This window comes from Notolepis coatsorum, assembly GCF_963971535.1.
Source record: "Notolepis coatsorum genome assembly, chromosome: 14".
NCBI classification, from domain to species: Eukaryota; Metazoa; Chordata; class Actinopteri; order Aulopiformes; family Paralepididae; genus Notolepis; species Notolepis coatsorum.
In genome coordinates this window covers 54,726,470-54,870,648 of record NC_140178.1, presented here as the reverse complement: position 1 = coordinate 54,870,648, position 144,179 = coordinate 54,726,470, and the positions used below count along the sequence as shown (strand labels likewise).

The 144,179-nt window shown below is 44.1% G+C and overlaps 2 protein-coding genes across 7 annotated transcripts; both read left to right on the top strand.

Moving 5' to 3' along the window:
- The first annotated feature begins 45,281 nt into the window (after positions 1-45,281).
- Positions 45,282-133,068, top strand: LOC311241088 (uncharacterized protein). Of its 6 annotated transcripts, none has more exons than XM_084329778.1 (8): positions 45,282-45,683; positions 54,635-54,697; positions 79,772-79,882; positions 121,975-122,013; positions 122,102-122,144; positions 123,765-123,822; positions 124,945-125,155; positions 130,006-133,068. In XM_084329778.1, the coding sequence occupies exons 1-8, from the start codon at positions 45,375-45,377 to the stop codon at positions 131,164-131,166; spliced, it is 1,995 nt and encodes a 664-aa protein (XP_084185904.1). In that variant the 5' UTR covers positions 45,282-45,374; the 3' UTR covers positions 131,167-133,068. The 6 variants fall into 6 exon arrangements, with proteins under 6 accessions (XP_084185904.1, XP_084185903.1, XP_084185906.1 ...); XM_084329777.1 differs by having other exon boundaries at positions 45,282-46,322; XM_084329782.1 differs by lacking the exon at positions 45,282-45,683 and adding an exon at positions 52,364-52,456.
- LOC311239841 (E3 SUMO-protein ligase ZBED1-like) lies at positions 83,891-89,441 on the top strand (the record flags this gene model as incomplete). The annotated part of the gene is made up of 4 exons (XM_084328289.1): positions 83,891-83,990; positions 84,478-85,519; positions 86,890-86,901; positions 89,436-89,441. Exons 1-4 carry the CDS (start codon positions 83,932-83,934, stop codon positions 89,439-89,441), a joined length of 1,119 nt encoding a protein of 372 aa, XP_084184415.1. The 5' UTR covers positions 83,891-83,931.
- Positions 133,069-144,179: the final 11,111 nt, after the last annotated feature.

The following is a 144,179-nucleotide window of genomic DNA, read 5'->3' as shown; positions in this document are numbered from 1 at the left end:
TTGGTCAGTTACATTAGAACCCACTAGGGCCTCTGTGGTCGGGGTAACCTGGTCGTTAAGGTCAGACATAATTTTACTTTCTACTTTTACCGCGTTTACCGTTTGTCGAAGGCTAGGTAGTTGACTGACAGCGTAATCCTCTAAGTACTGAGGTGTCTGTCGTCTGCGCCGCGGGCGTTCTACGTTAGGAGGACCGTTTCGTGGAGTGTTCATCATAGGCCATTTCAATATTAATAACACTATATTAATATTACACTAGTTACCCTCCGGCTCGAAGGACCAATTGTAACTGAGGGGTACAATTCCCTGACTGTATTGATAAGTATGGTATCATTAAACCACTACCGCTTTATGTACTTTAACTACTGGCCACACAGTACATGATATAGATATGATGAACACTTTCCCACCATGAAACCAAGTCCACACAAATGTATAAATCGAATATTTAATATATAGCAAAGGGTATATACAACGTTCACTTAATGACATTTATGATTTGAATGCACTTGTAAGGCAAATGAGTATTCGTAGGCAAATCAACATTGAATGTCCAATCTCTGGTTACGCAGGAAGCAAGTATACAACCTGGTTCTTTAGGGAACTATAGCGATGGTACTTAAATGATTATAGCTGGATACACTAAAGGGGGTCCCGCTGGTTGTAAGTCAGTAGGGGGGGGGGTTAGGAGAGCCGCTGGCGATATCCCATCTGGCCAACGATTTCTTGGGAGAATTCAGAGTGCTGAACACGGTGCCCACAGAACCTTGGTCCACAGATGAATACAGCTGGGCCCTCTTGTAGACGGTAGCTGCCGGTCCACAACGAAGAGACGTGAGGCGACCTCACTCGGGTTAGAGCGCCGTCTCACCTGGACTCCTCTCGGGGGTAGTTCCAACACTTACCAGTGTTGGCTGTTATCCATGGCATAATCAAAGCACCCAAAGCAAGTAGATAATCCAAGCCGTGTAGGGCTCGCCGTCGCCCGGGTAAGGTAATCCAATGTGCAGGTCCACTCGTCCTGGCCCAGAACTCCTCGGATGAAAGCACCACACGTGGTCTGCCCAGCCTGGTTAAGACTCTAGATAACGTGAGGAAACGATGGGGGTACTGCTCACTTTATAACTCTAACCGAACGATGCACCATACATAATAGACTATTATTAACTTAATAGAAATACGTCCCACTCGACGGTATAGTGCCAAACTATGACAATTCAACTATTAATCCACACGATGTCTCAATGCCATTCTGAGGCCAAGTTGACCATACTGCACCACACGTGTATCGTGGGTGAGGCTTAACGTCTTGCCACTAGGTTGGAGGGTAAAGAACTAAGGGCTAAGGGACTAAAAGAAAGTTCTACTTTACTTGCGCCATATATATATGCGCTGTGAACAAATAGTACCATTCGTATTTCGCCAGACGTATTCCTACGCGGAACCGGGGCTAGTAACGACATGTTCGTCGGTACGATTGAACTTGAACCAAGGGGCTTGGCTGCTGGCGCCAAGTTCTTGTCCAATGAGAGAATGAAACTATTATGGGCTGTTAGTAGACTAAAGGGATATTCAGTGTATATGTACAAGGAATATACAAGGGATATCAAACGATATACAAATACTATTAAATATATATTCATAAATAAATATATATATTCGGTTTAATCTGATCCTTCACAACACTAGTTGTACAGTAAATGACCAAGTAAGGCTTTGTCAGTATTCCAATGTACAGTGTAAAATGTGTGTGTGTCCCCTACCCAACCCCCCCCCCCCACCTCCAATGTACAGCCCTCACCCAACCCACCCAACCCCACCCCACCCATCCAACCTCCTCCAATGTCGAATTAGTCGAATAGTCGACTAATCGATCGAAAGGAGCCATAGTCGACTGCCAACCTCTTAGTCGAATGCAAAAAAATATATATATTATAATTATTATTTTTTTAATCATTCTTTCCAAAAGCAAAGATGCCTAGAAGCGTGTGTAGCACTTGTGTCACTAACAGTAACAGCTGTTCGCCACGGACCAGTTCTAAGTTCGAATGAGGAGAGGAGTAATATACACAGTTAAAGGAATAGTAGACCAGAGACAACAAGCGCGCTAGCTAGATACAGTGACAGTGAGGTAAAGTGAAGTATCCCTTTTAGGTTCTTTCATTAACCACTCCTTCTTTCAGGAGGGTTAGTTCGATATCAGGTTCTAGGTTGATTGGATCAACACATTTGGTTCAGTTCAGACGTCTCTGAGGTTATCACTAGCTAAAAGCTAGGTTTAAAGTTGGACATTAGATGTATCCCTTTTTCGTGAGTAACTAATTATTTTTCTTCTGCAATTGCAGATCAGTAAACTCTATAATAGTTTATCATTCAGTAAACTCTATATCAGTTTATCATTTCAATAGGTAAGTGTTTAAACATATCAATTTAAACCTTTAAGTGTGCAGGGAATGCAAGTACCTTATTAGGTGAAATGACCCTTTAAACTCTTCCTTTGCAGGTGTAATACGAACAAAGTACCAATAGAAATATTAAAGGTTATAGGAATGCAAATACCTTATCAGGTGAAATTACCCTTTAAACCATCTTTCTTTACAGGAGAACCATCAGTGATTCAACTATAATCAATATGTTTTCAAGATTCAAGTATCTTACTGGGTGCATTGACCCTTTAACTCGTCCTCTTTACAAGAGCAAAGCCCAACCCCGTGGCAAGGCCGTAGCAGCGGAGTGCGAAGGAGGACCCAGACCCAGAAGGGACTGGACCCCCCCCCGGAAAAAGGGGGCCTGGAGAGGCCAATGACGCCACAGCATCGAGACCTCACCAGGCGGTCACTAGTGACACCGCCCCCCACATCGCCAGCGTATTCGGACAGAACCCATCCAAGAGCAGGCCCTTCCCCCCTATAGCATGCCGCCTAGCTCACTGAACCTGGTATACTCAGGCAGTCACCCATCCAAGTACAACCCAGGCCTGAACCTATACAGCTTCTGAAATCGAACGAGATCGGGCGTGTTCAGGTTGGCATGGCTGTAAGCTCGAAGCACTCAAGAGGCTACACCCACAGCGGAAGCAGGCATTGTCGTGCACCATGTCACATCCTCCACAAAACCCCCCGACTCTCTAGAGGGGTCGAGGCAGAGAAGGCTGACACGATTGGCAGACGTCATGAAACGTGCGGGGGCACACTCAACCGGCCTACCCCGAGAGTTGACTCCGCTACCAACACACCAGGGAACCAACCACCCCCTTGGTTCAAACATGAGGTGGTTGTTCCTATAACCCCTCAAGAAAAAACTCCAAAACACAACTGCGGGTATAAACTGGCTATACCGCAGTACAAGTGTTTCAGTTTTTAAAAAGGGGTTATCCCAGGCCTACGGGTCGACGAAACAATTTCGGACCGGGCCCGGCGGACCGGGACGTACACAGGGATGCCAGAGGAGTTCCATAAGAATCACCTCAACAGCCCCCTCCCAGCCATGCTTAAGCAGGAGAAGAGAGGGGTGAAAAGAATGGAGAAGGACCAGGCCCCCTTAGCGCAGCGCAAGGTACAACACAACATGGACCAAGCAACAGTGAGGGGTAATACGTAGTAACACAACCACGAACATCTCCATAACGTCAAACCCTGCAACACCCGGGCCGACCCGGCATTTCCCCCCCCGAAAAACAGCAGATCTGCGTCCCCGGCGGACAACGGGTTAACTGACCTGGACCGGCGCAACCAGAATCAGTCCCGTGCCCTAATCACGCCGCCATCCCCAACCGTAGGAGGGGGGTAGGTACGCGTGTCGATCCAAAACATTATAGAGGGCGCCACCCAGACGGTCCCTTTTGTACCGCGCTCGGTGGCCCACCCCAAGGGCGTGAGACCCCTACCTATGCTTTGATCTATTCCGTTAACATCCCCCAGATATGAACGAGAATTCGTCGATACAACACTGGTGCTCGAAAGAGACAAACTCCATCCCAGTTGCCCCATAAAAACGCTGTTTCAATGATAAGCAACCAAGGCGCGCAAGCCCATGCGTGATTCCTATCAGAAGCACCCAGGGCCAGCACTATGTACACGTCGAGACCCAAAACACATCAATGGATAGTCTAACAAGACACCAGATACCGTTCCTCCAAGCCGCCTGGGAGAACGACAAGAAGCCGTTTTTTTCACAGAAAAAAATACGGACATGGGTCCCATACGACACGGCTGAGGGAAAACAACACCCCGTCAACCATGCTCCATAAAAGAGGGTACGGGGAGCGACGTACCCTATGACGGGAGGAAACCCATGACTCAACAGACCATTACCGGCGAGGAGTCAGGGAACTCCCTAAACAATACCCTGTCAACCTGCTCCATAAAGGAGGGGACGGGGAACCCCCAGAGAGACTTCCCACGTGAGCAATAGATTGAAAAGACATATTGCAACATTGAGCTATGTAACAATTGGACTAGGACTCTCCGAGGAGGAGGCTCTGAAACTCTGAGGAGGCTCCCTCACTGAGAGGGAGGCTCTGAACTCACCGAGGAGGCTCTGAACTCCCTGAGGAGAAGACTCTGAAACACCCTGAGGAGGAGGCTCTGACCCAATACACACACTACCAGTAGGGAGCAGAGCAGAAGAACAAAACGTCTCTACTGCATTGCATCACCCACCAAGCTCAATACACATACAACAGAGCAGAACTTCTTTTTAAGTTCTACTCACCTTGACAATCTGAGGAGGAGGTTCTGAAACTCTGAGGAGGCTCCCTCACTGGGAGGGAGGGTCTGAACTCACAGGAGGCTCTGAAACTCCCTGAGGAGGAGGCTCTAAAACTCCCTGTAACAGAGGTCCACAACATGGAGCCTGAATAACCCACGGAAGTCTTACCAATAGAAACGCGGCCATTGACGTACTCTATGGCGGGGGAATTTCCGTAGTCCACTGCCCAATATGGCGTGGGACCAGGAAACTCCCTTTTTTCAAGAGAAGACACAAGTCCTCGATTAAGTACTGGCCACAGGCCTTGCTAAGTCCACATGATAGCGACCAAAACAATATTTTCCCTAGGAAAGAATCGTTTCCCCAAGCAGGAGCACAACCCCAGCCGAAGCTGAGGGATTACACTGTATCCCCACAAACATAGTGAAACAATATATTGTAAACAAAAACATGTTTAAGAGGAGGGGGGGAAGCCCCAGGGAAACCAGGGGGATCACCCCTCACCAACTTACCCCTAATACGACTAGGTTGAACAGGTACCGCCCTGTTAATATGTGAACACGCTACCTGTTTATTGTCATCACAGGCTGAGAGAAGGACTCACCCCTCGATTATATGTCACTAAGCACTAAGCAGTAAGCATAGCTTTGCAGGGTTATTAACCCAGCTAGTTATGAGCTCAACCACGTTATCTAACGTTACATCAGTGGAGGCTCGTGACCAAATTTTTAGGTGAAGCACAAATTATTATATTATATATTAAATTATATTTTTAAAACATCCCCCACTGTGTGTCAGTGGTCAGTGGACACAGATGAAAACATAATATTAATATACACTATATATTAATATTAATACCAACACCAATCAATCAATTAATTAATATTAATATCAATATCCATATACATATTAATATACTATCAATACTACTATTGAATATACATACACTATTCATTTCATTTACACTATACATTTCATCAAACCAGCATGTCATGTCTCCTTTAACTGTGGGTGAAAAGAGGGAGAACTACAATGACTACATTAACCAGAATGCCTGGCAATGTTTACTTCCTCCTCCGAGACTGAGCCACTAAGCTCCTCGTCTCAGACAGCGCAAACCCACACACAACGGACAAGATAGCAGTTCTCATTCATAAGAGCACACACACACACCAAAGTTCCACCACATTAATATCACCGTGACAGATCAGCAGAGCCACAGAGGCACTAGATCAGCCGTGCACCATCGGCAAAGTATGCTAGCCTAGCCACAAGCTAGCGGCAAACATTCATTAATTTAGCCAGCACCACTAACACAGTGCACATGCAAATATTATCTACAGGCTGCATTAGCAGCCAGCAGCCAACGTGATACATTACATTGTGTTTATATGTGACATAGCCAAGTTAACAACGTTTCAATCCCTTAATCAAGTCTACTACCAGTATTGTTCTCTAAACAATTCGGCTGGCTAACGTTAGCTAACGTTAGCGTCCAGGCTAAGCAGGCTTTCGTTTTACAAACATTACAACTTACTTTTTTCTGATCCAGATGCATAAGTCCACTTCTTCATGTTGCTCAGTTGCTGGTTTATACTTCGGTCCTAATGTTGGCGCAAAGTTTAATTTAGCCTACTGTGTTGTTACAGCTGTACTGTAAACTACTAGCTTCTTTTCATAGGCTATGTTTTTTTTTATCCACTTGTTCTCCTATTTTTTTTCAATTTTTCTCCCATCCCAATTCCATTGTGCCAATTCTTCCCTCCCCTGTCTTGAATGTTGCTCGCATATGCCCCCCACTGGCCAGTTGTAGGGAGGATAGAAGCCTTGCATCACGTGTCCCCTCCGGTACACGAGGAGGCAGCCTGTCATATCTTTTCACCTGCAAGCGCGGACTCTCATTGGCGAGGTGTAACGTGTGGGAGGCTCACACTACCCCCGCCATTTCCTGTCTCTGCTGTGCAGGCGCCGACCTGTAGGAGTCGCTGTCCACAACGTCCAGATTACCACCCATCGACTTACACCCCCTAACTCTGCCAATTGAGTTAGTATGACGGCTGGCCCAAGCCGGAGGCAACGCTGACAGCCGGAGTCGAACCCGGTGTCTCTTGCGTTGGTGATGAGCGCAATGTCCGCTGCACCACACAGCCGCCTTTTCATAGTCTATGTTGACACTACGACAATAATAAAATGCCACCGGCCTCATAATTTAAAGGTCAGTACTTAGTATCAGTCCATAGCAGTGGTTTTCAACATGAGGTCCGGGGACTCCCAGGGGTACTTGAGAGAATTCCAGGGGGTCCCCAATAAAATGACGAATAGTTTAATTTCACACAAAAAATCTTCACTATAAGTTTACAGTGAGAGAATGTAATGAGAGACTATTCTAATCATAGGTCTCTCCACCTACATTATAGACAGATATGAAATTCTGGAATAATAAATCATATCCAACAACAAATCTTATCAAATGAGGTTCCATGACTATTATATAGATATGTATGTGGGGGTCCTTGATATGAAAAGGTCTGTGAACCACTGGTCATAAGGCTTGGGAAGCTGATGTCACATTTCTGGGTGTGTAATGCCCTTGCATGGTCAGACAACTATTGCACTCCACTGTCTCCACTGTCACTGGGGTGAATTTATATCATTAGATCAGTTTGAGCAGGTAAGTAAAATTCAGAAAGGTGGCCATGAAATGTAGAACTCTGCTGCACCCTAGTGTCCACAAGTGCAGTTACAACCAGGGGAAATCTTAAATAAATCAAATAAATAAATACACTTTATTTGTATAGCACCTTTCATACAATCATTGCAATCCAACGTGCTTTACAGCAGTAAAATTAGACATAAATAGACAGAGTAAAAGCAATGCAGAATAATCACCAACAGAAGTAGCATAAAAATAGCAGCTTAAACTACAATAAAATAGCTCACGATATCATGATATCGGACCACAAAAGCTAGGGAGGGTGATTCTGTCAAATTTTATCTCTGATTTTATTTATTTATTTGTTTGTTTATTCGTATTTATTAATATGAGGGGAAAAATAAGAAAAGCATTTGGAAGCATCGTCAGTACCCTCACCTCCAGGACATCTACACCAGGCTTCAAAGACGGCAGGACAAAGAGAATCATCAAGGACCCCAACCACCCGGATAACAGCCTCTTCTCTCTGCTGCGGTCAGAGAGACGGTACCGCATCCATAAGGCCATGAGGAGAGACTCAGGAGGAGCTTCTGGGAGCTTCTACCCCCAGGCCATCCAGGATCCTGAGTGAGAACATCACCAAGGACTGCTTGTTGTTCCCAACAGGACCACCCCCCCCCCCCCCCCCACACACACACACACACAACAATAACACTGAACGCATTATTTGCTCATATTGATAGCATTATATACACATCCATATTCTTATGTCCTATATTCTCGTATGTGTTTGGTGCTCGCTATCAAGGATGACACTGATTGTATTCAGGTGTGTACTTTATTGAGCACTCGCATCAAGTCCAGCTCCGAGCATACAATGCATATACCTCAGTCCACTTCTACAGTCTTATCCTATGCCTAGCCTCTCTCAGGTGGAGAGCGCCCTCTCCTGACCTGGTGGAGGTATCGTAACATCTCTCTTTACATAACAAACTGAAAGCAGCCATAAATGTGTCTTATTTAGACTACCCACAACTGTGTCACTTAGATTAACTCAACAAGTGTACTACTGGGTTATGATAACTTCCCATACCCTTAACCTCAACCTTATACATCAATAACATTTTGATGAAAACTCTTAACATTGTAATAACATTGTTCAACGCTCTCGCCCCTTGTCTTTGTTCTCTCTTTATGTTACATAGTCTTTCGAGTATCTCACAGGTCTCTGAATGTTGGATCTGGTTCTAGTGTGTTTTGGGGTTTGGGTGTCTTGGTGATATTCTGACTCCCCCCTTGCGACCTGTGGTTCCCTATTCTCTGGTGTGTCTGTATCAGTCTCTGTATCCCCATCGATTAGTTCTTCCACAGGGGATATAGGGATCTTTTCTGTCACTGGACGGATGTCCTTTCGGTTCCGGCGGTATTTCCTTCCCTTTACCAGAACGATGTAAGAGCGGTCACTGTGTTGATCGATGCATGTTCCGAGTGACCATCTACTGTCTGGGTCTTTGGGGTGAAGCAGGACTCTCACCGTTTGTCCTTGGATGATCACAGGCATGTCCCGTGCTTGTGTGTCATATTAGCGTTTCATTGTCACTGTTTTGGCTTGCTTCCGTTCCATGACATTCCTCACCACGGTGGGCTTCATCTGCGTGTCACTGGTGGGCAGGAGTGTCCGTGTCCTCCTGGACATGAGTCTCTGCACTGGAGAGCTCCCTAGACCCTCTATTGGAGTGTTCCTCCATGCCAGGATGGCTTTCCATGGGTCTTCTCCATCCAGGATGGTCTTCTTCAGCAGAGTCTTTGCTATTTTCACTGCCGCCTCTGCTTTGCCGTTGCTCTGACTGTGGTAGGGTGATGATGTCTTGTGGCTGAAATCCCATTCCTGCGCAAAACACTGAAAGTCTATTCCTGAAAACGGAGGTCCATTGTCCGTGAACACAATGTGAGGGATTCCATGTCTGCTGAAGTGCTTTTTGCAGCATTCCATAACGGTAGATGATGTGTAGTCTGCCAGCTCGTCTAGTTCCCAGTAATCTGAATAGTAATCCACCATGATGAGGTATGTGGACTTGTTGACTGTGAGCAAATCCATTCCCACCTTTGACCATGGGATGTGAGGGATTGGTTGGGGAATCAGTGTTTCCCTTTGTTGTCTTCGTTGGACTGCGTTGCATGTGGAACAGTCATTGACAAAGTTCTTTACGTCGTTCGTTATGCCTGGCCAGAAGACGGTCTCTCTGGCTTTCCTGAGGCTGGCTTCTACGCCTGAGTGGCCTGTGTGAATCTTTGATAAGAACATGGGGTGTAACACCGTAGGAATGAGTACTCTGTCCCCTTTAAAAATAAGTCCATTTTCGACTGTGAGTTCCTCTTTGTAGGTCCAGAATGGATGTAGTAAGTGGCCTACGTCCTGTTTGTACTCTGGCCATCCCTTGATGACTCTCGCGTGTAGTGTTTGAAACACTGGGTCTTGTGCTGACTGAGTTCTGATGGTTTTCAGCATCTGTGTGGAGATGTTGATGTTACTTGCGTGCTCTACGTGTTCTATTTCCTTCGTAGTGAGGCCCATGGCGTAGATTGTGGTTGGTGTCTGCATCTCTGTGTGCATCGTGTTGGGTAGTGGCGTCCTGGATAGGAAGTCGGCCACATGTAGGTCTTTGCCTTGTTTGTATATCACCTGTAGTTGGTATCTCTGTAGTCTGAGCAGCATCCTCTGTAGCCTCTTGGGTGCTGAAAGTAAAGCCTTTTTAAAGATAATTTCCAGTGGTTTGTGATCAGTGTGTATTGTGATACAGTCTCTGCCATGTATATGTACTGGTCGAACTTGTCGCATGCAAACACAATGGCTAGGCATTCCTTCTCTATCTGTGCATACCTTTGTTCTGTGGGCGTCAGCGTCCTGGAGGTGAATGCTACATGTTGTCCATGTTGTAGGAGGACTGCCCCTAGGCCTGTCTCGCTGGCGTCACACTGGAGGGTGACCTCTTCCTTGAGATCGTAGTATTTGAGTACTGGGTGGCATGTCCATTCTATGTCTTTATCGGTCAGTCGTCGCAGTGGTTCGCATACATCTGATAGGCTAGGTAGGAACCTTGACAGATAGTTAACAAACCCCAACAGCCGTTGGAGTGACTTGACGTCTGTCGGCATCTGCATGTTCTGGATGGCAGTGATTTTCTCCGGATCTGGACACAAGCCTTCTGCCGTGAGACGATGACCCATGTATGTCACGCTGGGAAGCTTCAGCCTGAGTTTCTTCTTGTTGAGTTTTAAGTTGGACTCTCTGGCTCTCTGCAGCAGGGCTCTGAGATTTCCGTCGTGGTCAGCCATCGCTTCTTCATTGGTGTTTCCACATCCGTACACCAAAATGTCATCTGCTATCACACTCACCCCCTTTAGGCCCACCAATATTTCATGCTGCCTCTGATATTCTTCTGCTGCTGGTTTTATACCAAAAGGCATCCTCAGCCATCTGTATCGTCCTTCGGGAGTCCAGAATATGGTTAGATGACTGCTCGTTTCATCTAACTTCACCTGCCAGTATCCATCTTTGGCGTCTAGCACTGAACATATTTTTGCATTTGCTATGTCTGGTAACACTTCTTCTACCGTGGGCATCTGGTAATGTGACCTCAACAAAGCCTTGTTTAGTGCACCTGGGTCAAGGCATATGCACAGTTTGTCCTTCTTCTCTGTGACCACCATGTTGCTGATCCATGGCGTCGGCTCTGTGACCTTGGTTATGATGGCTCCCTGTTCCATTGCTCTTATGGCTTTGATTACCCTCTCTCTTATTGGAATAGGCATCCGTCGTGGCAGTTGTTGTACTGGCTGCACCTTGGGGTCTATTTCCAGGTGTAACTCTCCTGGTAGACAGCCAAGCCCCTCGTGGAGTCCGCTTTGGGCGCCGCACTGAGTGGCAGCAAGTCTAGTGAGCTCCTGCAGTATACTGTGTTTTTCTGTGTTTCGTCAGTGTTCTCGTTATGTCAATTCAATCGATCATGGCCACAACTTCAAGTAGAGTTGTATACACGAAGCAAGCTCTCCTTGCACTGCGAGCGGCTGCTAAGGATGGAATTAAACACACTATACCGGCGATGCTAAGGGTAATGTACTGTGGATGTAGAGCTGGGGCTAAGCTAAAAGCTAAGCTATCAGCTAAGAAGATGCAATATAAGCCGTCTATACCGTCAATCGTGATGGGCAACGTCAACTCCCTATCTAATAAGTGTGACGAGCTGGAGGCATTGGTGAAACACCAAAGAACTTACCGGGAATGTAGTTTGATGTGTTTCTCTGAGAGCTGGCTGAATGATAACATCGCGGACTCCTGTGTTGACATACCAGGCTTCACTGCAGTCCGTGCAGACAGAGATGCCAGAACGAGTGGTAAAAGCAAAGGAGGGGGTCTAATCCTCTATGTGAATAATCGATGGTGCAACCCGGGTCACATAACAGTTAAGGAAAAGATGTGCTGCCAGGATGTCGAACTTCTAGCAGTTAGTATCAGGCCCTACTATGTTCCCCGGGAGTACTCTCACATAGTCGCCATTGTTGTTTACATCCCCCCTCGCGCTGTCCCGGCAGTGGCGTGTGACGTCATCCACGACACTGTCGCGAGATTTCAGACTCAGCATCCTGATGCATTCATCCTGATCTCAGGTGACTTTAACCATGTCAGCCTTGCCTCCCATCTAACTGGCTTTGTACAATATGTTAACTGCCCCACAAGAGAGAACAACACACTAGATCTACTGTATGCAAATGCCAGGGAAGCATATACTGCCACAGCACTCCCACCAATTGGCAGATCAGATCACAATTTGGTTCACCTTCAGCCCTGCTACAAACCCTGTGTGCAGAGGCAACCTGTAACCACTCGGACATTTAGAAAATGGACACCAGAGGCCAGTGAGTCCCTGAGAGCCTGCTATGAGTGTACAGACTGGGATGTATTGCAGGACACAGACGGGAATATGGGGACCTTGGACACTGACAGGAAGGCTGACTGTATCACCAGTTACCTGACCTTCTGCAGGGACATGATTGTACCAGCAAGGACTGTGCGCTGTTTTTCAAACAACAAGCCCTGGATCACCGCTGACCTTAAGAGGCTTGTTAATGAGAAAAAGGCGGCATTCAGGAAGGATGACATAGAGAGGCGCAAGCAGGTGCAACGGGAATTAAAGAGGAGTCTGAAGCAGGCCAAGGAGGACTATAAGAGGAAGGTGGAGAGGAAGCTGCAGCACAACAACACCAGAGAGGTGTGGAGGGGAATGAAAACCATCACCGGCTATAAGCAGGTAAACTGCCAGGCAGAGGGTGATGTGGACAAGGCCAACAAGTTTAACCAATTCTACAACCGGTTTGACACGGCAGCCAGGGCTCGCTCTGCCCCTGCTGACCAGGCCACACCAACACCCCCCCCCCCCACCTCTCCAGCTGCAGCTCCTCCCCCTGCACCATCTCCTCCTCACTGCTGCAACCACAACTCTGCAGTTCCGATCCCTGGCCCCACCCCCTGTCACCTAGTGACCTAGTCCCCCCCCCCTGTCACCTGCCCCCCCCCCCCTGTGTCACCCAGCCCCCCCCCCTTGTCCCTCACAGTAGATGAGGTGAGGGCGGAACTTAGGAAACTGCGTCCAGGAAAGGCGGCTGGCCCGGATGGCGTGTGTTCGAGGCTGCTGAAGCTCTGTGCAGACCAACTGGCTGAGCCGCTCCAGAAGCTCTTCAATATGAGCCTGCGGGACATGAGGGTGCCGGTCCTGTGGAAAACATCATGTCTTGTGCCGGTACCCAAAGCTGGGCGCCCGGCCGAGCTCAACGACTACAGACCGGTGGCCCTCACGTCACACATCATGAAGACACTGGAGAGGCTGCTTCTACACCATCTGAGGCCACAGACTGAACACGCCCTTGACCCCCTGCAGTTTGGGTATCGGGAGAGCATCGGGGTGGACGACGCGGTCCTCTACATGCTCCATCGGGCCTACTCCTACCTGGATGAGCCGGGGAGTTATGTGAGGATTATGTTTTTTGATTTTTTGAGCGTTTTTAATATTATTCAACCTCCCATACTTAAAGACAAGCTCAAGAAGATGGGGGTGGATCCCTCCTTCACTTCCTGGATCACAGATTACCTGACAGACCGACCACAGTTTGTCGGAATGGGCAACTGTGTCTCGGAGACAGTGGTCAGCAGCACTGGGGCTCCACAGGGGACTGTTCTCGCTCCGTTCCTGTTCACCCTCTACACGGCAGACTTCAACTACAACTCTGAGTCTTGCCACGTCCAAAAATACTCTGACGACACAGCGATTGTGGCGTGTGTGAGGAAGGGACAGGAGGGAGAGTACAGGGACCAAGTGGGAGCCTTCAGCGACTGGAGCGAACGGAACGGCCTTCTCCGGAACGCAAAAAAGACCAAGGAGATGGTACTGGATTTCCGCAGGTCGAAACCACCTCTGCAACCAGTCAGCATACGAGGAAACAACATTGCGACGGTGCAGACATACAAATATTTAGGCGTGCACCTGGACGATAAGCTGGCCTGGGCTGCTAACGCGGAAGCGCTTTACAAGAAAGGACAGAGCAGGCTGTTCTTCCTTAGGAGGCTCAGGTCTTTTAATGTGTGTGGGGAAATGTTGTTTATGTTTTATCAGGCAGTGGTGTCAAGTGTGCTCCTCTACGCCGCTGTCTGTTGGGGTGGTAATACCACGGCCAGGGATACCAGACGGCTGGATAAGCTGGTCAAGAAGGCTGGCTCAGTGGTAGGGAGGAGACTGGACCCACTGGGGACCGTGGTGGAGAGCCGCACTCAGAGCAAGCTGCTGGCCATCATGGGCAATACCAACCACCCTCTCCACCACACCCTGGTGGGGCAGAGCAGCAGTCGCAGCGGACGGCTCATCTCCCTGCACTCACGGACTGAGCGGCACAGGAGGTCCTTTGTCCCCACAGCCATCAGACTGTACAACAGCGTATTATAGTGCGGGGGACCTGACCTCTGACCCACACACACCTGTTTTTACCTGTTTTTACACCTGTCTTTACACCTGTTTTTACACCTGTTTTTTATACACCTGCTTTTATCTAATCACGCTCATATTTAATATTGATGGGTATGATTTAATTGAATTTTATCATGTACTTATTTTTAATTCATGATGCAGACATAACGTGCAATAACTGTATGGGAACGGTCAATGTCTGTATACTATGTGAGCTGCGAGATACCCTGAATTTCCCCAAGGGGATTAATAAAGTATCTATCTATCTATCTATCTAAAGACATCTTCATATTTAGAAATAATCTCTTCTGCGGTTAGGTGGCCGAGCGGAGATTGCGTTCGTCACCAACCCGGGAGCTGTGAGCTGGATTCGCCTGTTCGAATCCAGCTCACAGCTCTGGGGTTGTCACCAGCTTGGCTGGCCGCTCACACTAATACAATTGGCTGTATTAGAGGGTGGGAGAAGCTGGCGGGGTGGGTCCGGGTCGTTGTAAACAGCGACTCCTACAGTTCGGTCGGGGCGCCTGCTAAGCGCGGATAGGACCTGATGGGGATAGTGTGATCCTCCCACACGCTACGCCCTCTCAATGAGAATCCGCGCTGCCAGGTGAAAAGAAGCGGTGATTGGCTGGACGTGTGTCGGAGGAAGCACGTGGTAGCCTCCACTCTCCCAGATGATCTGACTGTGGGGGGTAAGTGCGCAGCGACCAGGAAGGGACTGGGAATTGGCATACGACTAACATTGGGATGGGAGAAAATCGGAGGAAAATGGAGGGGGAAAAAGATATAAAAAAAAAAAAAAAAAATCTCTTCTGCTGTCTGGGGATTATCTGTGTTCGGCTGGTTCTGGATGTCAAACTGTGAATTACATGTTTATGATTCACATTGATCAGGTTCAGTCTCATGCAGGTTTCCGCTGAGAGCAGTGGGGTCTGCTCTGTATCCATTATCTGAAATCTGAGGTTGTATATCGACCCTTCATGATCCGCTTTGAGTTCATATTCTCCTCTGGGCTTTATCAGTGTGCCATCATATAGCTTCAGTGTGGCTTCGCTGTGTAGTAGGTTTGGGTTCCCGTCCTGTAGGATGCGTTGTAGGTCAGTGAAGCCCATTACATTGACTGTATCCTGTGTCAAGCTGACATTTCAGAGTCTCGCTGGGATCATAACTCAATGGTTTATCAGTCTGTGCCGTTAGTTTGAGATTAATGAACCATTTGTTTGTAGCGTTTTCAAGTGAGTTCACTTGAGAGATATACCATATTTCCTCTGATTGTTCATCCGAGTCTCCCTCTTTGTCCATCATGTGTAGTTGAGGTTTGTGTTGGTCCTTCTTACACACTCGGGCAAAGTGATTCCGTTTGCCACATGCTTTACAGGTGACCCCATATGCTGGGCATTTGGCCTTCTCATGCATTGATCCACAGTAGTGACAGAGAGAGTCTTTTTGTGGTCTGTGTTTGGTGTCACTGTAAGTATTGGGTTGCCTATACGTCTTCTGGGTACGTGGTTCTGACTGACGTCCTCGTGAGGTATAGCTTGATTCAAAGCTGCGTCCCCGGGAAGCGTAATGTACAGCCTCCTGTTCTCCTCCTATTTTCTTAATTTGGATTTGTGTCTGTTCACTGGATCGACACGTGTCTATTGCTTTCATTAGTGTGAGTTTTGGTTCTCTCAGCATTCGTGCTTGTGCACTGGAGTCTTTGATGCCCATGACTATCCTGTCTCGAATGAGCTCTTCTTTTAGTGCATTAAATTCACATGTGTCTGCTAGCTTCCTCAATTTGGCTACATATTGGTCTGACGTTTCACATTGGCTTTGTTTACAGTCATTAAACAGAAATCGTTCATATATTACATTCCTGTTTGGTTCAAAATGTGCCTGTAGTGCCTGTAGTATTTTCACTACATCATCCCTGTCTCCATCTTGCATGTGTAGGTGTCGTTGTAGCTGATGGCATTCTTTACCCATAATAGTTAGTAGAGTAGCCACTCGTATCTTCATTTCCTTTTTATCTCGTCCTGTGGTTCTTTCATAGTTTTCCCATTGTGCACGAAAAAACGTCCAGTTGTTGTAGACGTCTCCTTTCATGTCCATTGGTTCTGGAACTGGGATGTTGTAAGTCGCCATGTTAGCCACTTAGCTGTCCGTGTCGTTACCTTAGCGAGTTAGCTGTTCGTGCGGCTACTGGCTAAGTTATCGTTCGACGTTTTTTTTTTTTTTCTTTTTTTATCTTTATCTTTGTCTTACTTGTCCTCTTGGCATGGTTCTGGCTTCGGACACCATGTTTGGTGCTCGCTATCAAGGATGACACTGATTGTATTCAGGTGTGTACTTTATTGAGCACTCGTATCAAATCCAGCTCCGAGCATACAATGCATATACCTCAGTCCACTTCTACAGTCTTATCCTATGCCTAGCCTCTCTCAGGTGGAGAGCGCCCTCTCCTGACCTGGTGGAGGTATCGTAACAGTATGATTGTTTATTACTCTCGTAAAATATTCTATATTTTGAATACTATGATTATACAGTGAATACTCTGTGTTCTGAAGGATCAGATTAAACCGAATATATATATTTATTTATATATATATATTTAATTGTATTTGTATATCCCCTGATATCCCTTGTATATTCCTTGTACAATATGCATTGAATATCCCTTCTAGTCTACTGAACATCCCATAATAGTCTCCATTCTACCATTGGACAAGACCTTGGTGCCAGGTCGCCATACCCCTCAGACCAGGTTCAATCGTACCGCTCAACATGTATGGACAAGTCCTAGTTCCGCGTAGGAATATGTCTACCGCACCACTAATGGTACTATTTGTTCATAGTGCGTATATATATACTGCGCTATTAAAGTAGAGCTTTCTTTTAGTCCAGTTCATTACCCTCCAACAGAGTGACAGACGCAAAAGCCTCCCCGCGAACCACGTGTGGGCAGTAAGGCCAATTCGGCCCAGTATCGGCATTGAGACATCGTGTATATTAATATTTGAATAGTCATATTTGGCACTATATCGTCGAGTTGGACGTATTCTATTAAGCTAATAATAGTCTATTCATATATAGTGCCTCGTGCGGTAAGAGTTCTATAGTAATCAGCACCCCCATCGTTTCGGGCATCAGCTGGACGCTTATCCAGGGTGGTTGACCCCACGTGAAGCTGCACCCGAGGAGCTCCAGGCCAAAGAGCGAGTGGACCTGTATATTGGATTATTCTACCGACGACGGCTAGCCTTCCCCGGCTTGGATTATGCTTTGAGTACTTTGATTATTCTATGGATAAAGGCCAACACTGCGGTGTGTTGGAAATACCCCCCCCCGGAGAGGACGACAGGTGAGACGGCGCTCTGCACAGTGAGGTCGCCTCACGTCTCTCCGTCGTGGACCGGAGGACGCCGGCCACAGAGGGTCCAACTGCATTCATCTGTGGATCGAGGATCGTTGGGCACCGTGTCGCACATCTGTGGACTCTCCCAAGATACCCTCGGCCAGACGGGATCCAGCCAGTGACTCTCTAACCCCCCCCCCCCTCCAGCTGTCCTACAAGCAGTCGGAACCTTCCCCTAGTGTATCCAGCTATATAATCATTCAAGTATCATCGCTATTGTTCCCTAAATATTCCAGGTTGTATATTTGCTTCCTGCGCAATCAGAGATTGGACATTCGATATTGATCTACCTACGAATACTCATTTGCCATAAAAGTGCATACTATTTCAAATCATAAATGTAATTAAGTGATCGTTGTACATACCTTTTGCTATGTATTAAAACTCAAACTTTCGATTTGGTACATTTGTGTTGGATCCGTTTATCAGGTGGGAGTGTTCAACATATTCATACCTAGTACTGGGTGGCCAGAGTCTAAAGTACAAGAGGTAGTGGTAGTAAGTATCATATCTAACCATACAGTCAGGGAATTGTACCCCTCAGTTACAATTGGTCCTTCGAGCCGGATGGTAATCAGTGTAATATTAATATAGTGTTATTAATATTAAAATGGCCTATGATGAACACTCCACGAAACGATCCTCCTAACCAACAACGCCCGCGGCGCAAACGACAGCTCCCTCAGTACCTAGAGGCTTACGCTGTCAGTCAACAACCTAGTCTTCTACCAACAGTAAACGCGGTAAAACTAGAAAGTAAAATTATGTCTAACCCTAACGACCAGGCTACCCCGACCATAGAGGCCCCTATGGGTTCTAACGTAACTGACCCAGCTCACGGTGGGGACCAGGGGGAACCAGACATGACTTTACACCCCGCCAATACCGAAGAAGTAGTCCCCGACGAGTCCCGGGAGGAAGACAACACTACCGAGAGAGAACTCGGCACGGAAGAAGATGAGGAGAGCACCGTGGAGATAGAGCTCCAAGACTCCGCACGGAGTACCCCAAGGGACGGCTCCCCTATACAACCGTCTTCTCCCAGCGAGGCAGAGAGGACACTACAGCAGGCATTCCTCGTCAGCCTGAAAGCCTCTACTGAACGCGATAGACTCCAGGGTGAACGCGATCGATTGCAGATACAGCAACGGAGCGAAGAAGAGCACATACGCCTGGAAATAAGACGCATTCAGATGGAAGAGAATATGGCAAGAGACCGGGCCGACGCCCAGCGCGCCGCCACCGGTGCCCAGAGAGAATCGGATCTCACCAAGCGTGAAGCCGAGCGCGACAGAGCACAAGCGCAACTAATAGAACAGCTGATCAGAAGGACAACACCCCCTCCCTCCACCAGAGGCTCCAGGAACTCGTCTAGACATCACTCCAGGGCGGCATCCCCTAGCCGAGTAAGCGACCCTGAACTTGACCAACAGACGAGGTTTATACCCCCCGCAGACCCCCTTCCCCAACCGGTCCAAGCGAGACCCAGCCACCGGGAAGGAGCAGCATACACTGCGGAGAGGCTAAATCAGAGACTACAAGCCCTGGATGACCTAACTGAAGACGAAGAGGAAGAGGAGGAGAACCACGCCCGACGACAGCACAGTACTCTACCGGACCAGGAGGTCCAGTACAGCCCAGGCTATACCCCCGCGGAGCTGCGCTACAGACCCCCGACGCTATTCACGGGTGAGCACGACGCACGACCCGCACCGAGGAACAGCACCTGGACCAGCGGGCCATGGTACACAGCCGGTACCAGCCCACGCCAAGGAGCAGGAGGAGACTCGCCTAGGAGGCCTCTCCCCCAACGCTCGCCGATGTATCAACAATCCGCGTCATACATTGGCACACCTATGGTACCAGACTTCACCCAGGAGAACCGGGCCCAGTATACGGAGCTCCGCATGTGTCTGGAGACAATGTTGGTGGATGTCATTGATGAACGCCATAAATACGCGATACTACTGAAGCATTTAAAGGTACCCCGCGCGCACAACATAGCGCTCGCCTACGCCACTTCCACGACCCCATACACCGCAGCGCTGGTAGCGTTGGACCAGAGATATGGACGTATATGGGATTACGTGATCCAGGAGATCAGGCACATCGACCGCCTACCCCCAGCAACAGACAATCGAGCACTGGACGACCTGTCCATCAGAGTGCAGTCCCTGGTAGGGATGCTGGGAGCGCAGAGGGAAAAGGGTAGGCATGAACTATACGCCAACTCAAATGTAGAGAGGATCTTGGAGAAGCTACCGCCCGCCCGACAGGAGCGCTTTAGGCGGCAGAGAGACCACCGAGACCCTAATGGCCCCGAACCGAACCTCCTCGATCTAGCCGACTTCCTGGCGAGAGAAGTCAGCAGCTTACGGCTAGATACATTCGGACGGAGCACCCCTGGCTCCAGAGAAGGAACCAGGAGACTAAATGATGGAAGAAGATCGGTGACTGTCATGCACCAATCGGAGTCAGTGCCAAGCAGTAGGAGCCACAGTACCCCCTCAAGAAAGGAGAAGTGGAAGATAGTGTGCCCCTACTGTGAGAAAGAACACTGGCTGTCACAATGTGACTCATTCCCCAAGATGAATGCGGAGGAAGCGAGTCAATGGATAAAGTCCAACAGACGCTGTTTTCGCTGTGCGCGATCACACATGGCAGCCGAATGCCGCTTAAAGAAAAAGTGCAGTCGGTGCGATGGAGCCCATCTGGACATACTCCACGACAGTAACAGACGGCGGCCTCCACCCGCACCATCAAGCAGCAAAGCAAGCATCATGTACATCGACCCCGCCAGCAGCAGCGGAGCCAGAGTGCTCTTAAAGGTAGTCCGTGTGACATTGAGCTACCAGAATAAAGTCATGGACACTTACGCCGTCCTTGATGACGGGTCAGAGAAGACCCTTCTGCTCGCGTCCGCTGCGGCCCAGCTAGGGCTGCGGGGGAGCGAAAACCAAATGACAATTCGGACAATAAGAAGAGATTTGAAAACGATAAAGGGCGAGAATGTCTCATTCTCTATCGCAGCAAGCGGCCAGCCCGAGCGACGGTACAGGATTACAGACGCTTTCACCAGCCAAGAAATAGGACTGTCGCGGTACACATACCCCGTAGCCAAGCTGATGGAGAAATATGTACATCTACGCAAGCTACCGATCCCACTCATAGACGGTGCTACCCCGACACTGTTGATAGGCTCCGACCATGCAGACCTCATCGTCCCGATAGACCGGGTTCATACCGGACCCAGAGGCTGTCCTGCAGCAGTCGAGACCCGCCTAGGATGGACTCTCCAAGGCCCACTCGCCAAATCTCTCAACCGAACCACAGCCACTAGCTGTCTCCACTCCCGAGTCACAGAGGGAGACACCGCACTCCTGCAGCATGTAGAGAGGCTATGGACCTTAGAACAAATGCCCTTTAAGAACGAAAAGAAAGACATTCGCTCTAAAGACGACATCTACGCCATTAACCTCCTCGAGACGGGAACAAAGAGAGTCCCAGTCAGCGGCGTGTTGAGATACGCCACGCCACTCCTGCGGCGGGAAGGGATGCCTACCTTTCACGCAAAGAAAGACGCCACAGAGCGGTACCTACTAAACACAGAGCGGCGCTTAGCCAAGGACGCCGCCCAAGAAAGTGTATACCGCGCTGAGATTGAGAAGCTCATCACAGCGGGACACGTCACAAAGATTGACATTAAAGAGGCCGACCAGACGACTGAATCGTGGTACGTGCCCCACCACAAGGTTCATCACAACGGCAAAGACCACATCGTGTTTAACTGCAGCTACCAGATCGGATCCCAAAATCTGAATAAAGAGCTATTGCCCGGTCCTACACTCGGCCCCTCCCTACTAGGCGTACTACTCCGCTTCCGCCAGGACAAGGTGGCTATCAGCGGGGATATCAAAGGGATGTTCCTGCAGGTGAGATTAGTAGAGGAGGACAAGCCCCTGTTGCGGTTCCTATGGAGAGAGAGGCCAGGAGATGAGCACCCAGCCATCTACCAATGGGAAGTCCTCCCTTTCGGAACTACATGCAGCCCATGCTGTGCTACATTTGCACTACAGAGACATGTCGCAGAGGACCCAGCAGCGGACGAAGAGGTCCGACACAGTGTGAAGAACAGCTTCTACGTAGATAACTGTCTACAAAGCGTTTCGACCCAGGAAGAAGCCGAGGCTCTCCTACTTAAACTCCGCGCCTCTCTGATCAAAGGCGGCTTTGATCTCAGGCAGTGGGCCAGCAGCGATCCGCACGTACTGCGCAGCCTCTCCTCCGCGGACAAGGCAGCAAGCAGCGAGACCTGGATGGCCACAATCCCAGGAGAAGCCCAAGAGATGACACTAGGACTAGTGTGGCGCTTCAAAACAGATTCGCTCCACTATAGACACAAACCCCTGACCACGGAGCAGGGAAGGTCGACGGCAATACCGACCACCAGACGGAGTGTGTACAGAACACTCGCCCGACAATATGACCCGTTAGGATGTATACTACCGTACACCACCAGGGCAAAGATGATTGTACGAGCATTGTGGGACAAGGACCAGGGCTGGGACGACCCCATTTCCGCACACCTTGCATCCACCTGGAGAGAGTGGGAGATGGAACTCCACTCACTCCCAGGCGTTAATATACGCCGAAGCTACTTCCCACCCACGGTGAGGCCAGAGACATGTAAAATGGATTTACACGTCTTCAGTGACGCCTCCGAGGTCGCCTACGGATCAGTAGCCTACTTGCGGGCCCAAGAAGAGGGGGGAGAGATCTACACAGCATTCATCCTCGCCCGCTCGAGAATAGCCCCACGCAAGCAACAGTCTATCCCACGTCTAGAGCTCTGCGCAGCCCTCGCAGGAGCGCATCTAGCCACGCTCATCCAACGTGAGCTCACCATTCCGGTGCATAGAACAATCCTGTGGTCAGATTCCACGACAGTACTCGCCTGGATCAAATCGGATTCATGCAAATACAAAGTCTTCGTGGGAGTCAGAGTCACTGAGATTCAAGAGTTAACCGGAGAGTTAACCGGAGAAGCAAACTGGCGCTATGTTGATACAAAACACAACCCAGCTGACGTCATCACCCGGGGAATGTCCCTAGATGACTTAACCCGTCATAACATCTACAGTGACGGACCAGCATTCCTCAAGCTCCCGGAAGGAGATTGGCCCACGCCCACCCCGAGGGAAGCAAGTGACGAGGAGGCTGAGAATAAGAAACCTATGTTCTGTGGATTGAGCACTGTTGTCTCCGCAGACCCCAACATAGACGATTGCATTACCATAGAGAGTGCGCAGCAACGGACATTCCTGCGGCACCACCCAGAGATTCAGTCCCCCGCTGATATGTCAGCAGCTGACTACGAGGAAGCAGAACTGCTTCTACTGCAACGAGCCCAGAGAGACTCGTTCCCCGATGAACTAGACTGTCTACAGGGAGGAAAGCCCGTCCCATCAGACAGCAGATTGATTCATCTGGCCCCCGAGAGTGACACACATACCCTCATCAGAGTGGGTGGTCGCCTGCGGAGAGCCCCCAATTTACCGGATGACATTTAAGTACCCGATCGTATTGAACAGCCGACACAAGGTCACAGAGCTGATTATAAAGAAATACGACGAGGATGTACACCACGCAGGAGCAGAGAGAGTCTTCGCGGAGATCAGACGTCGTTACTGGATACTTCAAGGAAGAGAGGCGGTGCGACGCTTCCAGCGAACCTGTCTAGACTGCCGAAAGTGGCGCGCGCAGCCCAGCATACCACGGATGGCTGACCTACCTCCATGTCGCCTCCGACTCGGCGACAAGCCATTCCACTCAACAGGCATGGACTGTTTTGGCCCGCTGCACATAAAGAAAGGAAGAGGCACCGAGAAGCGGTGGGGTATTGTATTCAAATGCATGACCACCAGAGCGATACATATCGAGCTCCTTCCGACCATGAGCACAGACTCATTTCTTATGGCCTTCCGAAGATTCACATCACGGAAAGGAAAACCGTCTACATTATTGTCCGATCACGGGACAAACTTCAAAGGCGGAGAAAGAGAGCTGAGGGAGAGCTTCCAAGCTATGGGCCCAGAACTTAAGACCCACCTCGCTCCAGCCCAGATTGACTTCCAATTCAACCCCCCAAACGCACCCCACTTCGGTGGAACTTGGGAACGAGAAGTACGTTCTATAAAGACAGCCCTGTACGCAGTACTTGGGGCCCAGACTGTGGCGGAAGAAGTCCTAATGACAGTCCTCACGGAGATTGAGGGAGTATTGAACTCAAAGCCCCTCGGTTACGTCTCCAGTGATGTAGCAGATGTCGACCCAGTCACCCCCAACACCCTCCTGATGGGGCGGCTAGATCCCGCGTTACCCCAGACAATGTACCGGCCTGAAGAAGCGAACGGCCGACGAATGTGGAGGTACAGCCAAGTATTAGCCGACAAGTTTTGGAGCAGTTTCCTACTGCACTACCTACCGTCTCTACAGACCCGCCAGAAGTGGGTAAAAGAGAGAGACAATTTGACGGAAGGAACAGTCGTCATGATTATTGACCAGTCACTACCCAGAGCTATGTGGCCGGCTGGCCGCGTAAGCAAAGTGATCACCGGTGCCGATGGCAAGGTCCGAGCAGCTGAAGTACTCGTCCAAGGGCGCATTTACACCCGTCCTGTGGCGAGGCTCATAGAACTGCCCCGACTCCCAGACACAATCGATGATGACCATGACCCTATGACTTTGTGAGTTGACTGACCCTTACAGCGAACCCTTGAGTGGTAGACAGTGCGGTTAATCTGTCTCTGCTTAACTAATTAGGTTGGGACCAATTAGGGGGCGGCTGTTCTGAAGGATCAGATTAAACCGAATATATATATTTATTTATATATATATATTTAATTGTATTTGTATATCCCCTGATATCCCTTGTATATTCCTTGTACAATATGCATTGAATATCCCTTCTAGTCTACTGAACATCCCATAATAGTCTCCATTCTACCATTGGACGAGACCTTGGTGCCAGGTCGCCATACCCCTCAGACCAGGTTCAATCGTACCGCTCAACATGTATGGACAAGTCCTAGTTCCGCGTAGGAATATGTCTACCGCACCACTAATGGTACTATTTGTTCATAGTGCGTATATATACTGCGCTATTAAAGTAGAGCTTTCTTTTAGTCCAGTTCATTACCCTCCAACAGAGTGACAGACGCAAAAGCCTCCCCGCGAACCACGTGTGGGCAGTAAGGCCAATTCGGCCCAGTATCGGCATTGAGACATCGTGTATATTAATATTTGAATAGTCATATTTGGCACTATATCGTCGAGTTGGACGTATTCTATTAAGCTAATAATAGTCTATTCATATATAGTGCCTCGTGCGGTAAGAGTTCTATAGTAATCAGCACCCCCATCGTTTCGGGCATCAGCTGGACGCTTATCCAGGGTGGTTGACCCCACGTGAAGCTGCACCCGAGGAGCTCCAGGCCAAAGAGCGAGTGGACCTGTATATTGGATTATTCTACCGACGACGGCTAGCCTTCCCCGGCTTGGATTATGCTTTGAGTACTTTGATTATTCTATGGATAAAGGCCAACACTGCGGTGTGTTGGAAATACCCCCCCCGGAGAGGACGACAGGTGAGACGGCGCTCTGCACAGTGAGGTCGCCTCACGTCTCTCCGTCGTGGACCGGAGGACGCCGGCCACAGAGGGTCCAACTGCATTCATCTGTGGATCGAGGATCGTTGGGCACCGTGTCGCACATCTGTGGACTCTCCCAAGATACCCTCGGCCAGACGGGATCCAGCCAGTGACTCTCTAACCCCCCCCCCCTCCAGCTGTCCTACAAGCAGTCGGAACCTTCCCCTAGTGTATCCAGCTATATAATCATTCAAGTATCATCGCTATTGTTCCCTAAATATTCCAGGTTGTATATTTGCTTCCTGCGCAATCAGAGATTGGACATTCGATATTGATCTACCTACGAATACTCATTTGCCATAAAAGTGCATACTATTTCAAATCATAAATGTAATTAAGTGATCGTTGTACATACCTTTTGCTATGTATTAAAACTCAAACTTTCGATTTGGTACATTTGTGTTGGATCCGTTTATCAGGTGGGAGTGTTCAACATATTCATACCTAGTACTGGGTGGCCAGAGTCTAAAGTACAAGAGGTAGTGGTAGTAAGTATCATATCTAACCATACAGTCAGGGAATTGTACCCCTCAGTTACACTCTGAATATTGTAAGATCCTGTTCAAACTGGCCAGTATCACGTCTTCATCTGTTTTGGCTCTCCATCCCATTCCTCTGCGTTGTGTCATTTTAATGGTCCTGACGTCTACGACACTGGCTGATAAGATCCTATCTCCCCCGTTAGTGCAATCCATAAACCATAATAATTCTCCACCTCCGTAAGAATCCGACACTTCGACAACGTGAAATACCTTACAAGGAAAAGCGTGGTTTTATTTGATAAACAGAAACCTCAGCTCAGATGTTAACAGATTGTATTGTCCTTGAAGAGTCTATTCTAATGATCTTTCGTGTGTTCGTCTATCGTCCTTTTGTTATTCAGTCCAATAGCGGTCAGGCCTGTTCGTTAGCCGAGACCATCCTCGTGGTAGCCGAAGCTAATGCTGATGTGGCATTCTTCCTCCCCCCCTCTGTGTGATCTCAGTCCTACTCGCTCTTGGTCAGATTCTAGTCTGCCTTACACCCGGAAACACCGTTCGACTTATAGATGTTCGTCGTCGCAACGACGGCCCCGCCTTCTGGTTGTCATGCGACGTGTTGTCATGACAACTGCGTTAATAACCTTTACACACATTAAACGTTTCATTCACTGTTGCATTAAGATGAACCTCTCTCCCTCCTGCTCTGGGAGACACTCGCTCTTATCTCAGATGTTCTTACAAGGAATGTAAACAAACATTCTCTCGCTGGCAGTGTGCCTCACAACAATCACCCTGCTCTACTGAACCACCGTCTCCTGCTTCCACCGTCCGCATGCACTTCGACCTCTCTGACCCGGCACCGTTTTAGCTGTGGTCACTCCCCCCAATCTATACATCACATACATTGAAAAAGCACCCCAAATCCTTCAATATGAATACACATATCCAATCCTTGGCACATACTGTCTGGTTCCATCCAACTGCACAGTAAAACACATCTATGATTATATTTGACAGCACATATATTTTGCCTGAATATATTTTGCCTGGTTTATACTAGCTTAGTTTTTGTTTGTTTACTTTTACTCTATTTATTGTATAAGTAGCACACTTATGGAGTCTGCAACAAGCATTTCACTTGTACAACTGAGTATGTGACAAATAATCTTTGATTTGATTTGGAAATGTCTCTCCTGCTGTAGAGGCCCTGTGATCAGAAGAAGCTCTGTCTCCTTTTCATCTTCATCAACATCAGTCAGTATCGATTGTGAGAGAGGCATTGGCCACTGCTACAGATGACTGCTTTGGGTGAAATTCGACACATGTTCTGACGGAAGGCAGCGGCAGGGCTGATCAAACCAGAAACTCTACCTCCAACAGAGGGTGCAGCTGCACAGCATTCTCTCCATGCCTACCTACAAACCCAGGACTGGATCCTTCTGCAGAGTATGTCTCTGAACCCCAGTGACTATGGATGGACATTAGGTGTACATGGCTATGAGCCAGTCCCAACACTAGACCCCATGGCTCCTGAGGAGCTACTGCAGTTCACAAGCTGCAACTGTAACATAGATTGCAGCAACCGGTGGTGCAGCTGCAAGAGGAATGGCGTTAAGTGCATCTCAGCATGGGGAGTCTGTAAAGGAATTTCATGCAAGAATTGTGGTCATGATGGTGGTGAGTCTGGAGAAGACTCAGAGATCGACTCCTGAAGTGATCAGCACTTGTAACAACTTGTAACTACAAATAAAGCTACTTTCGAATTTAAATATAAGAGTGGGCTAGGGATGATTTTAGTGAAAGATACATGATTGCAATCAACTCAGAATCATGAAAACCCCTAGTTTGACCCCTCACAAGTTACCCAAGGCCAGACTGAACATTTTAGATTTTTCAAAAATCTGTATTCGGTACCTCAACTTTGAGCAGTTGTTACGAAAAAACATACAGGATTTGAACTTCAACTTTTTAATACATCTTACTACACACCTTTACAAACACATTAGTGAAGAAATTGATTGGTAAGGATTTAGTTTGCAGATCGATCAAATATCTGATAAAATGCCCTTACTATTACTCTATTACTATTACTATTTGGGTCCTTCAACACCACTTTCAACCTCACTCCCATTCCCCTCATTGACCAGATGCACTGTGGTGATATATTTGTATTTATTTATTCTTCAAAGGTGTGTAGCCTATACTTCAATTAACACTTTTTATTGCATGCACTGTCTTGTGATTTTCAAATGGGTGGCCCCTGCACCAAAATATACCTATATCCTGCTTTGTGATAGGTTACCATTCCAAAAGGCGTCCTTTCCATCTACAGAGGACCCAGGACAGGACAAAGAATCACCCCCACCCCTCCTCCCCACCTATCCACACACGGACCAAATAATAACAACACAGCCCCCCCCTGCATGTACATTCATAAGGACACCAAATTCATTAAACGTACTGACCTATATCATGAGGCAATTGAAACTGTATGGGTGGAAATTCTATTTGAAAGGACTAAATCTGTTCTAGTCGGCACAATTTACAGACCGCCAGATCAAAATGGCTTTTATGATACGCTGGATGTGTGCTTAGCTGGAGCTGAGGATGCAGAAAAGATTGTTATTGGGGATTAGAACACGGATATGCAACAAAAAGATGCACCCGTCTTCAAATCCTTCAATACGTTTTGTGATTTGCACGGCCTCAGCCAGCTAATCACCCAACCCACACGTGTATGTGAATCAACTCAGACTACCATTGACCACATCCTGACCTCTGACAAGTCCAAGATCTCCAATAAAGGGGTTATAGCATGCGGGTTAAGTGATCATTATATGATATTCTGTACCCGCAAAAAGCTAAAACAAAAGGCCGGCTGTCACAAAACAGTCACATCTAGAGACCTCAAAACCTGCTCTAGCGAGGCCTTTAACCTTGAACTGGAGAGCCTGGACTGGTCAGATGAGCTCAATGGTACACTGGTTGAAGAAACATGGCTTGGTTTCAAAACCAAATTTTCAACAATACTAAATGACAATACTAAGAACCACCAGGGTAAGAAATCGCGCTGAGCCGTGGATGCACTCCGAAATATTGGCCGCTGTTGAGATCAGAGGTTCTGTGTAGGATTGTTAGTAACTGTCTAACTGTACATATGGCTGTTTACACTAGTAACTGTTTACCTGCATATATAACTGTCTCCACCAGTGACTGTTTAGTTGCATATATATCTGTTCCCACTAGAGGGCGCTCCAGGCGGAGCCACCCAGGTACACCATCTTGTGGCGAGTATAAAAGCAAACGTATCCTCCCACTTCGTTCTCTCCCCCTATGTCTCTCAGTGAGAGAAGACCTGTATGTTACTGCTGCTCTTTCCATGTGAATAAAAGAAACCACGCCAGTTCAGGTTCAAGATAGAAACCATGCGCATTATTGTCGCCCTATAGCCGAATTCTGTTAACAGGTTATGGGCCCAGATAACGCCGGGGCGAAAATAGTGGAGGTACTGTAGCAAGCTTAGCTGAAGTATAGGCTAGGATAGCGCCGGGAGCACCGCGCGGCTAGACGCTAGGCCAACAGGAGCAAAAGCTAAGCATACCATTAACGAAGAGGATGGAAAACAAGAGAAGAGACAAATGGCCGACATTCAATGGAAAAGCAGAGAACTATGAGCTCTGGGAAGAGCGCATGCTGTGCTGCATGCACAGGGCGGGGCTGAAGGAGACGATCCTGGGGGCCCCCACGGGAGAACTGATGGCAGAAGAGCAAGCCCTGGACGACCAGCGGAACGCAAGCACGTACTGTGAGTTAGCGCCGATGCTCGACGACACCAGCCTGGGGCTGATATTCCACGACACTAAAGACAGAGGCAGAGAAAGCCTGGCGGTATTGAGAGAGCATTACATCGGGCGAGGAAGACCCAGAGTCGTGGCCCTCTACATAGCACTAACGGGCCTGAGGAAGGGGACCACCGAGACCGTGACCGAATACGTCAACAGAGCGGAGCAGATCACGACGCCATTGAGGAGTGCCGGAGAAGAACCATGCGATGGGCTAATGATGGCGATGATAATGAGAGGACTACCGGAGCTGTACAAACCGTTCACACTCCTGGTAACACACGGTTCAACGGACATGACGTTGGGACAGTTCAAGGCTAAGTTAAGGAACTTCGAGGCCTCAGAAGACACCCACCCAGCCGCCACGGAGGAGGGGGAGAGGGTGCTAAAGGCCCGAGCGGCGCCAAGGGAGAGAACCAGGACCACGACGGAACTGGCGTGTTGGCGATGCGGACATAAAGGCCATCGGAGAAGCGAATGCACAAAGACTGTCTGGTGTAGCTTCTGCAAATCCACGGGGCACACAGACAGAGCGTGCATGAAGAAACACAACCAGAGCGTGCGATACGCGCATGGACAAGATGGCGGCTACGGACGAGACGACGGCCATGAACGAGACGGAGGCCATGGACAAAATGGCGGGTACAAACGAGACGAAGGCCACAGACAAAATGGCGGCTACGGACGAGAAGGAGGCCACGGCCAAAATGGCGACTACGGACAAGATAACGACTGTGGACGGGGTGACGGCAGCGGACACGATGACGGCGACAATCGACGTGGGATGAATCGAGACGACGCCCGGAGAATCGATGGCGGCGACGATCGACCTGAGGCGAGTCGAGACGACGCCCGGAGAATAACGGGACAAGAAGACTTTTGGAGCGCGGACGGCGGGCATCGCCGGACCGGCCCAGCTGCAGCGGGCCCAGAGAAGGGGACTGATCGTGGACATGGGTGCATCGTCCCATGTCATCAACAACAGGAGTCGGTTCAAGAACTTTGACGACACTTTCCACCCGGAGAGGCACTGCATGGAGCTGGCGGACGGTAGACACATCTACGGATTGGCACAAGAGAGGGGAGACGCACAGGTATGCCTCACGGACATCAAGGGGCGCCGGCGTACGGTGACGCTAAAGAACGCTCTATACGTACCATCGTTCCAACAAGGACTATTCTCTGTAATAGCTGCTACTGCAAGCGGCGCCAAGGTATTCTTCGATAAAGGTAAACATTTTCTTGTAGAACCTGACGGTACCCGGTTTGACATAAAGATGTACCAGAGAATATTTTACCTGAAAACGGAGTGTAATGACAACGACCAGTGTAATGATAATGATGATGTGTGTAGCGGGACAGCCCGTCACGATATTCAGACATGGCACGAGATTATGGGTCATTGTAATTATGAGGATTTACTGAAACTGCAAGTAGTGTCAGAGGGCATGCACATTGAAGGGGAGAAGCGTAGACCTGACAAAAATTGTGCAATGTGCAAAACAGGGAAGTTTACCCAACCGAGATACAGAAATCTCACAGACAAAGTAAGGGTACCACTTGCACTAGTTGACATGGACCTAGCAGGCCCAGTAAGCAACAAGTCCATATGAGGTTTTAGATATGTATAGTCTTTTACAGACGTGTGTACAGGGGCAGTGTTTGTTTACTTTATCAAAGCAAAGAGTGACACAATCCAGGCCACAGAGAAATTCCTGGCAGACGTAGCCCCTTATGGTACAGTAAGATGTTTGAGGTCCGACCACGAAACCGAGTTCACAAACAGAGAGTTCCAATCACTGTTGAGAAGGTATAAGATAAGACACGAGACGTCACGTCCATATCCCACACACCAGAGCGGGGTGGCAGAGAGGGAATGGCACACCCTTTTCGAAATGGCTAGGTGTAAGCTAGCAGATAGTAACTTACCAAAGAGCCTGTGGCATTATGCGGTGCAAGAAGCCGCTTACACCAGAAACCGGTGCTTTAATAAGCACTCGGGCACCACCCCGTATACAGCGCTGACAGGAAAGAAGTGTAATCTAGCCAGAATGCACCGATTTGGATCAGTGTGTTATGCGTACCTGCAGGACAGGGGAAAACCCAAGTCCAAGGATAATAATAATAATAATGACTTGGATTTATATAGCGCTCTTCACTGACCCAGAGCGCTTCACAGAGTCCATTATTCGGTCATACACAGTCATACCGGTGGTGGTAAGCTACAATTGCAGCCAGAGCTGCCCTGAGGCAGACTCACGGAAGTGTGGCGAATAATCAACGCCTACGGCCCCTCCGACCACCACCAACATTCATTCACATGCATACACATTCATACGAGGCAAGTAGGTTAAAGGATGTAAAAGGATTTTTCGTAGGACACGACAGAGGAAGCCCTGCTTTCCTAGTTTATCACCCCGGTAACGGGAGAGTGCAGAAACACATGCTAGTCAAGTTTGTCATGAAGACAACCTGTGAGAGCGAGACACAGACAGATGAGCCAGAGCTGGACTCCAGAGCAAGGTGTGTAGAAACAGAAACACATCACCCCAGTGTACTTAGTACAGTTGTGCAGACACAGTCAGCAACCCCCAGAGGGTGATGACGAGGAGCACCTGAGGGTGACGTCAAGTGCCCCAAGCAGTGGGAGGTATCCCCCAAGGGAACACAAACCCCCAGAATATCTGCCAGACTATGCCAGGAAAGGGAGTGACGAGGAGGACAATACACCTACCCCCGTTGAGTACTACTACAGGGTAGTCAGTGGGGTAAACCCGACCTTTAAGGAGGCCACATTGACCCACGAAGAGGGCAGACATACAGTGGGAGGGAAATGGGTGTATTCAACCAAGTTACCAGAGGGCAGACAGACAGTGGGAGGGAAATGGTTGTATTCAATCCAGGAGGCTATTGAAGATCACGGTAAATACAAAGTATGGTTCGTAGAAAATTGATTAAATACTGAAATGAGTCCTATGTTTGGTCCCATGTTTAAGTACAGAGGTGGATGAGTTACCATGTTTAAAATACTGAAATGGATCTTATGTTTAACCCCATGTGTGCAGAGGTGGGTGGTTTACAAAGTACAGAGGTGATTCAATGTTTAAATACAAAAGAGGATCTATGTTTAAAATACAGAAGTGGAGGATTTGATCATCGCTCCAGACCACAAAAGAAAGACCTAGGCAGGTTAAACCATTTTATAGGTATGGACTTCGAACAGTCTGCCAACTGTGTAAAAATATCCCAGAAGAGATATGTGGGAAAAGGTCCTGAGATGTTTTTGACTGAAGTAAGAAATGTATAGATAAACTGTGGGTAGCTTCATTCTGTTGGACAATCTGTACTCGCCCTGACCTATGTTCTGTAGTGAGTAAGTGTGCGGGAGCTTAGAGGACTGTATATAATTGTCACCTTAGGGGGTGTGGTAGGATGCCTTAACTCTTAAACTAATTGTACCAAATACACAACTGAGTGAATAACTTAAAATGGAGTCACCTAAACTAGAAAGAGCGAGGAAACTGTTTGAATCATAATGCCATTTATATAAGCAAAAAAGGGGAAAAAAGATACATACAAATACTGTTATCACTTTACACAATGCCTAATTAAATACTATCACTAAATTTAGATGGGCGCCCAAATAGTTCTATTAAAGTGTTCTGGCCAAACGTTGCCGCGGTTACCACTGTGTCAGAGGAACAATTCCCTCTGCAGTATGAGAGAGGTGGAGAGAGTTAGGAATCCTGGTGGTGAGAAAGAACCCGGATGGGTTCTGTAACGAGGAGTAGTAGACCGCTGCATGGTGATGAGGGCGGGAAGACGCTGCCCGGTCCGATAGGCGCCACCAGTCTGCTCCTGCAGACCAGATGCTCCGCTGTGGTGGATCCGAGTGTCTCGCTCCGCTCCGTGGTGCTGCACGGCGCACGCCGACAGCTGCTGCAGACACGCTGGTCCCCTCTGTACCACAGGCTACTGCTAGTGGCTACTACTACATAGGACTAGTTGTGTCCTTTTACAGCGTCCCTTCGACACAGACCCTATCTAAATGTCCTCTGGTCTGTGCTATATATCGACTGATATGTCCAGTATAGAGCAGCTATCAAAGCATGAGCTGAAGCTACTTTAGGTATTAGCACCGAGCTAGCTAGCTTCGGCTAACTGTTAACGATAAATGGGGAATACTATAGTCCGCTGTAATGTGCTAATCCCAGACGTTTACTAAACATCGAATTAGCTGGTTACTAAAAACTCACTCTCTCTTGGTGGTATAATGTCCGCTTGTTAAGCAACTTTACATCCTTGGTCATCGTCAAACTATAACGTTACGAGCAACGCTGGATGCACGTCTGTTCTCTAACATGTCCGGGCAAGTTCTCACGTCAACACCACGTATCCTAGAGGAAGTGACGCACTTACGAGGGAACACTACCACCTCTGGCCCACTAGATGGCAGCACCGTCATATAACCTGAGATGCCATCAGTAGGCAGACAGTGTAAACATTATGTGGTAAATAAATAACTTAACTCCCACATATTAAACAGGTTGGTGAACTTAAAGGGGGGTTATCTTAGGTCTAATTTTACCTAATTGCAGACCCTTCAGCACAGCCGCCCCCTGATTTGCGGCGCTAATCAGTACTGAGGTCTGCTGAATGTCTAGTAGTCGGATCAGTCGAGCCACTGGTCTGTGGTATGTTCTTCCTCCGACATCCACGATAGCCGAGCGGACTCTTCCGTCTTGCCCTTTTACCACACTCTTCACCCCTCCGGTGAGCCAGCGGGCTCGGCGGAGCGCCTGATCCACGATCATGACTGGGGTTCCTGGTTCTAGGTTGCCTCTTTCAGTGATCCACTTGCGGCGGCCTTGCAGCGATGGGAGATATTCGGTGGTGAACCTCTTCCAGAATTGGTCGGCTAAAGCCTGACTATACCTCCATTGTCTTCTGCCGATGATCTCGGTGGAGGCGTAGACCGCAAAGGGAAGGGCCGCGTCTCGCCGCCCCATCAAAAGGCTGTTGGGTGTTATGGGGTCGAGATCGGCCGCGTCGCTACTGACGTACCCCAGTGGCTTGGAATTCAGAATGGCTTCAATCTCCACCAGCACGGTGTTGAAGACCTCTGCCTTCGGAACCTGTCCTCTGAGCGCGGCTGCTAGAGCAGCCTTTACTGACTTGACCTCTCTCTCCCACGTTCCACCGAAGTGGGGTGCATTTGGAGGGTTGTAGGAGAAGGTGACCTGTTGGGAGGCCAGCTCGTCCCTCAACTCCTCACTCATCTGGTGGTAACTCTTGATGAGTTCAGCTTCTCCTCCCTTGAAGTTCGTCCCGTGATCAGACCATAAGGTATGGGGTTGCCCTCTCCTTCCAGTAAATCGACGGAATGACTGGAGGAAGCTGTCTGTTGTCATTTCAGCCAGCACCTCGAGATGGACGGCTCTCGTGGTGAGGCACTTGAAGATGATTCCCCATCTCTTAGCAGTTGCTCTCCCGATCTCCGCCTTGATGGTGAAGGGCCCGAAGCAGTCCATGCCTGTGTTGTGGAAGGGCGCTTCTTGGAGACGGAGGCGGCAGGATGGGAGGTCAGCCATTCGTGGCATGATGGGTTGGGCTCTGAGCTTCTGGCAGTCTGTGCATGACCGTTGGTAATGCCGTACAGCCTCCCGGCCGCGAAGTATCCAGAACCTTCTCCTGAGCTCCGCAAAGAGCCGCTCCGCTCCAGGGCGATACAATTTGGTGTCATAGTGACGAATCACCAAGTTAGTCACCGGATGCTTCGAGGGGAGTAGGATGGGGTGTTTGCTGTCCTCGGTGAGGCCCTGAGCCCGTCGTAGGCGGCCTCCGACACGTATGAGGTCTTTCTCGTCCAGTTCGGGGGCCAGTAGCCTCAGCTTGCTGTCTCTTGGTAGCTCCATCTTTCGTCCCAAGCACGCCATCTCGATCTGGAAGACCTCCCGCTGCACCCTCTGCAGCAACATGATCTCAGCTGTCGGCGCTGAGGGGGGTCGGGTCTCCGGGACCGGGGTTCCGGTAGTGGAAGGTACGTACTTGGAGCTCTTCTAGGGTCTGGCAATCCTCAACCTTGGGACCGTCTGTGTTTGAAGGGTCTTGGAGTCCGGTGAGGCCGCAGAAGATGGACTTCTTAAGTTCCACCTCCACCTCTGCGTTCTCCAAGTTCGGAGGAGAAGGCCACTCTTCTTCTGGCTTGCGTAGGTATTCGGGTCCTCGGTGGTAGAGGTTGGGACGTGCCAATTCCTCGAGGGTCGCACCTCTGGTGATCACGTCCGCCGGGTTGACATCTGTCGAAACGTATCGCCAGCAGCTGATCCCCACAAGCTCTTGGATCTCTGTCACCCTTGTTCCCACGAATACTTTATATCTGCACGAAGTCGACTGGATCCACTGGATGACTGTTGTGGAGTCAGACCACATCGACACCGCGTGAAGGGGGAGGTGCAGCTCTTCCTTCAACATCTTTCCCAACTGGGCTCCACTTAGAGCTGCGCAGAGCTCCAGCCGGGGAATGGATTGCTGCTTCTTGGGTGCAACTCTTGAGCGTGCAAGAATGAAGGAGACGTGGACTGTGTCGTCGGGCTCCACCGCGCGCAGGTACGCTACTGCACCATATGCCTTCTCAGACGCGTCACAGAATACATGAAGGGAGAGCTGGCTGCCGGTCAGACTGACGCTCGAGGGAAAGTAGCTCCTGGGAAACTCTATCTGTTGGAGGGTGGGGAGCTCTTCTTCCCACTTCTTCCACTTCGCCCCGAGTGTCTCTGGTAGGGGGTCATCCCATCCCTTCGCCTCAGTCCACAGCTCGCTGACCAGAGCCTTGGCACGAGTCGTGTAGGGGTTGATGTAACCCAACGGGTCATATTGACTCGCCAGAGTACTATAGATCGACCTCCTGGTTACGTAATGGCGAGTTTTGATTTTCTTTTGCCGGTAACACAGGGTGTCAGACTTGAAACGCCAGAGGAGACCCAGAGTCATTTCCTGGGCGTCCTCACTTGACTGGGAGAGCCAGGTCTCGCTGCTGTCAGCCTTTGCTTCGTCTGGGAGGTCTCGGATGACCTCAGGGTCGTTGGTGGCCCACTGGCGGACCTCAAAGCCAGCGGTGGCCAGGAAGGTGCGTATGTCATGCACCAGCTTGTAGGCCTCTTCTGCGGTCTCCACGCTGTGGAGGCAGTTGTCCACATAGAAACTGTGGTGGACAGCATCGGTGACTCCGGGGGGTGCGCCGCCGTCGTCGACATGAAGCTGCAGGGCGTAGGTGGCGCAACACGGGCTGCAGGTCGTCCCGAAGGGCAGCACCTCCCACTGATAGATGGACGGTTCCGGGTCGTCTGGGTTTTCTCTCCACAAGAACCTCATGAGTGGCTTATCTTCGTCGAGCAAACACACCTGATGGAACATGCGTTTGATGTCGCCACTGATGGCGGTCTTCTGTAGTCGGAAGCGCACCATGACTCCGAGGAGAGGAGGGGTCAGAGTCGGACCGGGCAGGAGATAGCGGTTGAGGTTCTGCTGGCGCACTTGAAAGCTGCAATTAAATACCACTCTGTTCTTTCCGTTGTGCTTAACGTTATGGTGTGGAAGGTACCATGACTCGGTACTCCTTTCCGCCTCCTCGGGCTTCAGCCTCCTGACGAGTCCAGACTCTATGAGCTTGCTCATTTCTGTGGCGTAGGCGGCAGCCATCTCGGGGTCTCTGCTGAGTCTTCTTTCAGTGCTAAGCAGACACGGCTTCGCTACTCCTGGGGGAACCTTGAAGGTCGGCATGGGCTCTCTTCTCAAGAGCGGTGTGGCGTATCTGAGGACACCGCGCACGTAGACACGCTTGGTCTTGGCTTGGAGAAGATCCATCGCCGCCTTATCTTCTTTGGAGCGAGTGTGTATCTTCTCGTTTTTGTATGGAGAAATGTCCAGCTGCCATAACCTCTGAACATTCTCCAGCAGTGCCTCGTCTTCGTGCCCCGCTCCAATGAAGAGGCAGTGGGTCTGACGGGCGTTCAGATTTCTTAGACTGATGGGGCCCTGCAGGGTCCAGCCTAGCGGAGTCTCCAGGGCGACGGGACATCCGGGTGGACCCTGGATGATGTGCTTGGGTAAAGTGAGGTTCACATTATCGAAGCCGAGCAGGAGGGTGGGCTTCACCTCCATTGCAGCATTGATCCCCAGAGTACAGAGATGTGGGTACCTCTTCATGAGGGACTCCATCAGGTAGCCGTAACTGGAGAGGCACAACCCGGCAGCTGTGAATACGCGGCTCACCTTGAAGACTTCCTTCGGCCGTCCGGCCGGTGTGAGGGTGAGGGCCACACTTTCTCCTTGAATAGTGGTGCGCCCTGGTTGGATGGTGAGGAGATCCAGCTCCTCTGCGTCGCCCACGAGTCCAAGGGCGATGGCAGCCTCACGCATCAGCAGCGTGCGCTCCGAGCCATCGTCAATAACCGCGTAGGTCTCCAGAGTCTTGTCGCGGTTCCGCAGGACCACCGGCACAATCTTCAACAGCACGCGGGGAGTGCTGCCCCTCACGGGGCCCACGTAGTAGTTGCGTAGCTCTCTAGAGGGCTCATCACGGACTTCCGCCACGTAAGGCTTAGCCTTGTCGTCTCTATTGTTGAGGTCGTGGAGGGCCGTGAGGTGGATCTTCCCGCACCCGCTCTGTCTGCAGGGTCCCTTGAGGGTGCAGTCCTTTGCTCTGTGCTCACGGGCGCACTTCCAGCACCGCTTATTCTCTATTATCCACTGTTTCTTTTCCTCTGTAGTCTTCTCCTTGAACACGGGACAGTTGTCTAGCCAGTGGACCTCTGTGCAGCACTGGCATGGCGGCGGAGTCTTCTTCTCTCCTTTCTTCTGGGAGGAGAAGCCTCGTTGGCCTTTCGGGGGCCCTTGGTGCTCCTTTGATGTGGTTTCATGTACGGTGGTCAGCACCCTAACGGGCCGCCCCGTTCGGTCGGACTTGTCTCGTCCACTGCGTCCATTGCCTCTCGGCTCTTCCCGCTTAGGGAGGCGGATGTGCCTCATCTCCGACTTCAGGAACTCTGAGAGCTCCATCAGGGTAGACAGTGGCTGTTGGGGGTGGAGACGCTCGTGTTCCCGTCGGAACCTCTCTTCCCTTTCCTTTGGAAGCTTCCTGACGAAGCGTTCTACGTTGGAGCCTGCATAGAGCTCAGTGCGGCCGGCGGCTCCTTGAAACGTCAGGAGGCTCACCAGAGCTTGTACCTTCAAGGAGTATGCGTCCAGGGCGTGGTCGTCCTTTATGTCTGCCATTTCTCCCAGCTCGTGGATCTCATCCAATATGTGGTCCCACGGGCGTCCCCAGCGCTCGTCCAGGGCCTGGATAGACGAAGTATAGGGGGTGGGGGAGTATGCGTTGGCAGTGCATATGAGCTTGGCCGCAGGCAGCCTACAGTGCATAGACAGCTCGATGAACTTCTGTTGCTCGCTGTGGTTGGCGGCGCCCAGGAGGAACTCCAGACACATCCTCATGTCATGGTACTGGCTTCTAGAATTGTCTTTGAAGAATGGGATGGCGCTCCCTGGTGGGCGCTGTGGGAGCGGGTCGTACCTAGGGGCCGGTGTAGTTGCGGGCCAATGTTGATGGGATCTGGAGGTTGCTCTGTGTGTGGCGGGTAGCCGCTCACATTTAGAGCGGGGTGGCACCTCTCCTGGTGCCGTATATTCCTCCTGCAGACGAGCCAGTCGCCTTTCCAGGTCTTCAGAGTCGGCCTTGTCCCCTCTTCGGGGTCGGGGATACGTAGCCGGGTGCTCCTCCCTTTCAGGTTGGCGGCGCTGGGGTGAGTTATTCCTAGTGGATGCTCTTGATGATTGCCTGGAGGCAGAGGCCGATTGCAGTTGGGGGCGGTAGCGAGCCGGGCGTACTCCAAGGCCTGGGCTGCCGCTCTATCGCGCTCCCGCTCCAGTGCTTCCGCGGCTCTTCTCTCTCTGTCAAGCGCATCTTGGCGTCGTTGAGCCTCTCTTGCGAGCGCATCTTCGCGTTGTTGTTGCATGCATTGGAACATGAGTTCTGTTTGGCTTGTAACGCTCCCTCTGCTTTGTGATCTGCTGGGGGGCCTACCAGTTCTGCGAGTGCCTAGGAAGAACTCTCCCGGTTGGAAGTGATTGAAGTCCTGCCTGCCGCGTGGCTCCACTCTGTCTGGGGGATTGATATCCTCTCCAGGTTGCGAGTCGTTTTCAGCGGAGTCACACTCCTCTTCTTCTTCAGGCTCATCTTGCTCATACTCATCTTGGTTGGCGGTATTCAGTGGCGAGAAGGTAGTTATGTCTTTACTACACGGGACTGCCACCTGGTGTCTCTTCTTCTCTTCAGGCCGCTGGGGGGTGTCAGTCGGGTCTGAGTCTGTTCTCAGAGTCTGATCTAACTGCAGTGTGGCAGCAGCACCCTCTACTAGCTGGGGTGTGCCTGCCGTCTGATCTAACTGTGGTGTGGCAGCAGCACCCTCTACTAGCTGGGGTATGCCTGCCGTCTGGGTTGTAAAGTCCCCTACTGTCCGGTCAGCTGATGTGTTTAGCACATGCTGATTGCTCTCCGAACTAGGGCTACTGGGTGTACCCAGGACACAGTCATCTAGTCGGGAGGGTAATCTACGCTCCCTAGGAGCACGTGTCTTCCCTTCAGGGAAGGGGGGGGGGGGAAACCATTTGAACCTGCCTCGCTCTTTCGTGACATCCTATCTGGTTTAAATCCGGTTCGAAAGACCAAATTGTGCGGGAGCTTAGAGGACTGTATATAATTGTCACCTTAGGGGGTGTGGTAGGATGCCTTAACTCTTAAACTAATTGTACCAAATAGTCAAATACACAACTGAGTGAATAACTTAAAATGGAGTCACCTAAACTAGAAAGAGCGAGGAAACTGTTTGAATCATAATGCCTTTATATAAGCAAAAAAAGGGAAAAAGGATACATACAAATATTGTTATCACGTTACACAATGCCTAATTTAAATACTATCACTAAATTTAGATGGGCGCCCAAATAGTTCTATTAAAGTGTTCTGGCCAAACGTTGCCGCGGTTACCACTGTGTCAGAGGAACAATTCCCTCTGCCGTATGAGAGAGATGGAGAGAGTTAATAATCCTGGGGGTGAGAAAAGGACCCGGATGGGTTCTGTGACGAGTAGTAGACCGCTGCGTGGTGATGAGGGCGGGAAGACGCTGCCCGGTCCGATAGGCGCCACCAGTCTGCTCCTGCAGACCAGATGCTCCGCTGTGGTGGATCAGAGTGTCTCGCTCCGCTCCGTGGTGCTGCACGGCGCACGCCGACAGCTGCTGCAGACACGCTGGTCCCCTCTGTACCACAGGCTACTGCTATGGCTACTACATAGGACTAGTTGTGTCCTTTTACAGCGTCCCTTCGACACAGACCCTATCTAAATGTTCTCTGGTCTGTGTTATATATCGACTGATATGTCCAGTATAGAGCAGCTATCGAAGCATGAGCCGAAGCTACTTTAGGTATTAGCGCCGAGCTAGCTAGCTTCGGCTAACTGTTAACGATAGATGGGGAATACTATAGTCCGCTGTAATGTGCTAATCCCAGACGTTTACTAAACATCGAATTAGCTGGGTACTAAACTCACTCTCTCTTGGTGGTATAATGTCCGCTTGGTAAGCCACTTTACATCCTTGGTCACCGTCAAACTATAACGTTACGAGCAACGCTGGATGTACGTTTTGTTCTCTAACAAGACCGGCCAAGTTCTACGTCAACAAGCTCCTAGAGGAAGTGACGCACTTACGAGGGAACACTAACCACCTCTGGCCCACTAGATGGCAGCACCGTCATATAACCTGAGATGCCATAAGTAGGCAGACAGGGTAACTTTATGTGGTAAATAAATAACTTAACTCCCACATATTAAACAGGTTGGTGAACTTAAAGGGGGATTATTTTAGGTCTAATTTTACCTAATTGCAGACCCTTCAGCACAGTCTGGTATATTTTTCGTCCACGAAAAATGGAGGCTCTAATTATTATTATTATTCATAGAGACTCTCGAGCAATAATAATTATTACAGCCTCCATTTTTCGTGGATTTTTCCCACTGGCTCCCGGTACACTATAGAATTCACTTCAAAGTCCTCACTTTTACTTTCAGAGCACTCCACGGTCAGGCCCCTATCTACATCACTGAACTCATCCATCCCTACACCAACACCCGCTCACTCAGATCTGCCGATCAGCACCTCCTGGTGGTCCCCAGGTCCAGGCTCAAAACAAGGGGTGATTGAGCCTTCGAGAGGTGACGGCACCAAGGCTCTGGAACGCTCTCCCCCTGGACCTGCGAACTGCCCCCTCAGAAAACTCTTTTAAAAAAACAACTAAAAACACATTATGTTTAGACAGGCTTTTGGTCATACATAGGCACTCTTTCTTGTCCTCACTGTTCCTATAGTTTTTTTTTAGTTTTTTTTATTAGTGACTGATGATTTTATTTAAATACTTTTATTCTATTTTATTTGGTTTCACTGTTTTTAACTGCTGTCTGTTGTCATTTATTTCAGATTTTTGTTTTTATATACTTGCTGTAGTGTAAAGCACCTTGTGCATTCGTGCTGTGAAGGGTGCTATATAAATAAGTCATTCATTCATTCATTATTCAACCATTATCTGAAATGAAAAGGAAAAAGAAACAATCTAACTCTAACTAACCTTATTGTCATGCACTTGTCCTAATATACTAAACTACACTTTGATGAACATTACTCAGCTGCTGATAGATTTGTGCCCTTCCTGATGACTTGTTGTACAGAACTTGTAGTCGCTTTGGATAAAAGCATCAGCTAAATGTAAAATGTAATGATATCATATCATGCTCTACAAGCAATATGTTCGTTTTTGGATTTTTGCAAAGACGACATTGAGAATCAAGGCAAGGACTTTATAATGCTGCAGTGATTTCCTGGCTGTTGATTTCCTGGCTGTCCCTTGGTACAAGGGAGCTAGCCTGTACCAAGCCTGTACCAAGTAAGTACATAAGTCGTAATTAGTTAATTAGCAGTAGGGCCTCGTTTATTCATGTTTGTGTGAATAGTGTATTAACGTTAGCGTTTGCGGTGTTCCTCCGTGCTGTGTGTGTGTGTGTCCCTATGCATTTCATATGGGATTTGAAGCTGAGCCATTAACCCTCATCCTTCACTGTTAGGGTTATATTTATTATGGACAGACGTTGTCAAATCATTACTCAGCAACTGTCAACTGTCTGCACATGTGTCAATAGTGTATTAACGTTACTATTTTACTGTAGCGTTTCTGCGTTTGCTGTGTTCCTCCGTGCTAGCATATTTGCCATCTCTTAGCTAGGCTATAGTGCAGGTGGGTGACTGTCAGTCAAAGTGCATTGCGAGTATGGGCGGAGCCCAGCCAAAAACAGCTTGTACTTTGGAAGGGCAGAAAGTGGTGCACCAAAGTACTTGATTAAAAATACAAAACAATGAATTTTATTGAAAAAAAACGGACAGATGTGTTCCATAGACTCACAGGAATTGTGTAAAATTGCCCAAAAAGTGAACAATTATGGACCTTTAACTAAATGAAAAATAGATTACAGTTATCATTGCATGTCTAATAGTGTTAGCAATATTTTCCTGTTACCCTGAGTAACATTAGTCTATATCCATTTTAGCCACCCTCTATATTCAGAAGAAATATTTACATAGCCTGATAAAATGCTCATTACAACCATAAGATACTTTAAAAAAAAATACTTTTGAGCATCTCTATCTACCATGCAAAGATTACTTTAATGATAATTACTCAAAATCTGTGAATCAGGAATAGTCTACCAGTGTGTACTGGTTGCTCCCACAATAGACAACAAACAATTATTTTGAGTGGCTTTTCCTGTGGAAGTATAAAATCTAGGACATTACTCAGAATAGTCACTTGTCAACTCACAAACTCGCATGAAGTAACAAGACAATCATTTAATGTGAAAAGCATCTTCCTCGTACATGTACTGTAGCTTTTTGGCTAAATAAAGGCTATTATTTCTTGGCCCGGAGTCCTCCAGGAATGTCCTGTGTGTGTGTTTTCAATACATTTCCCATGAGCCTCTTTGGTCTGTTGCCTTTTTTTCACCTTGTTGGTCAAGGTGACTGCATATTTGTTTTTCATTGTTGGGAAGAAATACCCTGTGTTCTGTGCACGAAGAAACTCTGGCGTCCTGTTGGTTCTAGGCCATACTTCTGGTATTGTGAGCAGGCTGACTTAGCTGGTCACACCTTTGAGCCTAGAGCAGCGGCGGTGAGTGCTGGGTAGAATCACTGGTGGTCTCAATCTGCTCTGTGCACTCCAGAACTTGATTAATAATAGAAAAAATATGCATTGTTGCTTTAACGCGTACCATGACTTGCACACGTTGGAATACGCTATTAAGTGTCGGGGTCCCCAGTGTTCCCGTTCTTGCTACTACTGATGCCTTGCATCTTATTGCCTATATCCATTTTTCTCTTCTTAAAGGCTCAGTCTTTCGGTTCGGAAACGTATGAAAACGTAGTTCTTTTTTTACCCTGTTGGTAGTGCAGACAGAACGGAGGTATTGTCCTGTTGTTTGCTAGCTGACGGAAATGACATGGAGGCACTGTTTTCCCCTATGGTGTGGACAGGGCCTATTTGTGCTCGGTCTCAATTTTATTTCTTACAAATTGACTACATTTCCTAAGTGGGAATTGGTCACCTTCAGGTATGAACAACTAACCACTGTTATCAGTTGTTTTTTTTTTAATTTTTTTATCGCTTTATTTCTACTAGGCAGTCCAGTAGGGAGAGACAGATGAGGAATGGGAGACAGAGTGGGGGGAAGACATTCGGCAAATAACGACGGGTTCGGGAGTCGAACCCGGGTCGGCCGTGTCGCGGCTGAGCGCGCTATGTGGTTCGCCACTGGGGCGCCCCTCAGTTGGTATTTTTTTATATTTCTGTAACACTACGCTAGTCTGTGGACATGTTTCGTGCTGCCACTAAGCTATTAGACTTGTAGTTTCCAATATAGTCAGAAAATGCCACTTGTAAGTGTGTGGGTGGATATCAGGTCCAGCAAAAATGTTTGAATATACAACCTTTACATGGATGACAGTGGGATGTGAAAGTGGAGGTCTTGACAAGTGTTTTGATATAGGCTTCATGCTGAGACAATATGAGTAGACCTGTGCAATGTCTAATATTTACAGCCTATGCATTCCAATAAACCACATTTTATCCATTTAGGTACTGGGAAGACCATTATCAAAACGATTATAACCGTTATCTTACAAAAAAACATAATTCGTATTTAATAGGTTAGTTAAATGCTTGGTTTGTAGTTTTTCGTGTTTAAAATAAAGCATTTTTAATAAATGATGTGTGCTGCAGACTTGTGCAGGACCATACTTTTATTTTGAAAACCCCGACCGGAAGTCTTGTTGTTGCTCTTGCCAGGGCGCGGAACACGGGTGGGGAAGAGCATCGGCTAGCTATCACGTAACCATAACTTATTTTGAGAACGAGAAACTGATTCAATAACATAGTTAACGGTAGATCAACCATACACTCATGGGTCGTAAGTGTGTTGTAAGCACTTGCGATAATAAGCAAAAGACAGGGACTCGTTATATGTGTCATAGAATTCCAACCAACAATCTGAACCGGATGAAACTATGGCTAGTTTCTCTGAACATGGATCCCAACACACCGACAGAAATAATCAAGAAGCAGATGGTTTGCTCGGAGCATTTTGTACGAGATGACTATTATGAAAAAATGGAACTCAGAACCCGAACCATGAGACATTTTCTGAAGGATACGGCCACCCCATCCATCGGCATCGCACAGAGAGGACACACTGGAACACTGTTACCTGTGGTAGGCCAGATGCTAAGTAACCGTAAACCTTGACCGACGTAATGTTTATGTTTTCAGATTGGAGGAATAGTTCATTCGCCCAGTGGTTAACATTTTCACAACCTTTTCCATGTGTCAAGTACCCACACACCGACAGGCATATACATTAAAATGAGCACTTTACTGTAGACCAGTGAGTTTATGTAGACTCATTTCACTTTGTGCCTTTTTATTTTGGAAAACGTGACACGGAAGTGATTCGAACTTTAACAATTTATAGTTTTGAGAAAAATCACCCTGAAAACAACCATGAGCGTTGGACGGCCGAGTTGGTGCACCGTCCCTGGTTGCACTTTGTACCGGCAATCTAAGGCAGAAGGGACAATTTTTCATAGTTTTCCGGTGAAAGACCCAGAGAGATGCAGAAAATGGCTAATAGCTATCGGGCATGCCAAATATGGCAGTGACACCTCCATCGACCGAATGAAGTCGCTCCGTGTCTGTAGCAAACACTTCACAGATGAGGATTATAAAAGGAACCTGCAAGCCGAGCTCCTGAAGATACAGAGCCGACGTTTATTAAAAGACACGGCCGTCCCGTCTGTGTTTCCGTGGGTTGGAGCTGAAGTGAGGAAAGTATCGGGGAAGGCGTGTGAGGAGGTAACGTTAACAGCATTTTAGAGCAAAAAAATTAAATAGCGCCATCCTTTTAGAAAAAAAAGAATGAACTGACTGTTGTGAGTTATTCTTAACACCTAGCACAACCTTAAATGCGTTGTGTCATTGTCCGTTGTCAATGCATTGTAAGTTAACGTTTTACAGTTGAAAATGTCAAACGCCAATACTGTTGAACACAACTCGACAAATCCCTTCAGCGAATCAGCACGCAGTATTCGGGTCAGGTGACGCAATATGTCTGCGACACTGGAGATATGCCGTCTGAAATGGTCTGAAATGTATATCGATCTATAACTTTGGCCCAACGTCATATTTATAGATGCGTAATGGGTAATTTGGACGAAACCAAAGGGCCCGTGCTGGTATCTCCTCCAGGGCTAAAAAGAAGATCAAAGCTGACATTTATTCACGTAGTCGCGAAAAAAAGCGCGTTATAGCGACCAAGGAAAAGTTCCCTCCATTGCTTGTAAACACAAACACAACTCTGAAAAAGGTTTGTGAATGAATGAAAACTTTATTTAACAGATTGCAGAATGGGTAGTACAATGCAGACCAGAGAAAGACGTTTGTCTTGTTTACATCAGGGTCCCCCATTTTCAATTCATAGTGACATTTATGACATACACAACATACATGTAAGTAGAAAAAGGGTAACCACTGTGGTGCATAGTCCAACATTAATTAAGTTACAAAAAATGGAGTAGGGACCGCACTTGAGGAAAATCTGTATGTCATGTATGTCATATATGTCCTGATGAATTGAAAATGGGGGACCCTGATGTAAATGAGACGAAAGTCTTTCTCTGGTCTGCAACCCCTTAACAATTGTGTGTATTGAGCTGTACTGTATTGTACCCATTCTGCAATCTGTTAATAAAGTTATCAATCAATCAATTAATCGTTGTTTTTATTTTTATATGCACAAGTTGTATAACGCACAAAACGTTTTCAGCCATCCGGCCTTCATCAGTGTGCACACTACTCCATTTTTTGATATGATTGATTGATTGAAAACTTTATTAACAGATTGCAGAATGGGTACAAATTACAGCTCAATACACACAATTGTTAAGGGGATGCAGACCAGAGAAAGACTTTCGTCTTGTTTACATCAGGGTCCCCCATTTTCAATTCATCAGGACATATATGACATACATGACATACAGATTTTCCTCAAGTGCGGTCCCTACCTCCATTTTTTGTAACTTGTAACTTTTTTGTAACTTTCTAACCAATGTACAGTCCCCACCCACCCCTCCTACCCAACCCCCCCCCCACTCCAACCCCCCCCCCCCCCCCACTCCTACCCAACCTCCCCCCACCCCCCCCCCCCCCCCCCCCCCCCCCCCCAACCACCTCCAATGTACAGTCCCCCCCCCCCCCCACCCCCCACCTACCCCAATCCAATGTACAGTTTCTACGCCTAATGTATATGCTCTTTTCTTTCTGGACTCTTTTTGTATCACAAATACAGTACTGTAATTGCAAATCTGGTATGTCATAAATGTATAGATGTAGCAGTACGGTCTATCTGTATGTCATGTATGTCATATATGTTACGATGAATTGAAAAGAATGGGGGGACCCTGATGTAAACAAGTCGAAAGTCTTTCTCTGGTTCTGCATCCCCTTAACAATTGTATGTATTGAGCTGTACTGCACTGTACCCATTCTGCAATCTGTTAATAAAGTTTTCATTCATTCATTCATCAGGACATATGACATACATGACATACAGATATTCAGTACTGCTACATCTATACATTTATGACATACCAGATTTGCAAATACAGTACTGTTTGTGATACAGAAGGAGTCAAGAAAAGGGAGTATATACATTTGACGTAGAAACTGTACATTGGAGGAGGTTTGGGTGGGGTTGTGTGGGGGGGGGGTTGGGTACATTGGGATATTGTCAACCATACTGGGTAATTTACATTGGAGGTGGTTGGGGGGGGGGGGGGGGGGAGAAAACACTGTATAAACAAGCAAAAACTGTACATTGAGGGGGGGAGGGAGACACTGTACAGACAACCATACTAGGTAAATTACTGTACATTGGAGGGGGGTTGGGTTAGGACATTTACAGGGGCCAGTTTTGAATTGCAGTCTCCCGTAGGTGTCCTTGAGAGTGGTTTTGAAAGTGGGGTAGTGATCCACATTCCTTTACAGCTTTGGGTAGGGCGTTCCACATTGATGTGGCATAATTGCTAAACGTGTTTAGTCCTTTATTTTAGCCGAATCTGGGTTTAACATGATTTGTGGCGCTCCCTCTGGTGTATCTCCCTCTGATACACAACATACATGACATCATGACATTTATGGCATAGGGACATACATGACATACAGGTATATAGTACTGTTATATTTGTGACATATATGATATGCAAATATACAGTACTGTTGCCCATAGATCCTGACAGAGTATATACATATGATGGGGAGGAGACTGTACATTAGGAGGGGGTGGGTGGGTGGGAGAGAAATATACATACGGTGGGGAGAGAATATATACATGCGGTGGGGAGGAGACTGTCTATTAGGAGGGGGTGGGGGGGTTTGGACATTTATGGTGGCCAGTTTTAAATTGCAGCCTCCCGTAGGTGCTCTTTTAGAGCGGTTTTGAATGTGGGTAGGGATTCACATTCTTTTACAGCTTTGGGTAGGGCGTTCCACATTGATGTGGCATAATTGTGAAACGTGTTAGTCCCTTGTTTGAGCCGAATCTGAATTGTCAGGCCTCAACAAGGAGTTAACCAAGATCAAGTGCTTTATTCCGCAACGGATAAAGTAAAACAGGATGCCACGCTGTTGTCTTACATGGAGATAAAAAATGATATCGTGATAACGATATCGATAACAATATCATATCACTCGATATTCGATATTATCGATATTGTTATAAGTATAAAAAATTATTATTATTATTTTTTTAAACGGATGTATGTTTATTTTGCAGCAATTCTTTGTCGTTGCTGCCATCTTTAGTGTTACATCCCCTCACACTCCAGTTCTCAGGCTGCAGCTGGTTTGAAAGCAAAAGTAAACCGGCTTCTCTGCTGGCTGTGGCTCCAGGGGAGTTGAACAGTTCTGGCTCTGCTAGTTTCTTTTCTATCTTTTGGCGCTTTTTTGGTGGACAAACCACCGCACATGTGCACCGTGTCCCGTGACTGGAGTCTAGTTCTGCTAGCACACATAGCCTACTGTGTAAAGACTGTTTCAAACTGTATTTTAAATTAGAAAGCAAACAAAATAAATGGACAAGAGATAAATTAGAAAGCAAACAAAATAAATGGACAAGAGAAAAATAAATCTCAATTTGGTCAGTATTGTCATTTGGACAAGCAAAGCCATTAACTTTAATCGCCATGGGTTAAATTCATAATTTACCATCCCTCGCCAGCTCTATTTGTCTATGGAGAAGTTCCCCTTCTTTGCAGGGCTATAACTTTTTAAATTCTATTGCTATCTATTTCAGGGTGTAGCAACGTTAAACTTTTTCATTCACATATTCATACTAAAATATGGTCTAAAGTATAAGTATGTTTTTATCGTTTTCTGCAGCTTTCTCCAGAACTTGATTTATAGCTCCAAATGCATTATATTGATGATGAAATACAGTTTGATAGCAATCGGCGTGAGATAAAAAAATTCAACTGGACGTGATTCTAGAAGTTTCTACGTATCATCTGATGATGACCGGATGGGCGGGGGATCGTTAGATGATTCATCCAGAGCAGGGACCGAAACTAAAGCCCGCCGCCCGCCAGGGGCGGTCTGTTTTTACCTTTGGCGCATGACACTTAGAGGGCTGCCCGCCGTGTGGCATGTAGACGTGTAGTTCATAACGATACTCTTGTGCGAGTACAGATTATAGCCGCTCGTCTTTTTTTTCTCCGCCGCGAGATCGTTAAAAAACTACAAGTCCCACATTGCACTCAAGTCAACGGTCCAATCACAGTAGAGTGACGTGACTGGTTTCACGAGAAAGAAAGCAAATGACTAATCGGAAGCTCTCATTTGGCTTGTTTACTTCCGTCTGCTCTAGTCTATATCGGACCTCCATGAGCTAACGTTAGTGTTTAAACAATGACCCAGTCAACTATTCACTTTTAGTTTAATACATGACGAGGCATTGTCTAACGGTATCTAGCTGGCTAGCTACTGATAGCTGCTGATATCAACAAATGCTCCAGCAATAGTCGACTCGAGTGCTCCGTTCCCTCGTTAGCTAGCTTAGCTAGCTCACGTTAAATCCATCTGTCCCAGTAAACTAAATTGTCTTAACGTTATCTACCGGGCTAGCAGTAGCTACAGATAGCTCCTGATATCAATGTCTTATAACATTGATTGAATGCGTATTCTAGCTGAGGGCATGTTGAATGTGATTTGACAAAATAACCGTAACGTTAAATAGGGTCCAGCTGCATCGCCGGAGAATCCTTGCATGCTGAATGTAGGGTCTAGCTGAATATAGGGTCTACATGTAGCTGCAGGGCCGGAGAATCCTTGCTGGAGCTGGAGGCTACTCAAGTATACACACAGACAGTGGAGCTGTTTGCAGATAGCAAGCATTTTGACTTATTGCGTGGTGGCGATGTCTCGCAGATAATACAACTACAAGTATGATTATATAATATATATTTTATTAAAAAAATCTTTTTTTATATAAAATATATATATATATTTTTTTAATCAAAAAAATGTTGGCAGGTAAGAAATATGCTTGGCGGGTAGACTCTTCCCATCTACCCGCCACTGGCCGGTGAGTCAAAAAGTAAATTTCGCTCCCTGATCCAGAGTGGGTCATATGTTCATCAGATCAGTTAGTATAGAAGACGTTAGAAAATAACGTTGAAGCTCACCGTGGCTTCCTCGCGCCGCTGGCAGATGAGCGTGGAACAGATTTTTTTCTATTATGGGATGGAGAAATGCCCGATCCATTTCCAGGTTGTATAATAGTATATACGTCCAAATCATGTTGTTTTTTCGAGTTATTTGCACCGATCGATGTTCACTGTATCAAGACGGAGTCTCTCTAACGATAGCGAGTGCCCGGACCACACATGGATGAGCACTTCCGGTTCAAAGGTTCATTTCCGGTTGGCGATCTGCCGATCGGCCACCAGATGGCGCTCTTGAACCGCTAGAGTTGAGAGGAGATCAGCAGTGTGTCTCAGGGCTCCGGAAAGGAAATATGATTTCGATGACAGATTTTTGAAATATTGACATCAAAGACGAGTTATGGCGTCTTCGGCAGAATGAGCATGGCTAGGAATGACGTGTAAACTCGTCCCCGGCGATCAGTGTTAAGTTGCAGGCAAGAAAGACAAGTCTGTCCACTGTCTCTGGTTTTAAAACTGCCCTGTTGCAGGTCACAAAAAAAAAATATATATATATAATTTATATATATTTTTTCCCGATATCGATTATTAAAATATATTGCGATAATTACCGTTATCGTTATATCGCCCAGCCCTAAGATTATGCCATAAAGTGGACAAAACAAGGGATCTGACTGTTAAATACTTCGTTCTAATTGAGACTGGAAAAAGACCTGTCTGCAAAGCGTCATTATGAGCATGTTTTGTAAGTATTGAATATTGCAGAATGTCTGATTATGTTGTGGATAATTCATGTAAAACTTTTATTTCAGATTTGGGTTTTATTTCAATACATGATTGCTTTGGGCTTTCGATCTGTTCAGAACACATCACCTCGATTGCTTATTTTGTTTGAAGTTTATATACCCGAAGATACATTTGTAATTGATATAAAACTGAGAAATGTTCCTAATGTTAGAGAATCTGAAAGAAAAGTAAATGGTTGGCATTTGGATTTTAAACTAAATAATGTAATGACGAATAACAATGAATCTTCTATAATAAAAAAAAGTTTCCTCCAGTCCACCAAATGCTCACTACTCTAACCAAGACGCTTACAAGAGGGGGCAGTGTGTTTTAATAAATATATATATTATTTTTTTCTTCCTATAGGCATCAAAAAAAGATAGCCTCTGCAACATTGCCATGCACTGAATGCAGAATGGGGTGACGATGCCTGAAAACTGCGGTGGTGCTCGCAACTCAAATGAAAAGGCAGCAAGGAGACAATTAGTGAGAGACCACATTAAAGGGGAATTACACCCTATTTAAGAATTCATACATGATTGATTGATTGAAAACGTTTAACAGATTGCAGAATGGGTACAGTACGGCTCAATACACACAATTGTTAAGGGGATGCAGAACAGAGAAAGACGTTCGTCTTGTTTACATCAGGGTCCCCCATTTTCAATTCATAATGAATTGTAAGTAAGGGTGCAACTTGCTCCGTGCAATCCATTCTTTGTGGATCTAGCTCCAAGTGTGATTTGAGCAATAAGCTTGATCCAAATAATATTACAGCAAAAATCATCACAGAATGTGTTCCCACTGCCCTTGTATGTTTGTGTATGAACTAGGGCTGACCTTCGAATTTTTTTTGGCAATCGAAGCTTCGGGGCCGAGCTTCGAATTAATTTTTTTTTTTTTTTTTATATATATATAATTTTTTTTATCTTATTTTGTGGGACTTGTACAGCACTTTGGTAAACTTTGTTGTTTTTAAATGTGCTCTATAAATAAAGTGGATTGGATTAATGAATTAAGTAGCCCCTTTCGTGACTGTGACGCAGCCAACACAGTGTGATTTAATTCAAGGTGGATCGCTGTTGTCATTTGAACAACTTCAGATTTCATGGGAACTACCAATCCCCCAAATCAAGAATGTTTAAGATGAATGAAGTAAGATTTTGATTATTTGAAATATGGCCTGTGTAGACTAAACTATGCACAGAATTATGTCAGTCTACAAGGTCCGGATTCTACATGGTCCGACTCCACTACAGACCAATTATCGGTGAATGTTCATGCATTTTTAAGAAGGGCTACTTCCACAAAAAAACAAAGAACTCACCAAAACATCTCAGTAGCACCTTATCTAAATGTTCTATTTCATATATGGAGATTCATATTTATTTATGTATTGCATGCATTTCTACATTTTATTTCCTATTTTGTTTATTCATCCCAGTATCTTTCTTTCTTATGTGTGGAATTCTACCAGGCATTTACATTCACATTTACATTTAGTCATTTAGCTGACGCTTTTATCCAAAGCGTCTTACAAGTTCTGTACGACAGGTCATCAGGAAGGATACAACTCTATCAGCTGAGTAACAATATTCATCAAAGTGTTGCGTGTTACAGTGTAGGTTAGTTTATTAGGACAAGTGCATGACAGTAAGGTTAGTTAGGGTTAGATTTTTTTTATTTTATTTTTTTTTATTTTATTTCAGATAATGGTTGAAGAAGTGCGTCTTTAGTCGACGGCGAAAGATTGGATGGGATTCGGCTGTCCTAACTGGGGTGGGTAGTTCATTCCACCATTGTGGGGCAAGGACTGAGAATAGGCGTGTAGGTGGTGTATATGTGTTTGAGGATGATATCCTTCAAACAGGCAATAGTGATGATATAATTTGGGCAGTGCTGAGCTGGGTTACTTTCCTCCAGTGTATTTGTCCCCCGGCCCCACCCAATGGCCCCATGCACACACACACACACACACCGAAGTAAAAATAAAAATAAAATAAAAAATTATTAATTTTTTTTTAAAACTTCGATTTTTTTTTTAATGTTCGAAGCTTGTGCCATCGAACGAAGCTTCGAAGTATTTAAGACAGCCCTAGTATGAACATATAGCTACTGTACACACATCAACTAAGTCATAATGTCACACAACTGGTATAATACAACTCCTGAAACATCAACAGAATGTTTACCTAAGTTGTTACTAAAACATTCCTGAGATGTGAGAATTGTAAATATTACAGACTTAACTATGACGTGACGTTAGCTATACAGTATGAGAGTTGTAAATATTAGACTTCACCTGACGTTAGCTATACAGTATGAGAGTTGTAAATATTACAGACTTGACATGACTGTAGCTATACAGTATGAACGTTGTAAATATTAGACATGCTGTTATTGAAGCACATTAGAAAAATGCTCCGGATTCTTGTGCTTAAAGCCTTGGGAATACAATATGTGGAAATGATAACTGCAAAAATTTGGACTGCTAAGGGAGCAGCACCAATATGATCTAGTATTGTACCTCCATGTTGTGAGAGAGGGTGAAAATAACATCTACCGATTTGTGGAAAGCTTGATTTGGTCTGCAAAAGCAATTTGTTTTTTCCTTGTTTTCTGTCTGTCGTCTGTTCTCTCATAGTTGTTTCATTTGTTGTACAGATTCTGGACTCGATAGACTGGTCAGTCAGAAATGAAGAACCAGCCACCTCATCTGGAGACACAGTGAGTTAATTCCACTTCCCTTTCATGTAGCATTGTTAAATATAAACGATAAAGGCTACTGTAGGTGGCAATTCTCCAAATGTCACATTAAGATAACTATGTATATTGTAGCTGAATTGTAAAGTAAATACACTTGAAGGGGAATTCCGGTATTTTTAAACTGGGACCCTAGTTTTTGATTGCCTTGTATGATTACATTGAAGCCCGTTTTGCGGCTGCCGGCTGAAGCAACTTCTTTCAATACTGGACCAATTACAAGAGTTGAAGCCTTGCACTGAATAACCATATAAGTCCGTTTTGACATTTATTTGGACAGCCAATGTATTTGTTGTTGTGAAGTTAATCTATACCACTTGGGAGTGTGTATGTGATATATCACAATAAACTACTCAATTTACTACTGTCTTTAAGTATGAGTGAACACAACACTCTTAACTTACCATCTTTAGATAATAATATGGTACTCAATTGTTATTATTTTTTACCCCAAATTATGCAAAAATTGGGTCCAGTTTCAAAAAAATACCCCATTCATTTTAATCATGTTTATACTTATCAGGCTCTAGTCAGCCATGCTTTTACCTGTCATGCATTACCTACAGCCACTTTAAAGTGGGATACCACTCAAAATGTTGCATCAATTATTGCAGGCTAGAAAACCGACATTGTTTCTCTGCTCTAGCCACTCACAGTACATCAGTTGCGGCCAATGAGGTACAAGCCTTTCACTGCCAATTTTTCTGATTGGCCAGAAGCCTGAGCCACACTTTCAGAAGGCGTTACTCTGTATTGGGGCTGTGATTACTGGTTACTAAAAAGTAGATGCTAGATCACATGGTCATGTTATTGGGGCTGTGGTGGTGACTGAAACGTAGATTCTAGATCACATGCGGTCATGCTCATGTTATTGGGAGTTGTGGCTTTTTGGCCAATAAGGTGCCATGATACAACTCGTCATAATTGTCACCTTTTAAAGGTGCTATATTTAACATGTTCTTCTGGGCCGTGGGATCTAGCATCTACCTTACTGAACCTCTTTCAAATTACCCTAGCCATGGGTAAGGCTGTCCCTGAAGCCTGTTTTTGGGATTCGAACTTCGTCAGGGTTTTTCGGACGAATGTTCGAACCTTTGTTTTTAATAAAAATTATTTTTTCAAAATATATATATATATATATTTTTTTTTATAAATATCCTCAAACTAAATCCTCAATTTGAATAAAGTGATTAATCTGATTAAATTAGTATTTTTTATTAAATCAACTTTCTTTAATGAATATAACTTAGCAGTTATTTTTTATAATATTAGTGTAGCCTAATCTTTATCTGCAACTGTGAAGAAAAAACCCATTGGTTTAAACAGAATGAATAGACACATAAAAGAAATATAAAAATAAAAATGTGTTTGTTAATTAGAAGAATTGACCCACTGCCGGTTTAATGCAGATTGCTACTGGTAGTCTGGAACAAGATCAGATGTACAGCCTACGTCACCCCAGTCTTAAAGGGATAGTTCTAGTTTTTGGAACCATAACTGACCTCATTGCTACTTACCAATGATGTTGTTAATCCTTAGTTCCTTTTTCAGCACAATACATGCTGTTCTTCATTCTAGCTCTGGCTTGTTAGCCACAAATAGGGTCTGTACAAGCTAACTGAAGACGACTCAAATCTGCTTTGCGTGTCCTGTGGAGTAGATTCCAGTTGGTTTAAGTCAGGCCTGTACAGACAGGAGCTTGACCCTATTGACTTTGCATTGGTTTGTGGCTAACTGGAACTAGTTAAGATATTGATTCCCTTGGGGAAATTCAGGAGTATGAGGAACAGCATGGATTGTATTGAGACTGGACTCCACCAATCAACAACATCATTCTTAGTAGCAAATAGGGCTATGGTTCCAAAAACCAATTGCACAACTCAAACAACCTGTAAACGGGGAGGCAGGTGGCGCACGGAGATTACGTTCGTCACCAACACCGGGAGACACTGGATTCGCCTGTTCGAATCCAGCTCCCGGCGTTGCTATCAGCTTGGCTGGCCTCTCACACTGATACAATTGGCTGTATCAGGGGGTGGGAAAGCTGAAGGGTGGGTCCTGGGCGTTGTGGACAGCGACCCCTACAGTTCGGTCGGGGCGCCTGCTCAGCAAGGGTTGGAACTAAGGAGAGATAGTGTGGCCTCCCACACGCTACACTCTCCCCGGTGATAACCTGCGCGGCCAGGTTGGCCTGCCCCAGGCTGCACATGCGTCGGAGGAAAGCATGCGACAGTCTCCGGTCTCCCGGACCAACAGTAGGGGAAAGTACGCAACAACCAGGAAGGGTGGGATGGGAGAAAAATCGGGAAAAAAGGAGGGGAAGAAAGATATATATAAAAAAAAAATGTAAACTGAGTCCTCAATGGAAGACGATGAACAGACAATGGCGATTCCGCTACCCTTCACTTCCCTTCACTAAGGGTCAACTCACTCAACAAATGTGAAGCAACTCTGAACTGGATCACTGTATTGGAAAATACCCCCAAAGACAATGGCTGACCATTTATCTTTTCTGAACACCATAATGCAGTAACTGAAGAACTTCTCACAGCGCGAGTGGGTTTCATATAGGTACTTTATAATTCTCAACCTCAAGTTCCCCTACTCTAAAAAGAAAAAAAACTGTTTTATGGTTAACTCCTCTTGGAGGCATGACTTTGACTACACAGATTGTTATTAGTGCAAAACTGGCCACCAGAGTGCCTTTCTTCATACCCTAACCTCCTGGAGAGGGAGCGCTTCTTTGCACTTCCCTGAAATCTTAAGTTTACATGTGTGATGTCACTTACCTTGGCCTTATCCTTTAATGTTTGACCTTACCTGTAGAGCATTGTGCTAGTCTGATACACAAGCTTGAGACGTGACGGCCCCCGTACTACTCTGACATCACTCAGGAAGTAAACACCGGTCAGCTTAGCAGCATATAGCACTAGACTGTATCGTGTCGTCCCTGTAAGATACTTGTATTAAATACCTGATTTGATACCTGATTTATAATAAAAAAGAGGAAAAAAAAGAGGGGAAAAAAAAGAAAAAATCTAACCCTAACTAACCTTACTGTCATGCACCTAATAAACTAACCTACACTGTAACACGCAACATTTGATGAACATTGTTACTCAGCTGATAGAGTTGTACCCTTCTTGCTGTCTTGTCGTACAGAACTTGTAAGTCGCTTTGGATAAAAGCGTCAGCTAAATGACTAAATGTAAATGTAAATACCCATCTACGCTCACCTGCCTACCTCTCGTTCTTTCTACATGGTGTCAGACGTTGTGGACACAGTAGTCAACCCGTGTCCGAAAGTGAAAAGCGAAGGTTTAGGAGGTAGCCTATAACTAGGATATATAACGCGCGAGGAATAACGCGCAAGGACTCACGTTCAGCATGGCGGAAGGATTCCGCAAACCGGGCCCACTCGTGTTTGACAGCCACGTTGCGGAGAATTGGAGAATATTCGAGCAAGAGTATGATATATTCATTGCTGCCACACACTATGACAAGCCGCCTCGCTCTCAAGCCTTCATCTTGCTAAACCTGGCTGGCTCGGAAGCCATAGAACGGGAACGGGCGTTCGTGTATGGACCAGCCCTGTACGATGGAGACGATGAGCAGGGAGAAGAAATAGTCCCCGCACAATCAAGAGAGGACCCGGAGTGCTTGAAGAGGAAATTCCGTGAGTTATGCAATCCACAAACAAACGTCACTATGGAAAGGCACAAGTTTAATACAAGGAGCCAGAAACAAGATGAGACTATTGAAGCCTATGTCAGTGATTTAAAAATCAAAGCAAAGAGCTGTCAATTCGGAGATTTGCGCGAAGAGCTAATCAAAGATAGACTTGTGTGTGGCATAATAAATGATGGCATGAGGAAGCTACTACTCCGTGACAGCAAACTAACTTTAACCAAGGCAGTGGAGACATGTCAGATCCGCGAAATGACAGAACAACACACTAGGACACTGGCTGCACCAAAGCAAAGCACAACCAACGTAGATGGCCTACGGCACAGAATGAAAGAACGTGTTTACAAGAAAAAGCCAAATACAGAGCACTCAACTCGGTCCATAGCCAGCTGCAGCAACTGTGGAGGCAGCCACGAGCCCAGACGAGAAAGGTGCCCTGCATTCGGCAAACAGTGTCACGGATGTGAGAAAATTAATCATTTCAAGGAGTACTGCAAATCCACTCCAGGGAGTCACAGAGACAATCCACAGCACCAATACAGAAAAAAGCACGCTGTGAACCAGATTGACAGAACAATATCGTCAGGCGACAGCGACGATTCGTTCTACTGTGATGGGGTCACAGTAGCGACAAACAGTCAATACTGTGGGATCACCAGCGACACAAAAGAGTGAAATATTCTGCAGAGTCCAAGTCCACGGAATCCCCGTCGAGCTCAAAGTGGACACCGGAGCCAAGTGCAACGTGATATCTCGCAAAACGTTCAACCAAGTGAAATACAAAGAGAGTGGATCGCTCCAGGACAGCGAGGCTGGTTGCCTACGGAGGAAATGAAATATACACCTTGGGGACAGCAACCCTAGCATGCTACATAACCGATAAGTCCCACTCCCTACAGTTCCACGTGGTGCAACAAGACGTCCAGACGCTGCTGGGTTTACAAGACAGCCTTAGCATGGGACTGGTCACACTCAGTAAGGAGATACACCAGCTGCATCTGACAGACGAGGAAAACTTTTCACACAAGATGTTCTCTGACTATTCAGACCTCTTCAAGGACGAGGTGGGTAGGCTCCCCTACACCTACTCCATAAAAATCGACCGAGAGGCCACGCCTGTTGTCAGGCCAGCACGCCGGATCCCAGTCGCTATGCGAGAGAAGGTTAAGATGGAACTGGACAGAATGGCAAGCACAGGCATCATAACACCAGTCTCAGAACCCACTGGGTATCTTCAATGGTAGCAACCCACAAGAAGAACTCAGACGACATACGCCTCTGCATTGATCCACGAGACCTAAACAAGGCGCTCAAACGCCCACATCACCCAATGCGCACTGTGGAGGAAGTAGCAGCGCATATGCCAAACTCAACCGTGTTCTCAACACTGGACGCCAAGAACTCTTTTTGGCAAATACCGCTGGATCACAAATCATCGCTACTGACCACATTCAGCTCGCCATTCGGACGATTCCGTTTCCTCAGAATGCCCTTTGGCATAAGCAGCGCCAGTGAAGTCTTCCAACACACAATGGAGCAAATCTTCGCAGGATACCCCTGTGCAGTGATAGTCGATGACATTATCGTTGGAGGAAGCGGCGAGAAAGAGCATGACGAAAATCTCAAGAAAGTCCTCGACAGAGCATGTGAAGTCAACTTACGGCTCAACTTTAAGAAATGCAGGGTCAGACTGAAAGAAGTCGGCTACGTTGGACACCTGTTCACAAGTCGGGGTCTAAAGCCAGACCCATCAAAGATGCAAGCGATCAGCGAGCTGCCTGCACCAGAAGATGTAACGGCTCTGCAGCGATTCCTCGGCATGGTAAACTACTTGGCCAGGTTTGTCCCAAACTTCAGTGAAATCTCAGCCCCCTTGCGACACCTAACGCACCATGACACGGAATGGTGTTGGTACAAGCAGCACCAAGACGCATTTGACGCGCTGAAACAGTGTCTCTCAAACCCACCCACGCTGATGTACTACGACGTCCACAAGCCTGTCACACTCACGTGCGACGCTTCCCAGTATGGCCTAGGCGCGGCGTGTCTACAGGACTGTGTCCCAGTCGCTTACGCATCCCGCACCTTGACGGAGACGGAGAGGCGATACGCACAGATCGAGAAGAAGCTCCTCGCAGTAGTGTTCGCGTGCTCCAAGTTCAACGACTATGTATACGGAAAGCACATCCTAATCGAAACAGATCATCAACCGCTGGTCACCATCCTGTCAGCCCCTACACACGGCTCCAGCCAGACTGCAGCGTATGATGCTTAGACTCCAAAGGTACGATTTTGAGCTGAGGTACAAGAAGGGAAAGGACATGTATCTCGCGGACACGTTGTCACATGCTCCTAGACAAACTACAGACCGGCTTAGTGGTGAAAAGACAGACTTTGAGGTCATGGCAGTGAGACACATTTCCTCATCACGTCTGAACGAGCTCAAGGAACACACAGAAAGGGACCCAACCCTGCAGAAAATATGCAACATCATCAACCACGGATGGCCTGCGAAGGAGTCGACGCTGCCGCCAGGGGCTCGCCAATACTTTACATTCAGAGATGAGCTCACAATCGACGATGGCGTCATCATGAAGGGCTCAAGAGCCGTCATTCCCAAATCACTGCAAATGGACTACATCACGATCCTGCACAGAGGCCACCCTGGCACAGAGTCGACCAAGCGCAGGGCGAGGGACATTGTGTTTTGGCCTGCCATGGCGAAGGATATCGAGGAGAAAACGGCATCATGCCACGTCTGCAACAGCACAAAACAACACCAACAAAGGGAGCCACTCAAGCTGCATCCCATTCCAGACTTACCGTGGTCAACCGTGGCGACCGACATCTTCGAGTGGAATGGACGTCACCACCTAGGGCTGGTCGACTCATACTCGGGTTGGTTCGAGGTGGACCTGCTGCGTGACATCACATCCAACACAGTGATAAGAAGACACTTCGCTGTGCATGGAGCCCCACACAAAGTATTATCGGACAACAGGGCCCAGTACACAAGCCAGCGCTTCAAGGAGTTCGCCTCGGCCTGGGACTTCGACCATGTGACCAGTAGCCCGGAGTTCCCGCAGGCGAATGGACTAGCGGAGAGAGCTGTGCACAGCGCAAAGCAACTCATGGAGAGGTCCAGACGGGACGGAACAGACGTCTTCCTAAATCTGCTCAACCTCCGTAACGTTCCACGTGACCAGTCACTTGGGTCACCGGCTGAGTGGCTCATGTCAAGACAGACACGTACCACCCTACCCATCTGCAAGACACTACTGGTTCCTAAGGCGAAGGACAACAAGATGATCAAAGCACAGCTCGAGAAGAAACGCAGCATTCAGAAGTCGTGCTATGACAGATCAAGCAGGCCGCTCCAGCCACTGGCCCAGGGACACGTAGTGAGGTTACAGACTCCACGTGGATTCGACCGGATGGGCACAATCAAGAGCATCTGTAAGGAACCAAGGTCTTACGTCATGGAGTCAGAAGGAGGAGAGTACAGAAGGAATCGGAGACGCCTTCTTCCCGTCTCGGAACCGCCACAGGGTGACCTCAGCGACCCCTGCGACCCCGATATCACTCTCCAACCTCTGACTGGCCAACCCGAAGGCAACAGTCACCCCGTCGCCGAGAAGGCAGACGCTCAACAACACGCCCAGATACAAGAGACTGTTCAAAAGACTAACCCGCTCACTCAGTCTCCGTACATCTCACGGGCAGGCCGCATCTGCAGGCCAAACAGCAGATATATGTAGTGTTTGTCATAAGGACTATTCGGGAAAAGAAAAAGGACTAATGACGTTCATACTATACACCTGTTGTGTATTACCACTTGAAGTACAGTTAACCTGTGGTTTGTTCAAATAGCCACATGCTAGATATTAGTAGTAATCACTTTCATGGCGTAATTTGTTATAGCCTACTAGCCTGTAGAGCATTGTTAGTATTTACATTAGAGCACAACTTAAGAGGAAGGATGTAGAGCATTGTGCTAGTCTGATACACAAGCTTGAGACGTGACGGCCCCCGTACTACTCTGACGTCACTCAGGAAGTAAACACCGGTCAGCTTAGCAGCATATAGCACTAGACTGTGGTAATTAATATTGTTGAGCAAAATATTTCACAGGAAGCCAGGTGGGTTATATTGGTGTTGAAATTGGACAACACTGAGAAGAGGTGTCGACACAGCAGTGCTTTTCTTGTCCTTTGCATATCATCCTCTGTGAAATGAGCGCTGCACATGTGCACGTTTTGTAACGTTTCAGTAGGTGTGTTGAGGTCCACGTTGAGCGCAAGGAGCTTTAACACTTTGGGTGCCATGGGTTAAATTCATGATATACCATAGATTGCCAGCTCTATTTGTCTATGGAGAAGTACCCCTTCTTTGCATGGCTATAACTTTTTAAATTCTATTGCTACATTGCCATTATTAGGGCCCATTCAAAGTCCTATATGTATTGTTCATTGTGTAGCAACGTTAAACTTTTTCATTCACATATTCATAGTAAAGTATGGTCTAATGTATAAGTATGTTTTCATCTCTTTCTGCAGCTTTCTCCAGAACGTGATCTATAGCCCCAAATGCATTATATTGATGATGAAATACAGTTTGATGGCAATCGGGGCGATATAAAAAATTTCAATTGGACGTACTTCTAGAATGATCTACGTATGATCTGATGATGACCGGATGGGCGGGGGATCGTTTATAATTCCGTGGGCAGCGTTATATCATTCATCTAGTGTGGGTCATATGTTCATCATAACAGTTTATATGGAACACGTTCAAAAATAACGCTGAATCTTACCGGATCTTCCTCGCGCCGTTGGACGATCAGCGTGGTGTAGACCGTTTTCGATTATGGGATGTTTATCCTGATGAACCATTTCCAGCTTGTATAATACTATATACGTCCAAATCATGTTGTTTATCGAGTTATTGGCAATGGATCGCTATATATTGTGACGAGCCAGAGTGCCGGCAGCCAAACCGAGTGCCCGGAAGTAATATGGCCGACCAGCACAACCTCCACAGCACTTCCTGTTTGGCGATTGCGCCGATCGGCCACCAGATGGCGCTCCTGAACCGCCAGAGAGCTCAGTGGGTCCTCCTGGTGGATCTCAGGCCAGCGGAGGGGAAATATGAATCCGATCACAGATTTTTGAAATATTGATATTAAAGACGCTGTAAAGCGTCCTTCGGCAACTTGAGCATGGCCGGGAATGACGCTGTAAAGCGTTTTCCGGCACCCAAAGTGTTAAGGAGAAGTCACGGCTTTGAAATGCAGCTTTGTATATATTGTTAGTTTATCACCTTTTGTTATCTGTAATTTGGATATAACAAGTGCCTTAAACTCAAACCATGTTTCAAATAGCAAGTGATATATTTGTTATCGGATTTGCATAAAATATATGATGGTGATTGGAATAGACTTAAATGAAGCCCCAGATTATTCAGCAGAGATTACCACCAAATAATGTACCCTTCAACTCTCAGAGATGTTGTATTACCTTTGTGACAAATTGCATGTTATAGAATAGATTATTGGTGATACTTGCACCCTAACCATAAAGAATACACCTATTGTAATATAGCCCCATTTCCAGAAAGTCCAGAATTGATGCATGGTTGGTATATATTACCTAATATTATGATTATATATTTCTGATACCATTTCTATTAATGCATTGGAGTTATACTAGCTTTTATTTTGAAAGAAAATGATTGAGCCGGAAGTCAGTCTTGCTGACTGAACCCTGGTTGATCGCCTGTCTACGCCTCTAGCAGCTGACGGTAGTTTCTCGTATCAGGGCAGTCCGTGTTTCTAAATTATTGTGGAAAGTGATCGTACATACGACGATGGATTGACGTACCGTTTTGAAATGCAAATATCAGCTTTATATATATATATGTGTGTATTGTTAGTTTATCACGTTAGTTTGTGACCCGGATATATAAATCGCAACAAAAAATCTGCAAGCGGAACGGATTTGCACCACACGGCTTATGACCGCTTGAGACGCCTGCGAATAATCGCTACAACCACGATTCAACGTGAGAGAGACAGCCACCCGATATAATATAATTATACGTTAGGTGAATTTAAAAAAAATGCCACGGTCGTGTGTGTACCCAGGTTGTCAAAACAAAGACCGAAAATGGTCACCGTATCGATTCCATCGATTTCCATGGACGTTGAAGAGAACACGGCTGTGGCTCCTCGCGCTCAACATGGACCTCGACACACCGAGTGAAACTTTACGGAACTTGCGTGTGTGCAGCGCGCACTTCACCGAGGACGACTATGCGGAGGACAAGCAGGGCGCTGTGCGCAGACCTCTGCTGAAGAGCACCGCGGTGCCGACACCTCTCCTCAGCGTACAGATCACCCAGGAGCAGGTAACATGTAGTATCTCTTCAGCCCACACTACTAGTCATGTCTTCATCACACTAACTGCACTGGTGGACATTCGCTGGGTTTCGAGCATTTCACGACTAATTGAACGTTAGGTTGCGAGTGGTGCGGTCTGGTAAAGGAGCTGTGGTTTGCATCATGTGAAATACTATTATTATGCTTCTTCTAATATCACCCCTCGCGTGCGACGTTCTGGGGGCTTGCGCGTGTCCGTTTCCGCATCTCGCGCGTCAACAATGGAGGGTCATGCATCCATGGCGAACAACACCAACATCTGATCAAATAGCGTAATTTACGGTCATTTACTAATTGTTTTAGTTTTTTGATAAATGCCGTCTTGCTGTGTAGTGCCCGGCTGCGAGGATGACCGGGGGAAGATAAGAAACGGAGTTAGCTTCCACCGATTGCCGACATATGTTGAACGGTGTGACGAGTGGCTCCGAGCGATACAAAACCCCAAATATGACGAGAACACAGCGGCAAACACGCGACGGAATCTTCGCGTGTGTTCCTTGCATTTTACACCGGACGACTTTGAGAGGAATATGCGAGCGGAATTGATGGGAGGCAGTGACAAAAGGAAGCTGACTACAACTGCCGTGCCCTCGGTCTTTGGAAAACAATGTAGGCATGGCCATGTTGAGGGAGAACTCACCGACAAACGAGGTCGAATAGAGGTAATGATGAGACCAGAGTTGGCATTTAAATATTCACGGTTAATGTTGACTGCAATTCTGCATAGTGATTTTTTTTATTGGGTGTTTTGAAAGGTATTGTGCAATGATTGAGCTTAAAGGAAAACTCCATTTTGGGAAATTAGCTTATTTAACATCTTCCCTTGAGTTAGACAAGAAGATACATACATTTATTTGTCTCTCTGCATGCATTAGGCTTAGGGAACGCCCGCACCGTTAGCGTATTGATTGATTGAAAACTTTATTAACAGATTGCAGAATTGGTACAGTACAGTACAGCTCAATACATACAATTGTTAAGGGGATGCAGACCAAAGAAAGACTTTCGTCTTGTTTACATCAGGGTCCCCCATTTTCAATTAATCGTAACATATAATTATGACATACAGATAGACAGTACTGCTACATCTATACATTTATGACATACCAGATTTGCAAATACAGTACTGTTTGTGATACGAAAAGAGTCCAGAAAAAAGAGTTGACTTGAGAGTTAACTTTTTGACTTACCAGCCATTTGGCTGGTAGATTTTAAAAACGACCAGCCATGCAAATTTTTACCAGCCAAAAATTATAAATAGCTTTTTAGTATATCGCCATGTGTTAATTATTACTATATAATACTCTCATATGCTATTTTCAATTAATATCATAAACAACATAAGGAATATTAGCATAATTTTGAGTGGACTGAAGGAATGAGTCAGCGTTAATAGTTTGAAATGCAAATAATTTATTGAAACATAGAAGTGGGGTCGGGACACACACACTGTTTCAACTCACCACCCCTGCATCATATTGTAGTCTGTCTTCAAACTTCCACTCCTCTCGAAACTTTTTTATATTTGAATATCAACATTATCTGTCCATCCTCAGTAATTCTCAGTTTACTATAATATACTCCTGTCCTGAGTCCTGACTAGTGACTTCATCGTCTTTCCAAACGCACGCACACACACAGGGAAGGGGAGAGTGCCCCCCATTTCCCTTTCCCCAGTCCACACTGTGTCTGCTGTTCTCTATGGCTCTGCGCCTCTGCCTCTGATCAGGATTAGCTTGTTAGCTTATGCTAACGTTGTAGTGATTGTAATGGTACATAAACGTTAATTTCGGGCGATGTGGGCATAAGCATCGACGGGGCACCGGTTGAGAGAGTGAACAGTTTCAAGTACCTCGGAGCCCACATATCCGAGGACTTGACATGGACCACACACATTGACAGTGTTGTGAAGAAGGCACGACAACGCCTCTACTTCCTCAGGCGCCTAAGGAAGTTCCAAGTCAGTCAGAAGATCCTTAGGAACTTCTACTCATGTACAATAGAGAGCATCCTGACTGGCAACATCACCTCCTGGTTTGGGAATAGCACTGCACAAGACCGTAGCAGACTACAAAGAGTGACACGTTCAGCCGAACGCACAATTGGAGGGGGGCTTCCCACCCTCCAGAACATTTACAACAAGCGGTGCAGGGGGAAGGCTAAGAGAATTATTAAGGACTCAAGCCACCCGAACAACTGCCTCTTTGAACTGCTGCGGTCAGGCAAGCGATACCGGAGTCTTAAGGCGAGCACAGAAAGACTCAGAAGAAGCTTCTATCCCCAGGCCATCAGGCTGCTAAACGAACAATAAACACTATGCAACAACCATCAAATGCACACAGCACACACACCCACACGCACACACTCACTTAAACCACACAAACACACTTTATATTTATTGATAAAGGATTTGCACTACAACTCGTACACCCACTGTAAATTGTACCTAAATTGCACCTCATCCCATTTCTGCCTTGCACTATATAGTATTGTATTAGTACACTGCACAGTATTGTATATTATATGGTAACTCAGATACGTCTATTCTGCATCGAACATTGTACATATGTCTATACTGAACACTGTGACCTAATTTTTTTTTACTTCTAATTTACATGCTATACTATGTTATTTTATTTCATACTTATCTTGTCTTGCACAGTCTCTGGAGCGTAACTGTAAGAAGCATTTTGTATAAAAGTATTCTGTACTTCTGTATGACAACTATTAAAGAAACTTGAAACTTGAACTTGAAACTTGATAAAGGAATGGCGACGGTGCAAAGCATGTTGATGCATTTGACCCGTTGTGAGAAGAAAAAAAAACACCACAGACTTATTTCGGGTCGTGTAGGCACACTGCTGTGTAGCGCTGCTCTGCTTTCACAATCACGGACTGGGCGGATATCATATGACTCGCGGAATTGCTGGGTTTTTCAAAATAAGAGTATCATATGAACCGAACGTTGCTAGCTGCCGGAGCGATAGATATTATGAATGGAGCTGCGCTTGGGGCGGAAATGAGACCCGCACAGGATTTTCAAAATAAGAGTATCGATATGAACTACACGCCAGGTGGCGGTCAGATCTCTCATTTTTACTCGCCAAACCTTAAATCTACACGCATTTGGCACTTGGCGGGTGCTTATTTTGTTCCCTGGACAAGACCATACTTGGTAATTTACTGTACATTGGAGGGGGTTGTGTTAGGACATTTACAGGGGCCAGTTTCGAATTGCAGTCTCCCGTAGGTGTTCCTTGAGAGTGGTTTTGAAAGTGGGTAGTGATTCACATTCCTTTACAGCTTTGGGTAGGGCGTTCCACATTGATGTGGCATAATTGCGAAACGTGTTTAGTCCCTTGTTTGAGCCGAATCTGGGTTTAACATGATTTGTGGAGCTCCCTCTGGTGTTGTGATCGTGGTATTCACTGACCTTTGGGAAGTATTTTGACATGTACATGGGTACCTTGGTTGTGTAGTGTATCTTGTAGACCAGGCCCATTGCAAGTTGCTGTACTCTGTCGTCTACTCTAAGCCATCCTAGGTTGTCAAAGTGGGCAGGGGTGAGGTGGGTTCTAGGAGTAAGGTCAAGCAGTAGTCTGACCAGTTTGTTTTGAGATGTTTGTAATTTTGTTTTTAGCGCCTTTGAGGTGCTTTGGTACCATGAGGTGCAAGCATAGTCGTAGTACCCTTGAATGAGTGCTCCTGCCAGAGTCTTCAGGGTATTCTTGTTTACCAGTGAGGAGATCCGGTACAAGAATCGAGTTCGTTGGTTGACTTTTTTTTATTACATTGGATGCCATTTTGTCACAGGAAAGATTTGCCTCTAGGATGGAACCCAGGTAGGTAATATCTTCTTTCCTTGTGACAATATTGTCACCCACTGTAACTGAGAAGCCGTCGGTCTTGCTGAGTTTGTTATTTGAACCGAAGAGAATGGACTCTGTTTTGCCCATGTGTAATGATAGTTTGTTATCAGCGAGCCATATGCAGATTTTGCCTAGTTCTGAGCTGAGGGTTTTTTCAACCTGTAACTTGTTCTTGTCAGAGACCAGCAGGGCTGAGTCGTCCGCAAACCAGGGTTTCCGTTAGAAAAAATTGTTGCCGGCCTCAGTGTCCGGTAGATTTCAATCTACCGGTCAAATGAGAGAAATTCCGGTCAGAGTTTATTGAGCTTAAAAACAATTGATAGGCAAAAGAATGACAACAAAACAAAAGAATGACATCATCAAGGCATGTAGATTTATAATATTTTTACTTAAAACTAGGCTACTTTTGCGTATAAAGTCATTATATTCCAAATAAAATAAGTCCTGAGACTCGTGCTGCTGCCGACTTTAAATCAAATAGGTGTCTGTGGGCAGTCGCCCGACATTAATAAACAACAGTCTGTTATAATCACATTTTTATGAGCTAACGAATTCCGTTATATTGGACATTTGTATTAATTATATCAAGCGAAGAACTGAGAAATTTGACAGAGAGAGACGGCAACATTATCGTGGGTTTGCGTGACGACTCTCTCTCTCCACCTCCCAATGACTTATTTGCGAGAGTATGTCGATGCAGATTCAGCTGTTATTGGCTCTTTTCTGGGGAATGGCTGAATTGGAGTACTGCTGGAGTACTGCATTGTGCTGCTGCTGCTCCGGCTCTGCAGCTTCACAAAAGTTTGCACACCCAGCACTAAGCTCTCGCTGACCACGTCGTTGTCATTATTAGAAGCAACGATGAAACAAATGTAATGATTGTTTCGTTCATCGCATAGGCTATTTAATTTTAGCCTATTTTAATACAATTCAAATAATCAAATTGTGCTTAGACTCAGGGAATTATTTTCACCAGACATTAAGACCGGAGAGATTAAATATGTCGGACTTCAACAGATTTTGCCGGTCAAATACCGGTAATTACCGGCTAACGGAAACGCTGCCGCAAACAGGAACAAGCTTAGCTTCATCACTGGAAGTGGGTCAGATCTTACCCTGAAGTTCCCTACAGTCCCCCACAGTCACGAAATACACTCTAAATACAACTCTAAAACGTTCCTGTAAAAGCTGTAAAGGAATGTGAATCACTACCCACTTTCAAAACCACTCAAGGAACACCTACGGGAGACTGCAATTCGAAACTGGTCCCTGTAAATGTCCTAACCCATTGTTTACATTTTCATTTCATTCAAAGGATCTGAACAGATTGAAGTTTATGGATACCATGACTGTGGTAAGTTTTGAGGGGCTAGCGTTACACAATAAATAAGTTATACTAATACCACAAGTGTGGATTCACTCGCCCAAACCCTGTAGCCGTGCATCGCAGTCATTAAAGGGGCTAACTAGGTCGATAGTCCAGCAACGTTGTGACTGTCCTATTCATCAATCTCACAATATTCGCTAACGTTAGACCGATGGAATACAGCCTTCCATCTAAAAACATAAATGAAAACTTACCACAGTCATGGTATCCATAAACTTCAATCTGTTCGGATCCTTTGAATGAAATGAAAATGTAAACAAACACTGGCCTCTAGGGATGCGATATGATTTTTTTTTTAATATATATATATATATTTTTTTATGAAACTACTGTATATTTGTGTTACAAATTGTGCTCACAGATATGAACATAGGCCTCTTTACTTACTTAAAAAAAGGAAACTTCAAGAAATAGCACTATCTCTCTCCCAGTATGGTCTGCCGGGCTGCAGCTAGATACTAGTTCTCCCAGTATGGTCTACCGGGCTGCAGCTGGATACTATTGTCTCAACCAGAGCTCTCAACCAATGAAATTTTGATTGACTGTCGATTCTGCCAATTACGTCACACACCGCGTGCACCCGCCTCTGCTGTTACAACCAATCGGCAAGCGTGTATACATTTTTTACTTCCGCTTTTGTCCGCCATTGATTTTGACGAGAGCTGAGCTCTACAACAACAACGTTAGATCCCCGTCCAACGTTTAGCTTTTAGCTCCGCAGGATGACTAAACGAGGCAAAATGATTTTACTGCAACGAATGTTATAATAAAACAAAGCCTTTCTATACATGTGTCTGATTGAAAACTTTATTAACCCTTTAATCGCCAAGGACGCCGTAACACGTCATTCTCCGCCATGCGTAATCTGCCAATGACGCCGTAACACGTCATTGAGATCAATATTTCAAAAATCTGTGATGGCAATCATATTTCACCAACGGAGACTTGAGATCTCCTGTTGATCTCAACTCTCCAACGGTTCAAGAGCGCCATCTGGTGGCCAATCGGCGGATCGCCCAAACAGCAAACCGGAAACAGAAAGTGGTGCTCATCCAAATTCGGTCCGACCACTCGCTATAGCTCCCGGGGCTCCATCTCGACACACTGGATAATCAATCGCTCGCCCTAACTCAATAAACGTTATTTGGACGTATATAGTATTATACAACCTGGAAATGGTTCATCTAGATCAACATCCCATAATAGGAAACTTTCTACTCCAAGCTGATCGCCCAACGGCCCGAGGAGACTGGGGTAAGTTTCAGTGTTTATTATTACCGTGTTCGATACAAACTGCTCTGATGATCATATCACCCACACTACATGAATCATCTAACATTGGCCACGGAATTATAAACGACCCCCCCCCCCCCCCCATCCGGTCAACATCAGATGATGAGTAGTAACTTCTAGAAGCACGTACATTTGAAATTTTTTATCTGGCGCCGATCGCTATCAAACTGTATTTGATCATCAATATAATGCATTTAGGGCTATAAATCACGTTCTGCAGAATGCTGCAGAAAACGATAACATATTTATACTTTAGATTGTATTTTAGTATGAATATGTGAATGAAAAAGTAGAATGTTGCTACATCCTAAACGATAGATAATTGATGTTGAATGGGCCATAGTAATGTCAATTTAGCAATACAATTTAAAAAATTATAGCCCTGCAAAGAAGGGGAACTTCTCCATAGACAAATAGAGCTGGCAGAGGATGGTATAAGGATGTACATAAGCGTGGCAGAGAAAGGGTTAACAGATTGCAGAATGGGTAAAACTCCGGGCTCTATGAGCAACGGAAGGAACTGAGCTAGTATGAACGAGTAATGCTTGCTACGTTCGGGTAAATAATATGCTGATGTTATTGAACGTGAAGCTAAGCTACGCTAACGGTGCGGGCGTTCCCTAAGCCTAATGCATTCAGAGAGACAAAAAAGGTATGTATCTTCTTGTCTAACTCCAGGGAAGATGTTAAATAAACTAATTTCCCAAAATGTTGGAGTTTTCCTTTAACACTTTGAGTGCCCAAGGTTAATTTCGTATTAGTCCCTTGAATGCCCAAATCCGCTCCAATGTTAACGTTAATATCGCCTAATCTATGTTTTAAATTATGGCTGTGTCTAATCTGCCCGTCGCTTATCAAAGACTCATTTTCCAGTCAACATTGTCAAGGCAGATTGTTTTTTTATCGCTTCATTTCCATTTGATAGCATTTTGAAAATCACTCGTTTCGTGGAAAAAAACAACCCATTCTATGATAATCGCCTTTTACTGGAATATTCCAGAACGTTGTCATTTGTCGGCCTATTTATGAAGCGGGTTCAAATAAACGCTAGATGATTGATAGTATATGTGTGCGCACGCACACTCGTGCCGCGCGCTGATAATCGCTGCTCTTATTTCCTGATGGCTTTTACAGTCAAAACAGCTATATCACATATAGGTGAAACGCTTATATATCCGTGAAAACGAGTCTGATTATCCTAAGACTGATAACATAGATTCCTTACCTGACATCAAATGGTATATTCCAATTCCTGGTCACCATTCGAAAAAATCGATAATTGTATTGATCAACCGTGTATACAGTAGAACACATAATCCTCGCTGCTCAGCGGCTCCAGAATGAACTCTGGTAACCCCGGCTGCATGAGTGAGACGTAAAATGTGGAGTCAGAAATCCTTTCTCCCATTCACTTTCATTGAGTCCAATCCAAAAGGGTGATTTACCATCTGGGAGACGATAGGGGGCGCTTTTTTCACATCTGAGAGCCTGGGGTGACTGGATATCCAACGGTAGGCTCGCTTGATGCAATATGATTTCAGATCGCTAATATAAAAAAAAGAGAAAAAAAAGAATATTCTCGGGTTGGGCAATCAAAGTGTTAAAGGGGAAATATATTTGTGAATATGAGCTACTTTCTCCCAAAGCCAGAAACCAGATAATCAAACTTGTGATGTTATCAATGAATGGGAATTTTGGACCCACAGAATGTATTTCTTTTTTATATTCAATTTAGCTTTATTCTATAGTAGTGGTCTCGCTTCTGAAACAGAAAATTTCAATGAACTCAGAACTTTCCCCTGGGTGCTCCGTCATCTATAAAAATCTTTCCCAATTCATTGTCTATGGAGCAGCTTCAGACTTTATATTTGATGACATACATTTGAGTTTTACCACTCTTTTTTTTTGGATTTGGGAGAGTTGCTCATTTTAACAAATGTTTGTTTGTACCGTCTTAGACCAGAGGAATAACATGTATGAATTCTGAAATTTGGCGTAGTTCTCCTTAATGAACCAGAGCCTTCTTTCATCAACGTCATCTTGTAGGCTCCTGTTTCCAAAAGCGGAGTGAAGCCCCTTTCCCACTGCCCGTTCAAGGCGAGAATCTTACCCCATTTATGCGCTAGGCTGTTATGGGAATTGGGGGTCAAATATTATGCAGCATTATGCTTTTTTCAGGTATCGTGAAATTGCTGGGGTGGGTTTGCCCTAGCGTCTTGAGTAGGGATGGGTACCGAATTCGGTACTTTTGAGGTACCGAACCGAAACACGTCGGTACTACCGAGTATCGAATCAAGTGAGAAACCAAATTTTTTTTTTTTTTTTTTTTTTTTTTACTTTTTTCTTTTCATGTCAACGTTCACACGCACAATATATGCTTACCTAGGATTTGACTTGATTCAACAACAAAGCAGTCGGAGCAATGACAAGCCGAAAACTGTCGAAATTGTAGTTATTTGAAGTTTGGATTTTTTTTTACGACTGAGGTAGGTAAATTAAATTTCGACAGTTTTCGGCTTGTCATTGCTCCGACTGCTTTGTTGTTGAATCAAGTCAAATCCTAGGTAAGCATATATTGTGCGTGTGAACGTTGACATGAAAAGAAAAAAGTAAAAAAAAAAGTTAAAAAAAAAATTAATACATTTTTAAGTACCGAAAAAAGGTACTGTTGGGTACCGGTATCGATTCACAGGTACCGGTACCGGTATCGGTTCAAATGTGAAAGGTACCCATCCCTAGTCTTGAGTGAATGGCACTGCCTGGCATTGCTGCGACTAGGGATGGGTATCGTTAGGATTTTATCGATACTACTATTATCGATAGTCGATAGTGCTTAACGGTTCTGTACTTTATCGATACTCTTATAGTTTCTTTTAGATTATTATTTTATTTGAACGGCTTAAGGTTATATCTGTACTTGACTTCAATCAAATCAAACCCCCCTCTTAAAAACAAAAACCTGTGTTTAACCTAGCCATCTATAAAACATCATGCTAAAACTGTGAAACAAATGTCCTACTCCCCTAAAGAAAGAAATACATAGCAAACATGACTAGGGTTGGGCATCGTTTGGATTTGAACGATTCCGGTTCCGATTCTCCATTTCGATTCCTGTTCTAAACGATTCTCGATTCAGATTATTTGAGGTACAGGTCACAGTTTATTTCGCAGGAGATTTTTTTGTGTGAAAAATCTAATTTTTTTTCAAACTATTCACATTGTCAGTTGACTTGATACAGTTTAATTTGGTTGCTGTACTGTAACTAGGGTATTAATTAACAAAGTAAAAAATATGTTCCAGAACCGGAAGTTAGGAACCGGGTCCTATTAGAACCGGTTCTCGGTGCCCAACCCTAAACATGACTCAGTTATCCAATAGTGCTGGTGCTTTTTACTTTGTTAAAATCTTTTAGATTAAGACTAAAAGACTACAATATGACTACAACGATTTCATGACGGCTTCCTGTCCTCATTTCCGTTTCCGGTTTAACGCTACATTTTCAACAACAGATTGCTGCTAATTAAACACTTCATGGAAACGGAGTAACGTTAACGTTATGTCGAGTTCATATGTGTAGTGTAGTATGAACTCGACATAACGTTACTCTGTGTCCACTGTTGCTGCCACCGTTGCGTCGCAGATGGATGGTACACTCTGTTAGCTCAGTAGCTAATCCGCTCCTAGACTACCGATAGCAGTACCGATAACGTCGGAGCTTATCAATACTCAGTTTTTTTCTAATTTAGTACCGGTTCCCGTTTAGAACCGGGTTTCGGGGGGCATCCATAGCTGCGACCGGGGTGACATTGTGATGATGTGGTTAATTCTGTGGGGATTATAGTCTTTAACATCATAACTACAAGTGGAGCACTGGCCCATTCAAGATTCAAGAGATTTATTAGTCACATACATACACAAGACATGTGAAATGAAGGTGACCATGCCCACCTTGATTGTGCAAGAAAATACAAATAATAGAATAGATAATAGATGGACATGATAAAAGGTACTAAAATACAATACAATGCCATTGCTAAGCTTACGAATGAAAACTATACAATACAGCAGGGTTCGAAATTAACGGGGGCTTGGGGCATAATGCCCTTGAAAATGGACAAAATGCCCTCGAAAATCAGTTAAGGGGGGCACTTAATGCCCCCGACAGTTTACTAATTATATATATATATTTATCCGGTAATGGAGCGTCTGTATCGTACGGTTCAGATGACGCGCAAATAAAAAAATTCATTTGGCGGAGCCGGTGTTCTGCACTGGCTGCAGGCAGCAGCAGCACTGCAGCCCAATAGGGTCCAGCTGCAGCCAGGTGCTAGTCAGTTTGTGTAAAAATGGCACGCACAATATAAATCAATCTTCATTACCACTTTAAAAACATAGCCGTTAACATTACATAGGCATACACACATCTTGCCATAGCGTTAGCAGTTTGTACAACACAACGCACGTTTTAACTATGGTAGCCCGACGCAGCCCGCAAGCTAATACTGTACAGTCAATGAAATGTCACCGTAGCTACTACTAGCTACTGTAGCAGAGGAGGAAATGGGAGTCTGAGAGGCGGGGTGTTTAAAGACAATGATAGGCGTTTATTCAACATCCAAGAAGGCTAACATACAACTGTTTTACTAACTCCAACCGGGACTATTACCGCTGTCCCACTGCATGTTGATGTTATGAACTCCTCCTAACGTTACCGGAGCTGAAGGTGCCACACGCTAAAATGTCCGTGGGGACCCGCGCCAACCCATAGATAGTTCCAACTCACCGAATTACGTAATCCACCACAGTTGCACTCAATATTTAAATAATGTTAGTCTAAATAAATGTAGACAGAAACATAATAATTTCAAGCAGAAAACGAATCTTTCCATTAAGAACTGACACTCAGGGAATTTAAACATGGTTGATGTAACTGAGGGGTACAATTCCCTGACTGTATTGATAAGTATGGTATCATTAAACCACTACCGCTTTATGTACTTTAATTACTGGCCATACAGTACATGATATATAAATATGATGAACACTTCCCACAATGAATCGGTTCCACACACAGGTGTAATCAAGTATTTATTGCAGCAAAAGATACATAATATACTTCTCTGTATTTTACTTTGGATGCGCTTATAAGGCAAAGGAATGTGCGTAGGCAAATCAATAATGAATGTCCATTCTCTGGTTACGCAGGAGGTAATTATACAACCTGAATCTTAGGGAATTATATCTATGGTACACTAGTAATATATAGCGGGAGATACTGGAAGGGTCCCCCCGGTTGTAAGCCAGCAGGGGTAGAGGATCTGTCGGTAGTAGAGAGTCTGGTCAACGATGACTAAGGAGACTCCAAGTACAGGAGACGGTGCAATAGTCTCTTGATCCACAGACGAATACAGCTGTTCTCCGTAGACTGTAGCTCCACAGTGAAGAAAGCTAGCCGGCCTCAGGCTCTCCGAGGCGCAGACTCGACTGGTCTCCTCACAGGGTAAATCCAACACGTGTAGGCGTCGGCGATTCTCCGCTCCATAAATCACAGGACCAAAACAAATACAATCCAGCCGCAAAGGGCCATGCAGTCGCCGGGCAGATCAATCCAGTGTACATGTCCACACGGTTCTCGTCTAGGTCTCCCCGGGTGAAAGCGCCATGAAAGCAGCCCAGCCTGGATAAGCACTCTAGCTGGTACGAGGAAGCGTTGGTGATGCTGGTCACTGTAGAACTTTAGCCGCACGATACACTATACACAAATAGACTATTACTGACTTAATAGAAATATGTCGCACTCGACGGTATAGCGCCAAACTCTGACAATTCAGTTATTAATTCGCACGCGGTCTCAATGCTCTATTTGGGGCCAAACAGGCCATACTTCACCGCACGGAGTATCGTGGGTGAGGCTTCAACTTATTGGGTAACTCTACTTCTGTATTCACCTGCGCCATATTTATATGCACGGCGAACAATCTAGTGCCAACCTCATTTCTGTCTCGTATCCCTGGGCAAGGCCGGGCATGTACAGACATGTCTTGACGGTGGCCTTGAACCTGACTCTGGAGGCATGGCTCTGGCGCCTGTGGACCGCTGTCCAATAGGAGAACGAAATATTATGGTCTGTACTAGGCTAAAGGGACATTCCGTGTATATGTACAAGGAATATACAAGGGATATCAAACGATATACAAATACTATGCAATATATATCAATCAATAAATATATATATCCAGATCGATACATCGATGTAATTATCAACAATCGAATCGGATTGATGCGATGTAATAAGATCGATTCATATCGATACTCTTATTTTGAAAATCCTGTGGCGAGTCTCATATCCGTCCAAGAACAACAGCAGTAGCTCCGTGTGTGTAGATGTTACAGCATAGCATTCTCCCTTTCTGTGTGTGTGTGTGTGCGCGCGTCTTTGGAAAGACCAGATGAGGTCAGAGGAGTTTGATGTTTAAATGTTATTTAAACATAAACAATATAATACATAATAAATGTAGGCCTATACATGATCATGCAACATCAACAAATTGTTGTAGGAACGGTTTGGGAGAGGGAGGTTGTGAGTTTTGAGTTCCAAAAAAAATTTAGCTTAAAGTTTAAAGCTCAATATATAAAAACGTGGCACTTTACAGTGAACAGGAGGTCTATTTGTATTAAAAACAATAGATTGATTTTCCTTTAAATGTCTGGAAGAGCTCAAAAATACAAATGTCAAATGATATTTTCATTACCTTTTTTTTGTTGATCTAAATGTTACTGATTGTGTTAAATGGGCATATGATATCATCTCATATCGATCGCAGGCACCTGAATCTAATCGTATCGTATTGTATCGTGAGAGACTTTGTGATATCGGCAAATATCGTATCGTTGTCCAAAAAAATCGATATCGTATCGTATCATGATGAAACTGGTGATTCCCACCCCTACCTACAGATAGCAGAACTGATAACGTCGGATCTTATCAATACTCTACCGCCTCCTAGAGGCTCTGATTTTATTCTGTAATGAGTTTACTGTACCCTAGGCTGGTAAAGATATGCCTCTTAAAATGTCTAAACGGAAGTACAGGCTACAGGCTTTCCTGTTTCGACAAAACAATTATAGGAACGTGTGAAGTGCACAATATTTCATTGTTTAAGCCACTGCAACGGCTTTGCTTGAAGAATTTACTACATGACCGGGACGTTAGGGCTGGGCGATATGACCAAAAACGTTATCGCGATAAAATTATAAAATTATTTTCATATAATTCGATATCGATAATTATCGTCGATATAATGTCTGTCAAGTTTAATTAACTTCTTATGCTGCTGCGAATGTCTCAAGTCGAGTTGATGTCGTCATCAGTCTGCGCACGTTAGCCAACAAGCGGAGTATCTCATGACAATAAATATGACACTAAAATACTCTCTTCCGCCACAATATATTGAAACGACGTCCACTGTATATCCCACACTACCATAAACGTGGCCTCAGAATTCAAAACACACACATACTCGGCACGTAAATATATAAAACAGTGCCGTGCAAGCTAGTTATCCTAGCCAGCCTGTTGGTTCTAAGCGGTGCATTCCATGACAATGTGCTAAATATGACACTAAAATACTCTCTTCCGCCACAATATATTGAAACGACGTCCACTGTATATCCCACACTACCATAAACGTGGCCTCAGAATTCAAAACACACACATACTCGGCACGTAAATATATAAAACGACGCCGTGCAAGCTAATTAGCCTAGCAAGCCTTGTTGTTGAGTGAGTCCTACCTCCTTCCGGGTCTCGGCCATCTCCTTCACTGATTGGTTGTTAGCTGTTGTGCGTAAGCACGTCATCACGTAACGTTGGTTGTTGTTAGTGAGTGAGCTGAGCCGAGGCTGAACGGAGCCAAGCTTGGAAAATCGATATATCGAAACTTTGCGACCACGTTTCATGTTTATTTCGAGAAAATAATTTATCGCGATAGTTATCGTTATCGTTTTATCGCCCAGCCCTACGTTCTAGCTTGTTTGCAGACAGGATTCTGGAAAAGTTTGGTCCGTTCGGAGGCAGCTTCCAGGGGAAGTACATACACCGGAAATTCGGCAGTAGTTCTTTACCAGACTTTATCTCACGGAGATAAAACTGGGAACAAGGTTAACTGTACCCCCATCACTCTTTCCACCAAGTGGCAGTGATGCGCAAAACAACCACCACTGAATCTCAAATGAGATAGAACCAATGTTGTCTTGGTTCTTCATGAAATCTTACATTAAATCAAGTTATGCATGCATCCCCAAACACCATCAATGTTTATAACAATAAAAGTCTATTCTGTGTGATTTTCTGATTTTTCTAAAGATCTTGGAGGCATCAAGGCAGTATCTAGAGGATACTCAAAATACTTCACTGGAAGTCCGGAGAAAAGCAGATTTAGCAGCAGCCCCCCAACAGAGAAGAGCGACAAACAAGGTTGAATATCTGTTCCTGTTTATGAAGTGCAATACATTACATCTCTAATGGAGCTAATGGATGACAGCTAATTTGATTTAGTTTCATTTTCAAGATAATCTTCTGTGCATTTTGCCTGCATTGACCAAAATTAGCTGTCATCCAAATATTATTTTAATTTAAGGTTTGGTTTAGGGGTGCACAGATATATCTGTCGGGTATCGGTATCAGCCGATAAGTGCCTTGTTGACAAGCTCAGATTTGCCGATGGCAGTGGCCGATAAATATCCGTCAATTTGTGTCGCGTGAATCTGGTCCACGCGTTCAAACTTTGAAAAAAGTTTCAGTCAAGCGACCTGCACAACGCCGCCCCCACACACACACGCTACTGCATCAAAGTTACTTATGATTAACAAAGGCATTCGTTTTGTGGCATTAACGTTATATAGTTACACGTTCAATAACATCAGCATATTTACCCGACCATAGCAAGCATTACTCATTCATATCTCTCACTTCCTTCCTTTGCTCAGAGAGCCCGTACTGAATTGTACCCATTCTGCAATCTGTTAATAAAGTTTTCAATCAGACAAATGTATAGAAAAGCTTTTATTATAACATTCGTTGCAGTAAAATCATTATGCCTCGTTTAGTACTCCTGCGGAGCGCTGGTAATCTACTCGTGGGCCGCGGGGAGCTAACGTTATTAGCTTTGTTGTTGATCTCTCGCGAAAATCAATGGCGGACTTCCCGGAAGTAAACGAATAAGTGCTTGCCGATTGGTGGTAAGAACAGCAGGAGGTGGGTGCTAGCGGTGTGACGTAATTGGCAGAATCGACTGTCAATCAAAATTGTTCTGTTGTACCTGACACGACACATGTCAAGTCATGTCAAGAGTTTTATTTGTCACGGCATACGAGTATACAATGAAATGCGGGTGGTCTTGCCTTGCATTGCAATGCATGCATTGCAAACTCAGATTATGGAGATATTACTGGAGAACATGGAGCTTTGTTTGAGAGAGATACAGTGAGTGCCGTCTCTTAAACTCTTAAAACTCATAAACTTTTTTGTCTTTTTAGTCAAGTTAGTCTGTTGAAGATGAAAGCCAGTGGGTATTGTATGACTCAGACTTCAGCAATAATCATGAGCATTATTAAATATATAAAAAACACACATGGCATGATGGAATACCATAAACATATTTCTTGTTTCCTTTTTTAAGTAAGTAAAGAGGCCTATGTTCATATCGGTGAGCACAATTTGTAACACAAAAAGAGAGACGTGAAGCCTATTTATTTATTATTTTATTATAATTTTATTTGTTGCCATGCCTAAAATAATTGTCAAGCATAGGGCTAACACATTTTCTTTTTTGTTTAATTTCTTTATTACAGGAAAAGTAGTATGTACATTTACATTCGTCAGTATTATACATTCTCCATCTTTTCATCTTTTCTTCCCCTTTCATTTCCCCTTCCCCTCCTTCATACCCACCCCAGCCCCCCCACATTGAGGTTTTTGAAGACACATCTGCAAAACATCCAAACATACAGCATAGTTGCTACTGGGAAAAAAAAACAGTAATAGTATCAATCAGACCTATCTGTATTATGCACAAATATTTAGATACAAAGAAGCAAAGAAAGAACTAAAAAAACACAAAGAAAACTCCAGCACGGCTGTGGCTGTGGAAGAACTTCATCAATGAGGTTATTTCACTCCTTTCCCTACCCCTGCCCATATTATGTGGTAATTCTTGAGTAGTCCAACCTTCCGCAGCTGCGTCTCCCGTTCCCCTCTCCCTCCCCCAGTTACCCACCCAGCCCCCGGGGGTCTCATTCACATCCATTCATACCAGGACAGGGAGTGGGGGAGATTAGAAAATAGGAATAAAATAACGATAAAAAATAAGGAAGTGTAGTTAGAGGCGTAAAGCTCTATCCTTTCTAAGTTTCTTCGTTGATAGTCAAGATATCGATGTGTTGCAGAAATGGTTGCCAGGTCACTTGGAATGTTTCAAGGGAGCCCTTTAGGGAGAATCTGATTCGCTCAAGCTTAACGCAATGTAGTATCTCATGTATCCATCTGTTGTGAGTAGGTGGGGAAGGGTGTATCCACTTAAAGAGAATAAGTCTCCTAGCGAGGAGGGTAGTAAACGCCACAACTCGTTTTGCAGCCCTAGATATTATCGTAGGGGTATTCGGGATTCCGAAAAAGGCAGTGAGTGGATCTGGGTCTAACGCCACTCGTGACGGATTTTAACCTGAGCCAATCAGAGGCGTCAAATATCCCTTTTTCCCCCTACCGCGGCCGCACCAAGCAGTCATTTGCGAGCAATCTGCAAATTCTCAGGCAAATGCAACCAACCAGAAGGCGAGATTGTTCTGAGTTTACAGCCCTTTCACCTGCCTCCGCTGTGCTCAGCACCAATGAGAAGCTCCCCATTTTCTTATGAGTTTCTGAAACTCCGCCATTGCTCTCTAGCGTCTAGCTCTACTCGCGAGTAAACTTGACTCATCAACAACATGCGGCAACTTTTACGAGACCGTAAGTTCATTTGACTTATTCTAGTCTAAAGAAACATATATATTACTATTGCTATTGATAAATCTAGGTAACGTGAATGCCACAAAACGAATGCCTTTGTTAATCAGAACGTTATTTACGCGACAAGCAGTGTGTTGTTGTTGTTGGTGGTGTTGTTTTGTGTGTGTGCTTGCGCCGGTCGCTTTCTGATAAATGTATGAATGTTGATAAATCTAGGTAACGTTAATGCCACAAAACGAATGACTTTGTTAATCAGAACGTTATTTGCGTTATCAATTGTTTTTAAGCTCAATAAACGTCTTTCTCCCATTTGTCCGGGAGATCTCTGGGTAACAGTACTGTATATTTGCATATCATATGTCACAAATGTAACATTACTATGTAGTATGTCATGTATGTCACTATGAATTGAAAACGGGGGACCCTGATGTAAACAAGACGAACGTCTTTCTCTGGTCTGCATCCCCTTAACAATTGTGTGTATTGAGCTGTACTGTATTGTACCCATTTTGCAATCTGTTAAATATTGATTGATTGTTATTAACAGATTGCAGAATGGGTACAGTACAGCTCAATACACACAATTGTTAACGGGATGCAGACCAGAGAAAGACTTTAGTCTTGTTTACATCAGGGTCCCCCATTTTCAATTCATCATAACATATATGACACACATGACATACAGATAGACAATACTGCTACATCTATACATTTATGACATACCAGATTTACAAATACAGTAGCCTATTGTTTGTGATACAAAAATAGTCTAAAAAGAGTATATACATTTGACGAAGAAACTGTACATTGGAGGTGGGATGGGGGGGGGTTGTAACTGTACATTGGATTATCGACAAAACCTTACTTGGTCCCAAGGAGAGGGTCTCGTGTATTAAATAAAGTTTTCATTCATTCATTCACTCTGGATCTTGTAAATCCAGTAGCAATACACACAATTGTTAAGGGGATGCAGACTAGAGAAAGGTGTTTGTCTTGTTTACATCATCAGGGTCCCCCATTTTCAATTCATAGTGACATTTATGACATACACAACATTAGGGCTGCAACGATTAGTCGACATAATCGACGATGTCGATTATGAAAAATCGTCGACGAGATATTGTTGTGTCGATTAGTCATTAAAAAACAATAACAATAACAATTAATAATAAGTAACTGCAATGCGCAAATGTTCATTTGTAACTGCAATGCACTACAGGAACTGCTGGGGGCAGTATAGTTTCCATTGTCTGACTGCAGTGCATTCTGGTACTTAACGGCACAGCCTGCAGGTAAGAACTTCACTTCAGAAGAAAGAATGAACGGTGGCGGAAGGGAGAGAGAAAGACAGAGGAGATGAGATGGCGGAAGGGAGAGAGAAAGACGGAGGAGATGAATTAAAAAAAGCGAGACCGAGGGCATCAAAGGTGTGGGAATTCTTTACAGATGACAAACCGAAGAAAACTGTTAAATGCCGATTATGCAAGGTGGAATTGGCATTTCACAGCAGCACCACGGCGATGCACGAACATCTAAAACGAAAGCACCCCGGAGCCACGGTGACGTCGTCGGAACATGGGTAAGTTCTAGAGTAGTTAGCCATAGTATTGTATTTTTTACGTTGGAAAACAGAACGTCTCATGGATATGGATATAATGCTTGCTATGCGAACTCTATTGCTGAGGCTTATAGAGGCTGCGCTGCTGCTGTATGTTGTAAGTAACGTTAAACAGCGCCATGCTTAGTAGTTAGTACAGGTGAGGTTACAGCGTTGCTGGCGCTGCTTCACTTTTAGTTTCGTTTGTTATGCCGACCAACCGGATACGGAAATACCTCACGTATATATCTAGTCACTCTGTCTGTAGTCCACAAAATAATATCCCTTAAGCGATAACTCCCTCTAGTGGGAAAACATAGATATTGCATCGCACTATTAATTCTAGCCTAGGTATATATAAGGCTGACTATAATTAATAAAAATAAACTGATAATCTGATACTATAGCCTACAAATTCTGATGATAATTAATACAGCTTTCTGTTTTTTTTGTTCTCTTTCTATTGTAGGGCAAAGCAAACACGTGTGGATGAGTTTGTCCTGAAGAGAGGCTCATGCACCCCTCAAATGGCTGGAGTCTTCACAGAGAGCATCCTCACCATGCTTGTTAAAGACATGAGACCATTATCGATGGTTGAAGATGAGGGCTTTAAGCAGATGGTCACCACATTCCATTCAGGTTACACCTTACCTTCCAGAACTCATTTTACAAAGCTCATGGAGAGAAAGTATGAAGATACTTTTGCTAAGGTTAAAATTGCTCTTAAAGCAAACAAGAACAAGATTGCCCTGACAACTGATGCCTGGACCAGTGTTGCGACAGAGGCATATCTTGGCATCACCTGTCACTTTATAAGTGATGACTGGAAGCTCAATAGCTTCTGCCTCACAACCATGCCACTCGAAGAACGGCACACTGGGACCAACATTGCTACATGGATTGAGCAGGCTGTGGAAAGGTTTGAGATCCCTCCAAGCAAGCTTGTGGCGGTTGTTCATGACAATGGCGCCAATGTCCTGCTGGCTGCTGGCATCTTGGAGAAAAAACATGGATGGGTGTCCATCTGCTGCGCAGGCCACACATTACAGTTGGTGATCAATCATGCACTGAAACAGCCTCTGATTAGTAAAGCACTAGGAGCAGCGAGGTGTCTCGTCGAGCACTTTAAAAGGAGTGAACTGGCTTCAAGCAAGCTGAAAATAAAGCAGAAACAGATGGGCACCCCGGAACACAAACTTATCCAAGATGTCTCTACCAGGTGGAACAGCACCTATTACATGGTGACTCGCCTGCTGGAACAGAGATGGCCACTGACTGCGACTCTGTCTGACCCGGCAGTAACACAGAGAGGGAAACAATACCTGGACCTCAAGCCTGAGCAGTGGACCCTGCTAGATGAACTGGCCAAAGCTCTCCAAGCTTTTGAATGTGCCACTGTCTACCTGAGTGGTGAAAACGATGTGACCGTCTCCGCCCTGCCTCCTCTAGTCAGAGGGCTTCTGAAGTCCACCCACACTGCCTATGATACAGCTCCTGTGCAGGCCTCCCAGGTGGCTGCTTCAGTGGCGACCACTACACGCTGGTCAACAGAGCTTGCCATCAAAGATGGTCACCCAAGCAAAACGATCATTGCATCTGCACTAGACCCACGATTCCGAAAACTAAAATTCCTGACACCAGAGGAGAGGTTCACTGTTCAGAATAAATTACAAGCTCTGGTCCTACAGTCCACTAGGAATGAAGAAGCTGTTGTTCAACTTGACATTAATGACAATGCCACAGCCTCAGCTGAGACAACTAGGTCTGTTTCAGCTCTCGATTCACTGCTTGGAAGTGAGTCAACAGACAGTGACACTGAGAGCAATGATCAGGATGCACGCACACAAGCGATCATTAACGAAGTGCTGATGTACTTCGGAGAGCAGCCCATCTCAAAGACAGAAAATCCCCTGTCTTGGTGGAAGTTGAATGAGGCAAAGTACCCAACCCTTGCATCACAAGCCAAGTCATACTTGTGCATTCCAGTTACTTCCACTCCTTCTGAGCGTCTCTTCTCAGCAGCTGGGAACATCGCCTCAAAGAAGCGGGCCAGCCTCACTCCAGAGCATGTCGATATGCTCACGTTCCTGCACTGCAATTTAAAGAAATTGTAAATGGTGTACTGTGTGTTCCCCTGCAGGAGATGATGATGATCAGACAGACACACACAATACATTATAATTACACACACACACGCACTCCTCTCACTCACAGTGATCAGAGTAAGACACACACACATTGGACACATACACACTCCTCTCACTCACACACAGCGATCAGAGTAAGACACGTACTAACACCACCACCAATACCACCACTACTAACACCACCACCACTACTAACACCACACCACCACCACTACTAACACCACCACCACCACTACTAACACCACCAATACCACCACTACTAACACCACCACCACTACTAACACCACCACTACTAACACCACCAATACCACCACTACTAACACCACCACCACCACTACTAACACCACCACCACTACTAACACCACCACTACTAACACCACCAATACCACCACTACTAACACCACCACTACTAACACCACCACCACTACTAACACCACCACCACTACTAACACCACCACTACTAACACCACCACTACTAACACCACCACCACTACTAACACCACCACCACTACTAACACCACCACTACTAACACCACCACCACCACTACTAACACCACCAATACCACCACTACTAACTCCACCAATACCACCACCACTACTAACATACACCACCAATACCACCACTGTCTGTCACACACATACACACACACACACAGACTCCTCTCACACACAGCAAACAAAAGACCTAGAAGTCTGTCTGATCTGACTCATGTCATCCCCCTCTCCCCCTACAGCTGTTCCACGACGTCAGTACGTCACCCTTCTCTCCTGGTCCTGGACCAAGTTACAGCCCCATCAGCCGTGGTGCTGGGGGCAGATGCTGCTGCTAGTTATTTCTTTTTTTAATATTATTATTTTAGTAGTTATTTAAAGTACAGAGCATGTCGATATGCTCGCACTCACTGCAATTTAAAGAAATTGGTGTACTGTGTTCCCCTGCAGGAGATGATGATCATCAGACAGACAGACACACAATACATTACACAGTTACACACGCACTCCTCTCACTCACACACAGCGATCAGAGTAAGACACACACACATACTCCTCTCACTCACACACAGCGATCAGAGTAAGACACACACACATACTCCTCTCACTCACACACAGCGATCAGAGTAAGACACACACACATACTCCTCTCACTCACACACAGCGATCAGAGTAAGACACACACATACACAAATTACACAGTACAGTACACACACTCCTCTCACTCTCACACAGCGATCAGAGTAAGACACACACACATACACAATTACACACACACACGGACTCCTCTCACACCCAGCAAACAAAAGACTTAGAAGTCTGTCTGATCTGACTCATCCCCGTCTCCCCCTACAGCTGTTCCACGACGTCAGTACTCGGTAGTGTACGTCACCCTCCCCTCCTGGTCCTGGACCAAGTTACAGCCCCATCAGCCGTGGTGCTGGGGGCAGATGCTGCTGCTAGTTATTTCTTTTTTCTTATTATTATTTTAGTTATTTAAACTTAAAGTACAGTGCACTACACTTCCAATTTTGTATTATTTAATTTATTTATCTTAAGTTGTTATGAGTGATTGCACTTGACTCAATGCACTGACTGACTGTATTGTTCTTGACTTCAACATTTCAAATACATTTCATTTAAAGTTGCAAGATCCAAATTCAAATGTTTCATGAGTCATTATTTTAATTTGCTATGGGATCATCATGTTATGATGTTGTTGTTTGGTCCTGACAAGAGTCTTTTTTTTTTTTTGTTGTTGTTTACATTGGTTTTCGATTAGTCGACTAATCGAAAAAATAATCGGCAGATTAGTCGACTACCAAAATAGTCATTAGTTGCAGCCCTACACAACATACATGACATCATGACATTTATGACATAGGGACATACATGCCTTACAGGTATATAGTAATAGTACTGTTACATTTGTCACATATACGATATGCAAATATACAGTACTGTTACCCAGAGATCCTAACAGTAAATATATACATATGATGAGGAGGAGACTGTACATTAGGAGGGGGTGAGTGGGTGGTAAAAAAATATATACAAACGGTGGGGAGGAGACTGTCCATTGTTGTTGTGGCATAATTGCGAAACGTGTTTAGTCCCTTGTTTGTATGATAACAAGCCGTTTAGTTCATGGTTCAAAGTAATGGGAAAGGGTGCTAGCTCGCCATCAATCAGAAGCTAGCCACAAGACTTGCATTCACGCTCTCCAGCACACAGCCTCCCTGCCTGGCACAACAACCACAACAGTAGGGTCTATAGTCACAGTCAGGACAGTAGGCTCTACAAGTAGGCTCCCTTAAAACGCTAACGCTATTAAAAAAAAATACAGTGGAGGTTAAAATAAGAATGACTTGGCCAGAAAAAAAATTCAGTCAGGAGATTTTTTTTTGCTTTAATCCCTGTATTACACGCATCCGTTCTATCCGGATATATCTTTGCTAACCTCGCATTGGTGTAGTGAACTCTATGCAGTATCCTACACTGCAGCAAACTGTGTCTTGCACATATAGAGGAAGTGTGTACCAGGTCTAGTATATGATCCCATTGTTCATCTGTAATGATAATTCCCAGATCCTCGTCCCATTTGGCTTTCAGGGAGTCTAAGCAAGTTGGGTTCATCCAAAATATTATATCATATAAAATTGAGACGAGCCCTTTCCGCCCGGTACCGAGCGATAGGAGAGGGTCAGTCCTAGAGTCTGGAGGACGGCCAGTGAATTGTGGGAATTGGTTCTGAACAAAATGTCTGATCTGGGGAAAAAAACGGAAAAGGTGGGAATTTGTGAGACCAAATTTTTTTCGACAATTCTGCAAACGACGAGAACACACCTCCGGAGTAGACGTGATTAATGGTTAGCAAACCTTTGTTTGCCCAGCTTCTGAATACAGGATCAGAGCAGGATGGCAAGAATAGGTGATTACGAGAGATTGGAGCTAGCCCTGACGGAGCGTGCAGGCCAAATTGTTTCCTAAACTGACTCCAGATTTTCAAAGTTTCCATCACAATTTGGTTCTGAGCCACCTGTTTAATAGGGACCGAAATGGGTAATTGGGATGTTGCCAGAGACCAGAGTGAGTACTTCGAAGAGGAGACTTCCATCCGAGCCCATTGGGGTTGGTCTTCTTCCTCTCTCCTGGTCCTCCAATAAAGGAGTTTGTTTATATTACATGCCCAGTAGTAATAGCGAAGATTAGGCAAAGCCAGACCCCCTTCCGATTTGGGAAGTTGCATAATCGTCCTCTTAATACGTGCTCTTTTGTTACCCCACAGGAATGAACCTATGAGTTGATCAATCGAAGTGAAAAAGGCTTTATTAATAAATATTGGTATATGCTGAAAAGCGTATAGAAATCGGGGTAAGACCACCATCTTTATCAGGTTAACCCTTCCCAGAAGCGAGAGGGGGAGAGAGGACCATCTCGTCAGATCTAGCTTAAAGCGCTCCAGCAGAGGACGGAAATTCTTTGCGAAGCGTTCAGTCTGTGATTTGGCCATAAAAATCCCTAGATATGTGAATCCTTCCGTGGCCCTTTTTAAAGGGGAAAAGCGATTGAGGAAGCCGTTCCGCAGACGCATTAACCGGTAAATATTAACTTTTCTGGAGATTGAGTTTGTATCCCCAGAGAGCTGCCTATGTTGTTCTAGAATATCAAGGATAAAGGGGATGGACGATGACGGATTGGAGACATAAAGTAGGAGATCGTCGGCATACAATGAGAGTTTATGAACCAGGCCGAACCTCTCAATCCCCTCAAATCTAACCTCACTGCGAAGCCAAATGGCTAAGGGTTCTGCGGCGAGCGCGTAGAGCAAGGGAGAAAGCGGGCATCCTTGACGAGTACCGCGATAGAGCGCAAACTGGCCCGACTTGGTACCATTCACATTGACCGAGGCCACCGGGGACGAGTATAGGAGTCTTATCCATGAAATAAAACCCGGTCCCAAACCGAATTTCTCAAGAGTATGGAACAGGTACCTCCATTCCACTCTGTCAAACGCTTTCTCAGCATCTAGCTGTACGCTAAGCTTTTTCACTAGGGGCACACTTGCCCCTAAATGAGAGATTTTAGGGGCAAAAAATATTTTTTAGGGGCACATTTTTAAATAACAATTTTACCATTATTTATATCGATTGTTTTTGATTTAAAAAAAAATAATTATTTTATAATTTTCTTTTTAATAAAATATATATATTATATAATCATACTTGTAGTTGTATTATCTGTGAGACATCGCCACCACGCAACAAGTCAAAATGCTCGCTATATGCAACCAGCTCCACTGTCTGTGTGTACTCGAGTAGCCTCCAGCTACGGCCAGGATTCTCCGGAGCTGCAGCTGGACCCTATACTGTAGCCTCCAGCTACGGCCAGGATTCTCCGGCGCTGCAGTTGGACCCTATTGACTATATTCAGCGTGCCCTCAGCGTTATAAGACATTTGATATTAGGAGCTATCTGTAGCTATTTAGTTTAATGGGACGTTTCGTTTTGAACAGTGAGCTAACGCGAGCTATCATGCACTACTAGACTTGCTGTAGCATTTGTTTATCAGTAGCTAGCCGGCTGGCAGGCTCACCGAGGTCCCAGTGTCCCACTAGAGACTAGTGTTTACAACAGCCACGGGTGCGGGAGGGAGGAGGAGCAGCAGACGCCGCAGCTCTCTCCGTGTGTCTGAGTTCAGTTCAGTTCGGCTCACTATAGGAGGTCGAACGCGTCGAAAATATGAAGCAATACTAACTTTACTTTTCTTCATAGCTAAATGAATCAGACAGTCAGCCAGTCTATCAGAGTGAGTGCTCAGTCGATTGTTCCCGCTGATCATACCTGTTGAGTGCTCACTGCTCAGCTCGCGTGAGTGACGTCATCGCGTCATCACACGCCTTGGATAATTTAGGAGTGAAATGCGAATGCAAGGCTTGAAAGCACTACTCGCAAGCCCGCCCCCAGATAATATTTACCAATCGCAACGGCCAATTAAAGGGGCAAGAGTAGTCTCTCGATCTTACTAGTTGAGAGCAAGTCATATTGTGATTGGAGCTGGAGTCGTTTCTTGTATAGAGCAGGAGTTGGTTTAGATGAATACTGAATGTCCAATCGTTTAATCTCATCTGATATATCCGTTAATTTGGATTGTTCCTGCTTCCCAAAATGAGAGGTAAAGGAGATGGCCTGTCCGCGGAGAGATGCCTTAAAGGCCTCCCAGAGCATGTCACTGCCAACTTCAGGTGTCGTTTATCTCAAAGAAGACTTTTATTTGTGCATGGATAAAATCCTTAAATTCAGGTTCAGATAGTAAGTGGGAATTGAATCTCCAAAATTTAGAGGGTGTTCTACCCTGGGGGAAGTTAATTTCAATGGATGTCGGGGCATGATCGGAAATGACTATACTATGGTACTTAGTAAAAAGAAGTTTATCCTCGAATAAGTGTGGTGGACATGGGAGAAGAAGGAGAAAAGTTTATCGGTAGGAAATTTTGCTCTCCAAGGGTCTATAAGGCCAAGTTGTTCCATATGAAATTTCAGGATGTTCGCTGCTTTGGAGATGGTAGTTTGTCTATCCGAGGACCTATCCAATTCTATGTTTTGGACCTGGTTAAAGTCTCCTCCGATAATTATGTGATGATCATTAAGGTTAGGTATCGAGGAAAATAAGTTGGACACAAATTTATCATTGTCCCAATTTGGCGCATATATTGAGGCCAAAACCACTGGAATATTTTGCAGCCTGCCCGACACTATAACATATCGTCCGTCAAGATCAGTTAGAATGGTGGCAGGCTCGAAGGGTACATCCTGCAGCTCCCCTGGCTTTTGCTGAGAATTTAGAATGAAAAACGTGTCCCATCCATGCTCTCTTAATGCGGGGGATATCTGAGGTGCAGATGTGTGTCTCCTGTAAAAAAACAAAGGTCACCCTTGAGGTGTCGTAGATGGTTAAGTACCTTATTAGCCTTGATAGAGCTATTCATCCCTTTGACATTCCATGAGACGAAGCGGATGTTCCTGCCCGTCACTGCCATGTTCTGTCAAGTATATACATACCTGATTTGAGAAGATAAAACATTAGAAGAGAGGAGAAAGGTAGAGGGGGATAGAGAAAAGGGGGGGGTGGTGGGAGTTGACGCACACACATACACCCACACAACCATACTCACCCGGGGGTACATCCCTTGGTCCCTATGGGAACAGCAACAGCCTCTGTATCTCTCAGGATACTTTCCTTCCGGTGGGGACTTCATCCTCACTCCCCTTTTCCCCCCTCTCTCCCATCAATTTCGAAAAGCCTCCAATATGGTTACGTATAAACCTTTAAATTGTGTTAAAAGAACATTCGAACTGCCAGAGAAATAAGAAATAAAAGCCAAAACAAAAAAAGGGATGCTTAAATTCAAAAATTTAAGACTTGGATAAAAATGAAAGATACTTGCAACACAACTCGGGGCTTATCCATTAGAGATTAGACATAAAAGCGCTACCAATGACTCCCAATAAGGAGTGTGGACCATAGAAAGTTAAGAGTGGACAAGTAAACCGAGGCGTTACAGTGTGTGTAGGTCAGCCTATAATTCCGTGGACCTGGGCAAAGCCCGCCTCCAATTTACGGCAGCTCGGGGAGAGTGTCTTTAGCCCCTGCTACCAAGCCCACTAGGGATATCAAGATTGCAAAACCAAAACATAGTTGAAAAAGAGGTGCCACTCTCCTCTCTTCTCTTCCCCCCTTTCTCCTTCTGCCTATTTAAAAAACAAAAAAGTATATACCGTAATTCCTCTAATAGTAACCCCGGCTTGTATTTGTTTCAACTGTAGCGGATACCAGGCTTGTATTAGGAGGAGGCATGTATAAGAGAGAGGCCTATATTTCTAATTTTCAAACAGATCATAATGAATAAATCAACATTTTGTGTCAGTTTGAACCCAGTAAAATGTACTGGGTTCATTTATTGAAACCAAGTACTGTATGAAATACGGTAGTAAACAGTGCAATTACAGGTGGTCAAAAAAAGTTAAATAAAGTAAAATAGTGCAATCACAATACTGGTATAATAATAATAATAATAATAACTTTTTAACGTTTTATACAATTCTGAGGTAGGCTTACTCTCTTGGTAAACATTAACACCATACCATTATATGGTATTTACTGCACAGCCAGGCCAGCATATAACAACAATAACAAAATATATTGCCTATGGTAAATCCGTTGAGGGAAATACCGTAATTCCTCTATACATGAAACCCGGCTTGTATTAGGAGGCCGGCTTATAATTGCTTAGCTCAACAGCGCACCCCGTCATTAATAGAGACCCGGTTTTTAATTGAATACCGGTTACTATTAGAGGAATTACGGTACATACATTTAAAGAGTAAAATATTAATAAACATGAGGTATATGCAGCTTCAGGGGTTACACAATCCAGGGACCTCACAATGTACCTAAAATATGTACAGGGAGGTAATATGGTTAGTCACATTCTGCAGTGTCAGAGACCTATACCTTAAGACATTAAAAAGAAGCGTGTGCAAATTGAATTGGTTCAGTCAGTACCTTAGGTGCTTCTTGAAACCTGCATACACAACCCCCACTACCCAATAGGTACTATCCGGTTTATGTGTATTGAGACATTCAAATATTAAGAGGAGCATGTTCACCCTGAATATGCTCACCCTGCATAGTCATATGTATATAAGTAAATACATACAAAAGAAAAGACAAATTAAGATAAGAAAAAAGGAAAAAGATTATATACATATATAAAAAAAAAAATTAGAAATAAAAAAAGAAAGGGGGGGGGGGACAAAAACAAAAAATACAAAATAGGGAGCAGAAGAAAACGGCACGTAATCATTCACAAGGTCATGGCTATAGCAACCTGGTTGGCATATGGTTCCTTTTGAAGGAGTCCCTCCGATTGAAATAACAATAGTCCCCTTCTGAGGCTTTGGCGGACAATCTATAGGGACTGCGCACTATAATAATATAGCCAAGGTCCACAAGTTCAGCCGAACACTCAGTACGTCGTAATCATGTCTAATGCTGTTGGCGTTGGTTTCAGCTGTCCCCGAGTGTCCGTTGGGCCTAGGTAAATGGCCTAGTAAATTCAGACCCAGTCACTGCACATTGAGTACTCCTAACGCGTACATATAGAACCTTCATTATCCTATCAAACCGATCCCTTCTGTTTATTTAGCAGCCCCTAAACAGAGGAAACGTCTACAGTTTGAATGAGAGAGAGACATATGTAAGATAAGGGCTATCAAAGAATAATGAAAAAAAGCAAAAGGGCGTCAGAAATACGGGCAAAATATAATCTGCGTCGGCTGTTTGGGAAGCATAGAGTTCAGTTTCAGAAGCCAGTCCGCTTAATGTCAATAGCATCCCCCCATGAGGTCTAATTATCTGGGCCCCGTTCCCCGTACCTGGCTAACTGAGTTAGCCGGATAATTTCCAGCATAGCCTGACTTAAGCCAGACCTTTCCATTCCCTGACGCTCGATTGTCTAAATCACCATGACAACAGATCAAAAAGTTTGAGCCTGGTCGAGGGCAGGGTTAAGTTCAGTTAGCTGGATGAACCATGGCCACGCCCCCGCAAAGAAATGCCAGCTTGCTTCCTGAAATTATTCTCACAGTCTAGATCTGCATTATACCATTCTGAATTATGTTCTTGTGCTTCATTCTTCTAGAGGGGGCTTTTGAAATGTAAAATGGACCCAAAATGCTGATACTAAATTAACTTTGTCCTAAATAATGCACGTTATATATACCGTGGCGCTCGCTAGGTGCGATGTACACATTATGTGGTTATTTTAATGTGAATCCCGCGGGGATATTTTTAATGATTGAAACCTATCGCTCGTTTGGCTCTGATTCCTTTCATATTCTCCGCTGTGGATGTTTAACGGAGCGCCTGGATTTTGTTTCATTCAAGCATAAATTGAAACGTTATGCGTGGATTGTGGCCACACCTTCGCAAATAATGGCATGTCCCTTCCTCAGAGATCCGATTGACGAAGAAGCAATCATAGTCCGATTAGCATTTCATAGAGCGAGAGTGCTTAGGGATCGCCAAGATCCGTTAGCTCATACTAATGAGTTCCTGTACGAGCGCTATAGATTTAGCAGACAAGGAATCATTTACCTCCAAGACCTTCTCGGGCCATACCTTGTTAATCAAACACGCCGCAGCAGAGCGTTGAGTGTCACCCAGACCCTCTGCATTGCCTTGCGTTTCTTTGCCAGTGGTACCTTCCTGTACACCGTAGGCGATGCGAAGAACATCAGCAAAGCCGCTACATGCCGTGCTGTTCGCAAAGTATATTTGGCCTTGAAGAAGTTCATGGATGACTTCATTACATTCCCTGGCCGTGTCCAAGTGAATGTAATCAAAGAGGGCTTCTATGGAATTGCGGGTAATTGAGTTATTCAATATTCCACCATTTAATTAAAGTGCATTTATATATCACTATTCCTTACGGAGCTCATTATTATTATGCAGAGTTTCCAAATGTCATTGGCGAAGTGGACTGCACGCACATCAAACTCAAAGCACCCTCTGGCCCAAACAAGGGTGATTTTGTGAATCGAAAAGGCTTTCACAGCATTAATGTGCAGGTAGGCCTACTTATGACAATTCCCCTCAAATTATATTGCTATAAAAACAATCATATTTATTTTAACATAGGGGTCATCATGGACCTTGCAATTGCCTGCTGTATGGTACTGTACAATACCCATGACTTGACCGCAATTCATCTTAGATGATCTGTGACTCCACCTGCCTCATCACCAATGTTGAGGCCAAGTGGCCGGGCTCCGTCCACGACTCCAGAGTATTCAGAGAGTCTGCACTGTGCAACAGCTTCGAGCAAGGTATAGCAAATATCATGTAATTTAGAAAATGCTTATTTCATGTAGAGGTGATCTAACATTGTATATTATATACTATAGGTCATTACGATGGACTCCTAATTGGAGACAGGGGTTATGCATGCAAGCCCTACTTCATGACCCCCTATCCAGAGCCAACACCAGGGCCTGAAGCCCGTTTCAACGGGGCTCATGCTCGGACGAGAGCCTGGATAGAAATGACCTTCGGCCAACTGAAGGCCAGATTCACGTGTCTGCGCGGGCTGCGGGTGGCACCAGACAGGGCATGTGACATCACTGTGGCCTGTGCAGTGCTCCACAATGTGGCAACACTGAGGAAGGAGAGGGTCCCAGTCATCCTGGACCATCCTGAGGATGACCTACAGCCAGTCCACTTGGACGAGCAGACCGGACAGGCTGCAAGGAACAGAATTGCCCACCATCATTTTGGTTAGGTGTTGAGTTAATTTAGATTAATGTTGGACTCATTTTACGTTTTCCTCTTTTTATGTTTGCATGTTTAATTTATATGGTTATAGGCTTTGCCACCCTCTTTGCTTTCAAGTTATACCCATTCATAGAGGAACATGTACAAGAAGAAGAAGAGATCCATGTTGTAGAATAAAGCCTTTATTGATTTTGACTGCTGTCCGCCTGTAAATGAAAGTGCACACAAAAAAGAATTTCAGTTAAGTTGCATTTCATGCCAAAGCTCACAAATACTTTAGGCAAAGCTTCACAACTTACATCCAGCTGCCGATCGAGCAATACTAGTTGCTTGTGGAGTTTGCGAATCTTGAGCCGGCGGTACTCAAGGCCAGACTCCAAAAACAGGATCTCCGCCCTCAATTTCTGCTTATATAGTGACTGGACACTCTAAATTAAAAGAAAGGAAATTAATGTGTGGTGGTCAGATGGCAACTAAACTCAGACCTCCCCTCACAATGTGAGGGTATTAAATGATGACTCACCTCCCCATCCCCAGCTGAGTGAGAGGGGCCAGGCTCCGGCTGTGGTTCAGTACCTGCCTAAAGGAATGCATTGATTTAGTCCAAATACCACTCGCAGGGAGTGAGTTGGATAGGAGTATTAGTTTCCACAACTTGTTTTTACCACATCGCCGGAACACTCAGTCAACGTGTCCTCGTCATCGTCTGCACTGTCCGCCTGTTAGTGAATTAGGAATTATTAGGAACTTTGGAGAATTGTCTTTGGTTTTTTAAAAGACACGCACAATGAACATGTATGAATTGATGGTTTTATTTCGGCAATGTAGCAATGTAGTAGAACCTTTTATAAAAGAAAGAAAATGACCGACAACGTGTAGGCTGAAGCAGAGGCTTATAATTGCTATATACCCTTTTTACATTACATTATTTACCAAAAACACCGACATAATTCAGTAGATAATATTGTAATGGTTTGGGATATTTTTCAATAATCTTCTGATTATTGATTTTTTGATTGCTAAAATAGAACCATTACACAATGATGCAGCAATATCAACTTACATCAGTGGTCTCCTCTCCAACCGGGACGGTTGGAACGGTCATGGAAGGTCCAGACACTGCAAAATGTGACGATGGTTAACTAAATGAATAATCATGAAAGAAACTCATAGAATGAAGTGCACCTATACCTTTGAGATGAGGGCTCCTAGTATTACTCCCAACCTCTCCGGAGGAGCTGCCCCCAGCTACACCCTCCATGATGGGTCTTCCCCTGTTGTGCTGGAGGGCCAGCTCCTCGGCAGGAGTAAAATCTGGAGTCTTCGGTCCCCCCCCCCCGTCTTGGCCATGTCAGCCCTCTTTTTGTTTGCTGAAATATGAAGGATCATACGACATTGACAAGCTGTTCAATACAATACCATGGCACAAATTGTATTAATTCACTCACTCACCATTCTGAATGATGTTCTTGTGCTTGGTTTTGACCTGCTCCCATGTCCTTTTGGACTCTGGGTTGTTTCTATACATGGGGGTTGAAAGCACTCATAATTATATGACAGTGTTGGTAGTACACCATAGCATATCATTATTGTAGGAAATGATTAAGGTGGACTCATGAATAATGTAAGAATAGAGAGGATCACACGCAATTTCATTTCACTGCTTCAATGTATTGAATGTCTGACCTAATACATATCCTCATATACGTATCTATTAATCCATATCAATTATATGAATACGCTTTGGGCTTTTGTATCTACTTATTCTGAAAGTTGTAATAATAAATAATATACATTTGCCCAACACTTACGCATTTAACTTATCGGCAATATGTTGCCACGCACCCTGCCTTGCCCTCGCAGCGGTGGCAGTGTTGGACTTCGCTATTATAATATGTTTGTATTCCTCGAATGTGTGCATTAGCATTTCCTGCTCCGCAGGGTTGAAGAAGGTTGCTCTGACTTTTGCCATTCTCGCCGAACATCTGCATTTCTGCAATCAACCTCTGATGCCTTTTAAGGTGACGCGGCCGCGCGCAATTATCCAGAGTAGTCAATTCTGGTTTGAGTTAACGAGAGTCAATCGGCCTTCGAGGAACATGAATAGCCTGGCTTCAATCATCTCGTTAACTGAATCTGGATAATGGGACTCTTGATCGACTTAGTTGAACCAGGTACGGGGAATAGGGCCCTGGTCTAACGCAGTCGACCAATGTAGCCCAACCAATGTCTATAAATTCAGTCTCGCATTCTACATTCATTGTTCATTGTTCATTGCTCCCGGCGTCAGATTAGCTTACCACTGGGTATACGTTAGGTAGCCGTCCACGCTAGGCTAACTTAGCCTTGAGGTACGCTTCGGCATCCCCAACAGACGTGAAGCGTATTCTGTCCCCGCTCTCTTCCGTGATCATCAGTTTAGCAGGGTAGTGGAGACTAGGCCTCAGCCCCCGCTTGTAAAGTAGTGCCATCACATTGCGGTACGGTGCTCGCTGTTCCAACACAGCCGGGGTATAATCCTCGTAGAAAGCAATTTGTTGACCGTCTTATAGCATCTCCGCCCTTCTCTTCCTGGCCTCCCGAATCACCCGTTCTTTAGTTTGATAGTTTTTTTTTATCTTTAGTTTGATAGTTTTTTTTATCAATTTTTTTTATTATTAATTACATGAAACAAGACAACACATTAACCACAATCACAATACACAGAACTTCACAGGAAAATAACAAAAACAATAATAATACAGAAATAACAATTTATAAATTATAAAGACAAAAAGAAAAGAAAATAGAGTTCAACCTTTTTAAATTTTTTTATTTCAAGGGGTGCTATCTAATAAATGACCAAATAGTGAAGAAATAGCTAAATAGCTGCCCCCCAATAAAATCCCCAGTTAAATTCAAGACATAACAAAAGACAAGACAGACAAGACATTTCCCCCTCCCATGAGACCGCCGGACTCCCCCGAACAAGCACCCCAACCCCGCTCAGCCGCACACGGCAGTCCTGACCTTCTCAGCTGCTGCGAACCACAGGTCAATCCCAGCCTGCCCCACCCCAATCACCCGCGCCGTGGATATCTCAAGATAAATCACATCCAACAGTGTTAGGGACCAGTTAATCACTGTGAGCTTCTCAGGCTCCTTCCACCTCAATGCTATTAGCTTCTTCGCTGCTGTGACGCCCGCTAGGACAACCCTTTTCAGTTGTACGGACGTGGGTAGTGTTGTTATATCGTTCAGGAGTAGCGTAACAGCTGTGAATGGGATAGTTAAGCCACACAGATCTGAAAGTTTGTCCGTTATTGACCTCCAGAAGCGGGCCACTGGTGGGCAATCCCAATACATATGCATATAAGTGCCAGTGGCCTTTTGAGAGCACAAAGTGCACCGAGAGTCTGTTATCAGTCCCATAGCAAATAGCTTCCTAGGTGTAAGATAGGTCCTATGAATATAATTAAAATGAATTTGCTGGTGATTGGGGTTGCGGGAAGACAATGCCACATTTGCCCAAACATCATCCCAGTCAAACTCGGGGTCCAACTCCGGGATATCCACACGCCAGATTGTATCCAATGATACATTTATATACGTGGATTGAATTAAGAGCGTATAAAAGTCTGAGACAAACCCTCTGGAGGTCGACCTGTCCACTATGAGCCTGAGGAAGGGGTGTGGGTGCAAAGCTTGAGCCCACGGCACGCCATGCACCCTCAGCGCTGACCTTAGTTGAAGGTAAAGAAAGAAGGACTCGCCGGGAAGATCATAAAATTCTCTTAAGTCCTGAAACGCACGGAGGCCGTTCTTATCATAAATATCCTCCAGAGTATGAACTCCCCTCCTCTGCCATTGAGGAATATTAACCGGCTTGTGCCCAACAAGTAATTGCTGGTTATTAAAAATTGGAGAGTCCAGGTGCCATGGTCATTTAACCCCACACGACTTCTGTACATTACGCCACGTTTGGATCACGTGAGTTATGATCGGTCCATACCTCAGCCGGCATTTCGAAATAGAGACAGTGGAGTACACCACATCCTGCAATCTTAGCGGTGAGACCGCCGCCGCTTCTAAGGAGCGCCAAGATACAGCATCTACAGGGTCTAGCCAGCACATCAGAGGTCTCAGTGAAAAGGACCAGAAATAAAGCTTAAAATCAGGGATTGCGAGGCCCCCATCTTGTTTCCTACGTTGAGTAGTAGCTCTTTTGATTCTCGGGCGTTTGTTATTCCAGATAAACTTAGATACCATCGATTGTACCTTGCGCCAGTGGTCTATTGGAGGGGGCAGGGGGAGCATTGAGCTAACAAAATGTATCCTAGGCAGGACGTTCATTTTGATTATGGAAGCCCGGGTTTGTAAGGAGTTAGGAAGGGACGACCATCTGTCTAGATCCTGGCGTATTTTATCATAAGTACCCGTGAAGTTGTACTTAGTAGTTTGACTCAGCGCGGGGAATATCTCTATGCCTAAGTATTTAAAATGTTCCACTATGGGGATATCAGCTGGTAGTCGCACCGCCTTGGCCAGTTCATTAAGAGGTAGGCAGGCTGATTTGTTCCAATTAATCTTAAAGCCTGACAATTTACCAAAGTCTTCGATTATTCCCAATAATTTTGTGGCCGACCGGGAAGGGTCGTCCATAGAAATCAATAGGTCTTACCCCCTCCAGAGGGTTATTGGAAAAGATTACACTCCTCCACATACAAATTTATTTGGAATAACAAACCACCACGTATAAAAAGATCCACCGCACAGAGAAATAAAGCAGATGGTGGCATGGCATTTCCAGATTTTTTCCTATATTTTAAGGCGTACTCATTAAGTCCATTGACAACATGGTTTGACTCCCAAGCATTAGCATCTTGGAGAAAAATAGAAGAAAACATAGTAGCCCCACATAGACTGAAGGACATAGCATACACTAAACTACCAATCAAGCACTGTGAACGAAAATTTGGCCCCATAATTACTCATGCGATCCGGATATGGCGTGAATCACAAAAAAAAAATCCTAACCCACAAGAATGGCACAATCATACTCCCTTATTCAATAACAATGCTCTCTTAATTGGAAAACGACCTATAAGATTCCCTATATGGGAAGAGCAAGGCATACACTCATTAGGGGATGTTTTTAACAAACAGGGTTTTTGTAGTGATAAAGAAATACGCAAAATTTTTTATCTCACCAAGTCCACATGGCTTTTTCACAAACAGTTAGAGCTATGTTTGAAGTCTCACGGTGTTCCATTAGACAGACCAATTGAACACCACAGATACCACAAATTCTTCTACTCAAGAGAGACATCGAGAGGTTTTGTTTCAGAATTTTATCATCAATTACTAACGTCCTCGTATGAAACCCTCCAACTTGACTCTGTCTGGAGGAGGGATATACCAGACCTGGAAAATGACTTTGATTGGCAAGGAGCCTGGGCAAATGTCCGACTTACATCAAGGAACCCGGATCATCAACAAATCAATCTTAACTATATTCACAGGACATACTTGACTCCTATAAGACTGTGCCGAATGGGGCTCAAACAAGATTCCAAATGCACCCAATGTACAAATGGGGACGAAGGGACATTTATGCACATGTATTGGGACTGCTCACCAGTTAAGGCATTCTGGAAAGATGTGACCCAACAAATATCAAAACTCGTATCTTGGAATATACCTGTACACCCCTCGGTATTGCTGTTGAATGATGTTTTTGAGTTTGCAGTGAATCCACAGCTAAAGAGATTGGTTTTATCGGGTATCACAGTAGCCAAAAAGCTGATCGCATCACGCTGGTTTCAACCGGAAAAAATGTGCCGTAAAGTTTGGTTTCTTACATATCTCGATGTAATTTACCATGAAATATCTACAGCAAGAATTCTGGGTCTCAATGAATCCAAAATGTCAATGTGGTTAGAAGTGGTGGAGAGAATAAAAGCTAGCTTATAATGGTAGTGTCTGGTTAGGTGCGAGGGATAGTGGAGGTACTTCTCAAGGTGGGGTCCGGGAGGGGGGGGTTCGAGCTGAGCATATGTGTGTAGGGTATTTTTTTAGATAACAGGTATTATGGGTATATCTTATATAAAACAACTAACCAAAAGGTGATCTCATTGGATGTGCCCTGACAATTAATGCTTGTATATCTTATCGTGTGTTGTCATGTTTGTTTATATGTTTGTTTAAAAAATAATAAAAAAATAAAATACAAAAAAAAGAAATCAATAGGTCATCCGCATAGAGAGCAATTTTGTGTGGTGTATTATTGATCATTATGGGGACGATGTCCTCCGATTGCCTAATAAATTGGGCCAATGGTTCGAGGGAAAGCGCGAATAGTCCTGGGCTCAGAGGACAACCCTGTCTAGAAGATCTGGAGACTGGGAAAAGTGTGGAACAGTTTTTGCCTGTCAGTATCATTGCCGACGGCGAGGCATACAGGACTTTAATCATATGAATAAAATTCTTTCCAAGACTCATGACCTCAAGAACCTTCCACAGGTATGACCATTCTAGTCTGTCAAACGCCTTCATGGCATCCAAAGACAGAACTGTGGACGGAGCTGTATTGTCTTTACTGTTATCGACTACATGCAACAGCCTCCTAAGATTATCTGCAGCCAGGCGCCCCGGGATAAAACCAGTTTGATCGCAGTGTACCAATACCGTCATAAATCTCTGCAGGCGGCGGGCCAGCACCTTGGCAAACACTTTTAAATCGGCCCCGAGAAGACTCAAGGGCCTATAGCTACAAGTCAAGTCAAGAGTTTTAATTGTCACGGCATACAAGTATACAATGAAATGCGGGTGGTCTTGCCCGCAACGATGTGCAATACAGTGGTACAACATATAATAGAATCAAAAAAAAAAAAAATGTGTGCAATAAACAGGTAACAGGTAACATGGTGTGACATCTTGGTATCTGTACATAGTTATTTACAGAGCATATAGGACATGCTAGGTAGCTTTGGTAGTGCAATACACTGTTCCTGTTATACTAATTTAAAGTGGCCTTTCCTTTTGGCCATAAGTGTGCGTGTGTGCGGCATGAGTGTGTGCCCGCTCATGTTAAAGTGTTAAAGTGGCTACTAGTGTGTGAGCGTGCACAGCGTGTGTGTCGTGTGTGTGCTTATGTGTGGATAGTTCAGTGTTCTGTGGTACTCAATGTTCATTGTTCAGGACTCTGATGGCCTGGGGGAAGAAGCTAAGCCTAAGCCTCTCTGTCCTAGTAGCTGGGGTTCGCAGGTGTCTGCCTGACCTCAGCAGCTGAAACAGGCTGTTATTGGGGTGGTGGGGGTCTTTCATTATTCTGCAGGCTCTGGATTTGCACCTCTTGTTGTATAGAACCTGCAGGGGGGGTAGTGCAATACCCGTGGTACGCTCGGCTTAGCGCACCACTCTCTGTAGGGCCTTCTTGTCCTGTGCCGTGCTGTTTCCATACCAGGCAGTGATGTTTCCGGTCAAGATGCTCTCTACAGCCCCTGAGTAGAAGGACTGGAGTATCTTCCCCGATACTCTGAACTTCCTTAACTGTCTCAGGTGGTAGAGGCGCTGTTTCGCCTTCTTTACTACTGTGTCTATGTGTGTTGACCATGTCAGATCCTCTGAGATGTGGACCCCCAGGTACTTAAAGCTGCTCACCCTGTCCACGGTAGCCCCGTTAATCATCAGTGTTGTGTGCGTCTCCTGCTGTCCTCTCCTATAATCCACGATCAGCTCCTTGGTTTTACCAATGTTCAGGAGCAGGCTGTTGTCCTGGCACCAGCGTTCCAGTACCTCAACCTCCTCCCGGTAGGCCTTCTCGTCGTTGTCCGAGATCAGCCCCACCACCACCACCGTGTCATCTGCGAACTTCACTATGGAGTTGGAGCTGAACTTGGCCACACAATCGTGTGTGTAGAGTGAGTACAGCAGGGGGCTCAGAACACAGCCCTGGGGGGACCCGATGCTCAGGGTGATGGTGTTGGAGGTCTGACCCCCCACCCTGACCGCCTGGGGTCTTTCGCTCAGAAAGTCCAGTACCCAGGCGCTCAGGGCGGAGCTCAGACCTAGCTCGATCAGCTTGTCCACCAGTCTGGTGGGGACTATGGTGTTGAACGCTGAGCTGTAGTCAATGAACAACAGTCTCACATAGCCCCCCTTCTGACGGTCAAGGTGAGAGAGGGTGCTGTGCAGTACCTGGGAGACCGCGTCGTCAGTGGACCCGTTTGTCCTGTATGCAAATTGCATAGGGTCCATATCACTGGGGAGGGAGGCACAAATGTGGTCCTTGACCAGCCTCTCGAAACATTTCATGGCCACAGAGGTGAGTGCCACCGGTCTGTAGTCATTTGGACATGTTGGGGAGGGTTTCTTCGGTACAGGGATGATGGTAGACATCTTGAAGCAGGCAGGGACCACTGACTCCGCCAGGGATTGATTAAATATGGCGGTGAACACCGGGGCCAGCTGGTTGGCACAGGACTTAAGTATGCGTCCTGTTATACCATCTGGGCCAGCAGCCTTCCTGGTGTTTACCTGCATAAATGCTCTTCTCACACTGTGTTCCGACAACGAGAGAGCGTCCCCGCCCCCCCGCGGTTGCCCCCCCCCCCCCTCCACAACAGCCGGCGCGCCAGTGACGTCACTAGCCGGAGAGCCAGCAGCGCCACTGTCTACACCAAACCGAGCGTAGAAGGTGTTGAGCTTGTCCGCGAGGGAGGCGTCGTCGCTCCCCATTGAGGGGGCGCTGACTTTGTAGTCAGTTATTGTCTTCAGTCCCTGCCATAATCCTCTTGTGTCGTTTTGTGCCATTTGTGTCTCCAGTTTGTCAGCATAATATGTCCTCTAACAGCCTTGCGTAGAGTATAGACTCATTGGGATCTTTGTCCTTCGTGAGAAGTAAAGAAATCAACGCCATGTTGACATCTCTGGAGAACTCCCCTTGTTCGATAGCGTAATTGATCATATCGAGCATCAATGGACCCAGTTGGTCCCAGAAAGCTAAATACACCTCGGGTGGAATACCATCCCAGCCTGGTGTCTTACCCCTCTGCATTTCAGCAATCGTCTCCCTTAGTTCCATAAGAGTTATCGGTTTCCCCAGTTCCTTAGCCTCTTCCTCAGAAATGTGGGGTATCTCAAGCCCGCCAATGAACGATTCAAATTTAGAGTCGTCGAGATTAACCTCTGAGCTATATAACTGAGAAACTCTTTAAAAGTGTCGTTGATCTTTTTCGAATCAGTAGTGACTGTACCCTGTCGCGTCTTGATCGAGGGGATATCCGAGAAATGATCATTCGAGCGTATTTTCATTGCCAATAGATGGCTAGGCCTGGAGCTGTGAAAGTAGTAATTTTGCCTTGTCCTATGTATCAAGAACTCAGACTGTTGTTTAAGTATGGAGTTTCTTTCTTTCTTGACTATCTTTTTTTTATCTTTTTTTTTGTATTTTATTTTTTTATTTTTTAAACAAACATAAACAAACATGACAACACACGATTAGATATACAAGCATTGTAAAACAGTGTACATCCGTTAACTCATAGTTTGGATAAATGTCTTATACAAGATATACCCCTAATACCTGCTATCTATTCCCCTACACACATAGCTCTTGCTCGCACCCCCGCCCTGGACCCCCCCATGGATAATCCGTCCATTATCCTTCGCTCCTAACCAGACATTACCATTAAATGCTAGCTTTTATTCTCTCCACCACTTCTAACCACATTGTCAATTTGGATTCATTGAGACCCAAAATTCTTGCTGTATATATTTCTAGATAAATCACATCGAGATATGTAAGAATCCAGACCTTTCGGCAAATTTTTTCCGGTTGAAACCATCGTGATGCTATCAGTTTTTTAGCCACTGTAATACCAGATAAAACCAATCTCTTTTGTATAGGTACTGCATATTCAAAAACATCATTCAGCAGTAATATAGAGGGGTGTACAGGTATATTCAAAATTAAGAGATTTGATAATTGCTGGGTCACTTCTTCCCAGAATATCTTAACTGGTGGGCAGTCCCAATACATGTGCATAAATGTCCCCTCGTCCCCATTTGTACATAAGGAGCATTTGGAGTCTTGTTTAAGACCCATTCTATTCAGTCTTATAGGAGTCAAGTATGTCCTATGAATATAGTTAAGATTGATTTGTTGATGGTCCGGGTTCCTTGATGCAAGTCGAACATTTGCCCAGGCTTCTTGCCAATCTAAATCTTTTTCTAGGTCTGGTATATCCCTCCTCCAAACAGAGTCTAGGTGGAGGGTTTCATACGAAGCCGTTAGTAATTGATGATAAAAAATCTGATACAAAACCTCTCGATGTCTCTCTTTCATAGAAAAATGTGTGGTATCTGTGGTGTGCAATTGGTATCGTTAATGGAACACTGTGAGCCTTCAAACATGCCAATAACTGTGCGTAAAAATAATATGTGGACTTGGTGAGATTAAATTTTTTGCGTATTTCATCGAAACTACAAAAACCCTGTTTGTTGAAAACGTCTCCTAACATTTACATTACACTCATTTACATGTACATTTAAATGTACATCCTAATGAGTGTATGCCTTGCTTTTCCCATCTAGGGAATCTTATAGGTTGTTTTCCAATCAAGAGTGCATTGTTATTGAATAAGGGAGTATGATTATGCCATTTATGTGGATTAGAATATTTTTTTTGTGTTTCACGCCATATCCGGATCGCATGTGTAATTATGGGGCCAAATTTCAGTTCGCATTGCTTAATTGATATTTTGGTGTATACTATGTCCTGCAGTCTCTGTGGTGCTACTATATTTACTTCTAACCAGGATACTGATGCTTGGGGTTCAAACTATCTTACGTTGTGTGTTTAGTCGTTCACTATAGTTAGTTTGCAAAGATGCGTATAGGTCCGCATATAATGTTTCCAGTCCTTCTAGTTTTTTTGACCGGGATTTACGCAAATTGGAGGCAAAGTGTGACATGACCCCTGATAAATCCTTTCAATGCGTTCCATAGGACCCTGGGGTCATCGACCGTGCCAACATTGATCTGCAAGAATTCAGCTAGTTTACTCCTGAACTCAGAACAGAAATCATCGTTCTTTAATAAGGTTGAGTTAAAACGCCACCTGGGAGCTCTCGTGGAGAGCCTGCCAAAGGTTGCCACAAGGAAAATCCCCTTGTGGTCCGAGAGAGCCAGGGGAACCAATGAGACGTCGAAACTATCAAACATATTAGGGGACGCGAATGCATAGTCTATTCGAGAGAAGGTTTTGTGTCTGGCTGACAGGTGAGAGTAATCCTTGAGGGTGAGATTGGATAAGCGCCATAGGTCTGCGAGCCCCGTGTCCTGGGCCCACATCCTGAGGGCCTTAGAGGACCGTTTTTGGTCGCTTGTTTGAGAGGACCCGGACCTATCCATCTCCGCATCCCAGCACGCATTAAAATTGCCACCCACAATGAGAGCGTATCCAGTAAGTTCCAACATATTCTTGGTGATTGTATTATAGAACGCTGAATCAAATGTGTTAGGGGCATACAATGCTATTATTGCCATCTTCCTATGAGAGAACTCAACTTTTGCTATAGTAATCCTTCCCTCCGTGTCCGACCACACATCCAGGACTTTGATATCAAGGTTACGTCTTGTAACTATGACGACTCCTTTCGTCTTATCATCGGCTGAGGATGAGGAGATAACGTGATATTGTCGATTTGCTAGCCTTGACACATCACCCACCAATAAATGCGTCTCACTAAGGAGAGCAATGTGAATATTTCTTCTCTTCAATAACCAAAGGACACTGGCACGCTTGTGTGGGGCGTTAAGACCCCCTGCGTTCCAAATTAAAATATTCAATTTAGCCATGGTCGAGTTTGTCTAAATGCGTAGAGAACATACCAGTGCAGCCAGGCTGAGTACAGAGGCGCTGATCCAGGCGGGCCCAGACGGTCAATTCCAGGAGTTCAGAGGAGGAACAATTACACACATATAATACATATGTTACACACAATACATAAAACACAGAAAAATACCACCCCAGTTACAACCCCCCCTCCTTCTACTCTAAACCCTAACCCACCCGACCTATTATAAACCCTCCTATACCCACTCTCCAATCCCCTCCCTATGCCCCATCCACTAAGGATGGTCATCTTCCTATCATTTCCCACTGGAGTCATGGATCCAATAAGACGCTCTCCACTCCGACCCCCCTCTAGATAAACCCCTGATTAAACCCCCACTAGTCCAATAAACACAAATAAAAATTCTATTCAATAAAGATATCGGTCGAAAACCACCGTGAGCCTTGGCCCTAACATGAGACAACTATAATGGAAAAAATAGCCATTATTATATAATAACTCAACATCAACCCTGTAACCATCTACTTCCGAGTCTGCGTATTAATGTCGCAATGTTATAGCATAAATGGATAAAGGAAAATTCAAAACTAAATTTAATTAAAGCATACCAGCAGATAGTCTAAGGCAGGATCGGATCACAGGTAAATTGCGCAAACAGATGTCATTTAAACATCGACAATAAGAAGAAAGGGAAAAAAGGGGGTTATGGTCAAAGTGCATGCATGTAACAGCCCCTCTGATCAGGCACAACGGCTGGAATGACATAACCTATGTAAGAATAGAATTAAACACCTTCATTAACCCGGGGATAGTAATAAGCTATACCTGACACAACCTGTTATCATATTGTATATATATATTCAACCGACCTTCTACTACTGGAGCCCAAAGCTCAAAACAGCCTGGATATAAAAATAAAAGCATACAAGAAGTTAGTTAAGGACCCGATCACCGTTGAATTGTGCAAACCGATGTCACTTAAACAGCAACAACAACCAAAATACGTAAACATTAACGGGTCTCGAGTGTCTCGGCGCGGGCGATAGACACAGCCTGCTAGCTAGCCCGAGGCTAGCGCGTAAGCTAGTGATGAATCCGGCTAGCACGCTAGAATCTGTTTTGTACATTGTTCAGCTAGCTCGCTAGCTTTTATAGAGGCGACACCCACGTACGACCATGCGGTCAGCATTAGCAAGTAACAGAAGTCATTGGGATGCCCCGCTAGTTTGGATGGGCAGTGGACAGTTAGCATGTCTGGCATGACAACAAGCATCTGTGAGTAGTCCGCCCCATCAATGTATTCAGGCCCACACCGCCAAGTCACTCACCCGACAGATATCAAGCTACAGTCTCGGCTATCCCCCGAGATATTCCTTCGCTTTAGCCAAAGACCAAAATGAACGCCGATCATCGTCCTTACCCAGCACAGATAATTTTGCGGGAGCGAATAGCGTAGGCCTCAGGCCTAGTTTCCATAGCCTGGACATGACCACTTTGTATTCGCCTCTGTGCTTGAACCTCCGGCGTAAAGTCTTCGAAAATGGCCACTTTGTGATCGCCAAGACTTAGTTTACCCCTTCTGGCACGGGCCGACCGCATGATGAGCTCCCTCTGCTGAAGCCTGTTCAGCTTGACAATAATGGGCCTCGGCTCTTTGTTCACTCCAGGACTGGTCCTGCCCGCTCTGTAGGCCGATTCACATACGGGAGGGCTGGGGAAGACATCTTTCCCCAGTATTTCCTGCAGCAATTCCGGCATGGTCTCCGAGAGACGGCCTCCCTCGTTGCCCTCCGATACACCAACAATCCTGATGTTGTAGCGTCTCTCCCGGGACTGCATTTCCACAATTACCGACTGTAGTTTGGCAACTTCAGCCTGCCTAGCCAGCAGGGAGGTCTCCAGACCCGCCATCCTCTCGCCTTGTAGTGAGACCTCTGTCGTTAGCGTGGCTAGTTCGTTAGCATTAGCCGAGGAGACAACGTGCAGCGACTCCATCTCGTCTTTCAACGGGTCGACCGCCAACCTAATTTCCTCTGACATCTCTTGATGAAGGTTATCAAAAAATTCCGCCTGCACTTTTCTTTGTGTTTCAGCGAAGCGTGTCTCAAAGTCTGCATGGAGTTTGGTCATGACAGAGAGTACAGCTTCGCTTATCTCATTGATACCGGGCGACGGCGCGGTCAGACCCGGTGGCAGTTTGCTGGCTGGGGTGCTCATGGATCTGGTCTCCACCACCGACATCGCAGAAAGTTGAAAAAAGTCGACGACAGTAGTTGAAACTCGACGACTCAACAAGCAGACAAATAACAAATAAAAATAAAATAAAGACTAATGGGGAGAAAAGTATATTTTGCACGATAGAAGGGAGCTCACGTGAAACACGTCTACTCCATGATCGCCTAGCTCCGCCCTCTCTTTAGTTTGATAGTTATGAAACCTGATGATAACAGGCCTAGGCTTTTCACCCTGCTTCGGTTTAGCTGCCAGAGACCTGTGTGCGCGGTCCAATTCTGGAGGGTTAGGGAGGGTCTCTGCCCCAAGAATTTGGGGTAAAAGGGTGGCGAAGAAGGATGTTGGTCTCGGGCCCTCAATCAGTTCTGGTAGTCCAATGATCCGAAGGTTGTTACGTCGCCCTCGAGCCTCGAGGTCCTCAGCCTTAGCCTTTAGCACCGCATGGAAAAATGCGTCCTACTCACTGCTCACCATACCGGAAGTCGGGCTAACACATTTTCATAAACAATAATAGAACTTTTTGTTATATGGTTATAAAAGCTTTTCTATACATTTGTCTGATTGATTGATTGAAAACTTTATTAACAGATTGCAGAATGGGTACAATACAGTACAGCTCAATACAACAACAGTGCTAAGACTGGAGGATGAAGACCAGAAAAAGACTTTCGGCCTTTTTACATGAGGGTCCTCCATTTTCAATTCATCAAAACATTTAGAGACATACAAATATACAGTAGTTTCATAAAAATAAAAAAAAATTAAAATATAGATTTTTTTTTGCCACAAATATCGGTATCGGCCAATTGTGTTAGTTGAACAATCAGTATCGGCCGCAAATTTTCATATTGGTGCATCCCTAGTTTGGTTGTTCTTCTAATGTAACTTGTCTAGTAACCGTACACTATGCTGTGTTGGATGGCAGCTTAAATCACTTTCTCAGCCCACAGGAATGCTTTCACTTCTATTAACAGTGGATTTAACGCCTATTTAGTCTATGAAGAACAAGGCTCAAATGCGTCAGATTCATGATCGGTCATTGGATTGGCTACAATATATTACAATCAGCCTGTTGACAGCTTTTTGTCTCTTAACACTTTGATTACCAGCAATGCGGTGCGCCTTACCCCTGTTGAATGCCACCACCCACTTCAATGATAGCGTTGTGAACGCATAATCTATGTCTTAAATTATGGCTGTGTCTAATCTGCCCGTCGCTTATCAATGACTTGTTTGCAGTCAACATTGTCTAAACGGATTGTATTTTAATCGGTTCATTTCCATTTTATAGCATTTTGAAAAGCCCTCGTTTTCTTGAAAGTTTCAGGAAAATATAAAGATTCTGTGATAAACGGCATTTACTGGAATATTCTGGAATACACACAAAACGTAATTTTTCTGCCTATTTATTAATCGTTTTCAAATAAACGCTAGATTATCGATAGTATATGTGTAATTATGCACGCTAGAGAAGCTATCTGAAAAATCTATTCTCATTTCCTGATCAGCACACACACACACACACACACACACACATGGGGCAAACGCTGATATATAGGTGAAAACTAGGGATGCTCGATATTGGCTTTTTTACCGATATTCCGATATTGTCCAACTCTTAATTTCCGATACCGATATCAACCGATACCGATATATGCAGGGTTTCTCCCCCCCCCCCCCCCCCCCCAAACTGAATAATTTCAGGTAACTAATAATTTCACTGGATATATATATAACAAATATTGTTATTGTTTTTATTTATTTTTTAACCGATACCGATATTTTCCGATATCACTTTTTTTTTTTTTTAAACTTAAATTTGTATTAACAGTTTTAGACAGACAGCACTTACAAAAATAAATAAATAAAAAAAAGAAACTAACATCACAATAAAAACAAAGAAAAAACAGTGCACATAAATATTTACATGGGTATCATGGTTAGTTGTCTGGTTCCCCTACAGTTGTTTTCTAGGTACTTGATACAAAGGCTGATTGTGTATCTCCCTTAAACAGGCATAAACAGGTAATTCCTACTCAAAGATGATAAATACTGACTAAGGCTTGTATGTGTGATCTGGGTCCAGAGACCCTCCTTGAGCTTCTTTCTTCCCTTATCCTTCGTCCTTTCCTTTTTTTTTCGTTTATTAACTTTCACTTTGCCTTTTGGTTCACCCATACACAAACCACATCATCCCTGAATATTAATATCACACCGTTAAACAGACATAAATAATAAAGTATAAAAACATTCAGCAATTGTAATATCCCAAAAAACAAAATAGAAAATACTAACTAAAGCACAGGTGTGTGACATGGGTTCATAGACCCTCCTTGAACATCTTTCCTCCTTTACCCTTCGCCCTCTTGTGTTGCATTTGGTTCTTCCTCTGTGATGCCGTTCTCGTTCCTTTTATAATCCTCCCACTTTCCCCATCTTTCCCCAAATTTCTCTTCCTGTAACCTCAGCTTGTGTGTTATCCTTTCCATATCCTGTATTTCTTCCACTATTCCTACCCATTGTGCTATTGTCGGTGGGTCTTCCTTGTACCACAGTCTCGTTATTGCTTTTCTGGCCGCTATCAACATTATCTTTATTAAATATTTGTCCCCCCCCTTGTATTCCCTCGTGTGTCAGGTCTCCTAAGTAAAGCACCAGTCCTGTTTGTGGTAGCCCGTATCCTAATATTCTGATCATTGCTTCCCCTATCTCCTCCCAATACCCCTTCAGCTTCTGACATCCCCAGAATATGTGCGTGTGATTTGCCCCCTCCTTCCCACACATCCTCCAGCATGCTCTTTGTGTTGGTGCATATTTTCCCTTCAGCTCTGGGGTTATAAAGAATCTGATTATGTTTTTCCATCCAAATTCTTTCCATATTCTCGATCCTGTTGTTGAATGTTGTACCTCGCATCCGATATCACATTTTACTGCCGATATCGGCCGATAATATCGGTCGGCCGATAATATCGGACATCCCTAGTGAAAACGGATCCGATTACCCCAAGACTGATAAAATAGATTCCTTACCTCATATCAGATGTTCTCCAAAAGATTATTCCAATTCCTGATCACCATTCCAAATATCGATCGCGTTTATTGATTCAGCGCTGGGTACTGTAAATATGTATTCCACGTTGTTTTCCGGCTCGGCAATCACTTCGGTCTCTTCAGGTGGCTTGCCGGATAAGTAAAATGAGGAAACTGGACCCCCCCCCCCCACCAGTCTAATCCAATGGGGTGCAGTTACACAGGGAGAGACGATAGGGGGCGGTATTTTCCCAATGGAGCTCAGAGTTTGGAGCACTAGCGTGAGGCTCGATTGATGAATGAATTCAAATAGCTAATTAAAAAAAAAAGACAAACAAAACGCTATATAGCGTTGCTGGCATTCAACTGGCGGCATGAACTAACGACATAAAGCGTCCGTGGCACTCAAAGTGTTAACGCGCATTGATTGCCATTTTTCTTTATAGCAATGCTGTACCCAACTTCATTCAACAGTGTGCTGCCCCAGTATTAGGGGGTGCACCGATGTATCGATCGGGTATCGGTATCGGCCGATAAGCTCAAATGTGCCGATGGCAGTAGCCGATAAATATCCATCAATTTGTGTTGCGTCAAAAGGCAGAAAAAAGTTCAGTCAAGCGACCTCCTGCACAACACCGCCCCCACACACACACAAGCTACTGCATCAAAGTTACTACTTATGATTAACAAAGGCATTCGTTTTGTGGCATTAACGTTATATAGTTAGTGTTACACGTTCAATAACATCAGCATATTATTTACCCGAACATAGCAAGTAGCAAGCATTACTCAATTCATAGCTCCGTTCCTTCCGTTGCTCAGAGCCCGTACTGAGTTGTACCCATTCTGCAATCTGTTAATAAAGTTTTCAATCAGACAAATGTATAGAAAAGCTTTGTTTTATTATAACATTTGTTGCAGTAAAATCATTATGCCTCGTTTTTGGTCATCCTGCGCTGCTGGTAATCTACTCGTGGCCAGCGGGGAGCTAACGTTATTAGCGCGTTGGTTTGTTGTTGTTCTCTCGCTGCAGATCAATGGCGGCAATCCAGGAAGTAAAAAACGAATATGCGCTTGCCGATTGGTGGTAACAGCAGAGGCGGGTGCAAGCGGTGTAACGTAATTGGCAGAATCGACTGTCAATCAAAATTGTTCTGTTGCATTGCATTGGTTGAGAGCTCTGGTTGAGACAATTAGTATCCAGCTGCAGCCCGGCAGACCATACTGGGAGAGATATAGTGCTACATGGCATGGTGGAATTAATACCATAAACATATTTCTTGATGTTTCCTTTTTTTAAGTAAGTAAAGAGGCCTATGTTCATATTGGTGAGCACAATTTGTAACACAAAAAGAGAGACGTGTAGCCTATTTATTTAATATTTTATTTATTCATTTTATTATTATTTTATTTGTTGCCATGGCTAAAATAATAGTCAAGCATAGGGCTAAAACATTTTCATAAACGATGATATCATTTTTTGTTATTTGGTTATAATAAGGGCTTTTCTATGCATTTGTCTTGATTGATTGATTGAAAGCTTTATTGACAGATTGCAGAGTGGGTACAATACAGTACAGCTCAGTGGACTGGAGGATGAAGACCAGAAAAATACTTTCGGCTTTTTTACATAAGGGTCCTCCATTTTCAATTCATCAAAACATTTAGAGACATACACAAATATACAGTAGTTTCATTAAAAAAAATTATTACAATTTTTTTTGTCACAAATATCGGTATCGGCCGATTGTGTTAGTTGAACAATCGGTATCTGTGGCAAATTTTCATATCTGTGTATCCCTACCCAGTATTATTGTCAACAATTCTCTATTTTGTAAAGACTGTTTATTGATGATTAACACTTTGAGTGCCACTCACAAGATTTCTCGGGTTTTTAATAGTGACGTAGAATGCCACTCACGAGATTTCTCGTTTTTTTTTTTTTTTTTTTTTGATCTGAAAAATTATTGCATCACCCGAGCCTACCCGAGTATAGCCGAGCTGCGCCGGTGATCACTGTGGAAAAAAGCGCCCCCTGTCGTCTCCCAGATGACATAAGTGATTTTGGAATGGACTCAATGAAAATGAATGGGGAAAAAAATCCGGTACTCCACATTTTCCAGTTCACTGATCCAGCCGGGGTTACCACAGTTCATTCTGGAGCCTCAGATCCCCGCGGCTCATGGAGATCTACAGTATCGCGTTGGATCCATACACTTATCGATTTTTTCGAATGGTGATCAGGAATTGGAATATACCAGTTGGATGAATGAATGAATGAATGAAAACTTTATTTAACAGATTGCAGAATGGGTACAATACAGTACGGCTCAATACATACAATTGTTAAGGGGATGCAGACCTGAGAAAGACGTTTGTCTTGTTTCCATCAGGGTCCCCCATTTTCAATTCATATAGACATATATGACATACATGACATACAGATAGTCAGTACTGCTACATCTATACATTTATGACATACCAGATTTGCAAATACAGTACTGTTTGTGATACAGAAGGAGTCAAGAAAAGGGAGTATATACATTTGACGTAGAAACTGTACATTGGAGGAGGTTGGGTGGGGGGGGTTGGGTACATTGGGATATTGACAACCATACTGGGTAATTTGCATTGGAGGTGGTTGGGGGGGGGGGCCGGGGGGCACACTGTATAAACAAGTAACACTGTACATTGAGGGGGGGGGGGGAGGAGACACTGTACTAACAAACACAATTGTACATTGAACTATTGACAAAACCATACTAGGTAAATGACTGTACATTGGAGGGGGTTGGGTTAGGATATTTACAGGGGCCAGTGTTGAATTGCAGTCTCCCGTAGGTGTCCCTTGAGAGAGGTTTTGAAAGTGGGTAGTGATCCACATTCCTTTACAGCTTTGGGTAGGGCGTTCCACATTGATGTGGCATAATTGCGAAACGTGTTTAGTCCCTTATTTGAGCCGAATCTGGGTTTAACATGATTTGTGGAGCTCCCTCTGGTGTTGTGATCGTGGTATTCACTGACCTTTGGGAAGTATTTTGACATGTACATGGGTACCTTGGTCGTGTAGTGTATCTTGTAGACCAGGCCCATTGCAAGTTGTTGTACTCTGTCGTCTACTCTAAGCCATCCTAGGTTGTCAAAGTGGGCAGGGGTGAGGTGGGTTCTAGGAGTAAGGTCAAGCAGTAGTCTGACCAGTTTGTTTTGAGATGTTTGTAATTTTGTTTTTAGCGCCTTTGAGGTGCTTTGGTACCATGAGGTGCAAGCATAGTCGTAGTACCCCTGAATGAGTGCTCCTGCCAGAGTCTTCAGGGTGTTCTTGTTTACCAGAGAGGAGATCCGGTACAAGAATCGAGTTCGTTGGTTGACTTTTTTTATTACATTGGATGCCATTTTGTCACACGAGAGATTAGCCTCTAGGATGGAACCCAGGTAGGTAATTTCATCTTTCCTTGTGACAATATTGTCACCCACTGTAACTGAGAAGCCGTCGGTCTTGCTGAGTTTGTTATTTGAACCGAAGAGAATGGACTCTGTTTTGCCCATGTGTAATGATAGTTTGTTATCAGCGAGCCATATGCAGATTCTGCCTAGTTCCGAGCTGAGGGTTTTTTCAACCTGTAACTTGTTCTTGTCAGAGACCAGCAGGGCTGAGTCGTCCGCAAACAGGAACAAGTTGCAGTCACAAGCTGACGACATGTCATTTGCATAAATTAGGAACAGTAGCGGTCCTAGTATGCTTCCTTGTGGAACACCACAGCTCACTGTGAGGGGGGGGGGATAGGGTACCGTTTACCTCCACCATCTGTTCCCTCCCCTCAAGGTAGGATTGCATCCAGCTCACTGATAGACTATCAAAACCAATTGCTTTTAGCTTGTCAATCAGAATGGAGTGATTGACCGTGTCAAAGGCCTTTTGTAGGTCCAGCATGACCATGCCGCAGTATTTGCCTGCGTCCACCTCTTGTTTGATGTGGTCATTCAAATAGAGAAGGCATGTGTCAGTGGAGTGGGATGTTCTGAAGCCAGATTGGAATTCGTAGATTAGATTTTTTTCCGCTAGGTACTTTTCGACCTGTTCGTAGACAATTTTTTCCATGACTTTCGAGATGGAGGTGAGAATAGAAACAGGGCGGTAGTTGCCTGGGTCTAATTTGCTGCCCTTTTTGTGCAGAGGGGTCACCCTCGCAATTTTGAAGTCCTTGGGGACGTGTCCCTGTTTTATGGAGAGGTTTATTATGTGTGTGATGATTGGTGTGATGGCGGCTGCTGAGTCTCTGAGGAATTTGGAGGGGATGTTGTCATGGCCAGTGGCCTTGTTAGGTTGGAGGGCGCTCAGTTTATTGAGTACCTCATCTGTTGTTACCATTTCCAGCTTGAAGTCGTCCTTGCGGACCCCTAGGTTTTTGTAGTAAGCTACTATGTGTTCTACCCCATAAAGCCCTGAGTGGGAGGGTAGTTTGTTTACCAGTGTTGTGGCTATGTTTGTGAAGAAAATGTTTAAGTAATTGGCTACATCCAGCTTGTCTGTGATGAGCGTGTTGTCCGTTTTTATGTTTATGTTTGAGAATCTGGTTTTAAGTTTTTTACTGCATCCTAGTTGATTATTGAGTAATTTCCAAAGTTCACGTGGTTTGTTTTTGTTTTCCTCAGTTTTGTCATTGATGAAATTCTTTTTTGCAGTTTTGATCATGGAGTTTACGTCGTTTCTTAGTCTGTTTCTTTCTAGTTTGAGTTCAGTCACGTGGGCTTGGAGTTCACTGCTAGTGCTTTTAGTAAGCTTTGACTGACTTTTACGAAACTCAGAGCATTTTTTGTCTCTGGTTTTCATAGCGGCCAGTATTTCGGAGTGCATCCACGGCTCAGCGCGATTTTTTACCCTGGTGGTTCTTAGGGGGGCCATGTCGTTTAGTATTGCTGAGAATTTGGTTTTGAAACCAAGCCATGTTTCGTCAACCAGTGTACCATTGAGTTCATCTGACCAGTCCAGACTCTCCAGTTCAAGGTTGAAGGCCTCGCTAGAGTAGGTTTTGAGGTCTCTAGATGTGACTGTTTTGTGGCAGCCAGCCTTTTGTTTTAGTTTTTTTCGGGTACAGAATATCATATAATGATCACTTAACCCACATGCTATAACCCCTTTATTTGAGATCTTGGACTTGTCGGAGGTCAGAATGAGGTCAATGGTAGTCTGAGTTGATTCACCATCTGATGTCAGGTAAGGACTCTATGTTATCAGTGGTAGGATAATCAGAGTAAGTTTGATGAAGTTATAAGCTGTTTTGTGAAATGTCTTCTTTCGGTTTCACTGTAAAAGTCTGTGAGGAAATCAACGGAGCGATTATCAGTGCGCGGCCGTAATGTGCTTGCGTGCACGTATAATATTGATCATCTAGCGTTTATTTGAAAACTATTCATAAAAAGGCAGACGAATATCAACGTTGTGGAATATTCCACTAAAAGACGATTTTCATAGAATGCTCCAGAATGAGCTGTTTTTTATATCAAAACGGGGGCTTTTCTAACTGCTCTGAAACGGAAACGACGCGATAAAAAAACAATCTGCCTTCACAGCACTGACTGGAAAATAGTCTTTGATAATGCGATGGGCAGATTAGACACATAGCCATAATTTAAAACATAGATTAGGCGATATTAACGTTAACATTGGCGCCGATGGTGGCATTCAAGCGGTAAAACGGAAAACCAGGCGTGGCGCTCAAAGTGTTAAGCAATAATCATATTGTATGGGGTGTCCAGGATTATATTAGATTCAAATGTATTGTCAATATACAGCACAAGTACAGTACAACGAAAATAAGTTTGGCATCCAACCAGAGTACAAATGTAACAGTAAAGTGCAATATACAATGTACAGGTGATTTAAACTGGGTACAAAATATACAAATGAGTACTACTGAGTGTAGTGCTAATCAGATGTATGTACAGAGTTGTAGTATAATATGTACAGTGATACAGCCGTAAAGACGGTATGGTAGGAAGTCAGTCCTATTGGCAAGGCAAATCATATGTAGCGCCCTTCATATTAAAGCAAGTGGTTTGGTGGGCTACATGTCCATACCAAGGCAACAATGAGGGGCAGCTACAGAATAACAAAAAAAAAATCATATTATATACACATGCAATATATTTTAAAGTGGCCTTATCGATACCTTTTATGTAGCAGGGCTGTACGCTAAGCTTTTTCACTAGGGGCGCACTTGTCCCTAAATTAGAAATTTAGGGGCAAACATTTTTAAATAACAATTTGACCATTATAGTGCAAAAAAATATGTTCCTCCTGCCTCATTACTGTGGTCCTTTTATTTAACATTTAAGTGCTTTTGTTGTCAGGTTTGTATCTTTTATAATGAACCAACTAGGGCTGGGCGATATGGCCTAAATATGATATCACGATATTTTCTGACTTTTCGGCGATACACATCACGATGTTTTTCTTTTTTACCCCAAACAATTCATTATGAGGCTTACCAAGACAGTATTTGAGTTTGCAAGCTAACATTAAAGACAAAATAAAATACCCATGCATTTAACATTTTTATATTATATATTAGATTTAGATTATTGTATTATTAGATTATATATTGCATATATTTAGCAATGAGATATTATATGATTTAGATATGAAATATGATGAATTGAAAATGGGGGACCCTGATGTAAACAAGACAAAAGTATTTCTCTGGTCTGCATCCCCTTAACAATTGTATGTATTGAGCTGTACTGTACCCATTCTGCAATATGTTAATAAAGTTTTAAATCAATCAATAGCATTTTAGCATTTTTATGAAACTACTGTATATTTGTATGTCTCTAAATGTTTTGATGAATTGAAAATGGAGGACCCTTATGTAAAAAAGCCGAAAGTCTTTTTCTGGTCTTCATCCTCCTGTACTGTATTGTACCCATTATGCAATCTGTTAATAAAGTTTTCATTCATTCATTCTGACGGAAAACAGAATAATTTTGATTGACAGTCGAGTCTGCCAATTACGTCACACCGCTTGCACCCGCCCTGCTGTTCTTAGCACCAATCGGCAAGCGCTATTCGTTTTTGACTTCCTGAATGTCCTGTGTGCTGAGTGACAACAAAGCTACTAACATTAGCTCCCTGCGGCCGACGAGTAGGAGACCAGTGCTCCGCAGGATGACTAAATGAGGCATAATGATTTTACCTCAACGAATGTTATAATAAAAGCCTTTCCATACATCTGTCTGATTGAAAACTTTATTAACAGACCGCGAAATGGGCATATCTCAGCACAGGCTGAGATATGAACGAGTAACGTGTGGACCAGATTGACGCGACACAAGGTTTACACAACAGCCCCCACCCCTTGTTTTATTGTATTTGTACCTGTACTACCTGCTGTCAGCTGTTTATCTCTCTCTGTGAGCTTGATTAGCTCACGTTAGCTAGCGTTAGCTCCGCGGCTAACCCTGAACTAAATCAATGACTAGGTTCTAAAGCATTTCGAGTAGTTTTCACTGCACATAGAAGCAGCCAAACAGCGGGAGAATTTCGGGAGCATATGACCAAAACCCAGTTAGGAACCATCGATTCCCATCCCTACTACTAACTTTACTTTTCTTCATAGCTAAATCAGACAGTCAGCCAGTCTATCAGAGTGAGTGATCAGTTGATTTTCCCCGCTGATCATACCCGAGTGCTCAGCGTCATCACACGCCTTGGATCTTTTAGGAGTGAAATGCGAATGCAAGGCTTGAAATCACTACTCGCAAGCCCGCCCCCAAATATTATTTACCAATCGCAACGGCCAATTAAAGGGGCAATTTGCGATAATCTCGTCGCAGTGTACAGCCCTGTGTAGAAGATAATACATAAATAATTGTATTAAACAGATTTTTTAAATGGTAATGGATAAATTAAAGATGATCAACAGGAAAACAAAGTGCATTTCCTAGAATGTTACATCAGCGGTTATTTCTAATCTGATGCACAGCAGATTAAAAACATATTATTCATTCCACAATTAGACTTTACTTGGACTTGTGGCCAAAGACTTGAGACACAATGTCCTCTAAAGATAATGTAGGATCCTCTGAGGAAATGGCTGTATGGAAACAGTCATGTTTTTCTTTTTTACTTCCAAGTACAAACATTTATCAAAATAAATTTCTTTAGTGTGTGTTGATGACCCTAAACGGGCCTAAACATTTATTGCAGCGCACACACAACTTCCATTCAATCTCACTTCAATGTTTTCTGAAAAGTTGGCAGCCCTGACATTTTATGTGTGCTTCAATTAGTCTCAAAGTTGGTAGGCTACCAACGTTGGTTTCTTTTTGTTATGCAACATGTCTTTTTGAGGCAGATCTTTTCTAATTTGTTGTTCATTCTTTTTTTTACAGCCTCAGGAAAGCGCTGAAGAAGACTTACCATCAATAGAGGTGCATTCTTCTTTTTCCATTTACCAATTAGAAGTGAGTGTTCTGGCTGAGATATATCTTAGATTGATGTGATCGTGTGTTCTCACAGGTGTCTTTGGAAACGGACACAGAGGCTTTCAGGAAGAACATAGGTTAGTAAACACCACAGAGTTACATTTAAATATGCACAAAGATTTTTGATCATTTGAAATGAGGACCATGTAGACTCGTATTGTACAATTACATGGAATAAGAACATAATGTAGTTGTTTAGTCTACAACAGTGGTTCTCAAACTGTGGTACGCGTACCACTAGTGGTACTTGGTGGTACTGCTCGTGGTACTTGAAAACATTTCCAAAAAAGCTTAAATTTTTTTTTTCTTTTTTTTTTTTTTCTTTTTTTTTGTGCAGTCAGGCCACTGAACTTAGAAGCAGGCCAGGCCAGTGTTTCTGGTTGCGGCGGCGCGATAGTTAGATAACCTAAGTGGGGAACAACCAGGAGATCACTGTGACAGAGAGTAATGCAGTCTAAACAGTCATAAATCTTTAATTAAACTTCAGCCCTGATCATAACCATTTATTTTTAGATTTCTTGTAATGTCAGATAAAAAATGAAATACTCCCACTTTTCTGAAAAGAGTTGGTGTTAAATCTGACATTACAAAAAATCCATCAAAATATGTGTTGCTGCTAATCATTGACACATGCCTAGCCTGTAATAATCTCCCCCAGAAAAATGTACTTTGCATTTGATATATTGAAAATATTTAACTTTTTGTGTTTTTTTAACAATAATTTGTGATGCCATCACACAAACTGGCATTTAAAGGGTAAACATTCAAAAATGTATTGAATATATGTTTTCTTCTTTTTTTACAATAATTTGTGATGCCCATCACAAACACTGGCATTTAAAGGGTAAAAATGCCTGCACCAGAATGTAGGAAATTAAGTTTTTGTAACAATATAAGTGTGTGTGTGTGAGAGAGAGAGAGAATGACTGACAATTGCTTGCTGTGTGAGAGAGAGAGAGAGATAGAGAGAATTAAGTACATTTGCTGAAATACAGTTGTTCTTAACTTTCTCACTTGCTATGTGAGAATGTTAGTTATTATGTTCTCAATGCCCCTTGCATTGGATGAGTTGTGTGGAAGCGTAGTTCTAGTGCTATCTCTTTGTACATTGTGGCTGTGTCTGACAAAAGTTAACAATAAATAATGGTATCAGGAATACATTTGCCTCCTGCATGAACTGTGCATAGCTGAATAGACTGTATTTTAACGCCGGTCATATGGTGGTACTTGGAGAGCCAGCTACGTTCTCAGGTGGTACTTGGTGTAAAAAGTTTGAGAACCACTGGTCTACAACATCCCAATGGCCCGGTGGAGTGAGGATTGTCTAGACTTTACCTGCTTCTACCATGGTCTGGGTGAATACTCTGATTGGCCAGCAGGTGTGCGTCAAAACCTTTTAATGCACACGTAGTTCGGCTCAAGATTAATCGCTGTTCTAAATTAATCCGCTGCCCAACCTTCACTTCATAATCCTTTCACTTATCATGGCACACACCGTCCGCGTCCTAACTGTTTCCACTGACCACGCATATTTATCGTGGGGGGATAAATGGCACATGTGTTTTGTCTTTGGCAAGTGGCCATATAAGCGGAATAATCAACTTGTAGGTATGCGCTGTGTCAGGTGGTTCTTCACCTCCACGTCATGCCTTGTTTTGCAGGATGTTTAGGCTAAAATTACCTCCTTTTTTCGACAGGTGTGATGACGCGTCCTTGTGTTAAGGATTTTGGAACAAACACAGATGTCTTATCCAAGTATGTTGAACTTTAATAAGCACAAATAAGTGTTTTTCACTCTGTTGTGCATCTTATGATGGGATACACTTTTATCCATAGCAGGGCCTGCTACTGTGCTCAAGTCAGGGTTAACTTATTAAGGAATGTTTTCATGGGACTTGTAATTCACTTCAGAAACAAGCTGTGAAAATATTTTAAAAGATCCAGATCTTTTGAAAGTAGTAGTTAGTGTTCTAGAGAATCTAGACCTAATGAAGGATTTGAATTCTATCTTTTGAAGTGCACTGCATTATCAACAATGTGTAACATTATTAAACTAGACATATCCTGTTGGTGACAGACCGCAGGTATATCCCCCGAACATCCCAAATTCTCAGAACTGCACAGGCCTCTTTGCTACTGTAAGGCAAACATATTTGTCAAGTTTGGAGGAAATCGGACAGTGCATTCGCAAATAACAAATAATTTCCTGTTTGTGTCCCAGATTTTATTTGATCTGGCAGTTTATGGTTTGGCCGACCAATTATCTAAATGACAACATTTGACGATGTTAGTCACCAGATTCCACACAGACGGTTTGGCAAAAAATCAGGTGAACAGGCGTAGGAGTAGGGAATAAGGTTTTTTCAATAATTCAAGATGGTGGAAATTCCAATATGGCGGACTTCATAGTTCCTTGTGGCAAAGTTGTTGTGCTTGAGTAGACTCATCTCTCAATACCAATTGTATGACTGTATGATGGATCAGGAGATAAACAAATTTGAAAGTTCGGCCTGATGGTGGGGCACTAGAGTGTGTCATGGGTTCACCAACTTCAATAGACTTCTTTCTTTCTCTAGGTCATGAATGTGCCCAGCAATTTAGAAAAGCTATTTGAGATGCAATAATTCTAAAATTGTAATGTTTGACCTGATGGTGGCGCTAGAGGAAAGGTCATGCGGTAACTAAAAAAGGAGTTCATCCTCCTAGGGGTCATGAATCTGTACCACAGTAGCTGGCTGCTACTCGTGCATGGAAGGGGGGGGGGAAATGGTGTACATGTTCTACCAAACTTAAACAACCTATAACTTTAAGGTACAGATTGATTGTCGGAGATTGAAGCTCCCAAATATAGAAACCTCCAACCTAACCTTTTAACAGGAACTGTGACCTCCATGTGGCCAGAGACTGTCTGCTGCAGCTGTTCCAAGTGTGTGCTATGTGCGGCTTTGGAACCAATGCCCGCATTGAGGAGGAAATCAGCCGCTTCTCGGTCATTCAGGAGTGTCAGATCTGTAGCCATCAGAGGGAGTGGTGGAGCCATTCGCCTATAGCTGAGACGGAAGTCAAGGAGACTGTGAAAAGCAAACAGGTAAATAGACCTCAGCCTTTTATTGTGCTTGTTGTATAGCTGTGCTAGTATCACACTGCATTCTATACTGTTAGGTAAACATAATGGATCTGTATTTTGTACCTGACCATTAGAGCTGCCGCGATAACCGCATTACCGCGGTATCGCTGTTGCATCACGCTCACCGCAGAGTTAGGCTGAATACCGCGTCACCGCTGTTTTTTATCATAATAATAAAGTTGGCTTGCGGCTCTGCAGATATACCCTACTCGGTTCCAAGCGACCCTATTGGGTAGAAGTGGTACCAGAAAAGTCATGTGAAACATTGCAGACCACTGACAGGTCAGAAGAGAGACGCGTCACACTTTGTAGCCTCTGAACGAAAACAGAACGCCGCCATCTTTACTGCCTCGCTAAGGATGCATTTCATTCAGGATTTGTTTGCGACAGAACCAATTGCAATAAACAAAAAAGAATGGATTCACTGTGTATTCTGCCTTATTTATTGATGAAACAAAACCGACATCAACCCAATTTACCACCGAGCGGAGAGTTTAGTGTCACAACAAGATCGCTGATGTGTTAAGTTTGTTGTTGTTATTAGCCTAATAGTAATACTACCGTCAGCCGATATACACGAGAGGTAACGTTAAACCCGGGTTTGCTTGGTAGAATACACAATGAGAGGTAACGTTAGCTTTGGCAGAATAGACGCAACGAGAGTCTGGTTAATGTTGTTATTGATTGATTGATTGATTGATTGAAACTGTGTTAAACTCTGGCTTGCTGCAAGCCCTCGGACATCTATGCCCACGGAGCTTTCAGTGTACACAAGCGAGCGGCCCCGCCTGCATCCCCACACGTCGGAGACAAACGGAGTAGTACCTGGCTGCAGTGGAAAAGGAACGAAGTACCAGGTGCCTAAAGCAGGTCGAGTCGAGTGGGTACTATGCAGTGGAAAAGCGCCATTAGACTAGAGGCAGGCTATAAGAGTAGACTACTAAAAAAAAAAAAAATGCATTCAAACTTATTTTTTTTTTGTGCGCACTGTGCGGTAATAACCGCGGCGGTAGGAAATATTTCGCAAATTCGTGCGGTAAGGAAAATATCAATACCGCGGCAGCTCTACTGACCATACTTAAAGGAAGACACCGACATTATGGGAAATATGCTTACAGTTTTCTCCAGAGTCGGATAAGAAGATGGATACCAATTTTCTCTCTGTGCGTTCAGTAGAAAGCTACCCGGCTGCAAGCTAAACTAGCTTCGCACAAATGAATGAAAGGAGAGACAGACCAGCTAGTAACCGCATTTCCTATAATATATTGGAGTGTTCCTTTAACTTCTTAAGCCCTAGCCATATTTTCAGAAAATCCGCCTAAAAATACATAAGTAAATGGAAGATTGCTCCACTTCTACAAGGTCCATTTGCATGTTCTTAGTATCTAGGGACATCTATGGATCTCAGGGAATGTATTCCCAGTGTCAGAAATATTGTGTCTAAATTGTGTCTCTTTCTTTTCTTTTTTCATCTTTGACGGTGAATAACACCATGCAAAAATTGCCACTGATCTCATTCAGCACCTTCTTGAGATCACGTGTACAAAAAATCTAAGCAAATAAATAAAGGGCAGATGATTAAAAGGAGGTTTTGTAGATACAGGTACAGTACTGAATTCTGCCATCCGCGCAATTTGAATATCTATATATGTACATTTATCCACCATTTTTCATCAGATTTTTGATAGACGTTCACAGAAAGGTAGAGAAACTAACTGCGTTCTGTTTTATGGCAATAACGTTGTGGGATATGATCCCGAAAAATAAGAAAAAAGTCACGCTAGAACTCAGATGATAAAGGGGCTGGCGTGAGCTGCGAAGTGTAGTTTTAGGAAATTCGAAAGCCCTGGGTCTCTTCTCTCAAAAGACTACACTCAAGGTAGGTTGCACCCAATCCTTGCGTCTATAAGCGCCTTTTTCCGACTCGATACCCTGAGATTTCTATAAACTCATATTTCACTAATAACACTTAAAATCATTGGTAAACAAACATAGTGCTGAAAATATACACACTGGGTTAGGGTCTTTACTCTTGGCTACATTTGGAAATAAAATTCAACATTAATTCATACATTCTGTAGAGATGGATTTATGGTGTGATATCAATCTCGTACCGGACCGCTCAGGCTTAAGATGTTAAATATAAATTATGAAGGCTACTGTAGGTTGCAATTCTCCAAATGTCATATATCAAGATATGTATATTGCAGCTGAGTTGCAAAGTAATTACACTTTAACACTTTGAGTGCCACGCCCGAGAATATTCGGGTTTACGCCCCGACCGTTGAGTGCCACGCCCGAGTATTCTCGGGTATTTATTTTACATTTTTTTATTAGTGATCTGAAATCATATTGCATCACGCGAGCCTACCGTTGGAGATCCAGGGACCGCCGCCGCTCGGATCTGAAAAAAGCGCCCCCTATCGTCTCCCAGATGGTAAATCACCCTTTTGGAATGGACTCAATGAAAGTGAATGGGAGAACGGATTTCTGACTCCACATTTTACTTCTCACTGATGCAGCCGGGGTCTACCAGAGTTCATTCTGGAGCCTCTGAGCCGCGCGGATCATGAGTTCCTACTTCCTACTGTATCACGTTGGATCTATGCACTTATCGATTTTTTCGAATGGTGATCAGGAATTGGAATATACCATTTGGATACCATCTGATGTCAGGTAAGGAATCTATGTTATCAGTGTTAGGATAATCAGACTCGTTTTCACAGACATATAAGCGTTTATGTGATATGTGATATTGCTGTTTCACTGTAAAAGCGATCAGGAAATGAGAGCAGCTACACATATACTATCGATCATCTAGCGTTTATTTGAAAACGATTCATAAATAGGCCGACAATAACAACGTTCTGCAATATTCCAGTAAAAGGCGATTATCATAGAATGGGTTGTTTTTCCCCGGAAAACGGGTGATTTTCAAAATGCTATCAAACGGAAATGAAGCGATAAAAAACCAATCTGCCTTGCCAATGTTGACTGGAACATGATTCTTTGATAAGCGACGGGCAGATTAGACACATAGCCATAATTTAAAACATAGATTAGGCGATATTAATGTTAACATTGGCGCCGTTGGTGGCATTCAAGGGACTAATACGGAATTAACCTCTGGCGCTCAAAGTGTTAAGGGGAACCTGGAGCCTACTTTTAGGGTGCATGATTGCCCTGAAGATCATTGCATCTTTTGCAGGTATGTTGATATAAAATTACCCAAAATGTTACAACTGTTTGATCTCTTGACCTTTGATCTCTATCCCCCTGGATATCAACAGAATCAAACCATTTCAGATATCCAATCTGCTTCCATGAGGAGATTACATAATCAACTCAGGGATGGGTTGGGATTGGCCCATCCATCAGTCTGTCAGTAGTAAAGGATATCAGATAGCTAGACCACAAACAAGTAAAGTTAGCTACAATCTAGGTCATTTCAGTGGCTCAGAAACATCCACAGCAATGGTGACAATTTCAACAATCACCTGTGATTTCAACAATCACAGGTTAGACAATATCTCCCATAGCAACCAATCACTGGTCCCATGAATTTGTTTACATTTGAAAGCTTTGTGTATTATGACACTAACTTGATATCTCCGTTCAATGAACAGAGGGCCACGCCCCCTCAGTATACTGAGAGTTGGCTGTGCACAGAGGGTGCAGCACTAAAACAGTTCTTCTAACAAATCAAATGTTACATCTGAAACTGAACAAATGACACAATAAGCTTTTTCGGACTGTATCTGTGCAGTGCTAAGTGGTATCTGTGCAGCCCTAGCTGTATCTGTGTAGGTTTTGTTAACACTATGGCGTCCGTCCACGTATATATACTTGTTTCGAAAAAGAGCGTTGTGGACCAGAGCCACGTATATACTCGTGGCAAGTTGTTATTGTTTTATTCCATATTTATAACGCTTCTTAGGTACCCGATCCACTAGCAGGATCTTTTCACATATTTGATTTTCGAATCATGCAGTACCGGCCAGACCCGCTTAGGGGCGTCATTGCTCCACTGCAGTATCATTATGTGGATTAAAAAAAAATGCTTTTACAGTTCTGTGGGCGGATCATAGATCCTTGATTCCAAAAGAAGACCCTCCATCTTGGATCAGCTTGCAGAGCGTTTTTTTCAGCGTGGAATAATGGGATTTATGATTAGCCAATGTGCATATCGGTCTACCAGAATCCGATGACTGGTGAGGAAATGCTGCCGGCGATCACATGGCCTGACGGTAGGATAATATTACCCCAAATTACAGCTGGATTGGACATTGTTTTATAACGTAACGTGATCAATGAAAATGCTATATTGAACGCACACTGTATTGCTAATCAATAATAGTAATCGGCGTTCCCCGCCGCCCCCATTTCATCCATAGATGCTCTGTAATAGTCCGGATGCTACGCAGTTTGTTTTATTTCATTCGTATATATACAGCAGAAATGGCGTTTGATATAACTGCGCCAATGTTTATCCTTTTTTGCAGCCTCCTGCAGAGAAGCCTAGACGAAAAGTGCGATATACCTTATATTCACGACGTTATAAAATGACAACCAACCGATGGATTTTTATTTTCTTTAAGCCATTATGAAGGCACGGTTTATGCACTCGAGTGACAATGAGAATGGACAGATAGCAATATTATAAATGATATATAAAGCTCTTAGAAAGTACATCAGTTTGTTTACAATCCTCTGTCCTCTGAGGCCTAAATCGCCGCGCCCCGCTGGTCGCCATAGTGTTAATGTGTTGAAGAATTAATCTAACTGAACGCTTGATTTGTCTTACCTTCCAGACGAGGAAGGCAAGGAAGGCTGATTCTAAAGACAAAAAGCAAGACTTGGAAGATGTTTGTACCTTGACCATGGAGTTCACGTCAGAGTTGTTTGAGTGTCATGTAGTCAGTGACAAGGAGGATATGATGCCTTCAGATGATGAGGAGATGCCTTCAGATGATGACAAAGTGCCTGAGGAAAGTTCAGATGAATGGTGTCCATCAGATGAGGAAAATGAACCCCTCCTGGACTCCGACTCCTCTGAGAACTCGGAACTCGATGCACCTTCAAAGGAAAGAGAGGAATCTGGAGCGGACACGAAGCTGGTGGAGTGGTGTGTCGACTGTGCAGAGGAGTCCAAACTCACCTGCACCACACAGCGACATAAGAAGCTGCACGCCTGTGGGATGTGTGTACGGGAAGAAGCAGTTGGATTTGACAAATACTACATGAGATTTGATGATCTGGAAGGCTTTCTGGAACATGTCAAAGGTGAACACGACTACAAGCGTCGCTGGCCACTTTGCACCGAATGCGGTGTTTTGGCCGCAAACCACAAAAGCCATACGTGTGAGCACAAGCTGAAAAAGTACATTTGTCTCGACTGTGGAAAGCGTTGCATTTCAAAGCGTGGCCTCTTGATACATAAAGGCTCTCATCGACTTGACCGGACATATCCATGCAAGTTCTGCCTCAAATCATTTCAAACAAAGCTGGACAAGCAGAACCATGAAAAGAACCACAAAGCTAAGAAGCGTCCTTATGGGTGTTCAGAATGTTCTGAGAAATTCTCCAGCATCCTGAAACGAAACGGTCACCTGCGAACACACGGAAAACTTAAAAGGCACCTCTGTCTGACATGTTTGAAAGAGTTTAGAAACCTCACCAACCTGGAAAGGCACATGTTGGTTCACACAGGGGAAAAGCCTTTTGTCTGTGAAGTGTGCCAGCGCTCCTTCAACCAGGAGAGCCACCTCAGCTCACACATGCGGATCCACACGGGGGAGCGGCCCTTCACATGCCCTCAGTGCGGGAAGGGCTTCAACCACAACGTCAGTCTGAAGAACCACATTCAGCGGTACCACAATCTGGAGTCCAGCTCAAAGGAACAAGAGGAGAGCCAGGAGGCAGACTCCATGCCGGAACCGGAGTGTGACGATCAAGCGGGAGGGAAAGTCTGACTAGGTTAAATGATGGGGAAGGATCTCTGGTGCTGAAGTGGAGCAAGCCGGGTAGAACTACAACACTGATCCAACAGAAGGGGAGGAAGGAGATGACCACCAATACAACAATTCACGTCAAACATGTCATGTAGTACATTTAACGTTTTTTCCCCCCACAAGGTTAAAGGGTACATTCAGAATGTTTGATCCCTAGCCCTATTTCCTACTCATCACTGGTGTTGTCAGGTTGAGTCCTTTTCCAACACAATTCATGCTGTTCTTCATAATGGATACCCGCCTCTTCCTTCACAAAACGAATAAAGTTGGTGCGCCTGTACAGCAGAATCAGGAAGTATCGGGGGCAGCATGAGCCTCCCACGCGTTACTCCTCGCCACTGAGAGATCGCGCTGTTCAGGTGAAAAGATGCGACAGCTGCCTCCTTGTGTACCGGAGGGGACACGTGATGCAAGGCTTGGTCCTCACTGCAGCCGACCAGTGGGAGGCATAGTCTAGCAACGTTCGAGACAGGGGAGGGGAGAATTGGCGAGGTGAAATTGGGATGGGAGAAAAATAGGAAATAAGGAGAAAAAGTGGATAAAAAAAAAAAACATCATGGATTGTGCTGAGAAAGGCCTCTACAGATGGACATCATTGGTAAGTAGGAAGTAGGGATATGGTTCCAACATTTGGAACTTACCCTTTTAAGAGCAAGCATAACCACCAAGTAAAAAAACCTTCTTTTATTTCTTTTTTTCTTTTTATATAAATGTCATGGTGTTTTGTAGCAGTTTCCCGGACCTAATTCATATTTGCTACATGTCTAGCCTGGCATGTCGAGACCCATGGAAGGCTACAACATGCCACATTTTTGTACTATTGTTCCCTGGACCTCATTCTAGCATTGACTGTTCTAATAGGTTTGAAATACTGTTATCTGCATTGAAGTTCTGTCACAACCTGAAATGCTTGGGGGAAAAGAGTTTCTTATTGATTTTCAGTATACATATTTACAGACCACTGACGTCTGTCCTTGAAACATCAAGAGTTAAATTTGCATACATTTTGGTGACCATATCCCTGTCAGAGATTGCATTTTCTTGGGATATATACACAATACAAACGCAGGTGTCACAACCTTGGAACATTGGTGGTGTCATCTCTGAAAGTTTTTATATTAATCCAAATGAGGTCAACAGTAGACTAGGGTTTCTCTGTTGATTGTTTATTCATATTTGTCTATGAACCTATCCCTATGAATATCAGTGTGGCCTCTTGATGGCACCAATCTGGTTTCGCTTCAGGCAAGAATAGGCATGTAATAAAGAGTGGGGAAAATAACCTGTATTTGAAATCAAGAGTCTGGCGTTTATGGTTTGTATAGAAGCTACTGCATGTTATAATTTTATATATATATAGACAGTATATATATACTTAAGTGAATATAAATAGGTTGTAATACTTTTAGCACCCTGAAATGAGGGTGGGGGAGGCATGGCTCGAAAAGGGCTGTAGATAATCAACTGTTCAACCCAATATGGCTGAAAATACTTTAAAATTTAAATGAAAATAATTCAAATGTAGCCAAAACATCAATGTATGAACTTCTAAATTAAAATAAAGCTCAGTGTATATGAAGCGAGTCCTTGGTTTCCAGTGCCTGTTTAATTGATTCATTATAAATATTTTTGTTTATTTTCTGTTCAATATTCATTTTGCAGCAGCATTTATTTTGTTCTATGAGAAATGTCCTAGTTCTAAAATCCCCACAGCTACCAGCTAGGTTGGTTGTTACCATAACAACACAAATTCAGCTATGGTTGAAACTTGACAACTGCAGTCAGTGTCTCCCTATCTTGGCATATAGCTTTGGTAAGTAACCCATTTAAGGTTTGATTTGCAGACTTAAATTATTTCAAGTGCCTTCCCCTGATCTGTTTTAATATGGAATAAAATTTGACTTAAACCTTGCAGTTGATTTGTTATCATGATCGTGAGTTCTACATCGATGTTAGGCTTTTGGGGTTCAACTAACACCCTGGAGGTGTTACTTGGTTCGTCTGCATGCTTTCCTCAGATCACCAGCAACAAATGTTATATTGTTTTTTCAATCTTCAATAGCACCCTGGGTAAATGTGTGTGTTTTTTTTTTTTTTAATATATATATATAAACTTTCACTGGAATTCTGTTGCTAGGGAACAGTTTGGACCCGCATTTCCTGTCTGTTATTACATTAGCAAATATTGCAACAGGAAACACTTATTTTTATAATGTTATTGTCACTTTGAAACATCTATACTAGGATGTTATCCCATGGGTCTTTAACACATTCCCCGCCAATAACGTCATAGAACGGGTTTCAAGTTCATGCGAATTCTGCCAGATCACGGCGTACGACGTTATTCTGATCACATTTAATATTTTCGCCATGGTATTCATATTTCACTCACAGAGCCTTGTCTGATGCTGTGTGAGCCAGCACAACTCTGCAACGCTTCAATACTGCCACCTGGTGGCTGATCGGCGAGTTGCCAAACCGGATATGCCCGTTGGAGCTCGGTGCGTCTCCCAAATCCGTCCGGCCACTTGTTTAACGTCGCAGGACTCAAGACACACACCGTGGATATGGATCATTGCCATAACTCAATAATCGACATGATTTGGGCGTGTATTCGTATTATACAAACCGGAAATGGATCGCCTCGATCCCCATCACATAACTGGGATCTGTTTGCTCCAGTATCATCGCCCAACGCTAAGAGGAGGATGCTGTGAGTTTCAGCGTTTTTGTTTGTTGTTATCGATGCAAACTGCTCTGGTCTATGTATCACCCATACTAATCATTTGGCGACGATCACGGAATTATAAACGACCCCCTCCGTTCACCCGCGCATGATCAGTCATAACGTTTAGGACCATGTACAGTTGAAATTTTTAATATAGCGTGGATCGGTATCAAACGGCATTTGATAATCTAATATATGCATTTATGCCTATATCTCACGTTCTAGGAAATACTGCAGAAAACGATAAAAACATATTTATACTCTAGGCCAGGGGTCGGGAACCTATGGCTCGCGAGCCATATATGGCTCTTCTGGTGACAGCATATGGCTCCCAGAAATTTTTGTAAAAAAAAAAAAAAAATTTTTTTTTTTTTAATACTTGTGATATTTCTTAATAATACTGTGTCATTTTAAAGTAAACAGAAATTAGTTTTGAAGATACAGCTAATAGTATCTGTAGCTGAAGATATAGCGAGCAGAGCTGGCGAGGGAACACAAGTGGACAGAAATAAAAAATCTTCAACCTGAAGACCAGCTGATTCTTAAAACTTGGAACGAGCTTCCTGTGACATACCACACAATGCAGCGTGAGTATTGCCGTATTGACCATGTTTGGCTCTACATATGCATGTGGGCAGTCATTCTCGCATATGAGGAACATTAAGACCAACCTACGCTCACGTTTAACTGATGGAAGCCTCAACGCCTGCATGAAGCTCAATCTCACCACGTATGAACCAGATTACAAGGCCATCAGCAAAACCATGCAGCACCAGAAGTCGCATTAAAAGTAAGACATATTTAATATATTATATGTTAAAAATACTATATGGCTCTCAATGAAATATATTTAGAAATATTTGGCTTTTATGGCTCTCCCAGTCAAAAAGGTTCCTGACCCCTGCTCTAGGCGGTATTTTTGTATGAATGTGTGAATGAAAAAGTAAAACGTTCCTACATCCTGAACGATAGATAATCGATGTTGAATGGGCCATAGTAATGTCAATTTAGCAATACAATTAAAAAAGTTATAGCCCTGCAAAGAAGGTAAAAATCTCCATAGACTTACAGTGCTGGCAGTGATCAAACATTGATGGATATAAGCGTGGCAGAGAAAGTGTTAAGGGGCCGTGTCGACGGAAGTATCTTGTTGTTCTTCACGTTATTATTGTGGTAGCCCTTCAAAGTAAGGTCATAAATCACAGGGTTGTCGGACACCGCAAGAATCAGCCTCTCCTGCTCTGCCATGTTTGTTGATATTTAGTCCTCCGGCTCCGCCAGTGCCACTTCCTCGATTTCGATTGGTCGGTCGAAAACAGTGACATTATCATTATTTTTGCGCCCCTTTTACGGTAAGTAACAGGTAAATAGTTTATGTATTCTGGTCGTTTGTTTTAGGTTGACTTACAAGTAGGGATGTCCGATATTATCAGCCGATATTGGCATTAAAATGTGATATCGGAAATGATCGGTATCTGTTTTTAAATTTATTTAACCTTTATCTACCCAGGCAAGCAAGTAAGAACAAATTCTGATTTTATTTATTGTCAAAAGTATGCATAATGTTGTGTTAATTCCACAAGAGATATAATGTTAATTACCTGAAATTATTCCGTTTTTTTGGGGGGGGGGGGGGGGACCCTGCATATATCGGTATCTGTTGATATCGGTAAAAAAGCCAATATCGAACATCCCTACTTCAAGGTCTAGTCATGTGGGTCTGGAGGGCTCCCGTTCAATTATTTTATTGCTGCATTAAGCACAAGTTGTGTTTTGGAACAGCAACCGCTTAATGCAGCAATAAAAGATCATTGATCGGGAGCCTTCAGTGTGCTGGCCTTTTCTACCTACCTCTACTGGATTTATGCTCAGTCAGCACCCGGCCTCAAGGATGTTCTATATTTTATTTTATAATTTTTTAAACATACACATAAACATAAACATAACAACATAAAATTAGATATACAAGCATTAATTAACAGGCCTCAAGGATGTTCATGTTACTACTCTGCTCACCTGTAAGGCTACAACATGCTTTCATGCTTCATTCTAAAGCAATGGCTTATTTTGTTTATAATTACCTGTAATCTTATGGCTCGTTTTGTTTATGAACGCTAGCCTTATGGTTTATTTAGTTTATTCATTTCAAGTCCATTGTGATGGTGTACAGAGCCAAAACAGAAAATTGTTTCAATGTCCAAATATTTATGGACCAAGTTTCAGCGGACTATCTTCTTTATACTACTTCTGAAGTATAAACTAACTGCTGTTCAGATTACAATAAAACAGACTATGTCAAAGATTTAATATATTTGAAAATTAAAAGATTTAATAAAATTTTTAGCTTGAGTGTGCTGTGCATCTTTGCCTAATGTCACCCATGTTTACATGCGGTCTTGTCATTAATTAGAAAAATGGCAACATTGGCTTATAAAAACGACTTAAGTGATATTTAGACTAGGTCCCCCAAATGTATTGAAGTGAGGAGGTTGATGCCTCTACTACAGTGAAACATCCCGCTTAATGCTTACTGAGAGGGATACAAAATGGCTGCGGTAAAATAGCCACAGATGGAAGCTGTGACATTAATGAAGGCAACAGAATATTAAGGTAAAAATAGTGGCCTTTGCTAGGTATTATCACAACTCAATATTGAGACCCATGCAGTGAGCTATATTCCCTATAGGGTGGATCCTCAATGGTGCAGTGTTACCATACCAAATGGGTGAAATGACAACATTCTATATTGTAGTAATGCTCATGTGAATTATAGAGTTTAGTCAAAACATGGAAGTCATCTCAGTTGAATTCTTGATGGCATATTATCAGGGCTATTTTGACAAATGGACCATAGATGGTATAGGTCAAGCCTGCCTTCAAAGTCCATCTTTGTGTCTGTAATCCCATGGGTCTCTGGAGGGCTCCCGTCCAATTATTTTATTGCTACCTACCTCTACTGGATTTATGCTCAGTCAGCACCCGGCCTCAAGGATGTTCATGTTACTATGCTCACCTGTAAGGCTACAACATGCTTTCATGCTTCATTCTAAAGCAATGGCTTGTTTTGTTTATTATAATTTATGACCTCTTGTCTTGGTACTTGTTTAGTTTATTATGGCCTCATGGCTTGTTTAGTTTATTATGACCTCTAGTCTTATGGCTTGTTTAGTTTATGACCTGTCCTCTAGCCTTATGGCTTGTTTTCACCAACACTAGTTTGCATCCCAAAATTCACTTAGTAGAACTTTAGTAGAACACAGTTTCAGCAGTCTTACCTTTATTTAAAGTAGTCTACAAGTAAGCTAGCAACCACTTCTGTCCCTGTTGTCCGCTGTTAACACCACCATTCCTCCCAGGTGTCAGGCTCCTCATTCACTTCCATTCAGTTTGGGGAGCTAGTCTAAATTGCATACTATTGAAGTATAAACAAGCTACTGCTGTGCAGATTTCAATACAACAGACAATTCTGAGTTTGTTTTGGCATTTGATGTGTCTTTACAGATGAATTACCTTATATAAAATAAAAGCAGATCTGGTAAATTTGTATGGAATGTTTGAAAAATAACATTGTGAAAAGTTTACAGTTGACCAAATTACACCTCAAGTGAGAAATAATTCCTCTACTGATCATTTGAAAAGGGCAACATTATTAGCTAAAAGAAAAACAAGTACTTTTGGTGCAATAATATATTACACATCTTGATGGGGATAAGACCACAGAAGTTCTACTATTCCTAAAGGAATATTTCACTCAAGTAGAACTTGGTTTCAGCAGTCTTACCTCTCTGCATCTACAAAATAAGCTAGTGACCACTGCTGTCCCCTTATTCGCTGTCAACACCACCATTTCTCCTATGTGTCAGGTATTGCTACGCGGGCTTATCTTTGAAGTCTGATCTTAATGTTGTTCTCTGGAAGATGTGAACAGTAAAAATGATCATAGGCATCCCTCACCACTCCCTTCACCTTTTCCATTGGTTGGGAGCCCTCGAGGGAGGGGGGGGGGGGGGGTGCTTGTAGGATGGTTCAACTCTTACACTGGATAACTATCACCATCTTTTACACATGGCGTAGTGGCCTGTGTATTGGAATTTGGAAAAACGAAATTTATGATATTTACTAATCGAAAGAAGGAGGACAATGTGGCATTATGTATTGATGGAGTTAATATTGAAAGAGTATCTGAGTTAAAATGTTTGGGTGTTATGTTGGATGAGAAATTGACATGGAAGCCACATATAATGTACATAAAAAAGAAGGTAGCCAAGAGTGTTTTTGTTTGATTATAATTCTATGCGTATATTATATTGTTCACTCATCCTACCATATTTGAGTTACTGTGTGGAAGTGTGGGGTAACACGTATGAAAGCAACATAAAGCCATTATTTATATTACAGAAGAGAGCAGTAAGAATAGTTCACAATGTAGATTCAAGAGAACATACCAACGAATTATTTATTAAATCCAGACTATTGAAACTTAGAGTTAGCTGAAATACAGACTTTATTAGTTTTGTTTAGAGCAAAATGCAGAGTATTACCAGCAAATATACAGAGGTTGTTCGTTCCCTGTCCAGATGACAGCAGAAGGAAATTTTATTTTAAGCACCAATTTGCACGAACAACCTTAAAACAAAGGTGCACCTCAATTATAGGTATCAAACTATGGAACTCTTTGCAGAATGATGAAAAGAGTTCCACTAATATATTTCACTTCAAAGGGTTGTGCAAAGAAAGATACATAGACAGTATAGCACAGTTTAGTATAATATTGCAGTTTAGCGTGTCAGGATGACGTAGCATAGAGTTGCAGTGTAGGCCAGTATGAGTATAGTATATAGCAGCGTAACATAGAATAATAATATATTAAAATATTGTATAATACTGTACCAATATGGCGTAGAATAAATAGTATGATATAGTTATATTATAATAAAATAGAAATTAGATAGTATATAGAAGTATAATACATTATATAAATGTATAGCTACATGTGTGTGCGTGTGTAAATGAATGAACCTAAATATGTAGTTTGACTGATGGATACACAAAATGGGTTTATTTATGTTGATTTAATTTGATTGTGTTGATGTTTCCATTTTTGCTAAATGAGTATATTCTGTTTGGTTTTACACAATAAGTCTATCTGTGTGTTGTGTGTGTATAGGGGCAGGTATACAAGTATACTGTTCCTTTCGACCATGGGATTTGGTGAATTATATGAATATGTACTGTTGGACTGTGGTTCCATGTACAAATAAATGATGATGATGATGATCCTGTGTTCATGTGGATACTGTTCACATCCTCCTCTTGGTATGCAATTACAATGGAAGGGGGTCTGATGGACAGCCACTCATCTTCCACCTCCCAGACTCCAGCTTCCCTTCCCAACACCTCAGTCAGCTGATGCTGTCGCACACCAAAGACATGCATGGTTCCAAACACATCACCCCGGTAGGTGGCAATGCAAAAAAAAGTAATAATCTACACCCATCGATGAAATGATGTGGCCTGAAATTTTTATTGCGCATGAATTGAAAATGGGGGACTTTGATGTAAACAAGACATAAGTATTTCTCTGGTCTGCATCCCCTTAAAAATTGTGTGTATTGAGCTGTACTTTACCCATTCTGCAATCTGTTAAAGTTTTCATTCAATCTGTTTGCTTAGCGTGTAATGTCACATACAAACGAAAGAGTGGATCATTAATAAAAGAGGCATACATACAGTAAGTTACACTTAATTTATTTCCTTGATTTATCTGGCTGTCCCGTTCCACAGTACTGCATATCTGTATGTCATAAATGTCATGATTAGTTGAGATTAGATTAGATTTTTATACCTGTATATTGTGTATATAAATGTCTATGAATTGAAAATGGGGCACCCTGATGTAAAGTTTAAACAAGACTAAAGTCTTTCTCTGGTCTGCATCCCCTTAACAATTGTTTGTATTGAGCCGTACTTACTGTACCCATTCTGCAATCTGTTAATTAAAGTTTTCAATCATGTTATGTCCTTTTAAGAATGTAGTAGAATGTCTGGTGAGTTGGTTTAGATTTTTCAGCCTAATGCTGGTGGCTTGCTTCACTGATAGTGATAGGTATTTAGACCCCATGTTGAGGATTGACAGCAACAGATTCCAAATGCAAATACCACACTTGAAAATTAACTCCAGACCTTTTATCTGCGCCTTGTAAATGACATGAGGGAATAACACATACCTGGCCATGGAACAGCTGAATAGCCAATTGTCCAATTAGTTTTGGTCCCTTAAGAAGGTGGAGGCATAATAGAAATAGTTGTAATTCCTACACCGTTCACCTGACTTGGATGTAAATACCCACAAATTAAAGCTGTCTGTTTCATTTAATTTAGAATCCATTGTGGTGGTGTACATGCATGTACAGAGCCAAAATGATGAAGATTGTGTTGACAGATAGACAAGAAAATAGGAGCATAGAAATAATATAATAAAAACAAGTAGAATTAGAAAGGAGTATAAAAGAAATAGAGCAATGGTAGAGAGCATTAATATAAATTGTATATACATTGTATAAATAAACAATGTCTACAGCCAAATGTGCAAAATAACTTATGTTTGAGTGCTGTACGTCTACAGCAGGGGTAGGCAACCCTAGGCACACGGGGGCAGCATAAAAAGAAAATAAAAAGTACCTCGGTAACTATTTGTAACTATTAAAAAAAAAAAAATTATATATATATTTTTTTTTTTATAAAAAAAATAATATTTTTTTTATTTTTTTGGTCAACGACCGGCCCACTACTAGGCTGAGACATCGGCCCATTGGTACTGACTGACACTGGGCTGGCCCAATCACATCTCTTACTAAGCACCCCCCCCGCCAGTCGTGCAGGTATATGGCTGAGAGGGGGGCTGGTACATGACTGAGATGGGGCTGTGGTACATGACTGAGAGGGGGCTGGTACATGACTGAGAGGGGGCTGTGGTATATGACTGAGAGGGGGCTGTGGTACATGACTGAGAGGGGGCTGGCACATGACAGAGAGGGCTGGTACATGACTGAGAGGGGGCTGGTATACATGACTGAGAGGGGGGCTGGTATACATGACTGAGAGGGGGCTGTGGTACATGACTGAGATGGGGCTATGGTACATGACTGAGATGGGGCTGTGGTACATGACTGAGAGGAGGCTGGTACATGACTGAGAGGGGGCTGGTACATGACTGAGAGGGGGCTGGTACATGACTCGGATGGGGCTGTGGTACATGACTGAGAGGGGGCTGGTAGATGACAGAGGGGGCTGGTATACATGACAGAGAGAGGGCTGGTACATGACTGAGAGGGGCTGGCTGGTACATGACAGAGGGGCTGGTACATGACTGAGAGGGGGCTGGTACCATGTATTGTGCATCATTGTAGGTCAAACCATTAAAAAGTTAATTTCCACGGCAGCCATTTTGGATTTTGGTCTCTCACAAATTTCCCCCGCCTTTTTAAAAATCCATTGAGAAACGAAGTGCCACAGATGACCCAACTACTAGGTCCATATCGTATCATCATAATATTATTTTTTAAATCATTAGGATAAGGGTTCCCTTGATAAAGATGCATGAAAAGGCTGTATAATATACAACACCAGTAGCTCAACTGCAAAAACTGCTTTTTTATTTGATTAGATTTATTTGGAAATTAAAAACACATCATAAAAACAAATGATCTTGACCAATTTGTATTCCTGAGGATATCACCTAAAAGCATTCATTAACAAGCATTAACACTTATTTCCAAGGTGGTCCTCGATGGAAGACATAAAAACACAGCACATTATAGCCTACTCAACTGCAAATTTTTCCTCAACTGCAAAAATGTATGCCTACTTATGTATTAGCCTACAGGGAAAAACACATTCACAACAGGCAGCAAAGTTTGTTTTCAGCCAAGTATGGTAATAAGGTAACTATTAGGATAATATATATGGTATGGATTACTTACTCTTAATAACTTATTACTATCTGTGGTAGCTCTAGTCTCCACCTACACAAATTGTTTTTGTGCTGTCCGTTGATCATGGACCTTCACGTGGTAGGCACATAGGTCAAACTCCCCAAACAAACACACCATTGATTTAATTGCCATATAAGATGAATATAAAACAAGAAGGTTAAAGCAAAGGAAATTCGGGCATTCCAGCCCTCGTGGACAAACGACTACGGGTTTGTGTGTCAGAAGGACCGTGCTGTGTACTTTGTTTAGAAAATGTAGTTTGCAGAACGTCGGGTGTGAAACGCCATTTTGAGACGAAGCATCAAAAAAGTTCAGGCAGAATCTATTAAACGTGCCGTGGCCAGGTATGGAAAGCAAGCCAGCACACTCAAAGTGTTCACGACTGCTAAAAACCACGCAACTGAAGCAAGCTATCGCATTGCGAAATGTGGAAAGCCATTCACTGATGGCGAGTATTAGGATATATATGGTATGGATTACTTACTCTTAATAACTTATTACTATCTGTGGTAGCTCTAGTCTCCACCTACACAAATTGTTTTTGTGCTGTCCATTGATCATGCACCTTCACGTGGTAGGCACATAGGTCAAACTCCCCAAACAAACACACCATTGATTTAATTGCCATATAAGATGAATATAAAACAAGAAGGTGATCTATTAACTGTGTAAACCTTATGCAATATTCATCATTGATATTTGAATACTTGAAATCTGTATGAACTGAGTAGTTAGTATCAAATGAAATAAGATGGAACTGCTCCATGCATTCATTGAATAAACAACTATTTTCTCATTACCAGTATGGTATTGTTTAAATTGTACAGCTTTTTGCACATCTTTGTCAGGGGATTCCAACAATTCTGGACCTGAATGTACCAGTTAATTGTAATCATCTCTCTCCTTATGTCTAGTCAAGCCAGGTTGTGGAGCAGTGGCGTCGTTAGCCCTGGGCTTCCGGGGCTTTAGCCCCGGATGTTTTTCTCCTAGCCCCGGATCTAAAAAAAAAAAAAATTGTTTACATTTTTTTTACCTTTTTTTTTTTTTTTTTTACTTTTTTTTTTTTTTTTTATGTCAGCATCCCCATTGTCTGTGCTTAATGTTTGTTAGTGTTTGGTATTTTCTGTTGGTTTTTAGTACTTTTAAACATTTTTAGTAAGTAGTTTTCATTTGATCCTATAATTCTTTCATTCACCGATTTGTGGACTTTTTTTTTAGTGTCCTGAAAGGCGCCTTATAAATCAAATGCATTATTATTATTATTATTATTATTATTATTATTATTATTATTATTATTATTATTATTATTATTATTATTATTATTATCCAGGAGGGAAAAGACACTTTGGATAGTAGGGACTGCATCTCTGCCTGTCCTGACCAGGAAACACTTTGCAACTGTGATCTCCTCTGGCAAGGCAATAGTTGGATATTGTAATGTGTGGCGAGGGGTTGCAGCAATTCCACTGAGAGAAACTGGTCTGAGGCTGGATAACATGCCTGTATGCCTCTCATAAGTTGTTATCCAACTCATGAGAACCTGCTCTCAAGCTCTTGCAGTATTCTGTCGACGACTGGATAGAACAGTCTCTGTCTCAGCTGATCTCCTGAGCTGAGGTCTGAGCTTGTGCCACAAGATGACTCAACTACATACTCGCCCATCCTTTTCTGCTTCCTCCTTTGGCTGGTAGTATGTTCCTCAATCCAAAGGCCATTACATATGGCCTTTGTCCTGTCATACATGTCCACTGCCATCTCTGAGGTGCGATAACCTTTGAGTGTGTCCTGCACTGTGCTTTTAAATAGTACAGATATTGAAGATGTGCACTTTAACGCAGCAGCACCTGGAGCCATCCATACCCATGTCCAGTGTCCTATAATAAGCTTTAATCGAACCTCGGATAGTCCGGTTGGTTTGGGGTGGTGTGAAAGCTCATTCACTCTTGCAAGTGAACCCTGCTGCGGTTCATTTGAGATGTGAATGCAAAGCGGACCAAAGGCAGGAAAATACCCAAAAATCAAATCTTTTTTTTATGAGAAGACTGAAACATATGTATATAATGAAACACACAATAGTTTTTTTCGATTGCCTAAGCATGATTTTGAAAACACACAATTAGCACAACCACACACACAATTATCAGAACACCTCAGATCCTTTGCTAAATTAAACACTTGTCAAAACCATACACTAATTTTGTTACCATATGAAACACACATTTCATAATGACTTAATTCTGTTTGAACCAGTT

Coding starts and splice junctions, on each gene's coding strand:
- LOC311241088 (XM_084329777.1), top strand. CDS start 45,972: ATGAGCGTTGGACGGCCGAGTTGGTGCACCGTCCCTGGTTGCACTTTG. Junction 122,014..122,101: donor AAGACTTACCATCAATAGAG/GTGCATTCTTCT, acceptor GTGTTCTCACAG/GTGTCTTTGGAAACGGACAC. Junction 125,156..130,005: donor AGACTGTGAAAAGCAAACAG/GTAAATAGACCT, acceptor CTTACCTTCCAG/ACGAGGAAGGCAAGGAAGGC.